We start from the raw sequence: 116,811 nt of genomic DNA, 5'->3' as shown, positions 1-116,811 counted from the left end.
ACTCTTGGAGTAGATTTCTGCATCTATAAATATTCTTTTAAATATGCTCAATGGGTGGGGTTGATTTTTGGAAACTAACATCAACAGGAGCTAAGTATGGTGACTCAACTGGTTGATAACATTCGGCACCAAAAATTAAGTGATAAGATCTGTTTTGAGGAGTTCAAATCACGTTGGAAGGAATGAAGCATAGTTGAAACAAGGATACACTGTCATTCTTTGAAGAAAAATACATGTGGACATCAGTTGGGATGCTAAGTATTTCAATAATTTACTTATCTGATATATCACTCCTTCATAAGAATGAGCTGATTATAATATCAACATTAATCACACTATCAGAATGCTGTATTTTTCTTTTAGTTCTAAAAGTCCAAAGCAACAACAAAATCATAGAACTTGAAAATGTTTCTTAAAAGAAAAATAATGATCACAATCATAGCAGAAATTTGAAAGTACGGTATGCTCTGGCTGGATAAACAGCAGAAATCGCAGAAGGTTGAACTGAAAGTGGCCTCAGAAACCCTTCAAACTGACAAAATATTAATTGCTAATTTCCTCTATGCCCATCACTGTGCTAGGTGCTGAAGTTCAAAAGTAGCATGAGGCACACAGTCCACAACTCCATGGATAAGCCAAGATAGATCTGAATTAAACATTAGAAACCAAGACTTGATGTAAAGTAGCAGCTTTGCAAAAGAGATAAGTGAAAACAGCATTAATAAATACTTGTGATTTAATTCAATAAGAGTTTAAAATCTGGTTGGGACATAACACATACAAAGCTAATAACAATACACAATATTACATCAGTGCATTAATAAGGTACAAAACAAAGTGCCATCTTTGGTCCAAGGAGAAAGGTGAAGGTTATTCATCTGTGTTTAAATATTTAAATAAATGTTTCCCTAATGATTCCCCATGTGTTTCAATCACCTATATGTTTTCTTCCATCTAAGGAGCATCATATATTCCCACTCATTTGTTCAATCATTTAACAAGTATTTAGTGAGCATCTACTATATGTTTTGGTACTATGAAAAATATATACATATTTTTTTTTTGCAGGGCAATGAGGGTTAAGTGACTTGCCCAAGGTCACACAGCTAGTAAGTGTCAAGTGTCTGAGGCCAGTTTTGAACTCAGGTCTTCCTGAATCCAGGACCAGTGCTTTACCCACTGTACCACCTAGCTACCCCCCAAAAATATTTTTTTATTTATTTTTTTTTGGGGGGGTGAGGCAATTGGGGTTAAGTGACTTGCCCAGGGTCACACAGCTAGTAAGTGTTAAGTGTCTGAGGCAGGATTTGACCTCAGGTCCTCCTGAATCCAGGGCCAGTGCTCCATCCACTGCACCACCTAGCTGCCCTGAAAAATATATTTTTAAAAAGCATAAGGTATATTCCTTGTCTTACAAGTACTGAAAATCTATTGGGGAAATTTAACATGAGAGTGAACACGGGGCAGCTAGGTGGCGCAGTGGATAGAGCACTGACCCTGGATTCAGGAGGACCTGAGTTCAAATCCGGCCTCAGACACTTTATACTTACTAGCTGTGTGACCCTAGGCAAGTCACTTAACCCCAATTGCCTCACAGAAAAAAAAAAAAAAAACAGAAAAAAAACCATGAGAGTGAAAGAACCACAGGTGGTACAGTGGACAGAGCATCCAGGCCTGTAGTCAGGAAGTCCCAATCTGGCCTCAAACACTGCCTAGCTGTGTGACCCCGAACAAGTCACTTCACTCTGTTTGCTTCAGTTTCCTCATCTATAAAATGTGCTGAAAAAGGAAATGGCACACCCCTCTAGTATCTCTACCAAGAAAACCCCAAATGGGGTCCTGAGAGTCAGACACAACTGAACAACAAAGAACAGAATCAAAATATTATAGACACCAACCACAACTATAGAAAGGCAACAATGACAGCAACAGAACCTTGATTCCTCCCAGATGCTGGTACATCTCCCCCAAATTGCCATATGCATATTTTTATATAAACTTATATATACTATCTCTCCCTATAGAACTTAAGTTCCTTGTGTGCAGGGACATTTTCCTTTTTTTTTTTGTCTCCACTGCCTACCATGCTTATCAATCACATTATCAAAATACTATCATTTTCTTTTAGTTCTAAGAGCCCACAAATAAGCACATAATAAATACCTGATGATTAATTAACCGATTTAACATAAAAGAAATTCAGAATGGATCACAGAAATAATTGTGTTGCAATCTTGTTAAATATAATCTTTTTAAAGCTGTAAACAAAAGTTTACAGTTATATGCACAAATAATTAACATAAAACAAATGATTATTTATTATCTGGTATTTAAAGGTTTAAGAAGTATTCAGAGAAGGAAGAGACCTTAGGAGAAATGTTAAGGTACCTCCAGTTTTGTGATGTCCCAAAGACTATTGGGGATACAGGACTAGAGTTTAGAATGGGGCTGGATTTCACAGATCAATGAGTCTATTAATTTCTGTTTATGGTCCATTATATTAAGTAGATTCTACAAATTAACTGATTTTCTATAGCATTTATTATTCATTAGGCATCAAATAAAGTTGTATAAAGATCACAAAAAAGCTGAAGCAGATGATTACACCTTTAACAAGACCAAAGACAGGACTGGAATTGAAAGAGAACATTTTAATGTAAGAATATTTCTATTACAAAAGTATAGCTCCAATAAAAAAAAGAATATGGGACATTTATCTTACATAATGAATTTTGATAGTTACCAATCCTCATAGTGCACCTGCCTAGTCACTACAGAAGATATGTAGAGTCTTTAACTTCGTACCTATTTACAATAAAAAAGTGCATGGCTCATAGTGGAGAGGCAATTTTGACAAAATATATGGAAAAACAGTTCGAAAAGCATTTACAGTAAGAGACCAGACCAGAGCTGTTCTAGTATCTCCCCCTCTTCTGATCTTGTAAGAGACACTGTACTCAGTAATTGCTATGAAATGTAGCTTCACTTGTATCAACGTCGTGCTCCTAAAAGGAAAAAAATGGAAAATTTCAACAGGATGCTAAAAGCCATTCATTAAAACACTAATGACTGGTTAATTGCTGCTAAGTAGTACAGCCATGGGAAACTTCAGATATTTAGGACTGATCTAACACTTGGGTTAAGAAGCTGAGAGGTCAGATGGCAGAGCAGAATAACTGAACTTAAGAGTCAAGCAGGATTCTGTGCAGATTCCTACCTCTGACACTTAACACAGAGACTATTGGCCAGGTCCTTTCCTCCTCTAAGCCTATATATCCTTATTCAGCTGGTGTGATATTTGTCCTACCAACCTCACAGGACAGTTTTGAAGATTAAATGTGATTATGCATGGGAAGTGCTCTGCAAATCTTAAAGTGTTAGTCACTTATTATTAGTTTCACCCAGCCCTGGTTAAGATTTCTAAAATTAAAAGTTGATCATCCACTTCTATTAAGATGAACAAACGTGAGGCCTATCACCAATGCTCATCCTGCCCCTCAATCACACCTTCTTACCAAAGACTAAGGCAGTAACTGTTCTTCCAAATCCCTAAGTAGCCCAAAACTCCTATCACAGGAACAGGAGCTACTTCACCACAGTAACTAGGTGACACAGAGAAAAGAGTGCTGGACCTGGAGTCAGAATGACCAGAGTTCAAATCCAACCTCAGACATTGAGTAGCTGGGTAACTCTGAGCAAGTCACTTAACCACTATTTGCCTCATCTGTAAAATGGGGATAATAACAATACCTACCTCCCAGGCTTGTTGGGAGGATCAACAGAGGTAATATTTATAAAGCTCTTTGCACATCTCCTGGAAAATAGTAGGTACTATATAGACGTGTATTCCCTCCCTCCCTCCTTCCCTCTTCTCTTTTCAAACTTATGTCCACTTTCTGTTCCTTCTTATAGGAACACCAAAAGAAGGGGAAAAAGGCAGCCAATAAGCATTTAAATTTTTTAAATTGGAAGTAATAAAGAACAAGGGTGATAAAATTAAGCAAAAGGTTGAATTCAGTCCACATGGCAGAAATTCCTTATACCTGTTTTACAACATCATAACTTTAGAGGATGGGGGCAGCTAGGTGGAGCAGTGGATAAGCACTGGCTCTAGATTCAGAAGGACCCAAGTTCAAATCTGGTCTCAGACACATAATACTTACTAGCTGTGTGACTCTGGGCAAGTCACTTAACCCTCACTGCCCCGTGCAAAAAAAAAAAAAACTTTAGATGATGTAAAAAACCGTGACTCTCAGATGGAACTAAACAATAAGTCTAGCGTTTGGTATGTGATAAACACACTACCTGATTCAGTTTCTTAAACTCCACCACTTGGAAGAATATGTGCTCCAGAACATGTTTAGCATCTTGTTGTTCCTTTTGTAGTTTACTAGTCACTCCAAGAATGTCACCACACTTCCTGACATAGAATTCCAGGTCCTCTTCAGTACCTAAAAAAAATGATACACTCAGTTCAACTACTATCTCCTGCTACATCATAAAGTTTAAAACATACCACATTCTGTGTATTCACAATTAACTGTTCAAGACCTTTTGTTACCTCTAAATTAAATTTCCAAAGATAAGATGCTATTAAAGTTATATAAAGTAACAGCAGCTTTAGAAACATATTATTTTTATGCATTGAGGTAAAAGATCTCATCAATTCTGATAAAGGCTTGACATTCTCAATAGAAGAGGCTTGAATGGTTTGGGTACCATGATTGCTTGGAACTATCATTTCCGCATTACATATCAAGCAAAGATGATACTCTTGACCTAGTGGCAACTGTGCATGCACATTTTAATTCTTTGTTGGTAGTGGTGATTGATTTGTATTCATCCATCCATATTCTTTGTTTAACCTACGCTGGGACCAACAGCCCATATCTGTGTGAGACAACTTGGGTTAAGAGCACAATCTGTGGCCAGTTAATGGTTCATAAACCCGTATCTTCAACTTAATAGCAATATGGTCTAACTCACTGGGATAATCAGCCACTTGGGGGGAAAATATCACCATTAATTTGCATGAAATAAATGAAACATAAATTGTACTTTAAAATTCTATCCATGTTTTTTTCAACTTAATGAGACAAATGGTTCTCATGCCAATTCTCCAGTTATGTCGTTCGGGAAAAAAAGAAAACAACCAAGATATATAAATTGATCAGGCTTACACTTATTAGTAATTTGAGCAAGCCGTGCTTTTTCTGAAGAGAAAGTTTCATCCAAGTCAAAGAGTTCCAGAGGAGGTGGTGGTAATTCTCTGAAACTGGGAGGAAAAACCTAGGTATAAAATATCTTTTGTTATTAATTGTTCAAAGTTTACCTTAGGTGATTGAAAATTCTAAAATGAATTAAAATGGTTAAAACAGAAATATTCTTATTTCATGATCTCAGAATGCTTGTTATTGCTTAAGCACTTATAAGTCTAATATTAAAGCTACACCATTTGAGAAATCTCAGACTCTTCTCCCATGTAAAATCCTCAGTTGTTATTCTATTCCTGACCTTCCACCTGTCCCTCTGTTGCTCATCTGTTATACATCTTCACCATTTCCATCAGTTGTTGAAGCAAGTCTATTTAAATCCTTTAATTCAATAGATATTTAAACATAAAATTTAATAAACAATTTATTAAAAGCAGCTATTATGTTAGATGATGAAACACAAAATTTAGATGTTAGTTAAGTGCCCACTATGTGGCACTATACAAGAGACCTATACAAGAGCTTTGGGTGATACAAAGAACAATTCAACAAACATTAAGCACCTACTCTGTGCAGAACACTGCCCCAGTCAATGGGCATCTACTTTGTTTCCCCGTTCTTTGGGATCACTATCAGTAGAGTTACAAGTATTCCCTGGCCTAGGGAGCCTTTCTTTTTATAAATGACTTCCTTGGCATACAGAGTGCAATGGAATCTCTGGATTAAAGAGTATGGACATTTCAGTCACTCTCTTCACATGATCCCAAATGGCTTTCCAGAGGGGTTGTTAGTCACTCATTTTCATTCATTTTTTTTTCCTCTTTTACAGTAGTAGTTAGTGTGTACTCCATTCTCTTCATTCTACCTGTTATACTTCATATCTACTGGTCTTAACTACATTCTAGCATTCCATTAAATTAATGTTTCAAAATTCACTTAACTATTTCTCAAATGTTCAATATTTAAGTTTGTGAAAAACAAAATTCAACACTGAGTTGAATCCACTGAAATCCAATCCATCCTCCATTCAGTCACCAAAGTGATTTTCCTAAATTACATGATCAACCATGTCCCCTCTCTCTACACAATCAACTCTAGTGGCTCCCTATCACCTTTTAAGATCAAATACAAAATCCTGTGCTTAGCATCCAACGCCCTTCTTAACTTCTCCCCCTGCTATCTTTTCAGTCTTGTTACACCTTACTTCCTGCCACATACTCTTCAATCCAGTGACCCTGGCTTCCTGCTTGTTCCTAGAACAAAAAAATTCCATCTGTTGGCTCCAGGCATTTTCTCTGGCTGTCCCCCATGCCTAGAATGTTCCCCCTCCTCATCTTTGCCTCCAGGTTTCCTGTAAGTCTCACTTAAAATCTAATATTCTATAGGAAGCTTTTCTCATCCCCTTTTAATTCTAGTGCCTTCTATCTTGTAATTATTTTCTTTTTATCCAATATACAGCTTGTCTGTACATAGTTAGTTGCATGCTGTCTCCCCCAAAAGACTGCAAGTTCCTTAAGGTGAGGAGCTATCTTTTTCCTCTTCCTGTATCCCCAGAACTTAACACAATGTCTGGCACATAGTAGGTGCTTAATAAATGTCTCTATTTACTGACTAACAGAGGCAACTTTGTTCATTAAATTATTTTAATCCTAAGCATCTTTGTTTAGAGAGAGAGAAATACAAAAAGGACACTTTTGGGGCGGCTAGGTGGTGCAGTGGATAGAGCACCAGCCCTTGACACTTATTGGCTGTGTGACCCTGGGCAAGTCACTTAACCGCCATTGCCCCACAAAAAATAAAAAAGCCACTTTTGTCATGTATTTGTAAATCTGACAAGCCATTTTCCAGCATTTTCAAAAGAAGACAAAATTCCACAATAGGATCAAACTTTCAGGTGAATGCTTGGATAATAGCTTTGATTCATGAAACAAAACAAGAGTCATTTAAAATGTCAGGGCATCTCGGAGAATCACATTCTCAAACCATTCCATTTGGTGAAGCGGAAAGAGAGATAATGACCTTACTTAGATTAAGGTATTTCCACCATAAGTTTCATTACCACTCTAATTCGCTTACTGGGTACTTTAAAGAGTTCTTTCTTAAACTTTCACTCAGCTTCCTCTCAGAAAGCAGTGAAGTCTTTGTCTAGGAACTTCTAGTTAAAGAAAAGGCTAATCAAGTTTCTCATAAAGGTAAAACCGAGAGAATTTCAGACTAAGATAATTTCCTCATAGAAAATATTTTCTAAGGGGTAGGGGTAGGGGTTGGTCAGTACAATTCTCCAAGTTGTTTCCAGTTTTGTTTTGTTTTGTTTTTTAATTTTTTTTTTCAGGGCAAGTGGGGTTAAGTGACTTGCCCAGGGTCACACAGCCAGTAAGTATTAAGTGTCTGAGGCTGGATTTGAACTCAGGTACTCCTGAATCCAGGGCCGGTGCTTTATCTACTGCACCACCTACCTGCCCCTGTTTTGTTTTTTAATATATTACATATAATGGTGCTATAAAAGTCTATGCAAACATCAACCCAAATTCAAGTAAGTCTGAGGTTCCACCTCATAATCATTAGATTGGCAAACATGACAAAAAAGGAGAAAGACAAATGTAAGAGGAGCTGTGGGGAAACATGCACAGTAATGCCCTATTGGTGCAGCTGTGAATTGTCCTAGCTATTCTTGAAAGTAAATTAAAATTTTGTCCCCAAAGTTACTAAATTGTACATACTCTTTGACCCAGCAATGCCACTACTAGGTCCATATCCCAAAAGAGATCAAAGAAAGATGGAAAGGACCCATGTGCACAAAAATATTTATAATTTCTTTTGGTGGCAAAGAACAGGAAACTCAGAGTACTCATTAGCTGAGGAATGACAAAACAAACTGTGGTATATAAATAAAATGTAAAACTACTGAACCGTAAGAAATAGTGAAAGAGACAGTTTCAGAGAAACCAGGGAAGACATATATGAACTGATGCAGAGGAAGTGGCAGAACCACAAGAATAATACAGACAATAACACTATAAATATAAACTACTTTGAAACTCTATTAATGCAATGAGAAAGCATGATTCCAGAGGACCAATAATAAAGTCTGCTGCCCACCTCCTGAGAGAGAGGTGATGGACACAGACTGCAGACAATATCTATTTTTCTTGGACGTGGCCAATTTGAGAATTTATTTTGCTTGGCTATGAATATTTGTTGCAAGTATTCTTGCCCCCTGCCCCTTTTTTTCATTAGGGTGGGTTGGGAAGAAAAGAAAATAGATTCGAAAAAAAGAATTTAATTTAAAAAAAAAAGAAAAAAAGAAAAGATGAGTAGAACTCCATGGACAAAAATTCTTCAGAAGTCAGTTTTGGCATGGACAAGACCCTCCGAAGAATGAAACTCAGATGACACAAAGAGCAACGAGATGAGGAAGAAAGCAGGAAAACTGTCTAAAGAGAACAAGAAATTCACTAACCAACTTAGCATTCACATATAAAGCCACGTATAAAAGAAAGAACAATAGGCAATAAGGACGATATACATAAGCATGGTTACATATATATAGGCAATTTTCAACCTTACCCCTCACACCACATTTCTTATCAATTTAAAACCCTTTTGATTAGATCCAGTAAGGCATAGTCAAATGAGTGCAGTCTCAACTTGATTTAATGAAATGAGCAAAGGCATGGATGGCATCATTCTGTAAGCAAAGTTAAAGTGACCTGGCAAAGAAAGCTAAGGATAAATGGTCCAATGAAACTAGCCTTCTCTCTGTTGCTCCCAGATGGTCCTTCATCCCCTATCTCAGTGCCTCAGCAAAGTAAATTTGATAAGAATTATCATTTGCATCCCTTTATCTAAGGGACTGATAAAAATTTTTAAGCTGGGACATAGGTCCCAGCACATATTCCCTTGGACACTCCACTAGGGACTTCCAAGTTTACTATGGACCATTAATAACAATCTAATTATACTATTACTTAGAATATGTGTAAGAGGGCAAAACATGAGAGTCCCTGATCTCCAGAAGCTTCCATTCTACTGGGGGAGAAAACATACATATATTAGGATTTAATGAATAAATATCTGGTAGTAAAGGGGTCCCTCCCTCATCCCCCACAGAATCACTCATTGCCTTCAAGACACAGCTCAAGCATCACATTCCATAGAAAGCCTTTTCTGATCCCCAGCACCACCCCCACCTCCCCTTACTTGGAGATCCCCAGTGGAATGTCTAAGAAAGTACATGCTCAGACATGTGTTAAACTAAAAAATTTTTATCAGTCCCTTAGATAAAGGTATTTAAATGACAATTCTTATCAAATATACAAACATTCTCATGCCTGGAATGCTCTTCCCTCCTCATCTCCACTTCCTGGCCTTCCTGGCTTTCTTTAAATCCAAACTAAAATCCTGTCTCTTACTGTATCTTACCCAACAACTCTTAATTCTAGTGTCTTTTATTTATTTTCCATTTATCTTCTATATGGCTTGCTTTGTATAGTTTTGTTTGCATGTTGTCTCCCCAATCAGACTGTAAAGCAAGGCTTGCTTTGTATAGTTTTGTTTGCATGTTGTTTCCCCAATCAGTTTAAAAGCAAAGACTGTTTTTTGCCTCTTTTTGCATCCCCAGAGCTTAGCACAATCCCTGACACATAAGAGACACTTAATAAATGTTGACTGATTAACTGGTTAATTGATGATACAAAGTTGGGAGGGACAGCTAACAATTATGGATGGTAATCGCAGGTCATTATAAGATGCAATGTAATAGTGATAGGAATAGTCTTACATTTAGTTTCAAAGAAATCAACTGTGCAAGTACAAGACAGGAGAGACATGACTAGATGGTGGTAGTTCTAGGGGGTTTTGCAAGTTCAATATGAGCTCATATGTGATATGGCAGCCAAGAAAGCTAATATCATCTTGGGCTTCATTTGGAGCAGTAGAGCATCCAGGATTAGTCAAAGTGATCACCCTCCTGTGCTTTGGCCTGATCAAACACAATATTGTGTTGAGCTGTGGCTGCCACATTTTAGGATGAGCTAAAGAGCACCCAGAAGAGAACAAACAGTATGATGAAGGGCTTCAAGTTCACATTAAGGATCAGCTAACATAATAAGGAATGTTTAGTGTGGAGAAGAGAAGACAAGAAGGCGAATGATAGCTATCTTTACATATCTGAAGGACTGTCACATGCAAGAAGTATTAGACAGATTCTGTTCAGCCCCAGAGGGAAAAACTAGGAGCAATGGGCCGAAGGTACAAAAAGACTAACTCTGGCTTGACATAAAGCAAAATTTCTTAACAGAGATTTCCCAAAGTGCAATGGATCACCTACAGATGGAGATCTGACTTTATCTTCCCTCTGACCAAGAAGACTAAGTGTCTCCTTACTGCATTTGTTGTTGAGTTATTCCAGTCATCTCTGACTCTTCATAATCATTTTGTGGTTTTCTTGGCAGAGATATTGGAGTGGTTTGCCACTTCCTTCTCCAGCTCATTTTACAGATGAGGAAACCGAGGCAAACAGAGTTAAGTTCAGAAAGCTAGTGTCTGAAGTCAGATCTGAACTCAGGAAGATGAGTCTTCCTGATTCCAAGCCCAGTGCTCTATCCATTGAGCCACCTACCTGCCTTTAAGATAATCTCAAACTCCTCCATTTGACATTTAAAGCCCCTTCCCAGGCAAATGGAACATGACCTCCCTCCCCACCTCTACATTTCAGCCACATTGGCTTATTGCCCACATTCAACATTCCCCCTCCTGCCACCTCCCTGCCGGCAGAGAGACTGTGCACCATGTCTTGAATTCTCTTTTCTCAATTCTGCATCCTAGATCTACTTTCAAGGTTTGGTTCAGATGCATTTCCTGCAAGACTTCCCTGATTCTCCTTATTGTTAGTGCCCCCTTGCCCCCAAATCACTGTGTATTTTTTGCATATATCCTATGTTTACCTATCTATGAAATAGTCATATCCCCCTAATAGAATGTAAGCTCCTTGAGGTCAGGGAACGTCTCATGTTTCTATTTGTATTTCCAGTGCCAGACCAGGGTTAAGTACTTAATAAATAAAACACAGGAAAACAGCATTTTCTTTACCAATATAAGGTCATAGAAATAATAGCTACACACTTTATTCCCAAATTATGCCAAATACTTCTCAAAAAGTGGGCTAATTACATTGTGTGACGATCAACTGTGATAGACTTAGCTCTTCTCAGCAATACAGTGATCCAAGACAATTTCAAAGGAATCATGATGGAAAACGTTCTTCACATCCAGAAAAAAGAACTGTGGAGTCTGAATGCCAACTGAACCATACTGTTTCTACTTTTGTTTTTTTCTTTTTTGAGGTTTTTCCCTTTTGTTCTGATTCTTCTTTCACAACATGACTAATGCAGAAATATGTTTACTGCTGTCTAGGGGAGGGGGGAGAGAGGGAGAAAAATCTGAAATTGGAAAGCTTGTATAAACAAAAGTTGAGAACTATCTTTACATGTAACGGGAAAAAAAATACTTTATTTAAAAAAAAAGAAATATGTTTAATGTGATTGTACATATATAACCTATATCAGATTGCTTTCTGTGTTGGCAAGGGAGGAGGGAAGGGACAGTGGGAGAAAAATTTGGAACTAAAAATCTTAAGAAAACAAATGTTGAAAACTCTCTTTATATGTAACTGGAAAATAATAAAATACTTTTATGGTTTAAAAAAAAGTGGGCTAATTTTAAACAGTGTTATATATAAAAATGGTAGTTTATCCTCTACCAAGTAGGTGCAAAGATCACAAGGTGAATATTTTTGCTGCTCTTTGTGTAATTTAAGATTCTAAATGTGGATTCTAATCTGTTTCCCCAGTTTTGGGGGAAACTGACTAAAATCACTGACAAAACGAGTTTAGGTTTTTAAGGGTTTATTGAAAAATAGAAAGAAAAAGATTGAGAACAGAATTCCAACAGCCTGGCATTCCTATCTTTCCTCAAATTTCCTGTGAAGTCCTCTGTCGACACCACCACCATCAAGTCAGGAACCCAAAATCCGCGCAGGTTCTCTTTCCTCCTTCCTGTCTCCTCCCAGAAAATAGGAGGCTCCTCAAGTTGATTGGCTGATAGCCTCGATAGACAGCACCCATGAGCAAACGTCATTTCCTGACGCCAAGGAAAAGCCACATGACCTTGCCCTCTGAGGCATTTTCCTCATGGCAGAGCTTTCCCACAGCAAGTCTCCAGTAGGTGGTATCATTCCAATCATTACATCTTCCAGATTCACTTCTACTAGTATAACTGCTATATAAAGCCTCCAGGCTCTTTCTGCACCTTGGCAAGACATTTCTATAGCATCTCCCTATTTTAATCATCGATTTCTTTATCACCCTTTTGGCCATAGCATTATTTCTTTTTTTTTTTTTTTTTGGTGAGGCAATTGGGGTTAAGTGACTTGCCCAGGGTCACACAGCTAGTAAGTGTGTAAAGTGTCTGAGGCCGGATTTGAACTCAGGTTCTCCTGAATCCAGGGCCAGTGCTCTATCCACTGCGCCACCTAGCTGCCCCATAGCATTATTTCTACAATTAGGTCTATTGGGCAAAATGAATGCCAGGTAGCTCCATCATATATTCCAAAAACATGGCAACTCACCGCTGGTTGAAGCGCAGGTAGTGGGGTCTCAAATTGAGGCTGGATGAGTTGGAGAGGTTCATGTTTCACATTTAGTTGTTCATAAGCTCTGTCAAAAGAGAGAATATATGAATATGAACCAAGTTCAGGCAAGGGGAATGACAAGTAAATATTCCCAATTGATATATATGCTATACATATTTCTTATCTATCAATTCTAAGGAAAAGATGCAAAAATAAAAATAAAACAACAAAAAAAACCCCAACCATATTCCTTAAATAAAAATAATCAGAACAGACATAATGCTAATTTCAAACAGGACCATTTAATATTATTGATTTTAGAATGGAGTTTGACTCACAATGCTATTAGAGTTAAAAAGAGTATTTTATTTTTATAAAGAACAAAATGACATTGTTGGAAAGAACAATGTACTAAAAGTAACTTTACCATTTCTTTAGCCCTTATACCTTAGACAAGTCACTTATTCTCCATTTACTCAGTTTCTGGTTAAAGAAAGACCTATCACCTGAGTTCAAATCCAGCCTCAGACACTTAACACTTGCTAGCTGTGTGATCCTGGGCAAGTCACTTAATCCCAATTGCCCCGCGCAAAAAAAAAAAAAAAAAAAAGACCTGCCAGTCAATTCCTTCTTCCATCTTTTTCAGAAAAAAATATTTTCCCACCACTTAACTGGGGGGTACCTTCCTAACAGGAAGCAGCTCCCTTTGAAAGGTAGGGGAGAACTTATTCCATGAGAAATAAAACTTCTCATGGTCTCTAACACTATAAGTTGTAGATGAGTGATAGATATACTCATCTGAACTGGTGAACAGAGTTTACAAACTGAAAGTTCCTCACCTCAATGAAATCACAGATCTGTTTTGTTTTTGTTTTGGGGGACAGGGCAATGAGGGTTAAGTGACTTGCCCAGGGTCACATAGCTACTAAGTGTCAAGTGTTTGAGGCCAGATTTGAACTCAGGTTCTCCTGAATCCAGGGCAGGTTCTTTATCCACTGTGCCACCTAGCTGCCCCGAAATCACAGATCTGGAAGGGACATCATCTCATCCTACACAGACAAAATATTCATGGTATTTTTTGGCAATTTGTATCAGGGCTATGTAAAGTCAGCTAATTACACAAATAATCATCTGGGATGAATTTTTAAATGAATACAGACTTTCCTACGACCACTCAGTGTGCAATCTGACCACATCTTCCTGTTAGCTGAGTTGTGCTCAGATTAGAATAGCTTGGGAAAATAACCTTAGGATAGCCGAAGAAAACCATGAATTAGAAAGGTAAAGCTCAAGACAAACAAAAAAGACACCCAGCATCTACTCCAAAGGCTAATATAAATGCCCTCCCACACCCTTTATAGCATCACAACAGTGTGATATAATAGAAAGGACTCTAGAAAGGTCTTCTGGAAATTAAGTTCTGTCAATGACTAAGTAATATTCAAGTGTCACTCTCCCCTGAGCCTCAACATCCTCATCTGTAAAATGAGGGAAATAGCATTTACACTATGGTTATTGTGAGAATCAAATGAAAAAGCACGACATATGCCCATTATGTTCTACTAGCTGTACTAGGTGTTGGGGACATAAAGATGAAAATGGAACATTACCTGACCTCAGGGAGTTTATATTCTATGAGGGAGACCATCCATCCATCCATCCATCCATCCATCCATCCATCCATCTATCTATCTATGTGTATATATGTATGTGTGCACGGATGCATTTATGTGTGTAGAGACTATATATAGTCTATAGAGACTATATTATATATGTATATATAGTATATATTTTTTAAATCTGCACATGTAAAACAGAAAATAAATACAAAATCATTTGGGTAGGAGAAAGCATTAGCAAATCATCTCACTTAACCTCTCTAAGCCTCAGTTTCCTCATCTGTAAAATAAGGGGCTGAACTATGTCCATGCCAACTCCAGATCTATGATCTTAAGGTCCTATTTTACTCTCTCGCTTCACTTATCATCGCCAATATTGTAAGCAGAACTGAATCTTGAGCTAAAAAGGGTTTTTAGCTTTATAATTTCTCACAAAGCACCTCTGGAAACAAATGCTTTGTGAGTGATTATAAACGTGGAAAGAGCCCACAAGGAGGTCTGATGGCAATCATGGCTACCCTTTTGTACATATAGTCAAAATTTTAAAAGAGCAACTGAAAAAACTGTTATTTAACCCTAGTAAGAGCAAAGCAGCAGAGATGGAGGTTTAGTCAAACCATTAAACTGAAACAAACAGTTACAGTGGCACTGTCGCCTTTGGTATTAAACCTGGATTGACAGGAACCAAAGAAGTCTTTATGAGTCTAAGAAATGCCTAGAACTTCAAAATGACTGAAGATAGCAAAGGAACTGCACCCCACACACACACCCCTCATTAGTTATATGACCTTGGGCAAGTCACTTCTACACCTTGAGCCTCCATTTTCTCATGTGTGAAAAGAGACATTCTACATCACCTCTAAGGTTTTTTTTCTAGTTCTGAAACACTATAAAGTCTTTTTTTTATGAATCTATAACTAAACATATACAGAGGTGATAAAAAGAATTTATACAGTAACAGTGACTTGAAGTCTGCCTGCAAAATTGGCACGACTACAGAAAGAGTCAGAGATTCTTAGAAAAGCCCCTTTTCGGGGCAGCTGGGTGGCGCAGTGGATAAAGCACCGGCCCTGGATTCAGGAGTACCTGAGTTCAAATCTGGCCTCAGACACTTAATACGTACTAGCTGTGTGGCCCTGGGCAAGTCACTTAACCCTCATTGCCCTAAAAAAAAAAAAAAAAAAAGCCCCTTTTTAAAGTGGTCAAATTCCACATCTTCATGTTTTCTTCTCACTGAAGGAAACAAAGATGAGGTGGGACCTAAGAAGAAACAAGACCTCTTCTGAACCCGAAGTTTCTAGCAATAGTTCGTATGAAAGAGGAGCTAACAGGAGAAAATGCACTTTGCTCTGGCCTTGTCTGGTACCTTCACAATCTCCTCCAACCCATCTCCCTCCCAGCTGGGAGCTGCTGTTGACTTCCCCATCCCTGAAAGCTGCTCTTCATTCCTCTGCCTCTTAGAATGAGGAGTTCAGAGAGGACTAGTACCTCTGGTCTGAGGGCTGAAAAGCCCTTTTTTTAATTTTTTTTTTTTTTTTGCGGGGCAATGGGGGTTAAGTGACTTGCCCAGGGTCACACAGCTAGTAAGTGTCAAGTGTCTGAGGCCGGATTTGAACTCAGGTACTCCTGAATCCAGGGCCGGTGCTTATCCACTGCGCCACCCAGCCGCCCCCTGCAAAGCTCTTTTCAGAGCTGCCTATCCATTTTTGGTGTCTACCTTTCACCCAACTCTCACCTGTGACTCCAAAAAGCTATAGCATGTGCAGCATCCAACAGCCCAGTAAAACCATCTCATCAGACAGGCTAAACCAGGTTGAGGGTAAACAACAGGCCTCAAACCTGTTGGCCAGTTAGGGGGTATCTATTCCATGCATGTGGAGACTTCCCCAGTGGAATGGGTGTCTGAGAAGAATTTGTTCCAATGGCCATGAAGGCGGTTGAAGCAGGAGCTATGGATCTCTTAGAGCTTGGTCAAACATGGAAGATGCCAAAATCATCCATAACACCCCAGGCCATTGCCAGTCATCTTGACTTCTGTCCTGCCACTGGACTTCAATGACTCAGAAAGAAAGAGTAAGGCTGACAACTCTGCCTCACTTAAATCCAATTCATGAAGGAATCAAGACATCGAAGTCTTCAGAAATCCAGTGCTCTTTCCACGATACCATGATGTAAAAAGATACCAGGACATGAGTCAGGAGACTATACAAAAGCCATTCCCTGACTGGTGAGATCCAAAGTACAAAAGAGAAAGAAAAGGGACAGGAATTAGGACTGGACCTGTGATTTCACTAGAATACAGAACCCCTGGAGGAGGAAACTCCCTCTATCAATTCAGGCCAGCACCTTCTCTGTAACAGTTATACAGCTCTGATAGAGCACTGAGGGGTTAAATGACTTGTCCAGGTATCACAGGCCAATATGAGAAGAAATCAGGACTTGAACCTAGGCTTTCCTGACTCCCAGGCCAGTTCTCTATCTACTAGCCCAGGCTGGCAGAAGAATTACATACCTAGACAGTTACATCATTCATAAAAAGTGAAAGCAGCCACCAGAAACATTAACCCTCAGAGTTTCATCATTGGCTAAACAAAGGAGGTGGACTACATAATCTCTAATGTCCCTTCCAGTTCTAGTGACTCCACTTCCAGTTATTCTGGGGGGGATGAAGGAAGGAGAGTAAAGGGAACAAAACCAAAATAAGACAAGACAAACGCCTTCCAGAAACTATTGATGTCCATCACTAAATTTATGTCTGAAAGCCAAACACTAAAAAAATAAAACCAAACAAACAAAACACCCTTTAAAATAAAGTGAAAATGCAGTTCTTAAAGAGAAGTTTTACAGGTGCTGACTTGATAACTTTAGATAAGGAAGTTGTATCCAGCTGGTAAATGGATAAGTCAAAGAGAGTTGTGAAGTCCCGTGGGTTCTCATCACCTTCCTGAAGACATACTCGAAGTCGCTCTGACAACATAGCAGTGTCTGGCAGCATGGTATAATCAGAAATCTGAAAGGCACAAGATTGATACCTTGAATGGTGAAAGAAAAAGGGGGGAAACTTTGTTCAGTCATATCTCATTTTTATTGTGTAAAGATAGAAGTACAATTCGACCATACTTAAGACTCTTCGGCTATCCAATCCTAAAAGGAATGCACTTTGCATGACACAGCTACACAGAACAATTGTGTGTAACAGAGAAAAGAAATGGAGAAGTCCAGCAGTTTCATTTGGTTTGCGAGGTTAGGGTGGAAAAGCAAAGGAATTTTCTAAAATTCCTAAAAAGTAATTCTTGAAATGTAAAAGTCTTGAAATATAAAACCCCAACTGGGGCAGCTAGGTGGTGCAGTGGATAGAGCACCGGCCCTGGATTCAGGAGGACCTGAGTTCAAATCCAGCCTCAGACACTTAACAATTACTAGCTGTGTGACCCTGGGCAAGTCACTTAACCCCAATTGCCTCAAAAAACAAATAAACAACTAATTCATAGTCTCTTTCTCTTCTCACTTGATCTGTGTCCCTTCCTCCCCTAGGCACCCTCTAACAGTATGGAGAACAGCATCTTGGTCCCTAAAAGGTCATTAGCCCTCTGCCATCTGCTACAGATTTTGTCATTTGTTATCATTCTTGTTCTCGTGGAGTCCTAGGAAAATGTGGAGAAGTACACAGAGGACCCGTGACACCAAGTGGAACACCCCACATTTTGGCTCCCCTTTTTTCTTTACTACTTCACAAGAACTTGAACAAGAAAATGGGATGAATAGGAACTGCTGTAAGACCAGAACAGCCAGCACAGAGATGTCTTTTTAAACCTTTTCCTACCTGTATTATATATTACTAGGAAAGATCCCTCTCCATATGTGATACATAAATTTCTAACTGAAATCCACCCCTCCCCCTTCACATATGCCATACTTTTCATAAAAAGTGAAAAACTGGCATTTCTCCGCCACCAAAAAAAACCCTTTTCTTCTGATGAATTGGATCTTTTCACTGGCATTAATTTTTTACTTCTATCAGGAGCAAACTTTCTGTAATTTTTACCTGTGCCAAATTAATCTGTTCCATTAACAAGAAGATGTAGATTTGCTAATGAGGAATTTCTCTGCTTTTTGAATGATGTAGGACAAAGTACATCAGCTCTCAACACCCAAAGTTTAAACTTCGGGAAGCCATGATTCCAAAGTTTTAGAAAGAGGTCAAGTGGAAAGAGAGCTGACCTCAGGGCCAGGAAAACCTGAGTTCGCATCCCGGCTGCAGGAGCCCAGGAAAATCACTCCATCCGGCAAGGCTCCTGCACTTCTCTAAGACGAGAAAGTGCATAAATTGGTGCTGATCTGATCTGGGGTGGGGTGGGGGTGTTCTTCACTGAGGGAGGAGTTCACCAGACCACAGAAATCTCAGGTCCAGTGGCCCCCCGCCCCAAGTCTGAAGAAACCTCAGATTTGATCCTGTGAAGGGAGGTTCCACAGTGTAGACAGACTTCCTCCTTCCTAATCTTCAGCACAGAGTAGGTAGTCTGAACAGAAAAGTATTAAACAAAGAGTCAGGAGAATTGGATCCCCAACCCACCTCTACTAACTGCCTAAGGGCCATCTGACAGGTCAAGTTCCCTCTGGGAGTCTGGCTTCCCTCATCTGTCAGAGAAGGAGATTAGAAGAACTTCATGCACAGCCTGAATTCTCTATTCTCATGATCTGCTTCCTTCAGTGAGGCAGATTCCTACCCATCCATTGCCTTCCAATCCCATGCCTCTCCTGTCCATGTCCTCCTGAGATACGTTCTCCACAAAGGATCCACCCACTGTACCAAGGGGCCTTTCTCCAGATATCCAGAAACTGCATGGATAACAATGGAACCCATGAGCTGTCTTGTCCACAGGTTATCCCCCACTCTTACAACCAACAACTATATCATTTTTTTTTTCTGGAGGGCAATGAGGATTAAGTGACTTGCCCAGGGTCACACAGCTAGTAACTGTCAAGTGTCTGAGGCTGGATTTGAACTCAGGTACTCCTGAATCCAAGGCCAGTGCTTTATCCACTGCGCCACCTAGCTCCCCCCTTTTTTCTTTTTTTTTTTCCCCAACAACTATATCAAAAAAAAGAAAAGAGGAAAACGTAGGGCCAGCTGTGACAGAATTTCAGAATAAGGAAACAGTTTATTTGCTTATTTGTGGATTTTCTTGGGTCTGCCTTATTAAGCAAACAGTGGACTTTCCGTTAACCCTCATAAAACTGATAACTTTATTTTTTTAAAAGAATAGGAAAAATCGTTTCTAAAGGTCCTTCTAGCTCTTTCATTCTAAAATTCTAGAGCTATTGCTTAGTATTAACAGCAATCATAAGGCTAAAATTTGGCTTCAGATAACTAAGTAAGCCAACTTGCTATAGAAGGAACACACCAAGTATTTGGCTGTTCCTAGTACTTCATGATATAAAATAAAGTCAAACAGGGGTTATTAAGAAATTTTGTTACATTTACCATATATAACAGAAACTCTAAAGTAGAACTTCTTTATTTCCCTCTCTTTGGGGGAGGGGGGGTTGGTGAGGCAATCAGGGTTAAGTGACTTGCCTAGGGGTCACACAGCCAGTAAGTGTCAAGTTGTCTGGGGCTGGATTTGAACTCAGGTACTCCTGACTCCAGGGCCAGTATGCTATCCACTGCGCCACCTAGCTGCCCCAGAACTCCTTTATTTCTGAAAGACTATTTTATGATAAACAGAGATTTTTACAAGGTAAACCCCAAATATTTTACAACAGTAACTTCACTTCGTTGCTAGCAAGCATTAAGTGGTAAGTACCCTAACTAAAATGAGAGCTGGAAAGATGGGATAATTATGCTGGAAAATAAATGTAAGGTTTGAGAAACAAAAGAGGACAAAGGCTTACAAATAACTCTGAATCTACACACCTGTATATGAGAATACTCTCTTACAGCAGAAAATTGGAAGGTATCAAACATGAAAAGCACCAAAACATGATCACAAAAAATGAAACTGACTCTATCTTTTTTTTTTTTTTAGTGAGGCAATTGGGGTTAAGTGACTTGCCCAGGGTCACACAGCTAGTTAAGTGTTAAGTGTCTGAGGCCGGATTTGAACTCAGGTACTTCTGACTCCAGGGCTGGTGCTCTATCCACTGTGCCACCTAGCTGCCCCTGACTCTATCTTAACAGGCAGAAGGTGAATCACTGTTAAGGAAGTAGTCTCAGAATCAGCTTATCTGTCTATGTCCAGTCAGAACATCAATGAGGGCTAACAGATAGCTTCAGGGATCCAATGAAACACACAAAATATAAAAAGGCCTAGAGAACGGCTAACAAAGCACATAGAATTTATCATCTGGGAAGAGTTCTGAAAGAATACAGTTAAGAATTACTCAGGATGAGAATATAAGGATGAGTTCTTATCTGTACCAAAAGAAGGAAGACTCAAATCAATGAGATCACAGATTCTTCATAACATTGAAGTTTTAACCCTGCCTTAAAATAGAGATTAAGGAGAGGACATTCCTTTCAGAATGTTAAAAATGGCAAAAAACTGTCTCTGTGAATGAAATTTTAAATGACTTCCTACCTCTGGGTCTTCTGCATCAATCTGGTTTAAATGGATGTCTGTTGTGGTGAGCCACTGAAAAACGACATCCTAGAGGCAAAACGAAGCACATTATCAGTAAGCCAAGTAAAGAAGTGAGAAATAGGCAATTTAAAAAATTGAAAATAGATTAAAATTAGTTGTTCCATGAACTATTTCTCAATGTAATTTCATAAAAGATTTAAACACTACTACAATTCATGAAATTTTCTTCCAATTAAGGCCAAGTTAAATTATTACTTTGTCTATAAATTCTCCTGAGACATTTACCCCATAACTTTATACCAAATTTCACTGAAATACATTAAAAGTTAACAAAGATGTGCCCAGTTTGTTTTAAGATGACAGAATGAATCACAAAAATAAATTTTACAAAACCTCAATTCATTCCTTGAAAAATAGATTATAAATATTCATTTCCTAATAGGCTATGAAATTCTTTTGCTTTCAAGCATCAATACTGAATGAGAGGGGCAGCTAGGTGGCGCAGTGGATAGAGAACCGGCCCTGGAGTCAGGAGTACCTGAGTTCAAATCCAGCCTCAGACACTTAACACTTACTAGCTGTGTGACCCTGAGCAAGTCACTTAACCCCAATTGCCTCACTTAAAAAAATAAAAATAAATAAAAATAAAAAAATTATTAAAAAAATACTGAGTCTGTGCCCAGTTTTTAAAACATTTAATAATATAAGGGAAGTATTAAATACATGTATATATTACATGTATTTACCCAACTGCCTAGACTATATGTTTAAAGCAGTGGTGCCAAAATCAAATAAATTGCAGCCACATACTGAGTTAGAAAACCACAAAATAACATTATCCATGCTGCGTTGTATTTTTAATTTATTTTGATAAACATTTGCCAATTACATTTTAATTTTGTTCAGGTTATACTCAAGAGTTTTGCTGGCTGTGAGTTTGACACTTCTAGTTTAAAGTAATGATCTATGATATAATCTACCTTTAAAAAAATCACTAAACAAATGTAATTAGTCTATTATTACTAATCAGTCAAGCTCACTCAGTCACAATTTCTAGCTATGAGAATTTAAAAATTTCAAATATAAAATAAAACTCTGGAAATGAAAAGGGTAAAAATAAATCTCTCATGGTTTTAGTGTTCAAAATATATCTGCAAGAGCCAGTTTGATCTTTCACATTATAGCTGGATTTTGTTAATAGCATGTATTTACCCTAAACTTTAGAAGCTAAAGTCTATTCTCTTCTCCTTTACTCTAGTTTCTGAAGTATCCATAGCCCTTCTTACCAAGGCCAACTCTTCAACAATACATATCCTTCATCTCATCTCTTTCATCTTTTCCAGCAGATTGCTGCCATTTTTTCTATCTTTCTCACTAATCTTTCATCTTTCCCTATTTAATGGTTTCTTTCCTGCTGCCTAGAAACACTACCAAGACACCCCAATCCTTAAAATAACCTCATTACACCAACATCCCATCAAGCTATAATTCTAAACTTTTCCTCCCTCTTTCTCCACCAAATTTCTAGAAAAAGTAGTTTACACCTAATGCCTTCACTTCCTTTTCTTTTACTTCTAAATCCTTTGCCACCTGCCTTCTAACTCTATCACTCCACTGAAACATCTCTCTCCAAAGGTTGCAATCTCTTAGATGCTAAATCTGGCAGTCTTTTCTCAATCATTGTTCTTGACCTTTCTGCAGCATCTGACACCACTGACCATTCTATCTTCCTGAATGCTCTCTTTCAAGCTCTCTCTCTACATATATACATACATAATACACATATACTTCAGTATATGGTTCTTGGTAATCTCATCTCCTCCCTGTGATTTGAGTTACCATCTCTATGCAGATGGCAAGGCCAGCACTGCATAACTGATAAAATGCTAGGTCATCAAATCCAACCATTTTACAGATGTGAAAACTGGGGCAAAAAAAAGTTGTGACTATTTATGATCAAAAAGCTAGTATCTGTGGTGAGATTTAAGCCCAGGTCTTCTGTCTCCAAATATAATGGCCTATCCATTACCTCATGCCACTAACATATATTGGTTGTGATCTTAGACAAGTCATTTAACTTCTCAGTGATCTAGGCAACTCTCTTTTGGGGGGGAGGGGTTGAGGCAATTGGGGTTAAGTGACTTGCTCAGGGTCACACAGCTAGTAAGTGTTAAGTATCTGAGGTCAGATTTGAACTCAGGTCCTCCTGACTCCAGGGCTGGTATGCTATCTACTGCACCACCTAGCTGCCCCAACTCTCTTAATATAAGTAACATTTATATAGTGCTGGGCACTATGCTAAATAAACACAACAAACATAATCTCATTGGATCCTCACAAAAACCCTGGGAGGTAGGTAGTGCTATTACCCCCATTTTACAGTTGAAGAAGCTGACGCAAACAAAAGTTAAAGTGAACTGTCTAGGGTCACACAGTGTAAGTGTCTGAGGTTGAATTTTAACTCAGATCTTCCTAAATCCAGGTCCTACCACCTAACTGCCTAGACAATAAGTTTCAGACAAAGTGCTGGCTTTCATTGATAGAGATTTTCCTCACTCGAGAGAGTTTCTTAAATCAGTGAAATCAAAGTCCCTACCTCTGCCTCAGTTTTTTCAAATGGGGATAATAAGAGCACCATGGTTATTGTAAGGATCAAATAGGATAATATTTGTAAAACACATAGTAAGCACATAATAAATGCCTATTTCCTTCCTCCTATTCCTAATCCTGTGACACCCCAGTCCACAACCTTGCCTCTCCTCCTGAGCTCTATTACCACAGTACCAGCTGTGTGCTGGACATTTCCAATATGTCTGAAACCACCATCAGCCTATTTATACCAAGGGCACTAGCTTCCATTTGGTCACAAAGATTCTCAATTGCTGTCATCCTTGCTCACTCACTCACTCTTTCTCAGCCCCACATATTCGATTGGCAATTCTCATTTCTATCTCGACGGTCTTTCTCAAATATGTCCCCCCTTCTCTGAATTCACACATCCACTATCCTCAATCACATCTTATCATTTCTTGGCTGTACTGTTTCAAGAATGCCTGTTAATGGCTTCCCTGCTTCAAATCTTTCCTCTCTTCAATTCATCCTCCATACAGCTGGCAAAATAAGTGCAGGTCTCCCCAAGCCCATGTCCTACTCAATAAACTTAAGTGGCGTCTACTGTCTCTAGGATAAATATAAACTCCTTTGTTTGCCAACCTAATGCTCCAGCCTTATTATACCTTACTCTCTGATATGGACTTTCATGGTCCAGCTAACATGACCGTCTTACTGTTTCTTATACTTGGCAATCCATCTCCCATCTCAACACCTTAGACTGGCTGTCCATGGGACTGGAATGCAGTCTCTTTTCATCTCTGTCACTTAGAATCCTTAGTTCCTGTCAAAATTCAGCTTATGTGCCCACCTTCTACATGAGGCCTCTCTTGCTCACCCCAGCTGTTAGTACCTTCCCTCCTAGAATTAAATATCTTGTACTTATTTGTATATACTTATATATGTAAGTGTTGTCTACCTTGATGGCATGTCAACTCCTGGAGGGCAGGGACTGTTTCATTTTTTGTCTTTATATCCCCAGGACCCAGCACAGTACCTGGTACATAGTAGGCACTTAATAAATGCTTGACTGATTGAGGGGGAACCTGTATAAAACTTAAGAGTATTTATAAAGACAATCAAATTTTATATAAATTCCATGAATATAAGATCTAAATCAGTTTCTCATCATAGCAATTAAGACCATTCCTTCAGTTTTCAATTTCTCAGTTAAAGTAACCCAACCTGAGTCTTCTTTCCTTGAATCATTTTATTTAATGATTTACCTGACCCAAAGCCTATAGGCCTTGGGAACACTATGAATAGATCTGTTTCTATATTTTAGCTTATCAGTTGAAGCTCACACTTTAATATGGTCTCTTTCATTTGTGTTGTCCTAATGAAACAGCTGGACTAGCAATGGCTAATGCATTTATTTTCTCAATTATTTACTTGTTTTGCAAATGACTGAATGCACCAAAGGCACAAAAATAATACATATTCATTGATAACAAAAATAATCATTCCAAAAAAATCTTACCATGATTTTGCTGTTTTCTTCTTTATCCAAATACTGGTCACTAAACATGTGGCAAGAACCTAGCACTGCCAACTTTCCACCTTGGTTCTGTCAATGACAGACAATACATTGAAACACACAGGTCAAAAGCACAACTTGACAAGCTTATTCTCATCACCATCTATACATTATGGGTAGAATCTATGACTGTTTAGAGTATATTTTATAAACTAAACAAATTACATATACTAAACAAATATTATATCAAGGCTGCAAAATAGCCAGGGTTAAAAACACTATATAATACTATAATGTGCTATGATCCAAATCTCATTCTCATTTAAATTCTTGCATATTCTTCTATTTGACTTTTAAAGGTAATACTACTTTCATGAGACAATGACAATCAAGCTTTATTATGTGTTCCCCCTCCCCCATTTTTTTATTATCTTGTATAATGAGAAGATAATTATCTTCTCATGGTCTTAAAAAATGAGAAAAAGATAGATCCAAAAGTAAGCTATAAATTGGAGTTAGGACCTATTAAATGTGTAATCAGGTCATGAAGACATTTATGAGTTTCAAAATCAGTTTTTATAGCTATTATACCTAAAAGGTACAGGAACAGCTTTGTTTGGCATCAAATAAACAGAATTATGTCTGAAACAGGTATTTTGTATATTTTAATGAGTTAAACATTTTAATGAGTTGGAGGATACAAAAGTGCAAACTCTACAATTTTTTAAAAAATCTTTTCAGGAAATTAATACTGGATATCACATTAAAAACTGATTCATTCATTGGACTGGGCATTGGGGTAAGGAGACAAAAGAATGACAAAAAAATCATTGGAAATAATTGAAGACTATTTCAAATATAGGTTTCAACTGGTAGAGTTTCACAAAAGTACAAATGACTGAATACTGCTGTGAATGGAAACAAACTATAGGTAACTCCCAGAAGGAAAGTTCAAAAAATTGACTTTCCTTTTTACTAATTATATTTCATCTTATATTTTCCTTTCCCTAATATCACCATCTTTTCCCTACCTCATTTCTCTCAAATAGATTATAGATCTTCTTTCTAATCCTTTTTTCTGCCCTGACAGAGATTCTACCATTGTCTTCAGCTTCCTCTTCCAGCATTTTGTCTATAATTTCCTCCAGCTAAATGAAAAAGGATGTCTAGTTAAAGACAAATTCTCTCCCTGCCCTTCATATTAACAATTCTATTCTAGTAAAGCAAAAGGGCTGGAAAGGGGTAACGATAAGCTCAGTGATATAAATGACATTGAACTAGGAGCCAATACCCAAGTTCTAACCCGGAAACTGCCAATGATTTCTAATAGGATTATTTTTTGATTTCATGATTTGATTTCATAGAAACTGTGTTCACAAAGCACCACTGAAAAGTCAGGAAAAATCATGGTTACCATTTCTTGGAAACAAAGAGACAATAACCTTTCTGGTGTAAATACAGCCAGGCCTCAATCAGGTCGAATAACAAAGTTCCTGAAGTGGTTGAATAACAAAGTTCCAGAAGTGGTTGCATTATTTAAACTTGCACAGTCTATTTCCATTGGGCTGGAACCAATTACCATATTTTACGTAATTATAACTTCTAATTGTGCTTATTTGAATACATGCAACCACTTCAGGGGACTAGCTGTTTGCACTAAGAAGGACCTAGCTGTACACAGCAGAGAGCTCAAAGCTGAGTGATGTTCTCTGTACAGTGGGTATTCACTCATTAAGTAATGACTATTCTAAAATGGGTATTCATTAAGTGCTGACTATTCTAAAATGAAGTATATGTGCTCATAGTTGAGAAATCAGATCACTAGGATTCTTCCATATAACTGATGTTAAAACATGTTTTACCAAGGGGACTTAAAAATAGTACAACTATCTTTTGTGGGTGTAAAAGGAAATACACTGTTTTCACATCTAGCTTCTATTATAAAACTACATTTTGTTTTCATTTGAAAATGTTTCTAGCTATTTGGGGAAGGACATTTGCAAAATTCCCTTTATTTTGTTATTTTAAGCAGCAAAGGCATATAAACTTTTTAAGTAAAGAGAGATACGGCTTGGTGTCTAGAACAGGAAGTTAGTCATTATTTTTCCTGTTTCAGTTTTCCTGGGATAAACTAAAACTGACATCAGCAGCATCACACTATATATAATCTAGTTCATTCTGACTTTTCAGGAAATCTATTTGCATATGAATGGATGTGACTTTACAAACTACCAAAGGGAGAATTCTGTAATGGTGGACAAGGGTATTTATTTACAAGTTACAAATTGGTCCAAATGTCTTAAACAGCTCTTTTTATATATGTCAAGTAAAGTACATAAAGACAAATTCAAGGAAATTTGTACCTTAGAATGGTAGAAAGCCAGAATGGGTCTGTTAAGGGGAAAGCAGACAGACCCAGTTGATAGAACAGCTACTGCTGGTTTCATTACACTCAGTGTGGCACCAAATGGATATACAAAGGTGAGAGCCCTACGAAAAAGGTAAGACGTGTTAAAAATAAAAACATTTGATAAAGAATCTTTTCTACCAGACTTTGATTTTCCTAACAACAAATGGGATCAACTGAAGACAAGCAGCATTTATTAAAAGTATTTATTATTATGTTCCAAGCACAAGGCTGAGCACTGGGTATACAAAGAAAGGCACAGAGTCTCTGCTCTCAGGGTGGTCTCTTTACTATGCATGTAAAACATGCAAACAACTATATACAAACAAGATACATACAAGATAAACTGGAGATGATCTCAAAGGGACAACAATAGTATTATTAATATATTCATATGGAAAATACAAGAAAAATGGAAATGTAAATATTGCTTAATACCTATACTTTTCATCCATGTATTAAAAGACTTTACCCTGTAAAAGACTTAGCTCTTCTCAGCAATACAATGATCCAAGACAATTCCAAAATGCTCATGATGGAAAATACACTCCACATCCAGAAAAAAGAACTATGGAGTCTGAATGCAGATTGAAGCATACTATTTTCACTTTTTTTGTTTGTTTTTTCTTTCTTATGGCTTTTCTGTTTTGTTCTAATTCTTCTTGACAATGTGTATCAAATCACTTGCTGGCTTGGAGAGGGGGGAAGAAAGGGTAAGAGGGAGAAAAATTTGGAACTCAAAATCTTATAAAAATGAATGTTGAAAACCATCTTTACATGTAATTGGAAAAATTTAAATAAAATATTATTGAGAAGAAAAAAGGAGAAAAAAAGACTTTACCATTAAGAAATAATCCAGGGGCAGCTGGGTGGCACAGTAAGTAGATAAAGCACTGGCCCTGGATTCAGGAGTACCTGAGTTCAAATCCGGCCTCAGGCACTTGACATTTACTAGCTGTGTGACCCTGGGCAAGTCACTTAAACCCCATTGCCCCATTTAAAAAAAAAAAAAAGAAAGAATCCAGTCAGGTTTGTTTTTTGTTTTTTTAGTGGAGAAAGGAAGAGTAGAGTAAATGGGAAAAAACCCTGTCCCTCATGAAGTGTGTGAATACCACTCTTTGATAGTACTGAGGTATTTAAACATGTTTTAAAGGTCTAGAAAAAAGATTTTCAACAGTTAGGGAATTGTGACCATGACAAAAGCAAATACACCAAAATTTACTAAGCAAGTGTGTACACAGTAAAAGACAGCAAGATTAGGGCTGTCAGAGTTGAAAAGATTAGATGAGACAAGGTCCCCACCTATAATTAAAGAACTTACAGTCTAGTAGAGGGATAAGATACCAACACAGAGAATAATAATACATATACAATGACATAACTGCATGGCAAGACCGGAACAGTAGGGTCAAAGCTGGACAAGCATCTTCAAAGGTTCTAAGCTCATTTGCTTTGATCAATCTAGTACACCTTGAACTTTAAGATTATATAAGAAAAAGGATGGCATTCCTTTTGAGATAAATAATTTACATTTATGTAGCTGCTTTTGTTTTTTAAAATTGTCACATATTTTATCCTCCTAACAACTCTCTGGGGACAGAAGGAACATTATATCCTCATTTTATAAGGAAGAAAAATTAGTGAAAGAGACAGAAATAGAATCCATTTCTCCAAAGTCCAATCTTAACTCTTAATAAGACTACTTAGGGGGCAGCTAGGTGGTGCAGTGGATAAAGCACCGGCCCTGGATTCAGGAGGACCTGAGTTCAAATGTGACCTGAGATACTTGACACTTACTAGCTGTGTGACCCTGGGCAAGTCACTTAACCCTCATTGCCCTGGAAAAAAAAAGAATAGAAAAAAAAAACTTCAAAAAAAACAAACAAAAAAGACTACTTAATCTTGAATAGATTTTGATTTCACTTCACAAAGCATTCAACTTCAGCTACTTCCCTAATTTTCTAAGGATTTGTTGTTTGTCCTTCATTATTAAAGAGGACCAATGATATCAGAGTGATATCTTGAGTGCTGTGTGAATTGGATTTAAGTGAGGCAGAGTTGCACAAAGTAGTCAAACTCTCTCTTCCTGAATCATTGAAGTCCATTGGCAGGCAAAAGTCAAGACAATGGCAATGGCTTAGGATGAAGAGGGTGACTGTGTCATCTTCCATGTTTGACCAAGTTCTAATTGATCCATTGCACCTGCTTTAGCCACCTTCATGGCCCATGGAACAAACTCTTCTTATTTGCCCATTCTGCTAGGGGAAGTCTTCACATGCTTGGGGCAGATATCCCACTAACTCACCAATGGGTTTGATGCCTGTCTGCCTAGATGGTTCTACTAGGGTAAGGTCACTGTGCATGCTACAGCTTCTTGGAGTCCCAAGTGAGAGCTGGGTGAAAGATGGACACCATAGGTGCTAGTCCTCCTTGAACATCCCTTACACCCCATCTCAGCAGTACTCTCTAAAGCTATAAAATTTACCCCTTAGTTTACTATTAGTCTTTTTTTTTTGGCTGGGGCAATTGGGGTTAAGTGACTTTCCCAGGGTCACACAGCTAGTAAGTGTTAAGCTCACACCTAGTAAGTGTTAAGTGTCTGAGGCTGGATTTGAACTCAGGTCCTTCTGAATCCAGGGCCAGTGCTCTATCCACTGTACCACCTAGCTGCCCCCCCCCCCTTTTAGTTTACTATTAACTCAGCAATGAGAGTGCATAAAGAAGCTAAAAAAAATCCTAGATGACATCCTGGAATTTCCAGTGTTAACAGTTCAAAGGAAAAAAATAAAACCTGAAACTAAGAATATACACTTACTGGGCATTATTTCCATTGCTTTCCTCATCAATTATTCCAGGCACAGCTTTTCCCGCAGCTCGGCTTATTTCCCTTAAAGAAGCAAATACAAACTTAGTTTTAAAAAAATTGAATATTAATACAAATGTCCAGAAAATACCTAAAGAATATAAAGTCTTAAGAGGTCTGCAAGATTTTTTTTTTAAGAATTTTTTTTAAAAAGAGCCTAAAGCAATCTAAGACAGAAAGGCAAACACTTTAGACTATTTTAAATTTTTTACCCCACAAAAGTTCCTGCCCAAGAGGCACTTCTGATTTAGCTGGAAAGAAAAGACATACATGTATCACAGTTTAATAATAGTGCAGGGCAGGCTGTGATTAAGTACCTGGATGAATGGTATAGACAATTAGTGCTAAAGGACTTCAGGGATGAATTGCAGGCTGAATGGCTTTTTGTAGAAGTGGAATTTGAGCTGGGCCCTGAAAATGGATGGTTAAGATCTGGAGAGGGAGACATATATGACAGAGAAGAAAGTTGTGTTATAACAGTTCCTGCCACAGCAGAAAGATATCTGCTTTGTGTCTAATTCTCATTTTTGATCCATTCATCCCTGTTAGCTAATCTTCCCATATTTCTCCTCCCTTTTGTGGCAAAACTCAATCTATGCCTCCAGTCCCTTTCCTCTCACTCTTCTTAACTCTATGCAATCCAGCTTCTGACCTCATCGTTCAACTGAAAACTGTTCTCTTACCAAAAATCTTACCTGCCAATTGCAACAACCTTTCCTCAAGCCTCACTCTCTTGAGTTCTCTGCAACCTTTGCCACTGTCCATCACCCTCTTCTTTTTGATGCTCTCCTCTCTAGGTTTTCCTAATACTGTTATTTCTCCGGGTCTCTCTTAACTATCAGAATACTCCTTCCAAGTGTCCTTTGGGGAACCTTCAGTTAGGTCATGTTCTCTAACTAACTGTATGTCACCCAGGATAATGTTCTAGGCCCTTTTTTCTTCTCCCTCTATTTCCATTTCACTTGCTGATTTCCATAGCTCTCATGTCTTTAATTCTCGTTTCTACGCAGATGATTATCAGATCCATTTAACCAGCCCTAAGCTCTCTTCCAACCTCTCAAGTTTTGCATCTCCAGTTGGCTATAAGATATTCTGAATGTGATGTCCTTAAATTTAAAAAGTCCAAAACAGAACTCATTATCTTTAGTCTCACCACCACCACCACCACCACCACCACCACCACAACTTCCCATCTTGCTTTTAAATCTTCATAACCTGGCTCCATCTTCCTTTCCCATCCCCTTAGCTTTTACTCCCCTTCACATAGTCTACAATCCAGTGACCCCAGTCCTCTTGCTAATCCTTGCACAAGACATTCCATCTCTCAACTAGGTGCATATTCCCTGGCTGTCCCTCAAACCTGGAAGGCTCTTTTATCTTATCTCTTATCACTTCCTGACTTGCCCTGACTTTTTCAAGTGTCACTAAAATCTCTTTTTCTTCAAGGACAGCCTTTGGACCCTCCCTAAAGCTAACACCTTTCCTTTGAGACTACTTCCAAATTATTCTGTATATGCTTTGTTTGTACATAGTTACTTCCGTGTTATCTCCCTCTGTATCCCCAGCACTTAGCACAGTGCCTGGCTTACTAATAAATGCTTGGTGACCTGACAATAACTGCTATTTATTTAGTTCCTGGAAACAAGAGCCTATAACATATGTATGTAAATATATGTATATATCAAGAATATGCTCAAGCTTCAAAGATCTTCATCAAAGTACTACAGAGTCTCTGACTTTTATTGTCTTCTATATCTTCCTACTTGTCTCTAAAGATTCTTCCCACTTTACTAAATACTTTTTGTTTGTTTGTTTGTTTTTGTTTTGCAGGGCAATGGGGGTTAAGTGACTTGCCCAGGGTCACACAGCTAGTAAGTGTTAAGTGTCTGAGGCCGGATTTGAACTCAGGTACTCCTGAATCCAGGGCCAGTACTCTATCCACTGCACCATTTAGCTGCCCCACTAAATACGTTTTATGTACATTTTCCTCTGGGCCATGCCATCTTCTAGAAATGCCATCATTGGGCAATCCTTTTCTTCCAAAGAGTTCAAGTCATGCAGTGTCCATGAAATCTTCCTCAAATAATAATACTATTCCAACTTCCAAGCTTCAGTCATGATCTCCACTAAATACACTAGACCCCAAACTAAAGGTTATACTTAACATAAGTATTAACTTCAGCATACCACTGACCTGCTCAAAAATACAACCAATAGCCTTCTACTGCCTACATGAAGAATCCCAAACTCTACAACCTAGAATTAAAAGCCCTCTACAATCTGGCCACATATTGTATTTAGTCAATATTATCTCTAACTACTCTCAAATATGAGACGCCAAAATGACCATGTGACTGATTACAAACTATCCATGGTCAGTCTCACCTTTGCTGTTCCTTTTTTCCTGGAATGTCTTTCCACTTCTTTTAACCTATACAAAAACCTAACAAAGGCATTCCTTCTCTACTTTCTAACATGTCACAGCAGAACTAAGGCTGATATTATGAAGAATAAGAACTCTGTATAATAAGCTAATATATTATTATGTTAAGTTCAACATAACTGGATGCTGTTTTGTGCTACTTAATTGTTCCATATCAAACAATAAACAACAATAATAAATAAATATATTTGTAATTAATAAATATGGTGTTTGTAATCATTTGTATAAAAAGTCAGGTCTTTGGTCTGGGCCATAACTCTATAACATAATATTGTTTCCATGAAAACTCCTATTTACTTAAGTTGTTTGGACTGACAGCACATTTTCTAGGAATATAACCTACCATAAATATGATGACTGGGTATCCTTTCCCAGTTGACTGCCTTATATTATATTATAAAATACCAACAGGGAAGTACCATGCCCATCTTAATTTATACAGCACCTTAAAGAACTACATGTAATTAGACACTCACACCCTTGTAATAGTGAGAACAACACCAAGGATGTCAATATACATACTCTTTGGTAGAAAAGAAGGTAATACATGTATTGGGATGAAGCTCTCTTTTCATGGAATATGGCAAAAAGGTACATTCTGACTTATGCCTCAAGAACGTAATTTACAAGATGAAAGGAGATAAATTATCCCCAACACATGGACTAAAAGGGGGAGGTAGGAAGGGAGAAAGTATAACTGGCAGGAGCAGTGAAGTACCAGACCAAGAGGAGCATGAGTAATAATATTAAAGCTTTTGATATGTTTACCTGTTCAAGACCCCATTGGACACCAAAGCTTCTTTAGGATGGAAATATTTGTAATATACATTTCTCACCACAGCATCTTCAGGGGAAGAAAAAAATGATGTTATAGACTAGACTACAAATAAATAGTAAATTTTATAGATTAAAAATAGCAGCTGAAAATATTATTTCCATGGCCACAAATTTACAAAAAGTTTGGTTACCATTGTTAACCATGATCCCATACTCTTCTAGCAGAAAGTTAATATTGGTGTCAAATCTGGATTCACCACCTTCTCCTAGCATAACAAGGATATCTCCACCACTTTCAAGATATTTTTTTAGCACTTCAAACTACACAAAAGAAAAAAAAATACAAATATATCAGGAATTACTCTCAAATACAATCAGTAAAAACACTCAGTTATAGCTTGGGTTCTTTTGTCTTAACTTTAAAAAGCAATGGAATAGGGGCAGCTAGATGGCACAGTGGATAGAGCACCGGCCCTGGAGTCAGGAGTACCTGAGTTCAAATCCGGCCTCAGACACTTAACACTTACTAGCTGTGTGACCCTAGGCAAGTCACTTAACCCCAATTGCCTCACTAAAAAAAAAAAAAAAAAAAAGCAATGGAATAAGTGGATAGAGCACCGGTCCTGGATTCAGGAGGACCCAAGTTCAAATCTGGCCTCAGACACTTGACACGTACTAGCTGTGTGACCCTGGGCAAGTCACTTAACCCCAATTGCCTCACCCAAAAAGAAAAGAAAAAAAAAAGCAATGGAATAGAAATAGAAATAAGCCTTTTATTAGATCACTGCACAAGGCCACCAAGCTTGTCTTTAAGCACAAAGCTCCAAAATACTGATGATTCATTTACTATATTTTACAAAGACGAATTTTCAGATGAGAAATCCTTTAATAACAGGGGAAACCATCACCATCATAAAGAGGACAACAAAATTTAGAAAAGTAGACATGACAAAATGTATAAAGGTATTCATTTTTTAATAATAAAAACATAGTAACAAAGTTAGAAGCCACCTCTTCTTCCTTGAGCCACTTTTTTTGGGGGGGAGGGGGGTAGGTCCTCCTGAATCCAGAGCTGGTGTCTTATCCACTGGGCTACCTAGCTGCCCCATTTTTTTATGTAGATTTTCTTTTTTTTCTTTTCTTTTCTTTTTTTGAGGAGGCGGGGAAATGAGGGTTAAGTGACTTGCCCAGGGTCACACAACTAGTAAGTGTTAAGTGAGGTCGGATTTGAACTCGGGTCTTCCTGAATCCAGGGCTAGTGCTTTATCCAGTGCGCCACCTAGCTTCCCTTGAACCACTTTAAAATTTTAACTCTCATATCCTGATCAGCCCTTTGACCAAGCAGATAAAATATTAAGGGTGAAGAGAAAGGGAAGAGAAGACAAATGCATCTATACAGAATCAGAACTACTCAGACTCCTCTTTTCACAACACAAAAGTAACAGAAGGGGAACCAAGCAGCAGTCTATCAGTCAAGTTGTACTTTATAGAGCAAGAAAGTATTTTCCAAACTCTTTATTTCCTGGACAGTTTTTATAAGCTGGGTCTTTCACTCTCCATGAAACAGAACAAAAAATAACAATTCCAAAAAGAATTTTCAAAGCAAAAATTAGGAGCATTAACAGGAAAAAAGTAAAGATAATAACATTATTTTATAGTACTTAAAGGCTTACAAAGGACTTTCCCTGTAACAACTTTGTGAGGGAGAAAGTACAAGTGTTATTACAGCCATTTTGTAAATGAGTCACAGAGCTTTGCCCAATGAGTCAATCAACAAGTGTTTATTACTGCCTACTATGTCAAGCATTGTGCTACGGTACTGAAAATACAAATGCAAAAATGAGTTAGTCCCTACCTACAAGAAGTTTATACTCTTCTGGAAGGATACATCAAGTTCAGAGATAAATGAAGGCAATGTAATACAATGGAAAAACCTTTTAACTTCTTTAACTAGGAAATGACAAGGTCAGACCTTTACTCTAGGAATACCAATTTGGCAGTTCTGTGGAAGATGGACTAGAGTTAGGAGAGGTTGGAAAAAAGGAAACCAATGAGGTTAGACTAAGTGGTGAAGTAAAGAGTCAGAGCCAACTCAGGTCTTTGACTCAAGTCCAGTGTTCTATCCGTAGCACCTTTCGGCCTCACTAAAAAAAGTTACAATACAAAGAGAAAAAAACTGTATCTCACATATAAGCTACCCTATGCTACCCTAATTCTTCTATACTATTTTCACTGCTATACCACTATCAAAAAAAAGAAAGAAAGAAAAATCATTCTAAATCCTCCTCCATATATTAAATGTGATTATCTAAAGAATATCAGCATGAAAAGTACCAGAATACCTTAATGCCCTTATACTAAGATTAGAGATATTCTATTATGTATTAGGAAAAAGAGAAGGGCTGCTTTATTCAGAATAACTCTTAATTTGAAGAGTGTTCCTTCTCGTTTAATGAATTTATTTCTATAGGAGGTAACTAAATGAATTTAACAAAAGAATTACAAACACAGAAGTTGATATGAAACTAATAAATCCAGGAGTACTTTGTGATATACAAGATTTATCTTTACTTGCAAATAGTTCTTACCTCAGCAGCTGTAAATTTTTCCCTTGGTCCTGCTGTAATCCACAATTTCACCCCAATCAATTTCTCTGATGTGATTTCATCTTTTAAACTAAAAGGGGAAATTAAGCAAAGATAATTATAAAGCTCAGAATTGCTTCTGAATTATTCTATTTTGCAGATGTTATGGAACTGAGAGGCAATTTAGGACAACCTTCCACCAGCTGGGAACCGATCCAACCATTCTATAGAGCAATCTGGAACTATGCCCAAAGGGCTACAAAACTACGCATACCCTTTGACCCAGCAATACTACTATATCTCTATCCCAAAGAAATTTTTAAAAAGGAAAAGGACCTATTTGTACAAATATTTATAGCAACTCTTTTTGTGGTGGCAAAGCACACAAGCTAAGGTATAGGATTGTGATGAAACACTATTGTGCTCTCAGAAATGCAGGATGCTCTCAGAAATGCCTGGATTTACATGAACTGATGATACAAAGTGAAATAAGCAGAAGGACATTGTACATAGTAACAGCAATACTGCACAATGATCAACTGTCAATGACTTAGCTATTCTCAGCAATACAAAGATCCAAGACAGTTCTGAAGGACCTATGACGAAAAATGCTATCCACCTCTAGAGAAAGAACTGATCAAATATGAATGCAGATCAAAGCAAACTTTTTTTTACATTCTTTATTTTCTTGGTGGTTTTTTTGTCTACGTTTCTTTAAAATATAATTAATATGGAAATATGTTTTGCATGACTGCCCATGCCTATCTTTTCAATGAAGGGATAGGGTGGGAGAGAATTTGGAACTCAAAATTGTAAAAAATCAAAGGTTAGAAACTGTTTTTACATGTAACTGGAAAAAATATATTTAAATAATTTTTAAAGGATAACCTTCCACCAAATGCAAGAACCTCTTAAACATTATTCCCATTGGTGATCATCTGGACTCCGCTCAAATATTTCCAGTAAAGAAGAAAATTACAAAAGAAAATTACCTATACAGTGAAAATATTGAATGATTATGGTCTTTAACTAGAAATCTGATTAAGTCATCATTAATTTAATAATTAATAATTAATTTAAATACTTCTAGATTCATTTTACAGCAAAATGAATATACTGATTTTCTTTCCTTTATACTGATCCTATTCAAACATGTATCATTAGATGACTTTTAAGATTATTTTTTGAAAAGCTGTTTAGCTGTTCTAAGAACACTCAAAACCAGAAAATTATACTAGCATAACTTCTTGCTTTGTACTTTTTGAGCCAACTCCCACTGAATTCAAAATAGACATTTGTTTACTAATTTGCAAGAGAAGTAATGGTAATTATTTACTGGTTCATTATCTTTATACTCAACTCCTTCTTAAATAATCTAATAAATGGTCCTTTCTACCACAAAAGACAGAAGAAAAGGCTTTCATTCCTAGGCAGCTACAGTTACTAAGAATAGAAAACAGTAGTCACTTACTCACCTCTGAATCTTCCAGTTACTACGAAGCCTCTTTTGTAAGGACTTATAGCCACTGTTGGTGGTAAATATCTCTTTTTTTGATGCATTAAAGAGAATGGTGCTTCGAAGCTCTTTCTCCATAGTTACCTCAAGTAAAAAGGAAAGAGAAGTAAAAGGCAACATACTTGGAGAATATAATAATCCAAACAAAGAAAACAAACTGGAATAGCAAGGTAATGCCTGTTCCTAAATGAATCAAATAGATTTACAAGATTATAAAGTTATATATAGCAAAACTAGGACATTAAAAATATATTCTGAATATATAATACCCCAAATTCTAAAATCTAGAATAAGGGAAACAACCAAAGGCAGAATAAACATTTGTAATTCTCCCTTATCATACTTAAAAGGTTTTATTTGAATAACCAGCTTACAATAATATTATACAAGTCTCCAAGGTTAAACTGGGGCGGGGAGTGGGGGGGGAATCAATCCATTATTCTAAATAGAAGCCCAATACTCAACTGAGAAAAAGGGGCATCTCATCTGGAACCTCTCCCCTACCTATCTCTTATCTTTTCCCTACTATCTCCTCAAGCCAATATTTTATTTCTATGACCCTTGGACTATATTTCTAATATCCTTTTCTTCTGCCTAGTGTCTTTTTTATCTCATTCCTCAACAGGAACTCCATTCCTGGACCTTTCTTCATTAATTTTGCCTATAAACCACTGAATCTTTTTTGTGGTTTCCTCCCATTAAGCCTCCTCACTAAAGGCAACAACCAGATTATTTTGTGAAATACCAAAGAAATTAATCCTTAGACAGCAAACCTTATCTTATCACTTACCATTTCCAGTTTGAAACTGTTCCTCAACTGATTTCTCCCAAACTAAAACTAATCTACTTTGCTGCTCTGTTACCAACTAACAATGATATTTTGGGGCCCCACAGCTCTAAGTCAAAGGGTTAGACAACCACCCTCACTGCCGTATCACAAGCCAACAAGGGGTATCCATAAACGTCATTTTTGAAGTCTTAGAGAAGCTATGTCAAAGTTTGAGGATGCCAGATTTAGAACTAGAAGGGACCTTAGAGATCATCAGATCTAACCTCTCCTTTACAGATAAGGAACCTGAATTCCAGAGAAATTAAGTCATTTTCCTGAGATGAATCAGGAGATAATTAACAGTTGCGATTCAATGCAGTTCCTTTTCCTCTAGATCCAGTGCTCTTTCCACTAATACCTCTGCTAAATATAAGGATCGCTAAATGTAAACCAAAAAATTGCTGTTAAAGATATGCACCATATCTATCAATTTTTCAATAAATAAGAAGCTCAAGAACAATTACTGTCAGTAACAATAGAGACTAAAATAATTTTAAGTCTGAACTGTTCAATGGTATCTGTTTTAAAAATTCTGCAACAGAAGTTATATGTAGAGAAAATAATTAGAGGACCTCTCCTATAAATGAAGGACTCAAATGTCATTAAAATATACAGACATAGATCCTTGTATTAGGGAGTCTCTCCTCATAGTCTACCATCCATGGCACTGGCTTCTGTGATGCTTAACTCATCTAAGACATTCCATCTCTTGACTCTGGGCATTTTCTCTAAGGTGTTCCCCATCCCTGGAATGTTATTCCTCATTTCTACCTCCTGGCCTCCTTCAAGTCTCTGCTAAATCTCACCTTCAGCCAGAAGCCTTTCCTGTTTCCCCCTTAATAATGCCTTCCCTCCATGATTATCTCCAATGTAAACTCTAAAAATCTTTTTTTTTGTCAATAGTTGGTTTTGTTTGTATATTGTCTTTTCCATTCGATTACGAGTTCCTTGAGACTTATTTTGCCTTTCTCTGTATCCCCAGCTCTTATCATAGGGCCTGCACACAACAGACACTTAATAAATGCTGGCTGACTGGACTTCAAAACCAAGTTCCAAAAGACAGTGAACTATCCTGATGATACAGAGACTGAATGGGAAGCCCAAAGTGAGTATTCTCACATCAAAGTATTCCTGAGGGCTTCAGGGAATCAATCCCATAGTTGTTCTTGGTTCCAGTACAAACATTAGAGAATATTGCTGAATTAGGAAAAGAAAGACTATAAGGACAAGTATTCTTGGGGGCTTCTTACACTATGTCTCATCTCAGCCAGATTTTAAAAATCAGAGACCCACAAAGAATAAGTTATTTGTTGCATGGTAACATAACTAGGCAGTATTAGAACTATGACTAAAATCCAACCCACTACTCTTTCCACTAAGCTACACCTACCTCTTAAATCAAATTATTAAAGTCATCCTTCCAGAATCTGTTTTACTCAGCTTTATGGGCATCCCAAAAAGCAGACATTAATGGCCTTCCAAGTAACGTTCTATTCTGAAACCTCACCATGGCATAAAGAGGAAACAGGGATCTCCAAGGCAATGCCAGCAGAGTACAAACCATGTGACAGGTCTTAAACCAAACTAAAAAGACCTTAAGTATAGGCCCACCAATAGGCTAAATCTGTCGTCTGAGGACCAACCTGGCCGGATAAGCTTGAAGAGGTTCATCACTAGATGGGCCACCCGGTGAAGAATTTTTAGTTGAAGAAACTCTTAAGTATTGAAGACACCAAGACAAAATGTAGTCCTCAAAGAATTTTAAATCTTATAGACATGAACATAAACAGAATCACAGAATTTAAAACTATAAAATACTTTACAAATCATTCAGTCCAACTCCTTCATCTTATAGAAAAGGAAACCGAGATAAAGAGAGGGAAAATTATTTGCTCCTGACCACGTGTAGGTTCTCAGATATCAAAACAAACAATTGACAAACATTTATAAGCAACCCCTTTTGGCAAGGATACAAAGACAAAAAACAAAACAATCCCTTCCTTCAAGGACACTGTAATGGGAGAGAGGATGTGAAAATACACAGGTATTTCACAAAACATACAAAAGAAATGTAATCTTGTGGGGAACAAGTATTGAGGAGGGATCTGAAAGGTCTCAAGCTGAAGGTAGCACTGGAGCTGAATCTTGAAGGAAACTAGGAATTCCAGGAGCCACAAAGGAGAAGGCAAAACATTCTATACATGGGGAACAGCCAGTCCAAAGGCAAGAAATGACAAGAAGACCATTATAGCTGGAACCTCAAGTATGTAGAGGGTGTAAAATATTTCAAGGTTGGAAAGGTAGAATGGGACCAGATTGTGAAGAGTTTTAACTGCAAGAGAGATTTGACTCTAGAGATGACAGTTAATCATTGCAGTTTATTGAAAAGAGCAACATAGTTACCTGTGCACTTTAAGAAAATAAATTACTCTAGTGGTCCTGTGGAGGATGGATTCAAATAAGGAGAGACTTGAAGAAGAGAAATCAATTAGAAGATTACTGCAAATAGTCCAGAGTGAGAAGGGATTAGACTCTGAAGTGATGGTGATATGAGTGGAGAGAAGTAGACAGAGATAGATAGATAGATAGATAGATAGATAGATAGATAGATAGATAGATAGATAGATAGATGATAGACATATATAGAGGTAGATATGTATATGCATAGACATATACATATATACACAGATAGAAACAAGATATAGCAACTGAGTGGATATGTGATGAGTAAGGATTTGAGGATGCAAAAAAAACTGAAGCTGCAAAACTAAGACATAAAATAGGGTCGTGAACTATACAACAGAAACAGGAAAGTTAGGAAGAAAGGTTGGGTTGAAAGGAAAGATAAAGAGCTCTGTTTTGGTCTTATTGAGTTTAAAATGGTTCTGGGACATCCAATTCAAAATATCCAATAAGTAATTAATTGATGATGCAGAATTGGAGCTTGGGAGAGAGACTAGGGATAGATAGGTAGATCTGGGAGTCATATGCACAGAGATAGTAACTAAACCCATGGAGAAAGAGTATGGAGAAAAAAGAGAAGAAAGCCCAGGACAGAGCCTTGGTGTACAACCACAGGTAGGGCATGTGGCATGGATGAAGATCTATCAAAGAAAACTAGACAAAGTAAAAGCCCAAAGGAACAAATCCAAATCAGTATTCTTTTGAAGTCAGGTCTTCTACTTCCAAATCGAATGCTTTGAATCACAGCCTCTATATAATAACGTCTATACTAATTAAGTGCATAGGAGCTGCCAAACTGAGAGGCATTCAACTTTTGAAAAGAGATCGATCACTTACAGTTGGGAGATCTGGAAAAACTTCATATAGGAGGTAGCAGGTAAGGTAATTAGGGGAATTGAATAAAGGTAAGGATGTGAACTGGGAATTTGGGGGGAAGGTCTTTTCAGAAAGGTAAAGTCATTCCAAGCATGGACTGTGTAATTGTAGAGACCAAGAGGTTTGACGCTGAAAAAGAACGAGGAAGATGCACCTTTGTCCTTTCTTTGAAGAGAGGGTGAACTACGGGCGGGGGTGGGGGGGGGGGTTACACACATATATTGCATATTTTGGTTGGTTGTTTTGCGGAAGTTTAAGCTTCTCAAAAGTATTTTGTTGGGGGGCAGCTAGGTTGCGCAATGAGTAAAGCGCTGACCCTGGATTCAGGAGGACCTGAGTTCAAATCCGACACTTGACACGCACTAGCTGTGTGACCCTAGGCAAGTCACTTAAGCCTCAATGCCCCGCCAAAAAAAAAGCAGGCTCGCCTAGGTAGGGGAGGGAAATGAAGAGAAGTGTATTTGGAAAATGATGTAAAAACAAATGATATAAAAAATGTTTTAATCAGAGTGAGGGAGCATGCATGCAAGATGGCCAGAGTAGATGTAGCTCCGTTTGGGGCGCCCAGTGTCCAGTGGGAGGATAAAGGTGGTCATTTCCGATACACAAAAGTCAAAATCTAGGAGTCCAAAATCAGCGCAGCACCATGAAAAGAGCGCTAGATTTGAAGTCAGAAGACCCGGGTTCAAATCTCAGCAAGTCTTCTTCACCTCCCTGACCCCTCATCTACAAAATAAAGAGAGCTCGAAGGTACTTTCCCGCTCTGAATGCTAACAGAACACAGTAATCCCGGTTACGCGTGGGGCTCCGGGCCTAGGGTTATCCCCTGGAAACGGGCAGGCCGGCCCATGCCCTGGGATACCGCGCCGGCACAAGCCGAGGAGAAGGGGGCCTTCATCCGGCAACCCGCAACCGGACCGAGCCGGAAGCCCTCTTACCTGAGGCCCACTGACCACCATCGCCCTGCAGCGCCGACGGGCATCACTGGGGGCCGGGTCTCCAGGTGCCGCCGCCGCTTCCTCCGCCCCGCCTAGCAACGGGCGGGCGGCACCGCGCGCAGGCGCACCGACGGGCGACCACTACTAAGATGGAGGACCTTTTTATAGGGCCTCCGGGCGACGTGCAGCGTGGTGACGCAACACGTTCCCCCTGTGCCCCGCAGCTCCGGGTTTGCCGAGAGATGCAAGAGAAAGGTAGGGTCCAAGCCGGGATAAATTTGGCTTGAAACTAAACTCAATGGCCTGACCCATTTTCTTTAATACGATTAAGACAAAAATGAACTTAGTTTTTTCTTGAGAGAACGCCAGTCCTAAATAATTTATTTTTGTTTTTAATAATAATGACTAAAAACGTGGAAAGATAACAAGTTTCAACCATCCATGTTCCTCAGTTCCCAGGAGAGTAATGGTTTCTTCCAGACGCGTTCTTGCCAGCCTATTGGCTGCTCCCCCCCCCTCCCGCGCCCTCCCCGTTTAGATAATAGGCGGGTGGGCAGAGTCAGTGCTTGCAATGGGCGGTTTAGCACTAGGTCAATCTAAATCAAAAAAGCTCAATGTTTAGGCGGTACATCAATTGAATGAGTATTTGGCACTGTTGGTTTCTAGGAATAATACAAAGTTTAGATGACATGATCCTTACCCCTGTGGAGCCTACGTAGGGGTAAGACTAAAATCTTTTCCTCGGTTTTTGTTTGTTTTTTTTTTTTTTGAGGCAATTGGGGTTAAGTGACTTGCCCAGGGTCACACAGCTAGTTAAGTGTTAAGTGTCTGAGGTCGAATTTGAACTCGGGTCCTCCTGAATCCAGGGCCGGTGCCCTATCCACTGCGCCATCTAGCTGCCCCTTTTTTGTTTGTTTTTTAATCCTAATCTCGAATTTCGTGGGTGTGGGATGTTTGCGGTATGGGAATTCCTACAGACGCAGATCTTCTACTCATCTACCTGCTTGGGGCTTTGGGAAGTTAAATAACTTGCTAACATTCACAAGGCTAGTATGCTTCAGAGAGGGAGCATTTGAACTCCTAACTTCCTGACTCCAAGGCCAGCACTCCATGAGCTACACCAGGGTGCATCTCCTAGAGTTACAAAAATCAAAACAAAAACATGACAGCAACAGAAAACAAGTTGTATTGATAAAATATCAGTCAGACTAGTCCAGCACCAGCTAGGTCACACTTGGGCGGGGGGGGGGGGGGTGAAGCACCAATACAGATAACTAAAATACAAAAATTCATTACAAAAGTGTTGTAAAGAGAGCAGAGAGTAAAGTCATTTCCAACTGGAGGGGGAAGAAAGAGAAGGCTACATGAACCAGGTAGCATCTGGGTTTTAAAGGAATCGAAACAAATCGACACGCAAAGAGAAGGAAGAACATTGAAGGCGTAGGGGCTAAACAAACTCGTGTTTGCCTTCCTAGATGAACTTTTTGAATTGCTGTGGTGGAAGAAAAGATCACTTGGATACCAACAATACTGGTGCTAATCAGTTCCTTCCAAACATAATCCATTTCTTAGACCATACTGGAAGCCTTTCCAATTTGGTAGGGACTGCCAGAATTAGGCTGTGTTGGCATTGGCTTCTAAAACCCAAGGTCACTTCCATACCAGGATGAGTCATCAGTGGGTGACTTTGGTAAAGGAATGTCTTCTGAAACTGCACTGGTAGAAGTCTAGGATCCAACAAGAGGGAAGCAATAGCCTGGAATTGTGGAAAGATTAACAAATTTCTTAACAAAAGATTGAGGTTCAAATCCTAATTTTGTTCCTTAAACTTTTACTATGGCCTGAGGGAAGTCATTCAACCTTTCTGATCTCAAATATCTTTGTCTATAAAATAAGAGTTGGATTAGGCGTTCTGAAAGGTCCCTGCTCTCAGTTGTATGGTCCCATGATCCTCTGCTCTGGTCAGCATCCTTCTGCATTACTGAGTCCAGCTCCAGGTATCCTTATATTTTAGGAGGGAAATTTTTATGTCGGACTGTGCTCAAAGAAAGGTAGCTAGGATGGGGAGAGGCCATAAAGCCACACTATCAGAGAAACAATAATTTGACAATAGACATCAAGAAATACTTGCTGATTGACTGATGCAAGCCCTTTGGCAACCTGAAAACCACATGTATTATTTCAATGGAAATGAAGCCCACTGCCATGCTTGCCCAGTTCCATGTGCATGAGGTCCTTATTCAGACCTCACAAGACCTGTTGTTGTATATCCTACTTTGTATCACAGTAATTTGTGTGTTATTCAGACCTCACATGACCTTTTATTGTATATCCTACTTTGGGCACAGTGGAAAGAAGACTGGGCCTGGAGTCAGGAAGACTCATCTTCCTGAATTCAAATCTGGTCTCAGGCACTTACTAGCTGTGGGACCCAGGACAAGTCACTTAATCCTGTTTGTCTCAGTTCCTCATTTGTAAAATGAGCTGGAGAAGAAATGGCAAACCACTCCAGTAAATTTGCCAAGAAAAAATAATGGAACATGACTGACAAACAACTAAACAACAACACATTTTGTATTACAGTTAGCTCTGTGTTATTCTTCTATTATATTGTAACCTCCCTGAAAGCAAGGATTCTTTGTATCTTTGGGGAGTGAGGATCAGGTTCAGTGATTAATGCTGCAGGAAGAAAGAAAGAGACAGAAGAAAAGAAAGTTGAAATATTTAAAAGAAAATGTACAAAAGAGAACAGAAGTTTGTGCTAATTTTCTCTGTATTGTAATTTTAGTATATGTGTTGCCCAGAAACGAGCACAAAAACAGACATTCAGATGGAGCCCCAGATAAACAGATAATCTGGGCAGCTTTGAAATTAATGTGTTGAATTCTACTATATATAGAGTCACAATTTCATATTCAATCATCCTTTTTCCACTTGGGATATGGAAATGGTTTGGATACTTAAGTTCAGAATTTTAAGAATTAATAACTTTGTATCTTTCCCAAAACCTAATAGAGGGCGCTCTTACTTTTTTTTTTTTTTAGTGAGGTAATTGGGGTTAAGTGACTTGCCCAGGGTCACACAGCTAGTAAGTGTTAAGTGTCTGAGGCTGGATTTGAACTCAGGTACTCCTGACTCCAGGGCTGGTGCTCTATCCACTGCGCCACCTAGCTGCCCCGCTCTTACTTTTTTGTGGGGTAGAGGTCTGAAGGTGACCTTGAAGAGAGCAATTTCTATCAAGCAATAAGAAGAGAAGCCAGATTGTAGATCAGATTGAAAAGTGAGTGGGAGGTGAGAAAGTAGAAACAAGGAATGTTGACAGATTTTTCTAGGAGTTTAACTGTGAAGAGGAGAGATATAGGACAACAGATGAACTCATTTAAAAAACAGAACTCATTATCTCCCCTTCTTCCTCCTACCCTCATTCATCCCTCTTTATTTCTGTAGAGGGCACCACTGTCCTTCCAGTCACCCAGGTTTACAGCCTCAGAGTATGCCCTGATTTCTCCCTCTACTTAATACCACACATCCAATCAGTTACCAAGTCTTATCGATTCTACCTCCATGAAGTCAGACCTTTCACCTTCTCTCCCTAGGGCTAACACCCTAGTTCACCCTTTACCTGGGCTATTGTGATAAGTTCCTTATTAATCTTGCTGTCTCAAATCTCTCCCTTTTCCAGTCAGTCCTCTACACAAATACCAAAGTGATAGTCTTAAAGCACAGGTCTATGTTATTCTCCTGATCCATAAACTTCAACAGTTCTCTGTCACCATTAGAATCAAATACAAGGAGGCAGCTAGGTGGCGCAGTGGCTAAAGCACCAGCCCTGGATTCAGGAGGACCTGAGTTCAAATCCAATCTCAGACACTTGACACTAGCTATGTAACCCTGGGCAAGTCACTTAACCCTCCTTGCCTCACCAAAAAGAAAAAATTAAAAAAGAATCAAATACAAGCTCCTTTGTTGGGCACTTAAAGCCCTTTACAAAGTGGCTGCAATCCACTTTTCTACGAATATTAGACATTATTCCCCTTCACATATCTCAGACAAATTTGCCTACTTTCTGCTGCTCGTATTCCATTCCATTCCCTGCTTCCTTTGTACTGGCCCCATCCCTGGAATGCATTCCCTGATCACCATCACTTCCTAAAATCTTTAGCTTCCTTCAGAGCTTCTCTCATGTGCTGCCTCTCATATGATATACTTCTGGGTCTCCATATCTGCTAGCTTATTCATGCCTTAAGTCACCTTGTATTTTCTTCTTTCTTCTACTTTAAAAAAAATTCTTATAAACGTAGATGCTGTTTCTCTGTTAGAATTGAAGCTCCTTGAGGGCAGCGGTTGTTTTGGGGTTTTTTCTTTGAATGCTCAACAAAATGTTTGATACTTAGTAAGCATTTAATAAATTGCTGGCTTGATTGACACAATTCAGTAACTGAGTGTCCCCACCATCTAGTCGGAACAGCACAAAAGACTCTCCAAAGCCCTGTTAGGTTAGGTGGTCTGGGAAAGTGGGAAAGGCTGCTCTCCGTGGTACTGGAGATCATTGCTGCAGCTCTTTTGGTGCATTGACATCAAAGTTGGGAGCTTCCTTCACCACCTGTTCCTTACACAACACTAGTTTCTTCTAGTCAACCAAATTTAATTAAGGTCTTATTCCCCAATCTGTTTTCTCTCTCTTCACACACACCCCATGAATAAACAGAGCAATGGGGATACCAACTCTGTATGAGACAAGCCTCAGTTTTCTCCTTTTTAAAATGGGGAAATTTGACTGGATAACTCTAAGGTTCCTTCTACTTTGAAATCTTATGCCCTACCAGTGAAGGAGATAACAGAAGTTGACATGAGGGAGCAAGATGGATGATAAAAGTTACGAAGTCATGTTAATTGTCTGAAAAAAGCATTTCACCTTTTTTGAGGGGAAACTATTCTCAGTGAGATGATGTAGGGGGCAGCAAATGGTAGAACATTCCCTTAAGTTAGATTTCTTGCCACTGGGGAAGCAAATGCTATTAGATAATTACCCGTCCTGTCATTCAGCATATGTTTTCACCTGTTTCAAATGTAACCTCTCTAGGGTTGCAAAGGACCCACCTCATCCAATTTCTTGGGAACTCAATGAATGAATCCATGCTCGTCATATTTGTGATATTTGGGGTTTTTGTCATTGTTTTTATAGAAGTTGTTCAAATTGCATCTCAGCCTTTCCATTTCCCTACTGAAGAGCTTCTGGTTTTTGCCATCTGTTTTGCCAACTTGTTAAGTCCTACTTTTCTTTTCTTGAGGCTGTAAAGAATTAATTGTTATTTGAGGTTTTTATGACCCCATCTTTTGGCTAGAATTTTTAAAACCCCAGCATGCGCACTGGCCTGAGGCTCAGGCTCCACGCCTCCACAATGGCACAGTCCACCCACTGGTTATAGCCTTCATCATGGACCTGGCAAAATTATAATGACTGGAAACTCAGTGAGGGCAGTCATGTAACTGTCAGTCAGTGCTGCCAGCCAATTGGCTTGGGGCTGTGTGTAGTCAGGCTGGGGTCTGCTGGGAAGGAGAAGGGAGGAGTTTCACCATTCTAGCTTGAAGCTGGAAAGGGACAGGATGCAGCCATGTGTTCTCAGCTGATCCCTGGGCGGTGGTTATTCAAGTTGTGTCATTTCCCTTCCCCCATTTTTTTTTCCTTTCTTTAATTCTACTGATCTTGCTTGTGTTTTTAAGTTCATTCTTGTTAATAAACCCTGTTCTGTTTTTGAGGGAGGCCATTGGTCTCCTTCCTCGCCCCAATATTGCGGTGAGCTGCTTAACTAACACTCCCCAATTAAAATTGGCCCCTACAAGGCCTACTATATTGTGAGCTCCTTGAGAGCAGGGGCTGTGTCAATTTTAATTTTTGTATCTCTAATTTTTTGTTGTCATTTAGTCATTTTCAGTAGTGATCCACTCTTTGTAACATCATCTGGGGTTTTCTTGGCAAAGATACTGGAGTGGTTTGCCATTTCCTTCTCCAGCTCATTTTACAAATGAGGAAACTGAGGCATACAGGGTCAAGTGACTTGCCCAAAGTTACACAGCTAATGTCTAAGGCCAGATTTTAATTCAGGAAGATGTCTTCCTGACTCCAGGTCTAGAACTCTTTCTGTTTCACCATCTAGCTTCCCTTGTTTCTCTAATACATTAGCATAGTGCCTTATATATGGTAGAGGTTCAGTAAATGTTTGTTCAATGATCTGTGTACTAATAGTGCAGGAATAAACACAACATAGTTTTATGTTTTATATGACAGAATCAAGGGTTTTTTTAAATGTTTTTTTTATTAATGCTTTTCAAAAATTGCTGTCATTTCCTAAATAGAATCCTCTTTTACAACAAAGTAGAAAGGTATAATGAATCATATATTGGACTTGGTGTCAAGAAGACCTGGCTTCAAATCCTGTCTCTGAAATTTTCTTAGCTGTGTGACCTTGAGTAGTCACCAAACCTCTCTGTGCTTCAGTCTCTTCACCTATAAATTGAAGAAATTGCTTGTTGTACCTACTTCAAAGGGTAGTTAGGGGCAGCTAGGTGGTGCAGTGGATAGAGCACTGGCCCTGGAGTCAGGAGTACCTGAGTTCAAATCCAGCCTCAGACACTTAACACTTACTAGCTGTGTGACCCCAGGGTCACTTAACCCCAATTGCCTCACTAAAATAAATAAATCAATCAATCAAAGGGTAGTGGTGAGGCTCAAGTGAGATAATGTATGCAAAATGCTTTATTGACTTTAAAGAACAATAGAAATGTTAACTATTGTTACATTATTAAAGTTAAACAAAACAACTGACACACTGACTGTGGACAATATAGGCCTCATCCCACACTTGTTTCCACTATATCTCTGCTGAGAGGATAGAGAGATATTTCATTAACATTTCTTTGTAGTCACAAATGGTCTTTTCATTGTTTCCAATCCTGGTGACTTTTAGGGTTGTTTTCATTTATGTTGTTGTGGTCATTGTGTACTGTTCTCTTGGTTCTACTTGTTTTGGTCACATCAGTTCTAACAAGTCTTTCTGAGTTTCTCTGAAACCTTCATAGTCATGATTTCTTAAATTTAACATTCCACTCTATTCACATATCACAATTTGTTCTGCCACTCCACAATAAATAGGCATCCATCTCATTTCCAGCTTGCTACTACAAAGAGTGCTGCTATACTTTCTGCCATTGATTTCCTTGGGGTATATGCCTAATAATAGAATTATTGGGTCAAAAGGTAACCTTTGAATAATTTAAATAATTCCAAATTATTTCAAGACTCTTTGAATTCACTCATTTAAAAATACCCTGTAAAAATAACTATTATTGATTCTGAGGCCAGCTATACCTTCCATTGTATAGTAATAAGTTGGTTTTCTGGTTTATAAATAAGTATCTTTTACATCAGTCTTCTGATACCTGACTACCATTAGGGGAACTGACAAAGGTAAGTTTCTACAACAGACTATAGATCATGATGGTGCCCCATCACTGGCACCACAACTAAATCAGGACCAATCCTGAATAGGCCACATACCCCACTTTACCCTCTTTTCCTTCCTTCTCTCCTTCTTTTCTTCCTTCTTCTCTTTCTTCCTCTGTTCTTTCCTTTCTTCCTGTTAAGTTTTATCCCATCAAATGAATATCATTCTGATGTAACACCTAAGAGTGCTGTATGGTCAGCATGAGAAAATTGGGACATGTACAGTTATACTTATCACATCTTCCACTTTAGGACAGTACAATTTGACTCCAATGATAAATAACATGAACACCTCTTTACAGATGATGCCTGGGCTTATTAGCAATTTAAAAATTCTCATCCCCAGGTGCATAAGAAAAACCTAAAAATGCACTGGAAGACCCAGAGCTGCCAGCTGTCAAATCTGGTGTACGTCCAATAGAACTGGAAATTGCTTCCTTGGTGAACTCTGGGTCGAAATGTCTTAAGTCAGCAGGCCCCACCTTTGGAGAAAACACATGAATGAGAGGATGGAATATGAAATTTAGTGCATCCTTTAGATAAAGGGGTTCTTAAACTGAAGTCTGTAAACAATAGATGATTGATTTTGATAACAAGTAAATAAATAAATGTAAGTTTTTAGGAAATTATATTTAAAAGGAAAAAAGCCTGTTCCCTCACAGTCAGATACCTAACTCACAGAGATAGAAATGTCTATAATATCCAAGAAGCTAGGAACCCTCTATGCACTACCCTACCATGACTTTCCTATTATGTTCCCAATCTACCTGCTCTTACATCAACCTTCACCATGGCTCCTTGCTATCACTAAGTCTTCAGAGCAATGGAGAAAGGAGAAAGAAAAGAGGAAGGCAGATGAGAAGTAATGAAGACCAAAGTATGTCCTCTTCCACTTTGGGTTAGGAAGCAGAGGCAGATAGATAAGCTTAAGCAAGTGACATTTGTGCTTTTAAACCAAGTTAATTCTAGTGATGAAGAGAGAGCAAATAATGACACATCCTCTTACCACATTTGGGTTGAAAGGAGGAGTGAGTCGCTTGTGGTATAAGTCATCCCAGTTTATTGGACTGAAGAAGACATGATTCTTTATCTCGAGCTGCAAGAAGAAAATACCACTTTAGAGAAAAATATTACCCTATACATTAAGGCTGCCACTATACAAGAATCCTTGTTCTACCCTGAAACTTTTAGAAATAAGAATATCCACTCTTCAGTGTGGTGAAAATGTGGGAGAAGAGACAGAGTGCTAATCTTGGAATTATAAAGTTGCATGTTTAAATCCTGCTTCTGACACTTATTAGCTGTGTGACCCTCAGGAAGAAAAAACCAGAAAACTCTAAAATGGGGATAATCCAGAGAAATTCCCCTCCCAAGTTTTTTTCTGAAGCTCAAGTGAGACAACTGTCTGTAAAGCACTTCAGAAACCTTAAAGCATTATATAAATATGAGTTGATATCATGTTCATTTTACAAACCCTCAAATGTTTGTTTTGAACTAAAGTAGTTAAGGCTTATTTTCTGGGTCACAAGGAATAATTAAAAATAATTCTATATGGGGGCAGCCAGGTGGCACAGTAGATAAAGCACTGGTTTCAGGAGGACCTGAGTTCAAATTTGGCCTCAGACACTTGATACTTACTAGCTGTGTGACCCTGGGCAAGTCACTTAACCCTCATTGCCCCACCCCCCCCCCAAAAAAAAGAAGAAGAAGAAGAAAGGGGAAAATGAAAAGCCAAACTAATCACAGAGCTCTTAGAACACAATTAAATCTGAGTCTCAGATAGACATTCAAATGGGCAGCTAGGTGGCACAGTAGATAGAGTACAGGGCCTGGAGTCAGGAAGATGAATCTTCCTGAGTTCAAATCTGGCCTCTGACACTTATAAGCTGTGTGATCCTGGGCAAGTCACTTAACCCTGTTTGCCTCAGTTTCCTCATCTGTAAAATAAGCTGGAGAAGGAAATGGCAAACCACTCCAGTATCTTTGCCAAGAAAATTCCACATGGGGTCACAAAGAGTTAGACATGATTGAATAATAACACATTCAAATTCTCACCTTCAAGAATGATCCTCTTCCCACCCCACCACCAAAGCCAACCCTTCTATCAATACCAGTGTCAGTGCCCTGAGTCACTCCTATGAGGAAGTTTCCTGCCATGGTGTAGATTGATAACCAGAAGGAACATCAGAGGTTATCTAATCCAACCCATGATTACATTAGTAGAGGAAACTTAGGACCAGAGAGATTAATTAACCTCCTCAAGATCACTCAGGTAGTAAGTGACAGAGGCAGGATTTGAACCTAGGTGTGCTGACCCCAGTGTCAATACTCTTTCCATTTCACCATGCTGCCTCTCATGTGACTGTATCTACACTACCTTACACACCTGGCTTTGTCAAGGGTATGAACCTCCTGAGAAACATTAAGGAGGAAAATTGACTTCAGATTACTGAAATACATCATCATTTCATAATATCAAAAGTGAATGAATTTAGATTATCAGCAGAAAGTTTAGATTAGATACGAGAAAGGACAATTGAATAGAGGTTGGGCATCTCTCCTCTGAAAGTCAGGTGGGGAAGAAGCTATCATTCAAAGATAATCTGAGAACAATCCTGACCAGAGACAGGGAAACAGACTAGGTAAGCTGTCAAAGTCCCACCCTTAGCTATTAGGCATGGTTTTATATCATAGTATCTTATGATGTTAGACTACCTGTGTTTAAAAACGTTTCTCTTAGGGGCAGCTAGGTGGCGCAGTGGATAAAGCACCGGCCCTGGATTCAGGAGTTCCTGAGTTCAAATCCGGCCCCAGACACTTGACACTTAACACTTACTAGCTGTGTGACCCTGGGCAAGTCACTTAACCCCAATTGCCTCACTAAAAAAACAAAACAAAACAAACAAACAAAAAAAAACCCGTTTCTCTTAAATAGAGCAAATATCAAGGGAAGGGAATAGGATTGAGGGTAATGCAGTTAGCAATAGTAATTGTGGGGGCAGATAGATGGCGCAGTAGATAGAGCACTGGCCCTGGAGTAAGGAGTACCTGAGTTCAAATCCGGCCTCAGACACTTAACACTTACTAGCTGTGTGACCCTGGGCAAGTCACTTAACCCCAATTGCCTCACTAAAAACAAAAAAACAACAACAAAAAAATAGTAATTGTGAAAGAAATGATGAGCAGGATGCTATCAGAAGGACTTAAGAAAAATGCAGTCCAACTACAGAGAAAAAACTGATGGTATCTGAATACAGAGTGAAGTATAATTTTTTTGGTTGTTTGTTCCTCTTTCTAAAGTTTTTTGTCTATTTTCTTTCACAACCTGACTAATATGGAGATGTTTTGCATGACTATACATATATGGCTTGCAATGAATTGCTTGAGTTCATAGGGAGGGGTGGGGAGGGAGGGAGGAGAATTTGGAACACAAAGTTTAAGAAAAATTGATGTGAAAATTTGTTTTTACATGTAACTTTGGGAAAATTCTAAATAAATAAATTTATTACAAAAAAAAAAACTTCTGTTCTTGAGGTTAAGAAACCACTAGAGGGGGGGCAGCTAGGTGGCACAGTGGATAAAGCACTGGCCCTGGATTCTGGAAGACCTGAGTTCAAATCCAGCCTCAGACACTTGACACTTACTAGCTGTGTGACCCTGGGCAAGTCACTTAACCCCCATTGCCCCGCAAAAAAAAAATTTAAAAAACACACAAAAACAAACAAACAAACAAAAGAACACTAGAAACAGAGAATGTGGGGTGAGAGAAGTGGACAAAGGCAGAAGAGAGTCCTCTGAGACCTGACACATACAAAGTCGGCTTTGGCACCCAGTCTTTTCTTCTGGTCCTTTTGGAGAAGGCCGTGCAGGATATCACAGGCTGCCACTGTCTTGCCTCCCTGGATCTGGAGAGGCTTGTGAAGGATATTGTCATACATTTCAGAAACATCTTGGCTATAGAAAGGTGGCTGCCAGATAGGGAAAGAAAGAAGAGACCTATGTTATCCATCATAGATCAGGGACTGATCAGAAGTAAATACAACCTTTTTTTTTTTTTCAGAAAATCTAGCACTCAAGATTTTTACTTCAGAAAAAAAAATTTGGACAATATGCCTCCTAAATACAGCAAAGACCCACAAGTTATATGCTAGAAAATAAGAGAGACTTAGGGGCGGCTAGGTGGCGCAGTGGATAAAGCACCGGCCCTGGAGTCAGGAGTACCTGAGTTCAAATCCGGCCTCAGACACTTAACACTTACTAGCTGTGTGACCCTGGGCAAGTCACTTAACCCCAACTGCCTCACTAAAAAAAAAAAAAAAAAAAAAAAATATATATATATATATATATATATATATATATATATATATATATATATATATATATACCTAAAGAAAATAAGAGAGACTTGACACTTTGTATACACTTCAGTAGAGAGAACTCTGGATTAAAGTACTATTGGGAGACAGAATCACAGAAGGGACTTCAAAGGTATCTTGTCCAACTTACATGTGATTAAGAGTCCCATCTTGAACGTGTCTAGCAATTGATTTATCTACCTTTGACTTGAAGGCTTTCAGTGAGAGAGAACCCACTATTTCCTAAGGCATCCCAGGAAGGTTTTCCTTGCAGTATGTCTACCTTTCTGAGATTTCTTCCAATTCCTCCTAGATCTGCCCTGTGGGGTCAAGTCTAACCCCTCAATCACATTGCAGGCTTTTAAATACTTTTGTGTGTGTGTATGAATTTTTTATTCATTTAAAACTGAAATACAAAATGAGAAATGAAAAAAAAGAACAATCCCATGTACACAGCAGAACATGAGAGGATTCAATATAAAAGAATAAATTTCCATTTCATGTGCAGTAAATACTACACATTGTTTTCAAAGCTACCCAGCTATTCTTTGCTTCTTTCTAGGTTTTGTTGTTGTTGTTGTTTTTCTGCTGTGCATTTTTTTACTTTCTTTTTTCTCCCTCCCCCCCCCCACTCGGGCTTTTAAATACTTGAAGATGTTAATCATGTTCTCACCCACCAAATCATATCTTCCCCAAGGCTAAATGTCCCCAGTTCCTTTAATTGATCCTCATAAGACATGAGTTTGAGGACCTTCCCTATCCAGATTACTTTTCTTGAGATGTTCTCCAAAAATGTGGTGCCCAGGATAAAATTGAATATTGATCAGGGAAGAGCACAGCAGATCTGCCACTGCCTTACTCCTGGAATACAACACTTATTATAACCAAAAAAGCAAAAGTTAACCCATCACTATGTCCCAGAATAGGGGTTCCTAACCTGGGGTGTCTTCGGAGGATATTATCTATGAAAATTAAACTGTTTTATTTTTTATATGCATTTGCATTGTAAAAACTCAGGCTTTGGGGCAGCTAGATGGTGCAGTGGATAAAGCACCGGCCCTTGATTTAGGAATACCTGAGTTCAAATCCGGCCTCAGACTTTTAACATTTACTAGCTGTGTGACCCTGGGCAAGTCACTTAACCCCAATTGCCTCACCAAAACCAAAACAAAACAAAACAAAACAAAACAAAAAAACAAAAAAACTCGGGCTTTTATTTCTTCTCGTATTAGATAGGGAATACTACTGATATCTAAGGAACAGGGCCCCCCCCCCAAAAAAAAAGAGCTGGGAACCCCTGGCCTAAAAGGAGCTGCCTTGGTGTGGGTTATGGATATCCTAAAGAATATTTATGAAAAGAAACTCCAAGAACATTAAAAAAAAAAGAAAGAAAAGAAGCACCATTCATCAGTTTGTTCCTCTCTTCTGTAGTTCTCTTCTCTCTCCCCATCCCCAATCCTTTCCTATTGTCACCATGTCTTCCAACCTTCTCATTTCAGCTCTTCAGTTTCCTGACTCCATACAACCTTCTTTCCTTTTTGCCTTCAGCTTCTTATTCATCTTTATTACATCTTAGCCTATAAGTTCCTAGAAAGGAGGAATGCTTGATTTGGTTAGCTAAATTCTCCTACAAGTTATATAACAGTACTAAAAAAGCAAAGCAAATCCATTTAAGTATTGAGGTGAATATCAACTGAATATTATAATGTTCTACCACTTACCAAGCCACAGAGCATCTCATAAAGAACAGCCCCCAAACACCACCAGTCCACTGTTCGGTCATAAGGTTGTTTTCTCAATACTTCAGGAGCCAAATACTGATGGAAAAATAATATTGAAAAACTCTGATCAGTGCCATGACCAACTATGATTCCAGAGGGCTGATGATGAACTATGGTACCCATCTCCTAACAAAGAGGTGATGGATTCAGGTTGTAATAATGACACATATTTTTAATGTAAGTAATGTGGGGATTTGTTTTTCTTGATATGCGTATTTGTTTTAAAAGGGTTTTGTTTTTCTTTTATAGGGGAGTAAAGAGAGAAATTAAATGCTCACTAACTGAAAAATAGAATAAAACTTTAAATAAGCACATTGACCCCTATGAAGCTTCATGAAGGAAAAAAAAAGCTTTTGCCAGTGCTGTCTAGCTTTGTGACCAAGGGCAAATCATTTATTTTTTTTTAATAATGTTTTATTTTCCTCCAATTACATGTAAAAACAATTTTTAGCATTCATTGTTGTGGGGTTTTTTTTACTTTTCAGTTCCAAATTCTATTCCTCCTTCCCTTCCCTCCTTTCTCCCTGGGATGGTAAGTAATCTGATATAGGTTATACACATGCAATCATGTAAAATATTTCCATATTAGTCAATTTTGTACAAGAAGATTCAAAGAAAGAAAGAAAAAAAGGAGAGAAAAATAGTATGCTTTGGTCTGTATTCAGACATCAGTTTTTCCTCTGAAAGCAGATAGCATTTTTATCCTGAGTCCTTTGGGATTGTCTTGAATCATTGTATTGCTGAGAATAGCTAAGTTATTCACAGTTCTTCATCATACAATATTGCTGTTGCTGTGTACAATATTCTCCTGCTTCTGTTCCCTTCACTTTGTGTCAGTTCATATAAGCCTTTCTAGGTTTTTCTGAAACAATCCTGCTTCTTTCCTGAAAGCATCTTACTTGAAGGGCAAAACATTTCACCTCACTTTATACATCTTGAAAATGTGAGGGTTGAGCTAGATTCAGTTCAACAAATAAACTCAATAAACCCCAAGATATATTAAATATTAGTCCAAGGCCCTATGTCAAGTGCAAGGGATACAAAGATAAAATAAGATGTAGTACCTGCCCTCAAGGCATTTATAGTCTAGTAGGGAAGAGAGTAAAAAGAGATTAGTGACATAAACTTGAAACAAATGTACAATTTGCATTTGAGATCATAGACTAAGCTATCCCCTTCTTTTATTCATTCGTTCAACAAACAATTCATGGTTGAGAGAAGTGCCAAAAGTCATACAAAAGGTCTGTGGAGAGATGGGACTAGGACCCAGGTCTCCTGACTTCTGACCCTAGGTTCTTTGACTAGGCAATTGCCTTGTGCAGCTCTAACAAAGAATACATTCAAGAATATAGATTCTCGGGGCAGCTAGGTGGTGCAGTGGATAGAGCACCGGCCCTGGATTCAGGAGGACCTGAGTTCAAATCCGGCCTCAGACACTTAACACTTACTAGCTGCGTGACCCTGGGCAAGTCACTTAACCCCAATTGCCTCACTAAAAAAAAAAAAAAAAGAATATAGATTCTCTCTGTCCTGAATTGTTCTGAAGGCCTATTCCCTGCCACATCCATAAAATATTAGTTGCATCAGCACCATGCCCTTTCAGCAACTACCACCAGCATAATGTAAAGGTGACCAGTTCTTTCCCCAAGTCCTGCAGGCCAGGTTAACTGTCAAAAAGAAGCTCTTTTATCAAAGAATTTTTTAAATGGTAATATCAATGTACTTCATGTATCTATTGTGACAAAATAAGATATGAATGTGATGTAATACTACTGTGCTGTGAGAAACTATGAAGGGGATGGTTTCAAAGAAACTTGGAAAGATATGTATGAACTGATGCAAAGTGAAGTGAATGGAACTATGAGAACAATTTATACAATAACTGAAGATGAACAATTCTGAAAGATTTAGAAACTCTAATCAATGCAACAAACAACTATAATTCCAGAGGACTCATGATGAAGCATGCTACCCACCTTCAGATGGAAAAGTAATGGACTCAGAATGCAGATTGAGGCATATTTATTTTAACTTTATTTATAAGTAGGGGAGGGGGAGGCAGGAGAAGAGGTAGGGAGAGAATGCAGACCTGAAAATAAAGTAAAATTGAATTAAAAAAATATATATATTGTGACAAAAGTTGGAAAGTCCTTGTTTTATTTTAGCTTATGTATTGTGTTCCAGCTAAAGGGAGTTCCAGAGCTAGAAGTTACCAGACAATTGCTTATTTTGTCAAATGCTAGAGCTTAAAAGGATTGTCAGAGCCCACCAGAAAATTCCTTGAGGGCAAGGACTGTTTCTTTATTGTCTTTATATCCCCAGGACCTATGTAGTATGCAGCACATAGTAAATGTTCACTAAATTTATTGATTTACCCATTGACTTCAAACTCAGCCAGTCCCAACTAATCTGGCCATGGAACCCTTGGGGCTTGAAATGTTGATATGGGCGAGGTAAGAGGTGTAGATTGTATATGTGTTATCACCAAGATAACATGGAACTAGGGAAATTCTAAGGTGAAATGAAGAAAAGTAAGGGCATTTTCATACTGGAAAATTCACCATGTATATTAAGTAATTTTGATACATAAAAATATTGCTAATATTGACAATTTTTCACAGAAGCCCCGTTACTGTCACACTAGGGTTTTGTGGAACACAGTTTTGGAAATTTTTATCTAGTTTACACCCTTCACTATACAAATGAAGAAAAAGAGGTCAACACAGTGATCTACCCAAGGTCACATAGCTAAGCAGTGGTAGAACTGGTATCCTGGCTCCCTGGGCAATTCTCTTTCCATGACATTTACCTGCTTCATGATATAAAAACTGTTTTCACTGGGTAGTGTGTAGAGGATAGAGTGTTGTACTTGAGTCAGGAAGACCCGGGTTCCAATAGGTCCATGACACTCATTAAGTATCAGTGTCTCATTGTGAATAAGATTTACACAAGTACATGACCCTCTTCCCCTAGGCAAATTACAATCCTTCTGTAACTTAGGAAGGCATCTTGGAGAGTTGCCTGAAGTTCAGAGAGGTTACCTCTTTTCTTCATTTGTATAAGTGAAAAAAGGGGACTAATGCAGAGTGAAGTGAACAGAACCAGAACACTATACACAGTAATGGCAACATGGTGCAATGATTAACTATGATAGACTTAGCTCTTCTCAGCAATATAATGATCCCAGACAATTCCTAAAGACTCATGATGTTCTCCACATCCAGAAAAAAGAACCATGGAATCTGAGTGCAAACTGAACCATACTATTTCTACTTTTTGTTTGTTTTTTTTTCTTTTTTGAGGTTTTCCCCTTTTGTTCTGATTCTTTTACAACATGACTAATGTGCAAATATGTTTAATGTGATCGTACATATATAAACTATATCAGATTGCTTGCCATCTTGGGGAGGAAGGAGGGATGGGAGGGAAGGAGAAAAATTTGGAACTCAAAATCCTACAAAAACAAATGATGAAAACTATCTTTACATGTAACTGGAAAATAATAAAATAATTTTGAGATAAAAAATAAGTGTAGATAGATATATATATATATATATATATATATATATATATATGTATATCTCTATCTCTCATATACATTTCATCCACAATTTAGGAATGGGGAGAAGGTTCAGGACAGTAAGGATGATTAAAGGTTGTGAAATAAGATCAAAGAATAAGATGAAAGGAAAAGGCAGAATTTAGTGAAAAGAATCTGGGGAGTGATCCAGGCATATGAAGGATCATTATGGTGTTGAAAGCCAATAATTTTTCAATTCCATTGTCACATAAAATCAATTAATGTTTATTGGTACCAATTTCATCCAAAGCCCTAGAGCTAGAAAAAGAGGAAACAAAATTGAACTCCAACCTGAAAGACCTAGGATAGATATAAGGAAAAAATTCCTTCCTAGGAGGATTTCAGAGAGGGAATGTTATCAAGGAAGGTTGAAGAACTCCTTTCTTTAGATATTTTTTAAAATAAGAGAGCCTTATCTGACTAGGATAGATTAAAGAAATATTTACTAAAGGCAGAGTGGTCCCCAAAGAAAAGGGCATGTGTCACTGGTATTTTTTCCCCAGGAAGCTTTGGAATTCTTGTTTTCTACTATAATTTCTAAAGGAAATATCAAAGCCATAAAAATAGTACCAACTTTCTATTCCTACTGGAACCACTCTGCTTCAGGCCCTTATTACCTCTTACTTAAACTAATGAAAATAGATTTCTAATTGGTCTTTTTATCCCTCTGGTTTAAAATATCCTCTAAAATTCATTCCATACACACTTCCAGAAAAATCTTCTGAAGTCATTATTTTGATATCTTTACTCTATTGAAAAACCTTTAGTGATTTCCGCTGCCTACAGGATAAAGTCATTTCCTTAACCTAGCATTCAAAGCTCTCTTGAATCTAAATCAAACTACTTTTCCAGCCTTAACTCACATTATACATTTTTTTAATAGGGCAATGAGGGTTAAGTGACTTGCCCAGGGTCACACAGCTAGTAAGTGTCAAGTGTCTGAGGCCAGATTTGAATTCAAGTTCTCCTGAATCCAGGGCTGGTGCTCTATCCACTGTGCCACCTAGCTGCCCCCTTACTTACAATATACATTAATAAATGTCTGATGGCTGGCTGGCTGGATGAATGGATGAAAGGACCTTATGCTCTGGCCAGAGTGGACTCTGATTATAGATATAATTAAATTATAAGTGCTGTGATTATTTTGTAGTGTCTAGTTTGTGGTTTCTATGATCTTTCTGATGAGATATATTTAAATACCAAAGAGAGGAGTGTATATTTGATCCCAGAGCTAAGACTAAGCCACCAAAATTTATTGAGTGTTTGTTGGGTGTTGGGGATAGAGGGGGAGGTTTCAAGACTCAAGGTAAAATTCTATAAGCACCTCCATTGGAAGTCCTTTTATCCTCACTTGAGAGAACAGTTCAAGGACATCCTCCTGTCCTAATTGTCTAATTTTGAGACAGAACTCCCCAGAAAAACTCATGCCTATCTATACTGACTGGCTACCACTATGTAGTTTTAATCATTTCCCACTTTCTTTTGCCTTCACCCCTAAAATAGTCAAGGTCTCCCCGGTTTCCCCAATTAAAATTTCATGTATAAGTATCCATCTGGTTCCAAATAGTGATAGAACACCTGGGCTCATAGATAAGAGTCTCTATAACTCCCTTGTTAGTCAACCTCACAAAGATCAGGAAATACTCCAATACAATTATTCTCATGTCTGTCAACCAATTCCACTGATCAAAGATCCCAAAATTTATCTCTTAAATGAATGGTAAATATATCAAAGAAATCTGAGTATCCTTGTAAGGAACAGTGATTAGGCATTATATGGGAGGCAGAGTAGCACTAGAAGTGGGGAAATTGGATGATTCATCCCCATAATGAACCAGACTGAGTTTCTATGCCTAATGCTTTTCTTCAATCATAGGAGGAAAAGGCTATTACTGGTAAGGACAGCCTGGCTCTTTTAGGGCCAAAGAAAAGCTGTAGAGAGCAGGAGAAAGACAACCATCTCCAAATTATTTTTTCACCATTCTGGTCCTCCTCAACTTCCCACCTCCCCAAAATGGGGCTCCTGTCCCTGGGTTCTCATGGGTGAGCCTTCACCTTTATCTAGCTTAGAACCAGGGCATCATAGCCTCCCTCACCAGCCCTAAAACATGCCACTGTCATTCTGGTGCTCTTCATCTCTACCTTCTCCTTTTGTGATTCTACCTCCTTTGGGGGGGCGGGGCAAGGCAATGAGGGTTAAGTGACTTGCCCAGGGTCACACAGCTAGTAAGTGTCAAGTTCCTGAGGCTGGATTTGAACTCAAGTCCTCCTGAATTCAGGGCCAATGCTTTATCCACTGCGCCACCTGGCTGCCCCCTAACTCTACCTCCTTTTTATGTATTGTCCTCTCTGGTTAGAATGTAAGCCGCCTGAGTGTAGGAACTGCATTGTATTCCCAATGCTTGGCAAAGTGCTTGGTATATAGTAATGATCATCTACTCATTTTAGATCTGGAAGGGATCTTTGAGATCATCACTCCCACCTCCACATTTTACAGATGAGGAAATTCAGGTTCAAAGAGGGTAAGTGATTTGCCTATGGTCTCATAGCCAGTTAATGGAAAATGTAGGCCTAAAATTCAGATCCAATTTAGGGCTCAGTGTTCTTTCTGCTATCTCTGTCTCTCAATTCAGGGTACTAATCATAATCTATGCATTTTATTAAAAGAGATAAAGGGGGCAGCTAGGTTGCACAGTGGATAAAGCACTGGCCTTGGATTCAGGAGGACCTGAGTTCAAATCCAGCCTCAGACACTTGATACTTACTAGCTGTGTGACCCTGGGCAAGTCACTTAACCCCAATTGCCTCACACACACAAAAAATAGTAATCAAATGTCGGAGACTAGCCCAAATAATGTGAGATAAAATAATTTTACTGGGAGAAGATTCCCTGATCACCAGATAAAAGAGGGTCACTATGACTATAATTATACACACATACACACACACACACACATATCTACACATTATAGCAAAATCTCAATGTCAACATGGGTCAGATAATTATAGAAACATCCAGTTAATTGTGAAACCTTGGAAGAGCAGACAGAAGTTTACAACATTGCTAATGGTAAATTAGTACCGCTCAAAACTAGCAATTATTAACATTTAAAGTCAGGGAGAAACTCAGTTAAAGAGAAAATCTTTTGCTGTTTAATGTTCACAAGATTTAGCATTAGCCTGATCTTTCTGGTTAATGTCAGTTTTGATCCAGTTAATGTTGACAATCTGTAGTTGAACTTTAGCTGTTGATACATATAAGTGATCAACAACTATTCCAGTAACTTCCATGATTATGCACTTGCAGATGGCTGAGGAGACACCACTAGCCATCATTTTATTATACCTCAGGGGTGCCACAGAAAGTGGATGTGGTTTCTTCTGGCTCCATTCCTTCTTTACAAAGCCCAAAATCAGTTAACACAACATGACCCTAAAGAGAAACAGACAAGAAGAAACTGGAAAGTTCCTCTTTAAATGGATGAATTGTCCTTTACAATCCACAGCCCCTAATCCCCCTTCTAAACCTCTTCATACCTTAATAGACTATTTTTTGAGTTGTTATGCTCCTTTCCTCCAATCTTGCCATGCCCCCCACACACACACACACACAAAATGCTATCCCCTGATGACCAACCCTCCAGTGATAAAGCCTATCTCAATTTAGCTCATCTGGTCCTTGGATGATAATCACTGGGTCCATACTCAAAGCCTTTCAATCTTATGGTCATAATTCTAGAACTGGGCAGCTAGGTGGCGCAGTGGATAGAGCACTGGCCCTGGATTCAGGAGGACCTGAGTTCAAATCCAGCCTCAGATACTTAACACTTACTAGCCATGTGACCCTGGGCAAGTCACTTAACCCCAATTGCCTCACACACAAAAACAAAACAAAAAAAACATAATTCTAGAACTGGAAGAGACCTCAGAGGTCACCTAATCCAACCCTCTCATGAGGAGGCTGAGGCCCAGAGAGGTTAAGTAACTTGCTGAAGGTCACACAGGTGGTTAGTAGGTAATCCAAGATTCAACCACAGGCTTTCTGACTTTAGAGCCTGTTCTTTCCACTACCCTACACTGCCTCCAGGACCTGCCTCTGTGTTCTTGCATTGGTCAGGCCCCCATATCTGGAATGTACTCCTCTCCTTACCTCTACTTCAGGAAATCCAAGAGTCACAGCCTGCTCTACAAGGCCTTTCCTGATTCCCACTCCAGCTGTTAGTGCCCTCTTCTGCTTGAAATTGCTTTGTATCTACTTTGCGTCTGTCTACTGACCTGCAGACTCGTATCTCCCTATAGAACATACATATCGTAGGGTATTATAGGGTAGAGGCTGTTTCGTTTTTGCCTTTGTTATCCCAAATGCCTGGCATAGTGCCTCAAACAAAGCAGGCACTTTAATAAATGCTTGTTGACTTGACTGGAGTTGCCAAGGCTTGTACATCACTGGCATCATCATTGTCATCCTAGCTAACATTTGTATAGTGCCTACTATACACTAAGTGCTTTACAATTATTATCTCACTTGATCTTCACAATGACCTTGGAAAGCAGGTGCTGTTAAAATGTCATTTTATAGATAAGGAAACTGAGGCTGACAAAGTTTAAGTGACTTGCACCAGGTCACTCAACTAGGAAGTATCTGAGGTCAAATTTGAACTCGTGTCTTCCTAATCCAAGACCAGCCCTCCAACCACTGAGCCACCTAGCTAACTCATAGACTACTGGCAGAGTCTTCAAGAAACACAATGAGCCATCAGAGGAAGTCTTTAGTCTTAACATTAATGGGTGCTTAATAAAACTTTTTAAAAGAATTTAAGAAAAATATCCCCATGATGGCAGGAGTTGGGGGAGGAGGAGGTAGGCGGGGTAGTGTAAGTTCCAACTCTGCCCACTCTGTGACCTCAAGCAAACAAATCCTTTTGGGACTGTGTCAATGAAAAGCCTTTGGTCTTACTTCCTAAATCCCCATGTTAGTATTGGAAGTCTATCTTTCTAGGTCTCCCTAAATTTCCAGCTAGGAAGTCATTCTTCTGTCCTAACACCTGCCCCCATCCCATGCCAACCTCACCTCTACCCATCCACACACACACACCCCACATACATACGGACCTGGCAGTCCAAGAGAATGTTCTCGGGTTTCAAATCCCTGTGGAAGATGAGAAAGGAGAATTTTATTGTTTTGCTATTCATTAAAGACACAAATTCGGGGCAGCTAGATGGTGCAGTGGTAAAGCACCGGCCCTGGATTCAGGAGTACCTGAGTTCAAATCCAGCCTCAGACACTTGATACTTACTAGCTGTGTGACCCTGGGCAAGTCACTTAACCCTCATTGCCCTGCAAAAACCAAAAAAAAAAAAAAAGACACAAATTCCCCTGTAGACTGTGTGTTCTTTGAGGGCAAGGACTATGTCATTTGCTATCTTTGTAGCTCCTGTATCTTTTGAATAATAGTTACATAATAAATGCTTTTTAAAACTGAATTGAGGGGCAGCTAGGTGGCGCAGTGGATAGAACACTGGTCCTGGATTCAGGAGGACCTGAGTTCAAATCCAGCCTTAGACACTTGATACTTACTAGCTGTGTGACCCTGGGCAAGTCACTTAACCCCAATTGCCTCACTTAAAAGAAAAAAAAACTGAATTGAGGGGGCAGCTAGGTGGCGCAGTGGATAAAGCACCAGCCCTGGGTTCAGGAGTACCTGAGTTCAGATCCAGCCTCAGACACTTGACACATATTAGCTGTGTGACCCTGGGCAAGTCACTTAACCCCCATTGCCCCGCAAAAACCCAAAAAAACAACAACCACAACAACAACAACAAAAAACTGAATTGAAGAAAAGTACAGTCAGCATAATGGGGAGAGGGGACATAGGGTGTCATGACTCTGTGACCTTTGGCAAATCACTTTGCCTCTGGGTTCAAGTTTCCTGACAGGCAAAATAGGGAAAATAATACTTCATAAATACTCATAATGGTGTTTAAAAGGAGGCATTTTGAAGACCATCAGGGCTCTATAAAAACATGATGAATAAAAGAATATAACAAAGCAAAGCACCAGGCCATAAGTGCCTCATTCTTAGCCCAGAACTGAATTACAGAGGGATACTATAAGGGACAAACAATGAGGGAGACTGGAGGAAGGCAGGGTCCAAGTGGAAGGAACTCTGGCTTTGGAACCAGATGACCCAGGTTTGAATGCTAGCTCTGCTACTGTGTGATGTCATGCAAGTTACTTCACTTCAGTGCCTCAGTTTCCTTGTCTGTAAAATAAGATAGAGAAATGAACTAGATGATTATCAAGGTCCCTTCCAGCTTTCAACCTACTGTCCTACTATTACCCAAGTGTGCCAAACTAATCGTTTCTGTCTATTTTAATCATGTGGAAGAAATCATGACATTAATAAAAAAAAAAAATGCCAGGAAACCCACTAAATTTCTTCCCAGGGGGCAGGTAGGTGGCACAGTGGATAAAGCACCAGCCCTGGATTCAGGAGGACCTGAGTTCAAATCCGGCCTCAGACACTTGACACTTACTAGCCGTGTGACCCTGGGCAAGTCACTTAAACCTCACTGACCCGGAAAAAAAAAATCCTGCTCAACTTCACATCTATAACCTCAGATATTCATACAAATATTAACACTTGTGACTAAGTCTCATCCGAGGCCAGAAAAATAAGGGATAATTCATAGAAGGGAAGAGTAGCACTGGAGCAACATAGAAGCACCCAGACCAGGACAGCCCAGGTCTAAGGGCTCCAAGATCCCTAGCTCTGTGTCCCAAGATGCAGTAGAGGGCCTTGAAGATCTAATACTTAGAACTTCAGTGGATGGAATGCTGGGACTGAAGTCAGGAAGATCTGAATTCAAATCCAGCTTCAGATATTTAATAGTTGAGTGACCCTGATGCAAGTTCACTTGACTTCTGCCTGCCTCAAGTTTCTCATCTGTAAAATGGGGATAACAATAACATTAGCCTCCCAGAGTTGTATTGAGAATCAAATGAGATATTTGTAAAACTTTGCAAACTTTAAAATGCTATTTAAATGCTAGTTATTATTGTTGTTGTTGCTGTTACTTTTATCATTACTATTTGGGAGTTGTTGCTCTGTTGTGTCCAACTCTTCATGACCCCAGGGCCCAAACTGTCCAAGGAGTTTTCTGGGCAAAGATAACAGAGTGGTTTGCATTTGTTTCCCCAGGGGATTAAGGCAAAGAGAGGTTAAGTGACTTGCCCAGGGTCACACAGCTGGTAAGTATCTTGAGGCCAGACTTGAACTCAGGTCTTCCTGCCTTCAGCTTGGTACTCTATCCACTGTACTACCTAGCCGCCTGTATATTCCTTCAGTATAGGGAATTGACAAAGAGAGAAAGCATTGTAACATTAGCGGTCGTGAGTTAGCCTTGTCATACATGCATCCTCCTCATGTGATTCACCTCCATCATACTTTTTAAGTTTTTCCCCACCATGCTGATGGATATGCTATGCATTTGTAGGAGCGTGTACCCCAGGTTTACAGGGAGAAAGGTTGAACTGCTGTTTTTCCTATATCATTTGAATAAAAGCCTTTACCAAGGGCTCATTTTAATCTACTGGCTAATTGTCAATGGGAAGCTCATGGGCTCTATATAGTGTTAGGAGTATAGACCCCCAGAGTTATCCCTAGAACAGTAGGAAGCAGCTGCCGGCTGGGGACCCAACCCACAAGCGCAAATAGAGTAGAAAAGAGGAGGTACTACATCTCAAAAACCTATTTTTAAAATTAACATGTAGAATAATTTATGTGAAGTTAGGGATTATTAACAAAGATGGAAGGAAGCTCGATCCCATAAAATCAGCACCAGATCAAGAGGTAAATTTGACTGAACAAAGGAATTTTTCATTCAGGCGCACATTAAATATGACTTTGGGGGGCAGCTAGGTGGCGCAGTGGATAGAGCACCAGCCCTGGAGTCAGGAGTACCTGAGTTCAAATCTGGCCTCAGACACTTAACACTTACTAGCTGTGTGACCCTAGGCAAGTCACTTAACCCCAACTGCCTCACTAAAGATTAAAAAAAAAAACAAAAACAAATATGACTTTGGGCCTCATTATATTGTCATTTTCTTAGCATTAATGGAGCTCCCAAAACTAGTTTCTGCTTAGTCATGCTTGGTCATCCTAAGAATGCAGCCTCCAACCCATACTGGTGAAAGATAGCTGGTTTAACAAACAGGGAAAAGGTGAAAGGGGAAATGGTTCCCAGCTTCACTGGCTCTAACCCTGGTCCCAGCATCAAGCCTAATCCCAACCCCACTCGCTTTCTTAGTTCCCAAAGAGACTCTCAAGGCCAGACCTAGACCAACCTCCATTTCAGCTAGGAGCATCCAGCAACCCTGTCCTCTCTCTGAAGACATCAATATTTTCCTTTTCCCTAAAGCCACTTTCATGAAAGCTCTTTGTAAAGACAGAAGAAATATGCCTCCATCACTATCTCTAGATCTCACCTTTAGAAGAGTAAAAGGAATATTGGTTTTGCATTCAGGAAACTTGGATTTTATTGAAGGCTCCATCAGAAATTAACCTTGTATCCCAGGATAAGTCACTTATGTCTCTGAGCCTCAGTTTCTTGTTCTGGAAAATGGGGAAAGCATATGGTCTGCCTAATTTACAGGGTGGCTATCTGGATTAAATAGAATGATACCATGAAAGTAATTTTAAAACTGTATAAAGCACCTGTACACAAAATGTATTGTTAATAATTCAATCCACTAAACATTTATTAAGTACAACTATGTGCAAGATAATGGACATAAGACACAAGCCCTGCTTCTACCAAGAACTAGGAATCTAATTATTATTTTCCAGGCCCTTACCACCATTATTACCCTTGATTATCTTAATAGTATTCAGAGGGTAAGGATCAACAAACATTGTTGTCTTTGTTTTCTTGATGGAAGGGAAGAAAATAGGGTACACAAAGAGGGGAAAATATCTCTCCTTCATTCTGACAACAATGTGTGAGTCCCCCCAAAACTCATAGAATTTACTAAAACAAAGTGCTGCAAGCACCAGTCTCACAGTATGAGAAAGGAAGGACTGCCTTGGGGTGAAAAAAGAGGCTATGCCAGGAAGCAGAGTGGCTCTAATGGTCAGACAAAGCCAGCTTTTCATGAAAAGGCCAAGATCACAAAGATCACACTGAGGTCAGAATGTGTTGGGCCCAGCTACTGACCATTTAAATACAAACATTCTCAGCTGTGAGGAGACAAGATTGCAAATGGCCAAGTAAACCATTGCTAAGCAGCATCTCTTTTTTTGTTTTCATAATAAGAACATTTAAAATGTTGACACTATGATATTTTACGTTCCTTAGTCCCATATTTACTGTTTAGGGAGGGAAAAGTCTTGAGTAAACCAAGCCATATGAAGCGAAGCTTTTCCCAAATAGAAAAGGTAAACTGATGTTTGAAGATGTGACTAAGTATGGAATTTTGATCAATAGAGAATCAGATTTGAATGCAGTGTTCACTCAGATGTGTGAACCTTAATTTTTTTTTGTCATGCAGAATGCCCAATTGGAGACTGCTATACTGGGAATGGAGAAAAGGGATACCACGCAATCAAAAGAGGGACATCTTATAGAATAACCCTAGAGTAGCTTCAGGAAACTCATCCAGACTCTTCAGGGCTGGTCCCATGTGGGAACTTCCCAAGCTTCAAGTCTTCTTCCAGAACTGAATCACTCTTGAGTGCTTCTGATTTCTGGCTTCTAGCTCTGAGAGGGAAGATGGTAGAGGCCAACCCTATTTCAGGCCGTTGAAGGAAAAGACTCTTGGAAGACATGAGGGGAATGGACAGCCGCCATTGTGCCCCTTCCCCAGCTTGCTACACTAGAGTCTTGAAGGAGGTTTCTCTTGGGTGAGATAGATCTAGGACTCTCTTGGTAGAGCTGAACTATCTCACTCCCAATGGAAGAACTCCTTCACTCCATATTGTCTATATATTCTCCTATGTATACCTTCTCTGATTTCTGTTTTGCTAATATTTGGATAAATGGGTTTCTGTGCTATTTGTAATGTGTGTTCATTGTGGAACTGGTATTTGGTGGGGGCTTAGTCATATTGGCATTTAGCAAACCTGTTGTGAATTCGCTACCTTGAGGAGGTGCCCTACTTCAAAGTAAAAGAGCTCAGTGATACAGGGGAAAGAGCAATGGACATGGAGTCAGGAAGACCTGAATTCAAATCCAGACTCAGAAACTACTAGCTGTGTGACCCTGAACAAGTCACTTAACCTCTGTCTGCCCAAGTTTCCTCATCTGTAAAATGAGGTTGTTGTGAGGATAAGATGAAATATTTGTAAAGCACTTTGAAAACTTTAGAACACTATATAAATGCAAGTTTTTATTATTATTCCCATAGGTAACTTGGATGAAATAAACCTCTGTGACAACTAGATGGCACAGTGGATAGAGTGCTGGACCTAGAGTGAGGACAATGTCTTCCTGAGTTCAAATCTGGCCTCGGACACCCTGGGTGAGTCACCTCACCCTCTTTGCCTAATTTTCCTCATCTGTAAAATGAGCTGGAGAAGGAAATAGCAAAACATCCCAGTATCCATGCCAAGAGAACCCCAAAATAAGGTCACAAAAAGCGCGATATGATTGAAAAACAACTGGACAACAAATCTCTGTGGAGAACTATTTAATAGTAACTGAAAAGCCTGGTCGTTAAAGGGATGGCCTTTTAATTGAGAGAACTGCTGGTATTGTTCATTATGTGATAAAGATGGTGGGAATGACAGCTATTTTTTTGTTTTGTTTTGTTTTTGTTTTTTAGTGAGGCAACTGGGGTTAAGTGACTTGCCCAGGGTCATACAGATAGTAAGTGTTAAGTGTCTGAGGCCGGATTTGAACTCAGGTACTCCTGACTCCAGGGCCGGTGCTCTATCCACTGCACCACCAGCTGCTCATAACAGCTATTTTTAAAAAGATGCCTCTTAATAAAGACAATTTCTAGAGACATCACTGACTATAATATTTCTGGTTTTTATGTAGTAGTCATTGGTGTGGTCATCCCCATACTTTTTTGTTAAGGTCCTTGAGAGCAGGATAATGTCTCCCTTAAATTCTGTATCTTCAGAACCTAGCACAGCATTACTCAAATGGGAGATGCTTCATAAAAGTTTGAATTGAACTCGTTTTAGGGGGTGGGGTTTGGGGTTTTTTTTAGTGAGGCAATTGGGGTTAAGTGACTTGCCCAGGGTCACACAGCTAGTAAGTGTTAAGTGTCTGAGGCTGGATTTGAACTCAGGTACTCCTGACTCCAGGGCTGGTGCTCTATCCACTGTGCCACCTAGCTGCCCCGAACTCATTTTTTTAAAAAAGAGAGAAGCAATAAAAAAAAAATGTCTGGAAAGATAGACTGAAACCAAATTACAAAGGGTCTTAAATGGCAGCCTGAAAAGTTCAGTTTGTCACAGAAGCAATGGGGAATAACTAAAGATTCTTGATTTGGGGAGTGATATGATCAGACCTGAGTCTCAGAAAGATTTTTTTGATAGCTATATAGAAGACAGACTGGAGAAAGGAGAGGGTGATGGAAGGGAGATCAATTAGGAAGCTATTTAGAGCCAGCAGTGAGAGGGCATGTGGCCCTGAATAGTCGATCAATCAGTGGGCATTTATTAAGCCTCTGCACATGTGCTAAGTGCTGGGGGTACAGAGAAAGGCAAAAGACAGACTATCTAATGGGGAAGACAATAAGCAAACATGTGTGTGTCCTGTGCCTGCTTTGCTTTCTTAAGGATGACACCTAGGTCATGGGCCTTGGAGACTAGGAGGAAGAGGAGGATGATATCCTCAATAGGAAAATTTGGAGAGTTTAGGGAAAAAGATAACAATTTCCATTTTGGACATGTTGAATTTAAGATGGCACAGTAGATAAAGCACCAGCTCTTAATTCAGGAGGACCTGAGTTCAAATCTGACCTTAGACACTTGACACTTACTAGCTGTGTGACCCTGGGCAAGTCACTTAATCCTCATTGCCCCGTGCAAAGAAAAAAAAGAAGAAGAAGACAAACACAGGAGCCTGGGAGATGGAGACATTATGCTGGGGCATTTTCCTTTAAGAATGCTACTGTTTTGGTCTAGCCAAAGGACCTCCCATACCTACCTCTATGCAGCCATGCTGGAACAGGAGAGTCTAGCAGGGACAGCATAGAGTTAGGGAAGGATGGGACAGAGCCCAGAGGGACACCCAAAGTTAGAAGGAATGACCTGGAAGAAGATCTAGCAAAAGAGATTGAGGAGTGGTCAGATGGGTAGGAAGAGAACCAGAATCAGTGATGTCCCAAAACCCTAGAGAGAAGAAAGTCTCAAGGAGAAGAGGTTGATCAACAGTGTCAAAGGCTGCAGAGAGGTCAAGGAGAATGAGGACTGAGAAAAGGCCATTGGATTCAGCCATTGGGAGATCCCTGGGAACTTTGGAGAAAGTGGATTCAGTTGAATGAAGTCAGAAACCAAGCTGTAGGAAGATAAGACAGTGAGAATGGAAGGATCAAGTGAATTTTTTGAGAATGGAGGAGATCTGGGCATGTCAATAGGCAATAGAGAAGGAGAAAGTAGATAGAGATTGAAGGATGACAGAGGGGGCAATCTGCTGGAGAAAACAGGATGGAATAAGATCACTTGTACATGTAGAAGAGTTTGCCTTGGCAAGGAGTAGGGCCATCTCTTGATAGGAGAAAAGGGTGAAGGAAGCATTTGAGTAATATGATATGAGGAAGAGGGGAGAAGAGTGAGTCTTCTGCAAATGGCCTCAATTATTCAGTAAAACATGAGGCACAGTTTCAGGTAAGGGGGTGGGGGAAGGAGAAGCCATTGGAGGTTTGAGGAGGAAGAAAAAAATTAGGAAGAGTTATTATGGAGAGAAGAAGAATGAGTTGACAAGGGAGGTATAGGATTGCCTAGCAGCAGTGAGGGTCCAATTGAGGTTGTGTAACATAAACGTAGTCAGACTGGTTGTGTGATTTTCTCTACCTTTGTTCAGCAGCACAGGTGTAGGAGTTAGGGTGGCAAATAGTGGTAGTGATTCAAGGTTGAGGCTTGGCAGGGCACAATTGACACTATGATAAAGGGGCAAGGGAAGCAAGAGAAAAAGACAAGAGAATTGGACTGGTTCACCAAGTAGTCAAAGTGGAGAAAGGAGGAAAGAGTAGTTAATATAGGGAAGAGCTGAGGGGCAAATGGATTGAAGGTCATGGACAAAGAGCAAGGTTTGGTATGAGAAGGCAGAAGGAGATTTAGAAAGCCAATGGACTGTGATCAGATAAGGGAATTTCAGAGTTCTTTTTTTTTTTTTTTTTTGCAGGCAATGGGGGTTAAGTGACTTGCCCAGGGTCACACAGCTATTAAGTGTCAAGTGTCTGAGGCCAGATTTGAACTCAGGTCCTCCTGAATCCAGGGCCGGTGCTTTAACCACTGCGCCATCTAGCTACCCCCAATTTCAGAGTTCTTGATCAAGGTAGGTGGTACACATCTGAGTAACGGTAAGATTAAGGGTATGGACCACATTTGTATGTGGCTAAGATGGAACGCAGGAATAGATAATAGGAAATAAGTGAATTAGGACTGTGGTAATGGGAGTAGAGAAAATAGGACAAATGAGAGAGATATTAGAGAGAGAGAGTTGGAAAAAACATGAAAACTAATTGAATGTGGGCTTGGTGTAGTTAGAGACTGATGGAAGACATGGAAGAGTCAAGATTGATTCCGAATTTTTGAACTTAAGTGACAGGGAGGTTAGTGGTACCCTCCACAGGAATAGGGAAGTTGAGAGTATGAGTAAAAACATAGAAAGATTTAGAGATATGGAAGTCAGAGGATAAAAAAAGCTCGTGGCTTATGGCTTTGGTTTTCCCAGTGGAGTAGGAAATAAGGTCCTCTGCTAAAAAGGGAGGGTTTGGTGTAAGAAGTTTGAGAAGAGGGGGCAGCTAGGTGGCACAGTGGATTCAGGAGGACCTGAGTTCAGATCCAATCTCAGACACATGACACTTACTAGCTGTGTGACCCTGGGCAAGTCACTTAACCCCCATTGCCCTGAAAAACAAACAAACAACAACAACAAAAAAACAAACAAGAAGCTTGAGAAGAAAGGTGAAGGCCTGGAACAATAACAACAGACTGCTACAACAACCTGCAACTCAAGGTACAAGTTACCAACAATTCCCAAGAAGGCAAAGATACTTGGACCATATCTTAACTTATAATCACACAGCACTTGATTTTGCATTTCTCTAATGCAATTATTCTGTTTTACATTCATTTTAGTTATCTTTTTGTGTATGTGCTATCCCTCTATCAAACTGAATATTCCATCAAAGGAGGGGCTGGGTTTTCAATAAACTTTGTAGGCTTACCAGTGCCTAACACAGTGTTACATATAATAAGTACTTGATAAATATCCACAGAATTGAATAAACTTGCATTACTGCTGCTCTGTGAGTTACTGAATGCTCCATCTATTTCTCTGTAAAGGACATACTTATTGCCTGTCTAGGGACTCATTGGCTAAGTAGGTAGGAAGACTATTTAAGCACTATTCCAAGGCTCTTTGAAAGAGTCAAGACGGAGGCATATGGGGAAAATCTAAGTGATATAAAGACAATAGATGTGAACAAAATATATATTTTTAAATGAAAGATAATGGAGGATAGATGAGTTGCTACGTGATCAGATAAGGGAAAAGATTCCATTTTTCAAGAAAGGAAGAGAATCGAGTCTACAAACTTGAGGCCAGTGATCTTGACTTGGATAACCTAGTATCCATTCCACAGCACAACTCTTCCCATTTCGATTTTGATATATTGTGGATCAGCATAAGAAATTAAATGGGAATTTTGAGGGAGTTTTGTGGAAGCTGCAGACAACACACAAAGGCCAAGAGATGACACCAAAAAAGTATTTTTATTTAACATTGACCTACATATAGCCTATGACCTAATACTTACCCAAATTTTACAATAAGGTACTATAAACATCCCATGAAAGAAAAAGAAAAAATTCAGACTTCTCTCATATGAAGGGAGGGCCAAAAAAATTTTACACAGATTTTTTCAGACAATGGGGGCAACTGTGCTCTTAATCCCTGCAATGTGGAAGGGCTAACTGTAAACAGATCAAGTGTATTATTAAAAGTGACAGTTAGCAAACATCTAGACAAGCAGTTCTCAGACCTATAAATTCTTAAAAATTACTACAGATCCCTTTTGTTTGTAGGGTTGTATCTATTGATATTTAAATTTCAGAAATCTAAACAACTTTGTTTTATGAAAATAATCTTGACTTCACACACCCTCTGAAAAGGTCTTAGGGGTGGACTCCCAAGGGTTTCCAGACCATACCTTGAGAACTGCTGGTCTAAACAAAGAAGAAATTTAGAATGGGAAACAAAAAATAGGGCATTTTTGTTAATCATATTGTTAAATTGAATACACACTTAAAATAAATGGTACATAAGATTTTTAAGAGTACCATTCTAGCTGAGCCTATAAGAATTTCAAAGCATTTTACAGTGCTTCTTCTCATGTGCTTAAGAGAAGGCCTACCTATAAATGATGTTCAGAGAATGCAGGTAGCCAATAGCACTGGCCACCTCAGCAGCGTAGAATCTAGCTCGAGGTTCTAGGAAGCAGTGCTCCCGCTGCAAGTGGAAGAAGAGCTGAAAAAAAAAAAAAAACAGCTTATAAGCAAGTGTCTCATTGCATGGAGCAGGAGCCACTTCCATGAATCATTTTCAATTCTCACAGGCCAATAGTAATCCCATTCTGCATAATGGGAAAAGCATAAGAGGCTGTGGATACTTAGGTAGATTGTTAAGATTAAGAAGATAATGAGACCAAGAGCTGTAGGCAGCTTTGCTTTGGTCTTTTCTAAAATAGTGGAAAACTTCCTTCTCACCCTATCCCCCTCTCAAGGTTATGAAAGGATTCTTGGTGGTTATTATTCAGTCTTTTTCAGTCATACCCAACTCTTTATGACCTCATTTGGGGTTTTCTTGGCAAAGATATTACAGTGGTTTGCCATTTCCTTCTCTAGCTCACTTTACAGATGCGGAAACTAAGGAAAACGGGGTTAAATGACTTGACTGGGATCATACAACTAGTATGTGTCTGAGGCCAGATTTTAATTCAGATCTTCCTGACTCCAGGCCTGGCACTCTATCCACTCTACCACCTAGATGGTAGGGTTCTTGGGCCTACCCCAAATTCTCCATTATAATAATTTCTTCAAATAAAAGACACAATTTAAAGTTAAGGCTTTGTGTCTCCAAAAGCCAAAATTCACATCCTTTTAATAATATAGCCTAGCTGTTTGCCAAGGATCAAAGTGAAGTTTGCTGGCCTAAAGTTTATGTACTCCATTCTTTTCCCATTTTGAGAACTTTCCTTTATCTAATATTATGACACTGCTTTCATTCTCTATTATCTTTATCTTTTAAAATAGATTTTTATGGATAGCTTCTACTTTCACATTGCCTAGATTTCCCCTGTGTCCCTGCTAGAATTCATATCTATTACCCATTAATGTGAAGGTTCAGAACATATGGATCATCTGAGATAGGCTCAGCACAGTGGAAGGCCCTCTGTTCTACGGTACAATAGAAAATACGCTGAATTTGGAGTCAGAACCAAGGTTCAAATTTCAACTGTGTCACTATCTGTGTGCTGTTGTTTTGTCAGCTGGTCATGTCCAACTTTTCATGCCCCCATTTAGGGTTTTCTTGGCAAAGATACTGGAGTGGTTTGTCACTTCCATCTCCAGCTCATTTTACAGATGAGGAAACTGAGGCAAATAGGGTTAAGAGACTTGCCCAGGGTGACACAGCTGGCAAGTGTCCAAGGCCAGATTTGAACTCTTGAAGATGAGTCTTCCTGACTCCAGGCTTGGTACTCTATCCACTGTATTCCTTTACCTTTGGACCTCATTCTCCACATTTGTACAGTGAAAGGGCTTGAGCTGGGTAATCTCTAAGCTCCCTTCCAGCTCCAAGCCTGTAAGCTTGTGATATCAAATCTGCTGATATGTCCCACTGAATAGTGCTAATGACCCACCTCGCCTCCATTGACGTAGTCTAGGACAAAATAGAGCTTCTCTGAAGTCTGAAAGGAGTATCGAAGGCCCACCAGGAAAGGATGTGTCACATTCTTTAGAAGCACATTGCGCTCTGCCATGATGTGATTTTGCTGCCAGGATTCAGACCCAAAAGGGGAAAAGAAAATCCGTGTTACACTGCTTCCTGTTACAGCACCAGACCAGGGGGAACACATGCGCATGCCCATCTCCAATCATGGGCAGCTGTGGTGCTTACTCAGGGGAAGCTAGCATAGTTCTCAAAGAGGAATAACAGGATCTGGCTACAGTTTTCCTGGTGCTGGGTTTTTGTGGATGGACAGGAAGAGTCTGTCCTAATCAGGCCTAACCCAACCTAGGAGGAGTCTAAGGTAGAGCTAGTTAAACACAAACACTCACTCATACAATCCCAAACCCCAGGAGGCTGTTTCTGGGCTGTTCCACCCAGAGCATGTAAATGCATATTAATAGCTTTCTAAGGACTTTGTGGAACTGGGGGATGGGGAGCAGGGAATGGAGGGTGGTGGGGTTGGGGAAAGGGAAAAGCAAAATTTCCCCAGATCTCATTAATCAAGTTCTGTTACCTCTTTCTTTTTCAAGATGGATTTCTTCTGTAAGACTTTTACAGCATAAAATTTCCCATCAGACTTGCGTTTGGCCAAGAGAACCTGCACCAGAAACACAAAAGGGTGAGCAGTAAGAGATGGCCACCTGGTCTCTAAACAGCTAAAAAGTGGCCATATGGCAAAGGGATTAGAGTTAGAAAAATGGGTAGAAGCTGCAAAGAGGCAAATTTAGACCTAAAGTTAGGGGGGAGAAATTACTATTAGAGCCATCCAAAAATGGAATGGGGGTGGCTAGGTGGCGCAGTGGATAAAGCGCCAGCCCTAGATTCAGGAGTACCTGAGTTCAAATCCGGCCTCAGACATTTGACACTTACTAGCTGTGTGACCCTGGGCAAGTCACTTAACCCCCATTGCCTCCCCAAAAAATAAAAATTAAATTAAAAAAACAAAAAACAAAAAGAACCCCAAAAATGGAATGGGCTCCCTCCAAAGATGGTGCATCTCCCCTAGCAAAAAGTCTTCACGATGAGGCTGTATCACCACTTGAAGAGGATGTGGAACTTGGGGTTCCTTTTAGGTATGGTTTGGATTGGATCAGGGGTTCCTGACCTGATAACCCAACCAGGGTACACATATTCTCAATGGCTACTCATCAAAGTGGGATGGGGACTATTTTGATTTTTCTGTTTTTCTTTTTGTTGTTGTTATTGTTTTTCTTTTTTTGTGTGTGTGGGTTAATGAGGATTAAGTGACTTGCCCAAGGTCACACAGCTAGTAAGTGTCATGTGTCTAAGGCCAGATTTGAACTCAGGTCCTCCTGAATCCGGGGCCAGTGCTTTATCCACTGCGCCACCTAACTGCCCCTGATTTGATTTTTCTGAAATGATTTCTAACCAATAAAGTTACCATTTTCAGTGTGTCCTTAGAGAACTGTATCTCATTCTTACTAAATGTACTCACAAGACTTAAATTTAATTTTATTTCTCATGATCACATGCATAGCAAACCCTAGATTTTATTTCCTTTCCTATTGAATAGGGGATATGGTAAGGTTTACTGAAGGCCAAGAGATAGGGAGACCTAAAGAGCTTGGGAACCCTTGGACCGGCGAGACTGCTGGGGGCCTTCCTTCCACCACTCAAATTTTGTGATTCAGTGACTCCATTAGCACAGCGTAGTGGAAAGGGCCCAGCCCTTGGAGACCTTAGTGTGACCCAACTCAAGGCATTTAAGCTGACCAGGCCAGAATTCCCTCAGCTATCAGTCAGGATAATAATATTTGTACTATTCTTCTCAAAGGATTTAGTGAGAAAAGAATTTATAAACCTTAAAGTCCTAGAGAAACCTAAGTTGTTATTATTGTAATTATACTCCAGATTGAAGGGCAGCTAGGTGGTGCAATGAATAGAGCACTGGCCCTGAAGTTGGGAGGATCTGAGTTTAAATCCACCTCAGACACTTAACTAACTCCGTGAATCCTGGGCAAGTCACTTAACCCCAAGGCCATCTCCAGGCGTCCTGATGTATATCTTGCCACTGGACCCAGATAGCTCTGGAGGAGAAAGTTAAGTTAGTGACCTTGCATAGCCCTCCCTCACTTAGATCCAATTCATTGCAAGTCATGACATCATTCCAACGTCCTTGAGAATGAAGGACAAACAACAACAATACTACTCGGGCTTGATACATCCAGAAGAGAAAAGATTGTTGGTTTCATATTTCCCACTTTTAACATCTATATCTATACCTTGTGTATACACACGTTTGTGCATGTGTATTATGTATGTGTATTTGTGTACATATATGTGTATACATGTACTGTGTATATATTGCATATATGTACACACATATAGAAATGCTATCTTTTTTTTTTTTTGGTGAGACAATTGGGGTTAAGTGACTTGCCCAGGGTCACACAGCTAGTAAGTGTTAAGTGTCTGAGGCCAGATTTGAACTCAGGTACTCCTGAATCCAGGACCAGTGTTCTATCCACTGCGCCACCTAGCTGCCCCTTTTTTTATTTTGAAGTTAACAAATACAAAATGACTATATACAAGGAACAGAAAAAGAGACTTGCCTATGTAGCTGCAAATCTGTACCATGTACTAGCTTGCTTACTTCTCCATTCGAGTATATAACAAATCAGACATGTTCTTTTCAAAGCTCTTCTACTTGTCTGAGTTCTCTACCGTGCATTTTTAAATTGCTTCAGTAACCCTCTTTTCTTACTTTTATTCTTTTTTTAATCTTTCAGTGAATCTATTACTAGCATGCAGCACTTTCTGCTGAAAAATGCATCAAAGGCACAAAATCTCCCTTGGAAGCCTTAACCATTCAGGACTGGTGATAGGTATTGTTCCTTGAGGAAGACAAGACCATGCTGAGTTTGGCCTTGGAAAGAAGTAAGGTCTCTGTCATCAGGGGAGAAAGGTGCTTTTTAGGAAGAATGCTCTCAAAAACTCACAGCCAAAAATGGAAGAGAGAGAGAGAGACTGAGACTGGAGTAGGCTGGGCCACATGCCAACATTGGTACCAAAAGGAAACGAAACATCTCTGGACCCTATCACTAAACATAATTTTGGCAGCAATCCACTCTGGAAATTCCCATTGAACTTCACAATAATACTGACATAGGCAACCTATGGCATCTAGTTTCCCTTTTGTTTGCAATACTTATTATAGAATCAATCCAAACTTTGGCAATTTGAACTTCAGTTTCCCCTGTCTTACATGCACTTAGCCAAGGTAATGGTCATAAGACCAAGGACATTAGAAATTAGCTAATTTTCATAGATAAGGGAAACTGAGGCCCAGAGAAGGAAATCATTTACCAAAGATGCATAGCTAGTAAATAGCTGAGCTTATTCATGAGAAAACAAAAGGAATTGATTAGAAGCAAAATATGCTTCCCAATAAAAAAATTTTTAAATGAACAAAACTCCATTTTCTCTTCCTCCCACATCCACTCCCCATGGTGGGGAAGAGAAAAAAAACCAAAATTCTTGTAGCAAATTAATATAGTTGAGCAAAGCAAATTTCCATATTGACTATGTCCCAAAATAAAGGTCTCATTCTGCATTCCATCACTTCTTTTGGGAGGGGAGCAGCATGTTTCACCATCAGTATTCCAGAATCATGGCTGACCATTGTTCTTAACATGGTTCTTAAGCCTATCAAAATTGTTTATTTTTACAGTGCTGCTACTATATAAATTGTCCTCCTGGCTCTGCTCACTTCAATCTTTTTTTTTCAATTTTTAATTATTTTCCAATTATATGTAAAGATAGTTTTCAACATTTGTTTTTATCAGATTTCAAGTTCCAATTTTTTTCTCCCTCCCTCCCTTCCCTCACTTCACTCTTCATTGGCTCATACGAGCCTTCCCAGGTTTCACTGAAACCATCCTTTTCATCATTTCTTATGCCAAAATAACATTCCATTCCATTCCTTTGTCATAATTTGTGCTGCCAGTTCCTAATTAATGGGTACCCGCTTAGTTTCCAGTTCCTGACATCACACTTTCTTTGATCTTTTTGGGGCAGGGGCCGAGGAGTTAAATTATTGGGTCAAAGGGTATGACATTTAGTAACTTTCAGGGCATAGATACAAGTGCTTTCTAGAATGACTGGACCAATTCACAGCTCTACTAATAATACAATTAGTCTGCCTGTGTGCTTTAGGATTTGTAATCAATCCTGTCATTTTTCCTATCTATGACGTCTTCTAGTTTCTGGATGTTCTTCCTTTTTTCTGTAAAAATTATCTATCTGACCTCATTTGAAGTCTTTTGGCCCACTAAGGAGCTGAGACTCTTTTTTTTTTTTTTTTTGGTGGGGCAATGGGGGTTAAGTGACTTGCCCAGGGTCACACAGCTAGTAAGTGTCAAGTGTCTGAGGCTGAATTTGAACCCAGGTACTCCTGAATCCAGGGCCGGTGCTTTATCCACTTCGACACCTAGCCGCCCCCTGAGAGACTCTTTTTATTGGTAAGTGCTAGCCTTACCAACGAATAGATAATGCTCAGAGCTTTGTGACTCCATTTGCCTAAATTTCAGTCACAGCACAGGGAAAGGGAGCAAGTATATGGAAATGTAAAAACAAAAGATCCCCAAATAAATTTGAAAATAGTATTAAGAAAGCACTCAAACTTCAACTGAGTTGAAGGGGGAATTAGTTATTACAGTGGCTTCTCTCATGATGAAAGATTGTATTTGTTTAATGGTTGTATCCTCAGTTTCACTGTCCTGGGATCGAATATCTAGATGCGCTGCCCTAGTTATAGTTTTGTATGCCCCCCCCCAAAAAAAAACTGGGCAGACAAAGTGTGTAAACTAATATGAGGAGTGATAGAGCACTAGCCCTGGAGTCAGGAAAACCAGAGTGCACATCTAGTCTTAGACACTTACTAGCTGTGTGACCCTGGGCAAGTCATTTAACCTTTGTTTGCCTTAGTTTCCTCACCTATAGAGATAAAAATGGCACCTGCCTCCCAGGGTTGGCTCCCCCACAGGGTTGATACCACCCCATCTTCTCTTTTTTTTTTTCTTTTAGTGAGGCAATTGGGGTTAAGTGACTTGCCCAGGGTCACACAGCTAGTAAGTGTTAAGTGTCTGAGGCCGGATTTGAACCCAGGTACTCCTGACTCCAGGGCCAGTGCTCTATCCACTGCGCCACCCAGCTGCCCCTACCCCATCTTCTCAATCCCCTACATTAGGACTCTGACACTTAGAGTCAAAGACAGAAAGCTAAGGTCTGTGGAAATCTCCCGGGGAGTGAAACACCAAGTCAGATCTCAATGCCAGTAGTTTTTCAACTAAAGTTTGTAATTGAGTCATGCTCCTAAAGTACTCTCAGACTTGGGTTTGAAGAAAAACCCAAATGGGGTCACAAAGTCAGGCATAACTGAAAGGACTCAACAACAACAACAACTGCAACAACACCAACACCATCAGGTACACTGAGAAAGGGATGTGGAGATGTTGGCTAACAAGAAACAAGAAGATGATGAATTTCAGGCCTTCTTAAACTCTCCAACCATAGCATGTCTAATCATTAAAATGTATTCTGTCTCTGGACACTGAAGGCATGCTGTGCACCCAGTGGCTGCTAAAGATATGTGATGACTGGCCCTCTATCACAAACAACATGCAAGCTGCTCAAGCTAGAGTCTGACACAACAATTTGGGAGTCAGATGAATTGATCAATTGTCAAGAAAGAAAATCAGAACCAGAGAGAGAGAGAAAGAGTTTTTGCCATGGAGCAGTGGTTTCCAACCTCAGTTGGAAATAAAAATGAAGGACATGGAGTCTACAAAAGGGTCTAAAAAAAGGTGTTCTTACTCTTCTTTTAGGTGTATTACTGGTAGTTTGGTAAAGCCTTGGACCCCTAATCAGAATAATGTTTAGGGTTTTTTAAAATTCATAAGTTAGTAAAAGAAAATTAAAGATCCAACTTTTTCCCATTCCCTGAAGTCTTTCTATAAACCCTTAGGATTCCTGGTGTAAAGGATCACCTAGGGGGAAGCTAGGTGGCACAGTGGATAGAGCACTGGCCCTGGAGTCAGGAGGACATGAGTTCAAATCCGGCCTCGGCCACTTGACACTTACTAGCTGTGTGACCCTGGGCAAGTCACTTAACCCCAATTGTCTCACCAAAACAAACAAACAAAAATAAAAAATAAAAAAAAATCAAGGATCACCTAGAAAGGGTCACAGGGAGCTGAGTACATTTTGATAGAGTACTTGTCTAAACCAAGTATAGAGCAGGCAGGAAGTAACATAGCTACCATACATTCTCCCTGCCCTGTCCATCCTTCTCCTCTGTCTTATTTGTGGGTTGAAGGAGGGTAAAATAAAATCCAAGCCCAAGGTAGACGAGATACACTGCAAACTCAGAAGTCTCAATAACCAAGTCATTGCTAGGCTATGATGGAGAGGGCAACTGAAATCATCATCAAGAGAACAGGGGTTCAAATCCTGACCCTTTCCCTCTTTGCACCTCAGTTTTCTTCTTTGTAAAATGAGGGTGCTGCCAAAGGGCTATAATCCAATAATACCATTACTAAGTCTATCCAAAAGAGATTAAAAAAAAAAAAAAAGAGGGAAAGGACCTATTTGTACAAAAATATTTATGGTAGTTCTCTTTGTAGTGGAAAGAATTGGAAATTGAGGGGATGCCCATCAGTTGGAATGGCTTGAACAAGTTGTGGTATATAATTTTAATGGAATATTACTGTAGTATAAGAAATGATGACCAGGATGGTTTCAGAAACAACCTGGAAAGACTTATATGGCCTGATTCAAAGTGAAGTGAGCAGAACCAGGAAAACATTGTACACAGTAACCGTAATATTTTATGACGATCAACTGTGAATGACTTAGCTATTCTCAGCAGTACAATGATCTAAGACAATTCCAAAGAACTCATGATGAAAAATGCTATCCACCTCCAGAGAAAAAATTGATGGGGTCTGAATATAGATCGAAGCATATTATTTTTCACCTTATTTTTTTCATGTTCCCCCCCTCCCCCTTTAGGTCTGTGTCTTCTTTCTTTCTTTCTTTTTTTGGGTGGGGCAATGAGGGTTAAGTGACTTGCCCAGGTCCTCCTGAATCCAGGGCTGGTGCTTTATCTACTGCGCCACCTAGCTGCCCCCCTGTGTCTTCTTTCACAACATGACTAATGATAATATGTTTTGCATGACTAAACTTTATAACCTATATCAAATTGCTTACTAAGTCATGGAGAGGGGAGGCGAAGTAGGGAAAGACAAACTTTGGAACTCAAATTTTTAAAAAATAAATGTTAAAGGGACAGCTAGGTGGTGAAGTGGGTAAAGCACTGGCACTGGATTCAGGAGGATCTGAGTTCAAATCCAACCTCAGACACTTGACATTTACTAGCAATGTGACCATGGGCAAGTAAAAAAAAAATGTTAAAAATTGTTTCTACATGTAACTGGGGAAAAAATAAAATAAAAATTTTAAACGAGGGTGCTGGACTAGATGACCTCTAATCAATGTCTTTTTCAATTCAGGATACTTTGCTACCTGAAGTAAGGGGCATCATTCTATATGCAGAACTTCTCAAGTTACCACAAGATTAAAACACAAAAGACACAGAGAACAAAGGGAACAAATGCTCTTTTTGTTATGACTACACCAAAAACATCGGCATAATGGCTGCCTGATGTCTCAAATTTGCCAAACTTGTTTAAGAGATCCACTTTAATAAGAGAATAATATCTAATTATGGGGGCGGGGGACTCAGTAGTGAACAGGAGGCTTCAGCCAGCTTATTCAGCATATTCTCTTGCCTTTATAACATAGATAGCAGAAAGTTGGCTAAGTAAGAAATTCCCAGGGTAAAAGCATATTCTTATCACTGCTGGCCAATTGGTGATTGGTGTGGGGAAAGGAGATATATAAAGGCTAACTTGAAGTTTTATTACTTCAGTTTTTCTTTCCTTGAAAGCTGAAAAATTCAACAAGCTTTTAAATTGGGGGGCTAACTCAAATTATCCTTCACATATCCCCCTCTGTTCATTTTTTTTTTTTTTGCAGGGCAATTGGGGTTAAGTGACTTGCCCAGGGTCACACAGCTAGTAAGTGTTAAGTGTCTGAGGCTGGATTTGAACTCAGGTACTCCTGAATCCAGGGCCGGTGCTCTATCCACTGTGCCATCTAGCTGCCCCCCCTCTGTTCATTCTTTAAGACTTCTGCCTCTTCCATGAAGTCACTCACCCTAAACTATTCTACTCTAAACTCCTATAATTATGACTGTCTAAAGGCAGCAGGGAGAACAGTTGAGAAACCCAGAAGCTGCTCTTTTCCCCTCCCCAGCCTGGGATGAGCCTTCAGTTTAACAAAAGGAATGCAGATCAACCTTTCTGATTACCTAGGGGAGGAAACACACCTTGACCATCCCCCAAGTCATGTCAATCAATGGAGTTGAATGATGCTAACCAATTAGTTCAGATCAATGTGTGGTGACCCGCCTCTACCTGAAAGAGAATAAAAATCTCTGGAGATAAGAGAATCTCTCTCTTACTCTCTTACCCTGGGCTCACTCTCCCTGGCCCTCTTCCTGGGACTCTACTAATTGTTCAGGCCTGTAAGACCTGTAACTAGTGGGGAAGTCAGTCAGACACATGGTCAATACTTTATCAATATGTGATCTTAATGATAAATGCTTACTGGGGCAGCTAGGTGGCGCAGTAGATAAAGCACTGGCCCTGGATTCAGGAGGACCTGAGTTCAAATCCGGATTCAGACACTTTACACTTACTAGCTGTATGACTTTGGGCAAGTCACTTAACCCTTATTGCCCCACTAAAACAAACAAACAAACAAACAAAAATAATAAATGCTTACTGCCCAAACTGGTACAATAGCCTTTAATTTATAAGTAGCAATATTTTTAGAAACCCCAGCTAGTCCCACAATATTTTAAATGACACAACAAAAACTAAGAGGGACAATAACCAGGCCCAATGATAGGATCCCCCAACCAAAATATTGGCAAGCTAGCCCATAGGGCTTACTCTAATAAGAATGAATTTACTATGGATACATATAAAGTCTGCTTGGGTTAAAACATATCAGTTTCACAAGTATACAATGGAGAAGCCATAGCCGGCCACCAAAGTGTCTGAGGAAGTCTGGGGTAGGATGAGATAGAGAAAAGGAAGCTCAGCACCTTGGATGTGGCCAATATCATCTTGGACTTCATTCACAAAAACTTAAGTGTCTGGGACTAAGGACGGTACTCCATGGTCAGATCATATCTTGAATACTATTTAATTTCAGTTGTTTTAGGGAAAGACACTGAAAAGCTGGAAAGCATCAATATGAAGTCAACCAGGATGGTGAAGTCCCTGGAGCTGATATTAGATGAAAATGATTTGAAAGGAATGGTGATGTTTGATATGGAGAAGACTTAGCGGGGACATGATAGTTGTTTTTAAGTATCTCAAGGGCTGCCAAAGAGAAGCATTAGGCTGTTTCTTCTTCACTCCATGGGGTAGAGCTAGAAACAGTGAGTAGAAGAAGTCATGTCAACAAGCTTTCTTAAGCACCTATGAGCAAACACTTGGCTAAGCAGTAGGAATACAAATATAAGCAAAAAGAATGACTGTCCCCTTGAAAGAGTTCACCCTCTAATAGGGGAAGATAACTCATAAATGGAAGCTGAAAAGATAGGGGTTGGGGTAAGGAGCAAGGAAAGTGATGCTGGGGAAGTCTGGAGAGTCAGAAATGCTATATATAGGCAAGTTTACGCTTGATAGAAGGAAAAACTTCCCAACAATCAGATCTAGCCCAAATCTGAATTAATGGCTGATTTTTGAATAGGCGGTCTTATTTAACCTAGGCTCCTCGGAATATGTGAGAGGTAGGTGGCACAGTGGATGAAGTGCCAGGCTTGGAGTCAGGAAGACTCTTCTTCCTGATTTCAAATCCTGCGTCAAACACTTAGTAGCTGTGTGACCCCAGGCAAGTCACTTAACCCCAGTTGCCTCAGTTTCCTTATCTGTAAAAATGAGTGGGAGAAGGAAATGGCAAACCACTCCAGTATCTCTGCCAAGAAAACCCCAAATGGGCTCACACAGAATCAGATACAACTAAAACAAATGAACGACAACAATCTCAGGGTATGTTTTGAGCATGACCAGTTTACCTACCATGGAACCCACTGTAGTCCCTTGCCACATGTGACACGGGGTAGAGGGGAGGGTGGTTGTGGTTGTTCTTAGGTATTCCTCAATAAAGAATTACACTCTTTCACACAATCCAATTAGAATTAAAGAAGTTTTTATTTGGCGCTAGGTAAAGTGACTAAGAGGAGTCAAAAACAGCCTCTCAGGGAAGGAAAAGAGTGTTCCTCCCACACAGAAGGAAGGGAAAGGCTTTTTTCTTTCTTTCTTTCTTTCTTTTTTTTTTTTGGTGAGGCAATTGGGGTCAAGTGACTTGCCCAGGGTCACACAGCTAGTAAGTGTTAAGTGTCTGAGGCCAGATTTGAACTCAGGTACTCCTGACTCCAGGGCCGGTGCTCTATCCACTGTGACACCTAGCTGCCCCAAAGGGCAAGGCTTTTTATAGAGGATAGATGGGGGAGACCACTTGAAAACTTGAAAGGTCCCTTTTGGGGTGTGGTGGAGAAAGTTTGGATGTTTGTCATATTCCTGAGTCAAGGGGAATTTTTTTTGAAATGATGATCCTGACCTTTGGGGTTATCTCTGTCTCCTGGCTCCAGCCAGATTTGTGGACACACCCAGCCAACATTCCTGCTATAAACTTTTATCTGCCCTTACTTCCTCATCATGTATGTCCTGCTATCTGGTCATCTTTGAGTTCCCTTCTCACAGGAGAAGCCCCCTCTAATCGATTCCAAGCCTATATTATTCTAAGCCTATATCACATGGAAAGGGGTAGCCTCCTTTGATTGGCTACTTGCATCTTTAAAACTGACAAGCTGCGGCTGCTAGGTGGCACAGTGGATAAAGCACTGGTCCTGGATTCAGGAGGACCTGAATTCAAATCAGACCTCAGACACTTGACATTTACTAGCTGTGTGACCCTGGGCAAGTCACTTAACCCTCATTGCCCTGCAAAAACCAACCAACAAACAAATAAATAAATGCGTGGATGAATGAATGAATAAATAAACAAATGAATGAACAAATGAGCAAATAAATAAATGGATGAATGAAACTGGTGAGCCTGAGATGGGTTACACTTAATACCATGAGACCACAGAGAAGAATATAGTGACTCATGACCCTGAATATTAGAATATCACTTACTTTTCCATAGCTCCCTTTTCCAATCACTTTCAGGAAGTCAAAGTCTGTTGGCTTGGCACTGTTGGAAGAGAAGAAGAATGTATTGCTAATAAACCTCTTGTTCTAGCTTCTGGCATATGGGGCGGCAGGAGGGGGGCTACCCAGATCTTCCCAATAGAAGAGTAATTCTAGTCATTAAGAAGGAAACTCGGGGCAGCTAGGTGGCACAATGGATAGAGTACAGGCCCTGGATTCAGGAGGACCTGAGTTCAAATCCGGCCTCAGACACTTAACACTTACTAGCTGTGTGACCCTGGGCAAGTCACTTAACCCCAATTGCCACACATGTGCGCGCGCGCGCGCGCGCGCACACACACACACACACACACACACACAGAAGGAAACTCTCTGGCCACATTTCAGCTCATTTACATGATACTGGAGCATGATCCAGACCCAAAGCAAATAGGCTTGATGTATGTGTTATATTATGGAGGGAGCAGGAGGAAGGACAGGAAAGGAAAGAAGAAACAGGAGGCAGACAGGTTGAGCAGCAAGGACTGGCCCTCAAACAGAAAGGCGAGGTTTAAATATCAGCTTCAACATTTACTACCTATGAGACTTTGAGTGGGCAAGTCACTTAACCTCCCAAGGCCTCAGTTTCTTAATCTATAAAATTAGTGTATGGTCTGGACTAGACTGAATCCTCTTTCATCGCATACCTCAGAACCTTGACTAAATTAATTATTAAAAGCCTGAAGTGAAGAAGGACAGCATGTTAGCATTTGAAATGAGTAGGAAAGGAGAAGGGCATCTCCCACCAAAGACAACAAAAATGAGAAGAAAAAAAAATAGGGAAGTACAACTTGGAAAGGGAAAAAGAATCATTATCACCACAAACAATGAAAATGGCAAGAAAAAAAACAGGGAAGAACAACAGTTCTTTGTCAGGGCCGAGGACACTGCTTCACTACAAACTAACTCACCTTCCTAAAATAAAGCATCTCATCCGTTCAACAAATACCTGAGTCAGCAGTAAAAGTCATGGTGGGAGGAGAAGAAGGAGAGGGAGACAGAGAGGACTCAGTCCTTGTGCTCATCCATAAAGCTGAGACTGGACTATCCGTGATCTTTAGGGTTCAACTCCCCTGGGACACTCGCTTGCTTTCAGCTTAGTGGACTTAGAAAAGGCATGTATGAAAATAACTGCAGTGCAGGTTATGACATGGCCAGTGTCAAAAGACAGACAAGTACAGAGAACTATGTGAATACAGATGAGGAGGGAAAGTTGACTGCCCTCTAAGGCAATAGGGAAGGTTTCCTGAGGGAGACCATGCGAATTGGGCCTTGAAAGATAGGATTTCAATAGGCAGAGATGGGAGGAGAATATTCCAGGAAGGAACAGCACAAGCAAATATGCAAAGGCCAGAAAGCACAGGGCCACATTTGGGAAATAGCCAATTATCCACTTTAACTGAAGCACTAAGGTTAGGGGAGGATAATGTTGTAAAAGTTAAGTTCCAAATGCTAGGTCCTGGAGGAACTTGAATCTCAGGGTAAGAAGTATGGTCTTTGTTCTCCAGGCCAGTGGTTTCTAGAATAGGGGCTGTGCCATGACGCCAGGGGATTTGCAATCAACCAATCAGAGGGTGGGAAAATGGGTCACATCCCATAGCCAATCCTGGCCTTGTCTCTAATGAACTATACCACCACCTCCTTCACCCATTATCAGCCAACTCTCCCCTCCTCTACTCTGCCCACTTTCATGCTGGCCTCCCATTTCTCACACTGACCCCTTGGGCCAGTTATAACCTAATTCTGCAAACCAAGCAGCTGGTAATGCAGGCAAAATTCCCTGCCCCGTCTATTGTTCTCCCATCTCATCCTGAGGACCAGGCTCTGCTTTAGGGACATGGACAGTGAAAAATAGCCCTGCCTCTCTAACTTTCCCACATTTTCGGCAGTATAAAGTGAGGCATAGAGGGTAAACAGGCATCGTTGGGTTGTTACCTCCCCATTCCCTACAAACCACCCCTTTCCTAAACTTTCCTATTACTCGGTACTCCCCGACCTTCTGGATTCCTAGGTTTACAACCTCAGTGCCACACTCAACTCCTCACCCTCCTTCACCCCATATATCCAATGAGTGGCCAAATCTTATTTCTATTTCCACAACATCTCTCCCCTTCTCTTTACACACAAGGCTATCACTCCAGCTCAGGTCCTCATCCCTTCTTACCCAGATGATTGCAACAGCCTAGTCAGTCTCCCTGCCTCAAGACTCTCCCCTCTCAAAGTCATTTTCCTAGAGCGGAGGTCCAACCATGTCACTCCCCTATTCAATAAACTCCAGTGACTTCCTATTAACTTGTTTAGTCAGTCATGTTTGACTCTTTGTAACCCCATTTGAGACTTTCATGGTAAAGACACCGGAGTGGTTTGCCATTTCCTTCTCCAGCTCATTTTACAGATGAGGAACTGAGGCAAACAGAGTTAAGGGACTTGCCCAGGGTCACACAGCTAGTGTCAAGTGTCTGAGGTCGGATTTGAACTCAGGTCCTCCTGAATCCAAGGCCAGTGCTTTATCTACTACGCCACCTAGCTGCCCCCCTATTAACTATTAAGTAATATTTTATTAAGGATCAACATTACTTCACCTTCAACTCATAGTTTTGTTTCATCTATTTTATATAAATTGTATAATAAGGATCATTATTATATTAGTAGTAGCACATGTATGTAATTTGCAAATAAGTAAATAAATACATAGTGGACTTATATACTCAACATTTTTCATTTACATGAAAATTTGAAGACCACTGCACAAAGCAATGGGAAGCCAAGTGAAGGATTGTGAACCGAGGGAGGATGTGCTTTAGGAAGACTGAAATCTGATAATTGCTATTATGCAAAATGGATTGTGGGGCAGCTAGGTGGTACAGCAGATAAAGCACTGGCCCTGGATTCAGGAGGACCTGAGTTCAAATATGGCCTCAGACACTTGACATTAATAGCTGTGTGACCCTGGGCAAGTCACTTAACCCTCATTACCTTGCCAAACAAACAAAAATGGATTGTAAGTGGGAGACTAGAAGCAGGGAATCACAAAATCCATTGAGCAACAAACATTTTCTCCCATCTAGAGGTTTTCTCAGAGAGGCCTCAGTTTCTTCATCTTTAAGAACTTACTTTCAGGGGCAGCTAGGTGGCACAGTGGATAAAGCACTGGCCCTGGATTCAGGAGAACCTGAGTTTAAATCTGATCTCAGACACTTGACACTTACTACTAGCTGTGTGACCCTGGGCAAGTCACTTAACCCTCATTGCCCCACAAAATAAAAAAAAATTTAAAAAAAGGAAGAACTTACTTTGGATTTGCTGAAGGTCCCAAGTTGATATTCCCCTTGGATGTTGAGGTCTAAAAAGATTTTAAACAAAACTAAAAGTTATTTAAAATCAATTTTATTCCTTTAGTATTTTCTTTCTCAAAATCCACAAACAAGTGTATAAAAATTTATTTATTCTCCCATCTATGAAGTAGAAAAAATCAAGTATTGCCCTTATTCAAAGATGAGGAAAAAGTGATTTTTTTCCAAGTTACTTAAAGTTCTGAAATCTCAGGATTCCAGGATCCGGCTTTGTGCCCATTCCCTACGCCCACGGTTTGCAATTTGAAAGCCCAACATTAGAAACTCTGAATGGGTTATGCCAAAGGGTAAATAATAAATATCAGAAGCAGCAAATCCAAGAGGATTCAGGGATGGTTCTGCCTTGTAGCACTAGCACTAATTTTGTATATGAGGCAAGAATATAAAATTAGTTCCCTCTCCCCTCCATAGTCTGATGCTCTTGGGAGAGTCAAGGTATACTTTATTTTTCTGCACCCCTCAGCTTTGTACGGTGAGGCAGGCATTTGCCTCTCCTTATAGCTCTGCTGCCAAGAGGTAGGTAGGTGATAGGCAAGACTTCCAACAAACATAAGTACTCGACTTTCCAAGATCCCAATGGACAAGCGAATACAATAAAAGTCCAGCCTTCACGGAGTCTATATCAGCAAGAGACAGTCTCTTCCCTTCTCTCATGATAGGAATATGCACTGCTAGGGGCTGTGAGAGACTCAAAGATGACTGAGATGCAGGCCCCTGTCCTCAAGCTTCCTCATCGGTAAAGCGAGCAGGTTGGAAGTGATGGCCTCCAAGGGTTTATCACCCTATGATTGATGTCCTATCATTTAGTTTGAAAGGAGGTTAGATCCTATATGAGAGAAATTCCTAGAGGGAGACCTTCAGGTTTCAGTTTCTTAAAAAATGGCCAGTGACACATTCTATATAAATGGATGACTAAAGTATTTATTAAGCACTTACTGTAAACAAAGTCCTGTGTTCAGTACTGGCAATATAAATAGAAAGGAAAGACCATCCCTACCCTCAAGTTCTAATGGAGGAAGACAGCACATGGAAGGTTTCTGCTGTAAGTCAAAAGAAAGCTTCATGGTCTTTAAGGTGAATTGATAAAACAGTTGGCAATGCCGCTTCTTGAAGTTTTTAAATTGATTGCCACTGATAAAAACCTAGCGTTTGGGGGTCTCCTTCTACTTTAGTCTCTGCCTCCCTTACCAGGGGTTGGTAACCTGGAATCTCTGAACTTTTTTTTCATTTAAAAATATTTTAATATAATTGGTTTCTTTTATAATCTCATATGTTTTATTATTATTTTTTTTTTGCAGGGCAGTGAGGGTTAAGTGACTTGCCCAGGGTCACACAGCTAGTGTCAAGTGTCTGAGGCTGGATTTGAATTCAGGTCCTCCTGACTCCAGGTCTGGGGCTTTATCCACTGTGCCACCTAGCTACCCAATCTCATGTGTTTTATTCCATGCTTTTTTTTTTTTTAAGTGAGGCAATTGGGGTTAAGTGACTTGCCCAGGGTCACACAGCTAGTAAGTATTAAGTGTCTGAGGCCAGATTTGAACCCAGGTACTCCTGACTCCAGGTCCCATGCTCTATCCACTGCGCCACCTATATTCCATGCTTTTAAAAACATCATTCTGGGGCAGCTAGGTGGCACAGTGGATAAAGCCCCAGTCCTGGAGTCAGGAGGACCTGAGTTCAAATCCGGTCTCAGACACTTAAACACTTACTAGCTGTGTGACCCTGGGCAAGTCACTTGGCCCCAATTGCCTCACCAAAAAAAAATTTTAAAAACGATTCTGAGGAATAAGCTTCATCATACTGTCAGAGGGAAATAAGAGGTGGAGAACTCCTGTTCTAGATGTCCTATCTAATTCCATTCAACAAGTGGAGCAGATGTTTTCTATCTTCTTCCTCCCAGATCTCTTTGATGCTGTATATATATATATATATACATATATATATATATATATATGTACACACACACACACACACACACACACACATATATATATATATATATATATACACACCTACATGCAATCCTGTGCTTATACTGGGAGCCCCTTAAATGTGGATAACAAGCTCTTCTTGTGACAAGAAGGAGGAGGTAGAGGAAAGAAGGATGGTCATCTGTTTGTGATAGTAAGGTCACCTACCAACTTAGTCACAGAGCTGGAAGTAGAACCAAGGTGGCACAGTGGATAGAGTGTGAGCCTAGAGTCAGAAAGAACTGAGTTCAAATTTGGTCTCATACACTTACTAGCTGTGTGACCCTGAGCAAGTCACTTTACCCTGTTTGCCTCAGTTTCCTCATCTGTAAAATCCACTACAGAAGGAAATTGCAAACCACTCCAGGATCTTTGCCAAGAAAACCCCAAGTGGGGTCACCTAGAATAGGACAGGACTGAAAACAACTAAACAATAAATCCTGACTTCACATTCAGTATTCTTTCCCATGTAACCACCTACCTATTCAATAAACTCCAGTTTATTACCTATTACCTCCAGAAAGAATCAAATACAGTATCCTCTGTTTATCTTTTAAAGCCCTTCAGAACCCAGTCCTTTCCTACCCTTCTAGTTTTATTACACCTTACTCTCCTCCATGCACGCTCTGATCCAGGGACAGATTGTTCATCATACAAGATACGCTCTCTCCTGACTAAAATTTTCATGGGGGGCAGCTAGGTGGTGCAGTGGATAAAGCATGGGCCCTGGATTCAGGAGGACCTGAGTTCAATCCAGCCTCAGACACTTGACACTTACTAGCTGTGTGACCCTGGGCAAGTCACTTAATCCTCATTGTCCTGCAAATAAATAAATAAAATAAAATTTTCATGGGCTGTCCCCCATCCCTGGATGCTCTCCCTCCTCTATACTTCCTGGCTTCCCTGACTTCCTTTCAGAGACAGCTAAAATCCAAATAGCTTGAATCTTAAACCTGCATCTCACCCAGATGTTACAGTATTAATCTAGGGATGAAGAGACAATATTGTGTTCATGAGCAATGCCAGACAGCTTGACCACAAAATGGATAAAAACAAATGCCATCCCCAGCCCCCTGCAACTTACCCTTCTAGACTTATCTCTTACCTCTATTCTACACCCTCAACTGTTACCACACAGCTCACACCTTTACCTGATATAAAATCCCAGTCCCACCTAGGCTCATAGATTTAGAGCTGGAAGAGACATTAGAACTCATTTGTTGGGCAGCGAGGTGGCGCAGTGGCTAGTGCACTGGCCCTGGATTCAGGAGGACCTGAGCTCAAATCCAGCCTCAGACACTTGACACTTACTAGCTGTGTGACCCTGGGCAAGTCACTTAACCCCAATTGCCTCACCAAAAAAAAACAAAAAACTCATTTGTTCTAGCCACCTCACTTTGCAGATGAACCTAAGTTCAGTAAAATTGAAGTGACCTGCTGAAGGTCACACAAGTATTAAGTGACAGAGGAGGATTTGAACCCAGATCCTGTGACTTCACATCCATTGCCCCTTCTGCTCTGAGAGTTTGTGTGACCTCTCTACTGGGTGAGAGAGGGCAAGAAGGGCATCATAGTGTTGGGTTTAAGTAAATTACATACCCCAAATTTCAGCTTACTTCCTTCTCCAGAGATCTCCCCAGAGATACACCCTCTCTCCACCATTTTTAAAAGGCAAGAATGAGCCCCCAATCCCATTGTTCTGGGATAGGTCCTCCCACTGTATATCTCCCTGCCCCGCTTTTGTATATTGTCTCTCCCCTAGATTGTAAATTCTTTGAGGGCATTGATTGTCTTTTGGGGGGGGGGTGAGGCAGTTGGGGTTAAGTGACTTGCCCAGGGTCACACAGCTATTAAGTTGTCAAGTGTCTGAGGCCGGATTTGAACCCAGGTCCTCCTGACTCCAGGGTGGTGCTCTATCCACTGCGCCACCTAGCTGCCCCGATTGTCTTTTTTAAATTGTTATTATTAATTGTATCCCCATACCTTAGCACAGTACCTGACACATAGTAGGTGCCTAGTAAATGTTTATTGGATTTATTGGCTTGGATCCCTCCCACTCCAAAATAAAACTGATTTCAACTCACCAGGAGGCTAGGACTTGCAAAACAATCCACTGTAAAACAACCAAGCTCTCAGTACTACACACAGGGTGGAAGGCCCCCTACTCAAGTTCTTCAATTTGTCCTTCACCAAAATCATCACCCAGTCTCAGAACTGACACCCTCCCCCTTTTCCCCTTTTCTGAACACCTGCCCAAGGCCAGAGAATTCTCAGTCACAAACCTCTCCACACTTCGGTCCAGGAAGCAGGCCACAGACCCTCAGAACCTGAGAGTAGGAAGGGACACTAGAACATTATCAAAATGAGTCCTCCAAATGAGGAAACTGAGGCCATGAGAAAGGTAAAAAAAAAAAACAAAAAACCTGCCAGAGATCATACTATGTTAGTGACAGGACCTGGACTAAAATCTGAGTTTCCTAACTCCATACAAGTCTGTTAAAAGCAGCTCAGAGCATGGGGTCCCACCCTCAAGCCTCCCACCCACCTTTTGATAGAAGGCCATCTTCCCAAAGGTCACTCACTATAAACAAAGGGTGAGACTGCAGTACCTCGAAAATCTTTTGTTGTTCTTGTTGTTGCAAATAAGGAAAATTTTTTACTGCCTTTGAGAACAGATGCATTGACTTTGGTAGTGTATTTTAATACACTTTATACATTCATGTACCTGCCTTCCTAGCAGCCCCAAAGAGCCTAGACCTTGAATGTCAGGGCCCTAAAAAGTGAAGGTATTCCACAGAGGCAATACCAACTTAAACTTACCTGGAGGCTAGGACTTGCAGACGGATCCATGGTAAAACAGCCAATCTGTCAGCACTGCAGACAAGAAAAGAGGGAGAAAAGAGGCTGGAATTAAAAACCCTCCTCACAGCCTTTCCCTTCCCCCTCCCCTTTCCCATTATCTTCCCCCTCCCCCTCCTCTAAACACTTAACTAATCAAAGGAGAGTCCCCAGGTGCAGTAAACCTCCACACTTGTATGTTCAGGCTGCAAAGCTCAGTCTCCTGCATCCATAAGGGCCACTCGAATCCCTCTCTAGCCCAGTGGCTGGTCCCCTTTGCCCTCTCTGGGGCTTGGAGCCAATGATGTGTGATAGGGCTCAATGCCCCATCCACGAAGCCCCTCACCTGCTCAGGTATTTTCCTTCCAACTTCTTCCCTTTCATCCTCACCATCAGACACCATCAGAGCCTGCCTGAGTCTCCCACAATCCAGTGTTCATAGGTATGGAAGAGGGGCAGGGGGCAGAAATTCACAGGAATGTGAACGTCATGAAAAGGTCAACCAAGAGCCCTTCATTTTCTTAGGGGCTTGCAGGGGCGTGGAGGAAGAGAAGGCTAGGACTGCTTCTCAGGTCCTTTTATTTATCCATTCTCTCTCCACACCAAAATCATCACCCAGTCTCAGAACTGCGATCCTCCTCCTTTTTCCCTTTTTCGAACACCTGCCCAAGGCCAGGGAACTCTGCATCACAAGCCTCTCAACACTTGGGTACAGGCAGCAGGTCACAGACCCATAGAACCTGAGGGCACTATACCGGACACTGAGAGAACCTTTCCGGACACTATACATTATCAAACTCAATTCTCCAGAAGAGGAAACTGAGACCAGGGGAAAGGAAAACCCACCAAGTCCTACTGTGTTAATGACAGGGCCTGGATATAGAATCTGAGTTTCCTAAACTCTTAGTATAAGTCTGCAAAAAGCAGCTCAGAGCATAGGGTCCCACCCCCACACCACCCCACCCACCCTCATTTTTAATAGGAGTAGATATAGAAGGCCTTCTTCCCAATGGCCAATCAATATAAACATAGGGTAAGACTGCAGTACCTCAAAATCTTCGGAATCCTCTGCCTGCCCTTCTCCAGCCCCCTTGGTCTGTAAGTTCTGCAGAGCCAAGCAATGTCCTTAGCTGACAGTCAGAAGAGACCGATTATATAGACACTCTTCTGTTTTCCCCAATAACTTAGCATTAAAGATCAATGGGAAAAGATGAGCCCAAATCAGCTTTCAGGCAGTCCCGGGAGGGAGGACTGGCTTACAACAGAAGTCGGCAATCAGTGCTGGAAAGCCGTGAGTCCCAGCAGCGATGGAGAAGTTTCCCCTCTGTGTAACAAACAGCCAGCAAAGGGCCCGGGAGTGTGACCAGCTGGGCCCACAGCTCGCTCATTCACCTTTGCCTCCTTTCCCCAGCTGTTACAACACACCCATCCCCAACCCACTTGCCCTACAGGGCGGACCTGCCACTGGAAATTCAGTCATGAATTTCACTCCAGGGCTGAGGGAGGCAAAGGAGAGAGAGATGAGGAGAGAGGAAAGAGTCTTTCTGCTTCCTCAGGGAGAGGTTTCTGCAAGCACCCAGATTTCCATTCTGCACATGGGGTTTGACCTTAAAAGAAGACCTGAAGTCCAGGGTTACCACTGGAATCACAGTTGTCAGTGGTACAGGTGAAAGCTGGGAGAAATCCAAGCCCTGAAGGAGAAATAGAGTCACAGTATCCCAGACAGAGCTGGAAAGGGAGCTCAGAGGTCATCTTTCACAAGAGGCAATAAATGATAGAGCTGGGATTTGAAACTTGATCTTCTGGTGCCAAATCCAGCACTTTTTGCACCATATCATAATGTCAGAGCTGAAAGAGACCTTTGAACACAGAATGTCAGAGTTTTTGTTGGTGGTGGTTGTTCAGTTGTTTTCAGTTGTGTCTGACTCTTGGGATTTTCTTGGCAAAGACACTGGAGTGGTTTGCCATTTCCTTTTCTCCTGCTCATTTTACAGATGAGGAAACTGAGGCAAACAGGGTTGAGTGACTTGCCCAGGGTCACATAGCTAGGAAGTATCTGGGGCTGGATTTGGGCTCTTCCTGACTCTAGACTTGGTACTGTATCCACAGCACCACCTAAAAGAGACCTTATGATACAGAATGTTGGTAGGGTCCTTAGAACACAGAAGTTAAGATCTACAAAGGTCCTTAAAATACAAGAAACAGAATGTTAGAGCTGGAGGGGACCTTTAGCATTCACCTAGTCAAATCTTGTCATTTTACAAATAAGGAAACTGAAGCTTAGAAAAAAGATATGCCATATCCAGCATTACACAACTTGGTTAGCAGTGGGCTTTTTCTATAACACCATACTATGTCTCCTATGATCCTGGTCTGTCCTTAACAACAAGATGCACGCACACAACTTTGTAGTAATTTAAGAGTAAAGGAAGACCAGAGAAAGAGCAAATACACCCTCTCAATAAAAGTAAGGGAATTAAAATCTGCCCAGGGACTTTCAGCCCTAATCTCTTTTCTTCCTTCCCCTCCCCCTTCTCAGGCTTAGTGTCAAGATTGGAGAAAACTTTGCTTTCATTAAAGGTTTTATTTATGCCCTCTCTTTCAGTCTCCTCCCCAGTTCTATTGTCGGCATTAGTCAGAGAACATTGGGGTGTTGTATTTGCCTACTCAGAGAAAGTCAAACACAGAAATAAGAAAGGAATGTGGCAGATTCATGGCCTCAAATTCCAGATCCTAAATTATCGACTGTAAGCAGCACTGGGCACCCTTCCCCTTGGACTCAAGCCCTTTCAGGGAGGTGGGACCATAGTCCACGAGATCAAACCAAGAGCTTGGGCCCAAGGACAGTCAATAAAAGGTGTTTCTATTTGGTGTTAAACACCACAAGTGGGATTGGCCAGCAGGAGGGCAGGCCCTGAAACTGTCAGATTTAGGTAGGTACTAGAAAAGGAGCCTTAAATGTCTCTCCTTTCTCTATTTGCCCCGCCTCCCACCCCCATGATCGGAGGAACTTTCAAGGTCAAACGATTTACAGGAACCAGCAGGTAAGAAATACTCAAAAGCCAAGCGATGGAATTGACCTGTCAACTTTCCCAGGAACCAGTTGGACACTGATCTCACTTAGGAGCTCCAGACCCACTCCTTCCTGAGCTGACCATGGGGCATTTTCCCAGGCTGGGCTGGACTACCTACTTAAGTCATTTCACTTTGTATGTGGCTTGAAATTCACAGAATTTTCAGAGATATATCTTAGAGGTCATGGTCATTAGATCCTATATTACTAAAGCTCAGATTTCAACCAGAGATGGAAACACTGATAGGCACAAAAACAAAACAAGGGGACAGCTAGGTGGCACAGTGGATAAAGCATCGGCCCTGGATTCAGGAGGACCTGAGTTCAAATCTAGCCTCAGACACTTGATACTTGCTAGTTGTGTGACCCTGGGCAAATCACTTAACCCCCACTGCCCCGCAAAAAAACAAAACAAAACAAAAACCCTGCAAATTCCCCTACTCCAAGCACCCCATCGACTATCCAAAATTTTTTGTCTACTATAGGAAATTATACCTGTTCATAATGCAATGTAAATTCTTTGAGGGCAGAGTTTATTTCATTCCTGTGTTGCATTTCTGGTGCTTAACATACTGCTTTGCACAGAGTAGGTGCTTAAATATTTGTTGAACTGAAAAAAAAAAAAAACGAAATTTTTATAAGGTGCCTAATCTGTGCTTGGTGCTGTGCTAACAACCCATCCCCCACCTCCCCACCCCAAAAAACAAGCTTAGATAAAATAGAGTCCTTTTCTTAATGGAATTTACAATTTTAAAAAGGAGTAACATACCAACATAGATAGCTATGATATAAAATACATGATAAGTGCAGCAGAGAGGGACAAAACAAAGTGCTATGTAAAGTCTGAGGGAGATAATCGTTTTAATGTTTAATGTAGTACCTATCTCTTTTTCCCTTTTCTTCTGATTCTTCTTTCACAACATGACTAATGCAGGAATATGTTTAATGTGACTGTACATATACAACCTATATCAGATTGCTTTCTGTCTTGGGGAGAGGGGAGGGAAGGGAGGGAGAAAAATTTGGAACTCAAAATCTTATAAAAACAAATATTGAAAACTATCTTTACATGTAACTGGGACAAAAAATAAAATACTATTAAGAAAAAAATGTAGTAACTACCTCATGGGTTTGTCATGAGGCTCAAATGAGATCATTATAGGAAGCATCCATGCAAAAAACATTGAAGTGCTATATAAATATTATTTCTTATTACTATTATTTGTGGCAATGAATCAGGGAAGGCTTCCTGAAAGAGATGGCTTTTGAGTAGGACTTAAAAGGAAGGAGCATAGATTGGGGGAATAAAGTGAAAAGTGCATTACAGAAAACAAAAGAAAACCTAGAAGGAAGCAAAGAAAAGCTGGGTAGCATTGAAAACAATGTATTTATGTGTAATATTTATTATGTAGGCTTCTTGAAATGTAAATTTATTATTTATATTGAATCCTCTCATGTTCTGTTGTGTCCATGGAAATGTTCTTTCTTTCATTTTGTATTTAAGTTTAAAATGAATAAAAAATTTACCAAAAAAAGTACAAAAAAAAGGGGGTGGGGAGAAGAATGGCTAAGAATTCAAATGGGTGGAGAGAGAAAGGTGCTCATTCCAGGAATGGGGAACAGTGTCTGAGCAAAGAGGCTACAGAAAGCTGTCCAGTGTAGTTGGAGTAGAGAATGTGTGAAGGGGTATAATATGATATGAGGCTGGATAGGTGGGGTGGTGTCAAACTGTAGAGAACCGTGGACTGCCAGACAAAGGAATGAATCTGAACTTTACCCAGGAAGCAGTAAAGAACTCTGGAAGATTTCTGAACTCCTGATCAAATATATATATGAAAATATTCTTCTAGAAATGTTATGAAGAGGGTTGGATGGGAAGAGAAAGAGCTGGCAGTTATTCCTATAGGCTGATAATAAGGGTTTGTACTAAGGTAGTAGCACAACATTAGAAAAGAAAAAAAAATAGAGGAGGAAACAGGTAGAGAAGCATGTGGCCAAGGTAGAATCTGGACATTCTTTTCTTCCCTTAATTTGGCTGACTGTTGTCTCCCAGCTCTCCTCCTACTTGTCTAACCACTCCTTTTCAGCTTCCTTGGCTGATTTATCACAGAATTTCTGCCCTTCAGTGTAGATGTCCTTTAAGGTTTCACCCTTGGAAGGAAGTCAAAAAGGAAAAAAGCAATTATTAAGTGCTTACTATGTGCTAGGAATGATTCAATGTGCCAGGGATACAAATACAGTCAATTCTTGTAATTTGCAGTACTTATGTTCTATAAAGTTGCCCCAAACACTGAATTAGTGAATATTGAACCATTGCTCCTAAAGGAGATAGAGAGTTTGGTTCCTGAGAGCCCTCTGGTCACTACATTTTCATCAACTAATCAATGCCTAACCTTGTTTTATGTGTTTTTGTTTAAAGTCATCGTATTTAATATATATTTCTTACCCAATTATATGTGAATTTCCTGTTCCTTTTTCTGACTGTACAATATTGCTGATTCATTAATATTCTTTCTCCATAAGATACATCATAGCCTTCTTGTGCTTAGGCAATACCAGAGAACACTTCGGCTCTATGCTTGGGGGCCATATTAAATAGCTAAGTCACCAACAATAAGCACAAAAATGCAAAAAATGTGACACTAAATAGATGGCAAAAAAAGGATGTGTTTACAGGATGAGAGATGAAACAAGAAGACAGAGCATTGCCTCCTTCAGCCTCACCTGGGAAATTGTGCATGGGGTGACTCAAATGTTTCGCCACTCTGCAAATGTCCAAGAATGATCAGGAAAGTGCCTCGAGTATTTATTTTGGAGTTACAAATAGATTTTATTGACGAGAGGAATTTACAAATATGGAATCCATGAATAACGAGGATTGACCATATAATCCCTGACCTCCAGGAGCTTTCATTCTAAGGGGGGGGGGGATATAATACACAAAAGGGAGCTGAAAAGTTGGGGGGGGGGACATGATTTTGAAGTCAAGAAAGTGAGAGACAGGGGAGGGCAGTGCAGACAAGATAACCTGAACTCCTGCAGGCTGATATTCCAGGTTGAGCAGGAGTCATAGAATGTTCCAGGGCCAGGAGGCCCCAGGCACTGAGGGAAGTTCAGAAATGAGACAACAATAGAGGTATAATTACAAAATCCTGAAAGAAATGGCCGGAAAGTACTCTTCTCTATACTATCTCCCTTGATTATCTCATAAGCTTCCATGAGTTCAATTATAACCTCTATGCAGGTGACCCCTTCATCTTTACTCTGAACTCCTATTCATCATTTCCAACTGTGTGTAAGACCTATCCATCTGGATATCCCATTGGTACCCCAAATTCAACACATCCAAAATGAAACTCACTATCTCTATGCCCATCCCTGACCAGACACTTCCCTCCTTTCATCTTCCCAATCTCTGCTGAGGACACCACTGTCTTCCCAATCACCTAGATTCATAATATCAGAGGTATCCTTGATTCTTCCCTTTCCTTCAACCCCTACATCTAATCATTGCCAAATCTTATAAATTACACCTTCACAATGGCTCTTATATCTATCCCATTTTCTCCACTCACTTGGCCACCATTATAGTTAGGGTCTTCAACACCTTTCACTTGGATGATTATAATAGTCTTCTCATTGGTCTCTCTGCCACTAATCTCTTCCTTCTCTAATTCATCCTTCAAACAACTATTAAAATCATCTTTCTAAGGCACAGGTTTAACCATGTTATTCCTCTGATCAAAAACTTTTGGTGGATCTAGGGATATCTTATTGTCTGTAGAATGAAATACTTCTTAGCCAGCTTTCAAGGTTCTCCACTGTCTGATTCTAATCATATTTTTAATAGAACTCCCCTTTATGTGATATGTTGTCTAAATGGAAGTACTCTCTGTTATTTTAATTTTTTAAAATTTATATTAGTCATCTTTATATCACATTACTCCCCTTCATGCATTCTATTTCCTAGCCAAAGTCTACTAGTAGTTGTTGCCTGAACTTGATGTGCCATCTTCTTTTGCCTCGATCTATTTGCATAAAAAAAAATCTCTCCTGAAATTTGGAACTAGGCCCAAAGGGCTGTAAAACTGTGCATACCCTTTGACCCAACAATACCACTGCTAGGTCTGTATGCCAAAGAGATTTATTTTAAAGGGTGGAAGGGAGAGAAGGAGCTATCTGTACAAAAATATTTATAGCAGCTCTTTTTGTGGTGGCAAAAAATTATAAATTGTAGGGATGCCCATCAATTGGGGAATGGCTGACTAAGTTGTATATTTTTATAATGGAATATTGCTGCACTATAAGAAATGATGAGCAGGATGGTTTCAGAAAAACCTTGAAAGACTTGTCTGAATTGATGCAAAGTGAAATGAGCAGAACACTGTGCACAGTAACAGCAATATTGTACAAGATCAATTGTGAATGACTTAGCTATTCTCAGCAATACAATTATCCAAGACAATTACAAAGGACTTGATGAAAAATGATATCCACCTCCAGAGAAAGAACTGATGGAGTCTGAATGAAGATCAAAGCATACTGTCTTGGGGTGGGGAGGGGAAGGGAAGAAGGGAAAAAATATTTGGAATTAAAAATCTTATGAAAACAAATGTTGAAAACTATCTTTACATGTTACTGGAAAATAATAAAATACTTTCATCATGATTTAAAAAACAAACAAAACAATAACAAAAGAAATGGACTCCTTGAAAACCAGAATAGCCCAAACAGAAAGCAATGTCTTTATGAAGCAACAAGAAACATTAGGCCAAAATCAAAAGATTTTTTTCATATAGAAGAAAATGTAAGCTATCTGATATCAAAACCAACTGGCCTGGAAAAAAGGAAAGAAAATATAAGTGTAATGCCCTCTTGGGGCTCACTCACCCGACTCACTCCACACTAGTAGCTTGGTTCTAAGGGTAAGTCTGTGAGGGGCTACTCTCCTAAACACCAGCTCCTTTGTGTATGGCTCCCCTTGACAATCAGACTCTGTTCTTTTGCAAAGAACTACTTACTTAAATAGCATAGAAATTAGAGTAATTACAAAGCATTCCCCTCAGCATCCATCAGCAGCACACTCTCCCAAAAATATACCCAAAGGCCAGCCTGGGGACAAGTCGACACAAACTTGGAGTTCAAATAGTGATAAGGCATACATATATACATTGCCAGGGCAACTTACAACTCTGGAACATAGCAAGTCCTAGAGGTCTTTCATCTGCCCATTAGGTTCTTTCTTTTATATATAAGATTTATTTTTTAAATTCAATTTTATTTTCAGTTCTAAATTTTCTCCCTCTTCCCTATTCTTCCCCTCTCCATTGAAAAGGCAAGAAAAATAAAACTCATTACAAAAATGTATAATCATGCAAAAAAAATTTTTTTGCATCAGCCATGTTCTCTCCCTCCACCCCAAAAAAAAAGCAAGGGAAAGAAAGAAATAGAAGAAAATATGTTTCAGTCTGTACTCTGAGTCCTTTATCTGGAGGTGGAGAGCATGTTTCATTATAAGTCCTTTGGAATTAAGGTTAGTTTTGATCAGAGTAACTAAGTTGATTATCTTTACAATGTTGCTATTACTATATAAATGGCTCCCTTGGTTCTGCTTCCTTTTGAATCAGTTCATATAAGTCTTCCCAGGTTTTTTGCAACCATCCTCTTCATCAAATGACCAATCACATCCTCAGAGGATCTGCAATGAAGCAAATTACTTAGATCTGACAGAGAGGTGATAGACAACATGTAGAGGTATACATATGTTCTTTGTACATGGGCATCCTGTGGATTCATATTACTTAGCTATGTTTATTTATTACAAGGGTTTTCCCCCTTTCTTTCTCTTGTTTAAGTGGGGGAGGGGTCACAGAGGGCTGGGGTTAGCATTAATGATGTTTAAAAAAATAGGCCATTGAAAGTTTTTTAAAATGAACAGAAGAGAACAAAAAGGAAGTTTATAAGGAAGCAGAAATGTTTATATACTTTTTAAAAAGCAAGTAATTTGAAATGGAAATTCAGTTTTTTATAGAATTCCCTTTTATGTGATATGTTGTTTAAATGGAAGCACTCTCCGTTATTTTAATTTTTAAAAAATGTATATTAGTCATTCATTCTGTCATATCATGGGATGAATTAGTTCAATCAGACTGCCCTCCTTTTGTTGTTTAATCAAAGGGAAGAACTGAGGAAATGGTAGTTTTCATTATAGGAGAGGAAAATTAAGTAATTTTAGAGTATATAACCCTTTTACTTAGGGAGGTAAGCAAGAAAGGCCTAGGGTCACTGTTACCCTCCTGTATTCTTTACAGCCTCTCATTGAACTAGATGATTTCCAAGGTCTCTTCTAGCCCAAGATTTGTTGTCTTCTAATTCCCAGGAGTAGTGTTCTCAGACTAGTAGTACTAGTAATCTACCTACTTATTTTAACACTTTAAGAGACATAGGCTTTCCTAATGGGGTGAGAGGAAATCCCTGAAATGACAGTGATGGCAATCCCAATAAGACTTAGATGGTCTTCATGGGCAGCCATAGCCAAAAAAACTCACCTAGTAAGTAAGCTTTTGGTGAACCTGGGTGGGCTCTTATTCTGCCAGACTATTGCCAAAATCATATTAAAAGCCTTTCCAGCTCAGTAAGCCCTGTCCAAGCTTGTGTTCTGCTGGCCTGACCTTTGAGAGCCCCAGGTCACTTTCATGCTCCATTAGGCATTTGGGTAAAACCTTAGTGGAGAAGTTCACCTTGCATCACGAGTAAAACAGGCTTGTGTGGGCTGTCCTAGAACCTACCTACCATTTATGATATAGTTTCCTTGGAAAAGTGCCAAACAACTGATTTACAAATTAACTTTTGAAACATAACCCATTAGTAAATCAGGGACAGGCTGTACCCAGATCTCCTGCCAAAGATTACCTAGAGTTCCCATGAAAGACAAAAACCTGGCCTGGAGGGATAATGGGACTGACCAAGGGAATCACTGCTAATGTTATGTGCGAAAAATACTTAGATTAGCTCCAGCACTTAATGTGTAACCTTGGACAAGGCACCAACAATCACTGGACTTCTGTAAAATGAAGATGATAGCTTGTTTTATCTAGGGGTGGTTATGAAGAGAGAACTTTGTAAATCTTAAAGCACTATATGAAGGCTAACTATTCTTTTTCTTATGAATAAAACACTTTCTAAATGTGAGTTATATTTATTATTGTAGCTGCTGTTTCTAAATCTCTTTTCATCTTTGTGAAGACCTTGAGATGTCTTTCACAGAAGAAGACAGATGGAGCAGACTACATGAGACATGTCACTGGAAAGTAAAACTGCCTGATTCTCTAAGACAAAGAGAAGAAAGTATAAGCTGTCATGCCTGGATTGTACTTTGGGGCAGGAAGCCATGAAATAGTGTAGGGGGGATGCTATCCATACTCCCCAGCATACTCTTTTTTTCTTAAGGTCTTCCTTCTGCTGCCCTGATTCAGGATTTCATGAAAGAAAGAGCAGCAGGTGACCAGGGAGCACATGTAGAGGTGTACTGTGACCCCCTGGCCAAAAGCCAGCACATGGCACCATGAGAGAAAGGCAATTGGGAGCCAGCCCCAAAGAGAAAAGATCCAGAGTTACTGAGACTGTTGGCTCCAGTGAATCCCACTGGACTAGTGAGCCAGAGAAGTGCATTTTCCTATCAGTCGTTGAGTCTGATGAGTGAATGGATAGCCCTTCTACTCAGCTCCTCCATAAACCATCAGAATTTGGGTGGGGTTCTCCACAGCTGTACCCTAAGGTCTCAGAGGGTAACGGAGAAAATTTGGAGATGGTTAGAAGCAAATGTCTCTAACAGGGGCATTTGGACATTTTTGTTTGTTTGTTTATGTTTTATGTACTATAAGCCAATGATGTTGTAACGATTGGAATGACGCCAGCTGCTGGAGACTTACTGTAAAAGAGTTCCGCCCATGAAGCGAAGGTCTTTGAGGGCAAGACCAGGAGTATCTTCTTTGGCATCAGGAAGTGGCGTTGACTAGTGAGAGGAAGAAGGAAGGGACTAGCGCTCAGTCTGTCTCTTTCCTGGGGACTCTGGTGGAGAGCGGAGCTAGAAATATGCTCTCTCTTTAATAGATAGGAATCTAGGCCTTTCTCTCTCTCTTTACCAAATTCTTATTCTACTTAATAAGTGCTTAAAAGTCTAACTCTTGCTAAAGCTTATAATTTATTAGCGACCACTCATTAGATATTTTAGACAGTTTAGCTAGAATTTTAGCCCTTAACAATGTCAAACTCAAATAGAAATGGATCCTTGTATGCAGCATATATACTTAGAAAATCACAAATTAACATTATCTATGTTGTAATATGTTTTTATTTATTTTGTTAAACTTTCCCAATTATATTTTAATCTGGTTCAGGGCCCACTGAGGAGTTTTGTATTCTGCATAGGACCCACAGACCCTGGATTTGACACCTCTGTTTTAAACTATATGAGCAGGAGCAGCTAGGTGGTACAGTGGGTAGAGCACCAGCCCTGGAGTCAGGAGGACCTGAGTTCAAATCTGCCCTCAGACACTTGACACTTACTAGCTGTGTGTCCCTGAGTAAGTCACTTAACCCTAATAACCTCACCAAAAACAACCCCCCCCCCAAAAAAACCACAACAACAACAAACAAATAAACCAAATGACCACAGCACACTAGGTCTCTGAATCAATGAAAACAGCAGGCAGTTAATTAATAGAGTAGTACCCAAATGGACTCATGAGCTAGATTCAGATAACAGACATATTTTAATATTTTGAGCAATATTCCATTTCATCCCTGGAGATTTCAAGGGTCTATAAACTTGGATGGGGAAAATATTATATATTTATTTTCAGTAACTTCTAACTGAAATTTAGCATTTCCTTCCATTATGATTTTTTTCTTTTTTCTTTTTTTTTTCCCCACAGGGCAATTGGGGTTAAGTGATTTGCCCAGGGTCACACAGCTAGTAAGTGTTAAGTATCTGAGGCCGGATTTGAACTCAGGTACTCCTGAATCCAGGGCTGGTGCTCTATCCACTGCACCCCCATTATGATTTTTAAAACTCCAATATTCTGAGAAGGTTTGTAGAATGCCAAAGGGGTCTGTGACACACATACAAAAAAAAATGGCTTAGAAGCTGGTCTAATTGGAGACTATCAGAGAGAGAAGCTACCTGAGCACCTCAAGAAAAAGTAACAGCAAAGACAGGAGCAATAATAAATATACTTTGGGTTGATCTAGGAACCATTCTAGCCATGCTGGAAAGCAATTTGGAATTATGCTAAAAAGTGACTAAAATTTCCAAGTCTTTTAATGCAGATAGATATCTTATTCCCAGGCACATACCCCAAGAGCATACCATATACAACAGTCAGTCAGTTAACTAGCATTTATCAAGGCCCTACTATATGTCAAGTCCTATGTTAAATGCTAAAAAAAAAAATTAAACCCAAAATATTAATAGTCATACTTTTTGTGTGACTGGAAACAACCTAGGTGTCCACTGCCAGGAGAATGACTAAACAATTTGTTGTCCACAAATATAGTAAGACATTATTGCACTATAGGAAATGACAAATATTAAGAATTCAGAGAAACACGGGCCATATGTATGAACTGATGCAGAATGAAGTGGGCAGAAACAGGGGAAAAAATATGCCCAAGGACTACAAAAATGAAACCATAATGAAGAGGGGAAAAAATGAACCTCCCTCCTTGAATTGGAGAGATGGAGGCCCATGGGTATGGATGGTGCCTATTCTATGAGCCTGTGGTCAATATGTGAATTATTTTTGATGACAAACTGTTTTTTTTCCTTTTTTAACTTTTGTGAAACAGCAAGGCTCTATGGCTAAGAGAGAGAAGAAGAGCATATTCAAAAATTAATGTGATGAAAAAACAAAAGGCGACATTTAAAATTAACAAATAAATAAAGAGAGCCCTTGAAGCAAAAAATGCCATTTACAAGACCACAAATGTACAATGAGCTGGAGAAGGAAATGGTAAAGCATTCCAGTATCTTTGCCAAGAAAACCTCCAATGATCTCACAAAAAGGACTCAACAAGAAGGCTGGTGATTTGAGTAGTGTGCCACCTGGTGGGAAATTCAGATATTGTGTTTCTTCATTAATACCGTGCTAGGCTCTCTTTCTGTAAGGCTTAAGGAAGGTGATATTCAAACCAAATAATCTGAGAATTCTGGGCTGGGGCAGGGGGGTGGGGGAGGAGTGTCACATGACAACTACAATTTCATAACAGGGTGTAGAGCTGAGAGGGATTTTATATCATCTACTTCTACCCGTTCACTTTATAAATAAGGGAACTACAGCCCAGATTGGTGAAATACTAAGTGGTATAATTAGGAGTTATAATTATTATTGAAGCTGATGGATATAATAGAAGTTTTCCATGGACAGCATTCACAGACATCACAGGCTTAAAGCTTTTGTTTGCTGTGGCTGGTGGCACAGGGGATAGAGCTCTAGGCCTAGAGCCAGGAAGACCTGGGTTCAAATATGGCCTCAGATACTTACAAGCTGTGATGCTGAACAAGTCACTTAACATCTCTCTGCCTCATTTTCCACAAGTGTCAAATGAGGATAATAATAGCACCCATGTCCTAAGGTTGTGGTAAGGATCTAATGAGATATTTGTAAAGTGCTTAGCACAGTGCCCAGCACATAGTAGGTGTTATATAAATGCTAGTATTATGATAATAAAGAAGAGATGAAGGAGGAAAAGGAACCTAGGATACCAGGGACAACACTGCTTCCTACGTGCTATAATTGGCAGGTAAGAGGCAGCATCATGACAGAAATAGATTAGGAACTTATTGTTGTTTAGTCATTCAGTCATGTGACCCCTTATGGGGTTTTCTCCACATAGATATTAGAATAGTTTGCCATTTCCTTCTCCAATGGATTAGGCAAACAAAGGTTAAGTGACTTTCCCAGGATCACAGAGCTTGTAAGTATGTGAAGCCAAATTGGAACTCAGGTCTTTCTGATTCCAGGCCCAGAGCTCTATTCCTATTGCCAGACAATCATTTTTCTTTTCTTTTTTCTTTTTCTTTTCTTTTTTTTTTTGTGGGGCAATTAGGGTTAAGTGACTTGCCCAGGGTCACACAGCTAATAAGTGTCAAGTGTTTGAGGCCGGATTTGAACTCAGGTCCTCCTGAATCCAGGGCCAGTGCTTTATCCACTGTGCCACCTAGCTGCCCCCCCAGACAATCATTTTTTTTTTCCAGTGAGGCAATTGGGGTTAAGTGACTTTCCCAGGGACACACAGCTAGTAAGTGTTAAGTGTCTGAGGCCGGATTTGAACTCAGGTCCTCCTGACTCCACAGCTGGTGCTCTATCCACTGTGCCACCTAGCTGCACCCCCATAGTCATTTTTTTTTTGGCGGGGTAACAGGGGTTAAGTGACTTTCCCAGGGTCATACAGCTAGTAAGCGTCAAGTGTCTGAGGCTGGATTTGAACTCAGGTACTCCTGAATCCAGGGCTGGTGCTCTATCCACTGCGCCATTTAGCTGCACCCCACACACACACACAGTCATTTTTAATAATCATTAAAGAAACCAAGCTGGCCCGTTCCTATGAGTTCAAGGTAGAAGAAAAAGAAGATGAACTTGAGAAGAAGCAGGTTATATTTCAGGGCAATAAATTAGCTTAGAAGAGAGGACAGAGTAGTCTCATAAGAGTCCAAAGGTGTCATGGAACTTTAGGGAAAACACTGGATTTGGAGTCAGGGAACTGAGTTCAGATCCTGACTCTGCTATTCGTAGTCTGTATGACCTTAGTAAGCCCCTTCCCTTTCCTAACCCTGTTTCCTTACCTGTAAAATGAGCGGATTAGATTTGGTGGCAAAGGATTCTTTCAGATTGAAAATTCTATCATCTAGGTGCAGATAAGCATGTATAACATGCTTGGCTAATGCCATCCCCAGGGTAGAAGAGTCTGGGAAGACTGCCCCTAGAAAGGCAGGAGGATGTGTAATGGAGGGGTCTTGCTCCCCAATTTGGAGCACATGTACACATTCTGTAACTGATTCCAGTCAGCTAGCCACATGGAGAAGAGAATCCTTTTTGGCTGGCTATCAAGCTAGACCTGAGGTAACATTTGAAAGGTACTAACCCACCAGACTCTGGCTCTTTCCAGCCTGGCTGGTGTTTGAGCAAAGAGAAGGAACTGCTGTGGGCCTTTGGGTGAGGGAGGGGCCTCAGGCTAGCTGTTACCTAGAACCACCATGAAACTGGGAAGACATGGGCCTGCTGTTGCTTATTTCTCTGTTGTATTATTTCTTGCTTTTAGGTGAAGGAAATTGGAGATAATTATAACCTTCTGAGATTTGAAAGGTCAGTAGAATGAGCCATCAGAAGTCTGGGAACTGGGGGCAGCTAGGTGGTGCAGTGGATAAAGCACCTGCCCTGGATTCAGGAGTACCTGAGTTCAAATCCGGCCTCAGACACTTGACACTTAACTAGCTGTGTGACCCTGGGCAAGTCACTTAACCCCCATTGCCCCGCAAAAAAAAAAAAAAAAAAAAGAAGTCTGGGAACTGGAGTACATGCCTAGATTTCTAGAACCCAGACAGTGAGGAGGGAAGTCTGATACAAATGAGGAGCAGTAGAGATGCTAACTCATCTATCAACCAAGGTGCATTTGGATGTGACCTTGGAGAACAATGCTGTGTAGAAACTACATTAAATCTGAGTTCACCATCCCATGGGACTGAGATGGTTTGAGGGGAAAAAACAAAAAAAGAGATGTTTAAGGAAGTGTGTATTCCCAGTACTGGAGGGGGCAGGAATGTTTCTAACTTGTGTTCTTGCTGTATATATCCCTTTCGAAAAGTTAATTGATATTAAGTAAAACTAAGTACTAATCCCTGGCAGTTAAGAGTAGGGGAGAAGGGGCAGCTAGATGGCGCAGTGGATAGAGCACTGGCCCTGGATTCAGTAGTACCTGAGTTCAAATCTGGCCTCAGACACTTAACACTTACTAGCTGTGTGACCCTGGGCAAGTCACTTAACCCCAATTGCCTCACCAAAAAAAAAAAAAAAGAGTAGGGGAGAATATAACAGAATGGGGACTTGAACACCCCAGACTCTAGATACTCTAGAATACTGGATACCCTGAGGGAGAGATATAGCCAGCCTCACTGTAGGAGAGTAAGTTCAGAGTCCCCTTACACCTAGGTCAGGAAGCCAAATCCTAGTCTTAGAACCTTGCCTGAGCTATGTAACACTGCTTTTGGTGTTCTGACCCTACCAGTCGCCCTAGGTCCCATAAGAGATCATTGTTAGGAGCTCTCTCTGTGACAATCAAAAATATGAGAGACATTGTTTCTGGGTAATTTAATAATTTTATCAATGACTGGCAGGTTATTAATAAAAAGGTGGTCAGTGGCTTTCTTTCTCGGACTAAAGCCCAAAAATGACAGTGGACTTACAGTTTATATACCCTTCTAACTGCAAGTGGTCCATCAAATAGCAAGCAAGTCTAATTGGTTAACAGTAATCAAATCTAATTGGTTAGCTTAAGATAGAGGTAGGTTATATTAAAATGAAGGGCTATACCAGACCACTCCCAGCCTTGGGCTATCAATTCAAGGAATGCATACCTTTTTCAATGGGTGGACTTAGTGATCCCTGCCCTGACAGGCATTCCTATCTAGACCAAAAAATTTGTCTCTACCCAAGTTTAAATCCCTGGCAGGGTTGGATAGACCTGAACAAGATGAAGAGATTTGGTTTTTTGGTTTTTGGTGGGGTTTTTTGATGAGGCAATTGGGGTTAAGTGACTTGCCCAGGGTCACACAGTTAGTAAGTGCCAAGTGTCTGAGGCTGGATTTTAACTCAGGCCTTCCTGACTCGAGGGCTGGTACTTGATCCACTGTACCACCTAGCTGCCCCCAAGATGAAGAGATTTAATGCAATCTTATTTTCAAGGAGAAGTGGACCTTGCAGCAGAGGTGAGGAGGGGAGAAGGGAAGAAAGGACCTTGAAAGAAGGGGAGCACTGAATATTCATAAGATATCAGTTATTACTAATTGATGCTCCTATCTCTATGCCACAGCAGGGCCTCAGCAGCAACCTGGCAACATCACAAGAAAAGAAACAATATAATTAGACTTTAGATCTGGAAGGGATTCATCCATTCCCCTCATTTAACAAAGGAGGAAACTGAGGCCAAGAGGAAAAGGGATTTGTCCAATGTCACAAGTGATCTGTGTTGACTAAGACCATAGAATTCTTGATTTGAACCTCAAAAGACATCTAGTCCAGCCCCTATGGATTGAGGGTTCAAAAAAGGCTTTCTTTGCCAAAATTACACAGATGCTCAAAAAAAAATTCGAGTAACACTCTTGTGGACTAGATATGAGTCTAGTATCTCTTCTCCACAGAGCTTCAGACTGAAATGTGGTTAGCCCAAAGAATCCCAGTTGCTAGCTGCTATGGATCTAACAGGGGTCCCCCTCTAACCTTACCTGATGGGCTCCAACTCCCACATTATGCCATGTCCTCCTCCAAGATTCTGAGCAATGCCCTTGGTATTTACTACACAATCATTTCTGGAAATAAGACAGCTACCCCTCCTTCAAATGGAAGGATAACAAAGATAAACAATTACGCTAAAATATCTGACACAGTGACCAAGTCTAACAATGTACAGTATGCCCACGACGCTCCCCACAGCTAACTGAAGGGTAGTGTGTTTCATTTCATTTCTCTCTGGGGCTATTATTGCTCTTTCAATTGCTTAAAGGTTGTTTTTTGTTCATGGGCATCTAGGTGGCACATTAGATAAAGTGCTGGTTCTGGGGTCAGGAAGACTCCTCTTTCTGTGTTCAAATTTAGCCTCAGACACTTACTAGGTATGTGACCCTGGGCACCCTGTTTGCCTCAGTTTCCTTGTCTGTAAAATGAGTTGGAGAAGGAAATGGCAAACTACACCAGCATCTTTGCCAAAAAAAAACAAATCCAAATAGGCTCACAGAGAATCAGATGTGACTGAAATGACTTAAACAACAATGTCTTTTGTTCAGGGAATTCCCTGTCACTGCCCCACACAGACTTTCATGTGCAGAGAACTTCTTACACTAATGTGGCATTTAAAAAGGCTCGAGAGACATATCTTCTGGGTAATTCAATCACTATATTAATAATGCCAGCATTTTAATAAAAATATGGTCATTTGGCCCGCTCTCTTAGACCAAAGATAATCATGGAAGCAAACTCACAGCTTATATGCCCATTGGAAGAGGGATGTTCCCTGAGGGTGGCAATCAACTCTGATTGGTTAACAATGAATGAAAGAATGAATATTACAAAAAGAGTTTGCACCTGAAGTTTGATAATGTCATTTACTTCTTAGTTAGCCCCAGCCTTGGGCAATGTATTAAAAAAATTTATCCCACCCCCCCCAACCCAAGTGGAACAAAAAGGGCTTCTCCACCTAGGTGGGGTCTGTATAGAGGAAAAGGTTAGCTAGCTCCACCTTCAGAGATTGGGGTCTTGAAATGAGGATAAAAGAAAAAGGGGGTAATCTGAACCTCCCCAAATCATTGGCTCTTGGGGTTTTTTTTGGTTTTGTTTTTTAATTTTTGTGGGGCAATTGGGGTTAAGTGACTTGCCCAAGGTCACACAGCTAGTGTCAAATGTCTGAGGCTGGATTTGAACTCAGGTCCTCCTGAATCCAAGGCCAGTGCTTTATCCACTGCGCCACCTAGCTGCCCCCTCATTGGCTCTTAATAATCATTTCTCTCGCTGGTCTTAGAGAACCTCTCCTTACACTGTCTAAAACAACCCATTTCACCCTGCCTACAACCCAACTATCCTGAAAGTGGGAGTGAATATCCCTATTGCTCTAAACATACAAATCTGAGATATACAAATTGCAATTGCTAAAGACTAAACTGTTGCCAGCCACAAGGTCAGCACTATTTCTTTGCAATAAGCTACTCTAAACTTTCTCCAGATTTTTGCTGGTAACTTCATCCTGATTATTCAAAGAACTAGTTTTTCTCCTCTCCATGAATCTAGAGCTTAATAAACCTATAGTTTGACAATAATAATAACAATAACAATAACAATAGCTAGCATTTCTGTAGCACCTATTATATATCAGATACCTTGCTAAGAGCTTTACAAATATTGTCTCATTTGATCCTCCCAACAATCCTGGGAGATAGATACAATTATTATTCCCATTTTACAATTCTGGTAACTAGCATAGAGAACCAACCTTCTAAGACCCCACTCACCTGTTAACAAGGCCACCCCTTGCTGTACCATCACCCAGGAATAAGAGAAGCCATCTCCCACTGATCCTCTTAAATTCATCAGTCAGTTCTGCTTTGATATCCTTCTTCTATTCCTTAAACAATAATGCCACTGTCTCTTCAGTACCAGGCCTGACGACATGGTGCAGAAAAGAGTTACTCAGTGTCAGAAAATTAACACACACACACACACACACACACACCCTCTCTTATTCCGGTACCAAACAGCCTCTGCTCATTTCTATCTCTCTCACCTCTCCTTCTTTCTTTGTCTTCCCACTCTTGCTGAAAACTCAAGTAAGAGCATCCAACAAAGTTAAAGGGTAGAATATAAGACCAAAATATTTACAGAACCCTTGGCAAACAATAAGCACTCAGTAAATGGTTTTTCATTCATTCATTCTGATAAGGGGAAACCAATAGGAGAAAGCACGTGGGCCCTTAGGATTCCTCTGTAAAGAATTACACTCTCGCACAAGACCTAATCAGGAATAAGAGAACAGGTTTATTGGGGTACAAGAGAAACCGGCCGGGAGGAAGGTTTTGCCAGAACAAAACGCTTCCCCCCCCAACTGACTTGTGGGGTGCCATTTTATAGGGTTTAGATGGGGGGTGGGTAAGAGTCTCTTATTGGGTGAGGGGCTGGTGGTCTTCCCGCGTTGCGCTGCGGTAGGAAGAATCCCTCCTGAGAGATC

General features: G+C 39.9%; 2 protein-coding genes across 5 annotated transcripts; both read right to left on the bottom strand.

Annotated features, from left to right (window-relative positions):
* Positions 1 to 1,748: 1,748 nt before the first annotated feature.
* IFT52 (intraflagellar transport 52) lies at positions 1,749 to 42,954 on the bottom strand. Of its 2 annotated transcripts, XM_043989971.1 has the most exons (14): positions 42,831 to 42,954; positions 37,684 to 37,808; positions 36,212 to 36,299; positions 33,815 to 33,944; positions 33,615 to 33,690; positions 30,356 to 30,427; positions 27,497 to 27,623; positions 25,137 to 25,223; positions 21,044 to 21,112; positions 17,318 to 17,472; positions 12,841 to 12,928; positions 5,181 to 5,289; positions 4,306 to 4,451; positions 1,749 to 3,005 (listed from the first exon to the last, which is right to left on the bottom strand). In XM_043989971.1, exons 1-14 carry the CDS (start codon positions 42,849 to 42,851, stop codon positions 2,958 to 2,960), a joined length of 1,341 nt encoding a protein of 446 aa, XP_043845906.1. In that variant the 5' UTR covers positions 42,852 to 42,954; the 3' UTR covers positions 1,749 to 2,957. The 2 variants fall into 2 exon arrangements, with proteins under 2 accessions (XP_043845906.1, XP_043845907.1); XM_043989972.1 differs by lacking the exons at positions 36,212 to 36,299; positions 37,684 to 37,808; positions 42,831 to 42,954 and adding an exon at positions 30,721 to 30,835 and having other exon boundaries at positions 33,815 to 33,876.
* A 6,615-nt stretch (positions 42,955 to 49,569) lies between these two features.
* Positions 49,570 to 116,201, bottom strand: SGK2 (serum/glucocorticoid regulated kinase 2). Of its 3 annotated transcripts, XM_043990346.1 has the most exons (14): positions 116,099 to 116,184; positions 100,318 to 100,432; positions 96,732 to 96,785; positions 91,882 to 91,931; positions 88,535 to 88,592; positions 77,752 to 77,835; positions 77,149 to 77,280; positions 75,643 to 75,755; positions 65,163 to 65,199; positions 63,397 to 63,483; positions 56,411 to 56,506; positions 54,147 to 54,302; positions 51,341 to 51,430; positions 49,570 to 50,816 (listed from the first exon to the last, which is right to left on the bottom strand). In XM_043990346.1, the coding sequence occupies exons 3-14, from the start codon at positions 96,759 to 96,761 to the stop codon at positions 50,661 to 50,663; spliced, it is 1,089 nt and encodes a 362-aa protein (XP_043846281.1). In that variant the 5' UTR covers positions 96,762 to 96,785; positions 100,318 to 100,432; positions 116,099 to 116,184; the 3' UTR covers positions 49,570 to 50,660. The 3 variants fall into 3 exon arrangements, with proteins under 3 accessions (XP_043846281.1, XP_043846279.1, XP_043846280.1); XM_043990344.1 differs by lacking the exon at positions 100,318 to 100,432 and having other exon boundaries at positions 116,099 to 116,201; XM_043990345.1 differs by lacking the exons at positions 100,318 to 100,432; positions 116,099 to 116,184 and adding an exon at positions 97,798 to 97,997.
* Between the last annotated feature and the right edge of the window lie 610 nt (positions 116,202 to 116,811).

Source organism: Dromiciops gliroides, chromosome 2 (assembly GCF_019393635.1).
Source record: "Dromiciops gliroides isolate mDroGli1 chromosome 2, mDroGli1.pri, whole genome shotgun sequence".
NCBI lineage: Eukaryota > Metazoa > Chordata > Mammalia > Microbiotheria > Microbiotheriidae > Dromiciops > Dromiciops gliroides.
This window is presented reverse-complemented; position numbering and strand designations above follow the sequence as displayed.

Bases quoted from the DNA above. Each gene is read 5' to 3' on its own strand.
- IFT52 (XM_043989971.1), bottom strand. From the start codon at position 42,851: ATGGTGGTCAGTGGGCCTCAG. The intron at 17,473-21,043 runs GTAGGAAGTCAT...TGTGCCTTTCAG, and splicing joins TTGATGCAGAAGACCCAGAG to ATTTCTGATTATACCATGCT. The intron at 4,452-5,180 runs GTAAGCCTGATC...CATTTTTTTTAG, and splicing joins TGCTCAAATTACTAATAAGT to GTACTGAAGAGGACCTGGAA.
- SGK2 (XM_043990344.1), bottom strand. From the start codon at position 96,761: ATGGATCCGTCTGCAAGTCCTAGCCTCCAG. The intron at 88,593-91,881 runs GTAAGTTCTTCC...CTCTTCCAACAG, and splicing joins GGACCTTCAGCAAATCCAAA to TGCCAAGCCAACAGACTTTG. The intron at 77,836-88,534 runs GTAAGTGATATT...TTTCTGGTGCAG, and splicing joins GAAAAGGGAGCTATGGAAAA to GTTCTCTTGGCCAAACGCAA.